Genomic DNA, 144179 nt, shown 5'->3' with positions numbered 1-144179 from the left:
ATTGTGACAACAGTAGGTGCCATAATTTAAGATTTACTATCAATAAAAAACATAACGTGATCCAGTGTGTAAAATGAAAGATTTATCTCCTTGGCCGCAACAAGGGTCCGCACGTATATAAATTATTCATGCACTCCATTGAAAGTCGCAGTCCCCAAACCGGCTTTGAGTGTTTTTAAAGGAAAACCTCTTTGATATTCTGCTAGTGAGATACATCAAATGGCTCAAAGAAATGCGGAGTACGCTACTAGAGGAAGCTTTCCAAATGCATCGATGAAGATGCATGAGACTTCTGTTAAATATTTAGCAAAAGCCTGCTTGCTTGTGAGAGCTATGTCATATGCAAAGGTAAGAAATTCATTTTAGATGCGCAGGTGTAACAAATGTAAAATTAATGCAAGTTTAAATACCTATTACTATTATTTTATCACAGATTTTTTTAAACCAAACGTGGTTAAACTAATTTCATTGTATCATTTTAAGCACAGCGGAAATCATTTTTTTATGTTTTTGAATGGTGACGTTAAATAGTCAAACCTTGGACGCGTCTCCCGTGTTAGGTGAGTAATATGCATGATAATTTATAACATTGAACAAAACTGTGCTAGTATAGTAATATGTTAATATCTAAAAAATAGTTAAATTAAAAAACAATAGCAAAATATGTATGCCGCTAAGTGAAACTTTAGAAAATGAGGCGTCTGCTAGGTTATTAGGGTTCCATACTTAAAGGGTAAAAAACGGGACCCTATTATTTACTAAGACTCCTCGGTCCGTCTGTACGTCTGTCCGTCTGTCTGTCACCGGGCTGTATCTCATGAACCGTGATAGCTAGACAGTTGAAATTTTCACAGATGACGTATTTCTGTTGCCGCTATAATAACAAATACTAAAAAGTACGGAACCGTCGGTGGGCGAGTCCGACTCGCACTTGTCCGGTTTTTTTAATACCATTTTTATTGTTTTTAGGGTTCCGTACCTCAAAAGGAAAAAACGGAACCCTTATAGGATCACTCGTGCGTCTGTCTGTCTGTCCGTCTGTCTGTCTGTACGTCTGTCACAGCCTATTTTCTCCGAAACTACTGGACCAATTAAGTTGAAATTTGGTATACATATGTAAGTTTGTGACCCAAAGACGGACATGTAACGCAAACAAATGGATTTTAAACATGGGGGCCACTTTTGGGGGGTAAATGAGATTCCCAAGTTTCGCCTACTGCAATCCAACGATCGTGGTCCAGCGGTGTGTGTGGCGGCCTTCTAATTCGCTCACCCCGGTTCCATCCCCGGCAGCTGAGGTGGCGAAGCCTAGCCGTCCTCTTCTAAGACGTCAGGTAAACGCTTCTCAAGAGTGACAAGGAATCGCGAGCAGCCAATCACAATTTAAATAAGTATTAAAAAAGCAAAGATTCAAAGCAGCAATTAACACGTCCGCTCGCGACGAGTGTGGGACGCGCGAATGGATCATGCTGTCCGATTATCATTAAGTTTTATTTGCCTTAAATCACCTTGTAACCACAAAAAAAAATGTATTATTTTACAAAAATACTTTTACGCGAAAACCAAAAAAAAAATAAAAAAACAAAAAAAAATTACCAAATAAAATAAGTTTATTCTCTCTGTGTCCCTACGTCAAAGATGATAGTCGTGAATTCAACAATTAACTTAAAACATTTTACAACATTCCGTTAGGAGATGATATAATTTTGTGCAAATTTCTACATGAAAGGGGAATAAATAACGTCACGCGCAAAGACCCTAGACTACGTCATGAAACTCGTGAGTTTGTAAACGTACAGCATGAAATACCAGGCGTTCTTCCTGTTAATTAATTATTAGGTTTATAATTTATGTTTCAAAGTATTTTATTGTACCTACTCGCCTTATCGTTTCGTGTTCCATAAACGTGACGTTCGGATGATGACTGCAGCTACGTTAAGTACTGTTTCGGCATTACTGCTACGTACTGTCATTGTAAATTTCCTTAATAAAATGAGTAACGGATTGAAAGTTTTAATCGCGGCAGTGATGCGGCTACGAACGTCATCAATTTTAACGAGGAAATTGACAGATACAGCGGCAGCATTTTTTAAAATCGCTGAAATTACTTTTCTTATATTCTAATAATATGCCTTTATACAAAAATTCAAGTCCCACACTCAATAAAATGTTTGATCTCCATACAAACTTTCAACCCCCTTTTCACCACCCTTGGGGACGAATTTAAAAAAACGCTGAAATTAGTTTTTTTGTTTTTTAATATAATACCGTTTTGTAAAGTTTCATTGCAAGTTCCTAGCTTAGAATAAAAACTGAAACTTAAAACAAATTTCATCCCATTTTTAACCCCCTTAGGGGTTGAATTTCCAAAAACGTCGAAATCACTTTTTTTGTAATCGGCTATTATACCTTTCTAAGAAGTTTCAAAGCATTTTTAATGGATTCAAACTTTCAACCCCTTATTAACCCTGTTAGGGGATGAATTTTTAAAAACGCTGAAATTACTTTTCTCGTATTCTAATAATATGCCTTTATACAAAGATTCAAGTCCCGCACTAAAAAAAAATGTTTGATCTCCATACTAACTTTCAACCCCCTTGTCACTACCTTGGGGGATGAATTTTAAAAACGCTGAAATTAGGTTTCTTGTTTTTTAATATAATACCTTTTTGCAAAGTTTTAAGTTCCTAGCTTATAATAAAATTTGAACCCCAAGACAACCTTTCATCCCCTTTTTAACCTACTTAGGGGTTGAATTTCCAAAAACATCGATTTTTTTTTTGTTAGCGGCTATTATGCCTTTCTAAGAAATTTCAAACCATTTGTAATGGATTCAAACTTTCAACCCCTTTGTAACCCTTTTAGGGGATGAATTTTGAAAAACGCTGAAATTACTTTTCTTGTATTCTAATAATATGCCCATGTACAAAGTTTCAAGTCCCGCACTTGATAAAATTTTGATCTCCATACAAACTTTCAACCCCTTTTTCACCACCTTAGGGGAAGAATTTTCAAAAACGCTGAAATTAGTTTTCTTGTTTTTTAATAATATATCTTTTACCCAAGGTTCGAATTCATAGCTTAAAATAAAATTTGAAGCCCATACAAACTTTCATCCCCCTTTTAACCCCCTTAGGGGTTGAATATCTCAAAATCGCTTCTTATCTCTTGTACACATTATAAATGTAACCTGGTGTGCAAATTTCAACTTTCTAGCTTTTGTAGTTTCGTTTCTGCGTTGATGAGTCAGTCAGTCAGGACACGTGCATTTATATATATAGATAGATGATAGATGGTTAATATTTTCATTGTATTTCTAAGCAAAATTTATCTCAATGTACTTCTTAGGGCCTGATAACCACCGTGTAAATATTCGCCCTTATTGAACTTACACACTGTATAATTCCTAGTAACATATTTCTAAGAAAACTATAGTAGAAAACTTGATAATGTAACCTTAATATATATAGTATCGTATTCAGTCTTAGAGTATATATGTACATACATATATACTCTATTTACACTTGAAATATTTTAGGCAATAGTAAGGTAGCCACTGAAATTTCCCACTAAGCAAAATTAGCCACTAAGTTCTATAAAATGTTTTTCAAATAGAAAAGATTCTAAAATGAATAAGTTCGTGTGTCGAGGCGAGGTACAACGGTGACTACGGTCCACGGTACAATAGTTTGTTAACGCCTTCTTTAACAACATAAGATGAATCCTTAGATTGAGGCATTTTTAATTAAAATATTGTTATTGTAATATTAAATATATTAATAACGGGTCACTCACGTGTTTTAAGTCGAAAACGCTCGACATGTTTCACTCCGTACCGAGGAGCGTCATCAGGAGCTTGCGTCGACGGTGACGGACCGGCGCAGACTGCGTGCCGCAGCCCTCCGCGCCCGATGACTCGGCGCGGGCGCCGGTGGCGGCAGGAGGGGCGAGAAACTACCCTCGTTTACGGCATTATTGTCAAATGATGGGTTGCACACAACATTCACTACGTCATTCGCTAATGGTTCGTCCACACTGTCCACCGACGTAGTACCCAAAACAGTTTTCCAGCTCGGAGGCACTGACCAACCACAATCACGGTTAAAATTCGGATGACGACCAATTTCGATAGCCTCCCGTACTTTTCGCTGAATCACAAACTTTTCTTTCGCCAGCACGGTTACCTTATCGAAACGTATATAGTGAGTCGAATCCGAATCCAATACGTGTTCCGTCACCGCAGAACCCCGGCTATCCCTGTTCTTCATATGTGCTCGGACAATCTGGTGGAAATGTTTCGGCCCGTCTCTCCTATGTAGTTTTTCCCACAGGAGCAAGGAATCATGTATACACCCGGACTGTTCAAAGGCTCCCTATCCTTTGGCGAACGCAGGACCTGTCCTAGCTTCATATGAGGACGGAAAATCGTCTTAATGCAGTATCTCCGGCGTAATAAGTGTCCGATTTTATCCGTCACGCCCTTAATGTAAGGTAGGTATAGGAGCAATCTCTCTGCCGTAGTTAAACGGGGACGCGCTGATGCGTTTGCAACACGATAACTCTGCCTCCAGTTATAGCCATTGCATTCCAATACACGCCTCACGTGACCCAGCTCATGGTCCAAGTACTGGGGATCACAGAGGTTCAAGGCCCGATTAAACAGTGTTCTGGGCACAGAAGATAAGTGGCACGGATGATGGTGCGAATCTGCCCTCAGATATCGATCTGTATGTGTTGGTTTACGATACACTGTGGTTTGTATCCGCCCACAAGGTTTACGCATAACCAAGACATCCAGAAACGGCAGCTTTCCTTCGTTTTCTTCCTCCACTGTGAACTGGATCTTGTGATGCCTGGTATTGAGGTGCTCCGTGAGATCCCTTAGGCCGTTTTTCGAGACAATAGCGAAGACGTCATCAACATACCGCCACCAATATCTAGGTCTAACAGGCCCGCTATTCAAAGCATTTTCTTCAAACCATTCCATAACCATACTGGCCCATGGCCACTCCATCAACCTGAAGGTAATATTCCCCGTGCCACATTAAATATCCCGACTTCAGACATAACTCTGTTGCTTCCATGTACACGGCAGGCAAACTAGTTTGACTTACGAGGTTAGAAATAATCCTAATAGTCTCATCCACCGGCACATTGGTGAACAGAGACGTGACGTCAAAACTCACCATGAGTTCGTCCTCCTTTAGTTGGATATCCTGTAGCAGGTTGACGAAATGCTTCGAATCCTTTACATAATTCGAAGACTTGCCTGTGAATTCCAGTAATACCGACGATAAATGACGGGCAAGCTTATAAATCGGCGAGTCAATCTGACTGACTATAGGTCTTATTTAATGGCCATTCAGGCTTATTGATTTTAGGCAAACCATAGATTTTTGGAGATGTCGGGTTCAGAGGACGCAGTCGGCTACCTAAGTTTTTGTCCGGTAAACCTTGCAACACCTTGTTGACCTTGGTCGTCACTCTAGACGTAGGGTTGTACTTCACCTTCTTATAAGTGGTTTCATCACTCAACAAGTGAACCAACTTATCTTCGTACGCTAAAGTGTCGACGATAACCGTCGCGTTTCCTTTGTCTGCTGGCAATACCAACAAATCCAAATTATCTCGGAGCTCCCGTAAAGCCTTAAACTCCGCTCGCGGCATATTACATTTAGGCGGATTCGACTTACGTAGCAGGGACGCAATATCTTGTCGAATACAATCAGCGTCAGTGGCCGGAATCCTGTTACGCAAAATTGCACCTTCTACACTTGTGATAATCACCTCAGTAGGTATTCGACTGGGTGTGGGTGTGTGTTACATTGTATCGTAAACCAACACATACAGATCGATATCTGAGGGCAGATTCGTGCCACTTATCTTCTGTGCCCAGAACACTGTTTAATCGGGCCTTGAACCTCTGTGATCCCCAGTACTTGGACCATGAGCTGGGTCACGTGAGGCGTGTTTTGGAATGCAATGGCTATAACTGGAGGCAGAGTTATCGTGTTGCGAACGCATCAGCGCGTCCCCGTTTAACTACGGCACCGGCAGAGATATTGCCCCTATACCTACCTTACATTAAGGGCGTGACGGATAAAATCGGACACTTATTACGCCGGAGATACTGCATTAAGACGATTTTCCGTCCTCATATGAAGCTAGGACAGGTCCTGCGTTCGCCAAAGGATAGGGAGCCTTTGAACAGTCCGGGTGTATACATGATTCCTTGCTCCTGTGGGAAAAACTACATAGGAGAGACGGGCCGAAACATTTCCACCAGATTGTCCGAGCACATACGTAGTATGAAGAACAGGGATAGCCGGGGTTCTGCGGTGACGGAACACGTATTGGATTCGGATTCGACTCACTATATACGTTTCGATAAGGTAACCGTGCTGGCGAAAGAAAAGTTTGTGATTCACCACCGATTTTATCTGTGCGGAACAGCAAACTCACAAGTCCGAGATCGCGGATCAAAACGATAAAATTAAAACACTCGAACAGGAAAAGGTTAAGCTGCAGGCGAGTCTCCGCTCTGTATCCACACGACTCTCTACCATGGAAAATATTTCGAGAAGTTGCAATTTAGAGTTACAGGCAGTACCAGAGAAAAAGAACGAAAATGTAATGCTCATGTTCAAAAATCTGTGCTCCACCATAAATATGTCAATTGCGGAAAACAATATCATCGCTTGTCGCCGAGTTGCCAAGATGGACACCAAATCGAGCAGGCCACGTAACATCTTAGTATCACTTTCGTCTCCGCTCGTTCGCGACACGGTGTTAGCTATGGCTAGTCGTCACAACAAGGCGGCGAGAAACTCCACGGACCCCACTAACCAATTACTCAACAGTATGCATCTAGGAATCACCGGCGAGAGCAAACGGATCTACGTGGTAGAGCATCTTTCCCCGGAGTGCAAAACGCTTTACGCTGAAACTAGAAAAGTAGCCAAATCAAAAGGTTACAATATTGTATGGACACGGTATGGCAAAATTTACGTACGTAGGAATGAACAGTCGGACGCCATTCATATTAAGGACGCTAATTGTTTGAACAAATTATAATTTTTAGTTTTTAGTTAGTATAAGTGTTAGTTTTTAGCCACATTATAATTTGTAACTTTTATGTGAACTTATCTGTCCTGTTTAATATTAATGTTAATTTATTACCAAAATGTTAATAGAATTAGGAGTAAGTTAAAGGATTTAAATTTAAATATTCTAAACTGCAATTATGACATACTTTGCTTTACGGAAACTAATTTAAACGACGGCGTCTATGACGCCGAGATCCTCGATTCTCGGTACAATATATTCCGCCGCGACCGGTCATCCACTACTATCGGTAAAAGTGAGGGCGGGGGGGTAGCGGTAGCCATCAATAAGCGACTGGCAGCTGAGCGCTTGCACACGTGGGAGAGCGAGGTTGAAGACATCTGGCTCCGAGTTAAAGTCTGCCGTACCACCCTACTTATTTGCCTTTGTTACTTACCACCAGACCTTCAAATTACTAAACTTAAAGCTTTTTATTCTAATGTAGAAAATAGACTAGCGCAGCTTAAAACCGACGTAGAATTTTTCCTTATTGGCGATTTTAATTTACAAATGATAGCCTCGACCACTTCTCAGGATAACAAGAGCGAATTATTGACCGATGTTATATCTCTATTTAACCTTAAACAATATAATAACATCCCTAATAAAAATAACCGGTTCTTAGACCTGGTACTATCTACACTAGATAATATTAATGTCTACGGAGCTTCACCCTTAAGTCGAATAGATGACCATCACCCTCCGCTGCTAATAGACATTGATTTCGTAGCCTCGCCCTCTGAAACTATAACTGCAAAACTACAGGGTAAGCCTAACTTTCACAAGTGCGATTACCATGAAATTAAAAGGGAGCTAGCCTGTATCGACTGGCAGCGACTGCTATCGAATGCCGATGTGGACGTGGCTGTACTAATCTTCCAAGATAAGCTTAATGACATCATTAAGAGGCATACACCTCTGAAAAGAGCCAGGTCACAAGCCTTTCCGTGTTGGTTTAGCCCTTTTTTAATTCGTTGCTTAAAAGAAAAGCTAAAATTCCATAGACGTTATAAAAAATTTGGTAATCCACTTGACTATAACACGTTTGATCTTCTTAGAACAAGATGTAAGAAACTAATTGACGAATGTTATAAAGCCTACATAGAGTCAGTTCAAGTCTCAATTAAACAAAATATCAAACATTTCTGGAAATATGTTAATGACAAAAAATCTACTAACTGTATCCCTGTCACTATGAAATTTAATAACCTAGTTTCATCGAACGCGAAGGAAGTCGCGGAAATGTTTTCTAATTACTTTGGTTCTGTCTTCGAGAAACCTTCGAGTTGCGGTACCAGCGACTTCCCAGTGTTACCATCTAATAATATCAGCCTAAGTGACACTTATATTAGCATTGACCAAATCAAAGCAAAAATCCAAGGACTTGACTGTAACAAGGGCGCCGGCCCGGACGGTATTCCCCCGTCTTTTATAAAAAAATGCTGCGAGGAGCTTTGTCAACCTCTCTACATAATTTTTAATCGATCCATCAAGAGCGGTACTTTCCCTTCCCCGTGGAAAATTGCTCATATTATTCCAATCCATAAATCGGGCGATAGCAGTCACTGTAACAATTACAGGCCTATTAGTATACTTTCAGCATTTTCTAAATTATTTGAATCAGTTATGTATTGCTCCTTTTACTCTCATTTTAAAACTACAATCTCTCCTAATCAGCACGGCTTTGTTTCTAGCAGATCGACTGTTAGCAATCTACTAATATACAAAAATTATATCTGCGGGGCATTCGCTAAAAAAACTCAAGTAGATTCAATATATACAGATTTTTCCAAGGCCTTTGATAAAGTCGATCACACTATCTTAATAAATAAATTGGAAGGCTATGGAATACACGGTAACTTGCTAAGGTGGATTAAATCTTACCTAGAAAACAGAAGTCAGCTTGTAAGTGTCAAAGGTCATCTGTCTGCGCCAATGAAAGCTACCTCGGGCGTTCCTCAAGGATCGCACCTGGGTCCTCTTCTCTTTGTTGTTTTTATTAATGACCTAGTCGAGCGTCTGTCGTGTCCATGCTTACTGTACGCAGATGACCTCAAGATCTACTCAACAATAACTAACGTCCAAAACTGTGAAATCCTTCAGAGTAATCTGAATGCAATTGCAGAATGGTGCATCTCCAATCGTATGTTCCTAAATACGGATAAATGTTACGTAATTTCTTTCTCAACGTCAAAACAAAAGTTAATTTTTAATTATTCTCTAAATAATTTCACGCTTAATCGTACATCCGTAATTAGGGACCTTGGTATCTGCTTTGACGAAAAATTAACATTCCAATCTCACTATGAGTACTTGATTTCAAAAGGTTTCAAGATTAATGGTTTTATATCTCGCTTTACCAAGGATTTAAAAAACTCATACGTTTTAAAATACTTATACTGTTCCTTGGTTAGGAGCACTTTAGAGTATGGATCTGTAATATGGGCACCTTATTACAACACTCACGTCGACAGGTTAGAAAAAGTGCAAAAGCAGTTTCTTAATATCCTCAGCTTCAGGCTCCAGCTTGGTCGCAGCCTCAGATCATATGCCAGCAGGCTCAAGTACTTCAATATTCCATCCCTTGCAAATCGCAGGAAGTGCAGCGAACTGTTAATACTTTATAAAATTGTACACTCCAAAATTGACTGTCCCACCCTTCTTTCTCTTCTAAATTTTGTCACTCGATACAAATCTCGCAACCCCTCACTCAAAATATTTTATCTACAGATCTACAAAAACAACACATCATTTTATAATCCCATAACAAGAATGTGTCGCTTATATAACGAAACCGTTACCGAGAATCCGTCCTTAGATATATTTGAATGCAGCTTACCCACATTCAAAAATAAAATCCGCAAAATTTTGTGTCCATAGGCTGCGTTCATAATTGTAATTTCCGTAAACGCTTTTTGATTAATTAATTAATTGAAAATATTTAGTATAATTTAGTTTTAGTTTTAGACTTAGGTAGATTAATTACTAGCGCACGCAACTCTGTAAACTGGATCTTGCTACTGTTTATTTTACTTTTCTGTCCATAATCTTGTGTAGAAATGGCATCTCACCTCCCTAGCAATAAATTGTAACTAAATCTTCTAATCCTTCTGTGCACACATGCTTAGAGTTATAGTCTAGATCTGAACTGTATGCTAATATTGTATTAATTTCTGAAATTGTCTGTAACTTGTTTTATGAGCCAAATAAATAAAATAAAATAAAATTCAGCGAAAAGTACGGGAGGCTATCGAAATTGGTCGTCATCCGAATTTTAACCGTGATTGTGGTTGGTCAGTGCCTCCGAGCTGGAAAACTGTTTTGGGTACTACGTCGGTGGACAGTGTGGACGAACCATTAGCGAATGACGTAGTGAGTGTTGTGTGCAACCCATCATTTGACAATAATGCCGTAAACGAGGGTAGTTTCTCGCCCCCCCCTACCGCCACCGGCGCCCGCGCCGAGTCATCGGGCGCGGAGGGCTGCGGCCCGCAGTCTGCGCCGGTCCGTCACCGTCGACGCAAGCTCCTGATGATGCTCCTCGGTACGGAGTGAAACATGTCGAACGTTTTCGACTTAAAACACGTGAGTGACCCGTTATTAATATATTTAATATGTCTGTGTCTCACGGAAGTTTTGTTATTAAAATTGTTATTGTAAAATAAATAAATACATTTTTTACAGCCGTGTGCCTTCAGAATAATTTGACGCGATTATCGGCGCAGTGTATTCCGGACGCAGCCCATTCGTTCCTCGGACGTTATCGCGAGGGTCGCACGTCACAGGTTCGTTTGTCACCCGCGCTGTCTCTCCCGTTACTCTGTCTTGACATTGTAAGCGATTTGAAGGAGGATTTATCTTTGGACTGACTGCAGGTATTCTGGGACGTGCGAGATCTTACAATGCTTTTGGTAGGACTTAGGTAGGTACTTTCCTATTTAAAACAGGTATTTTTGGTTATTTTTCTTTTAAGATTAATAACGGAATGTAAAACGTTTTTTTTTTACGTTACACGACAGTTAAGCACAATCTGTATAGGTAGTCAATAGTATTAAACAGGCAACATCATTTTGTAGGTAGCTATTTATGAAGAAAATATATTCTTCGCCGTCGACACCTTGCATTGTTAACTTGAAAATACTATTCGTTGAGTGTCTGAAGGCTGAAATGTTGTAAATGTACCAGTGTATGTCTCTGACAGTGCCGGTTATGAATTTCTCATTCATTCTGGCCTCTTTGCATTTGAGTGAAATGCGAGAGTTGCAGTAATGAAAATGAATCTAACTTTCAGCAATATTAAAAAGGGAAATATATTATATGTATTATACGTATATTATATGCACATATATACTCCTCAAAAGAAAATAGGGGCCACTATGAATTTTGGCCATTACAGGAAAACTAACTTCAAGTTTATTGAAATATGTGAAACAATTGACTATATATTTATTTTTTATAAGCCTTAATAACAACCAACGCCTAGTTTAAGTGAAAAATACAGGGTGTGTGAAATGTAAAATAGGTTGGGAATTTGCTATCTTTTCCGACCACCAAAAAATCTAGTGCCCACGCATTTTTAAAATTAATATTGAAAAGTACTAAAGATTTTTCACTAAAGTACTACTCGTTTACACATTACAATAAAAAATATAGGCCTTACCATTTCCACTTTTTTAAATTTAATTTAAAACGGATATTCAGGACTTATCAACATTCATTTTATAAAGTCCAAAAAATTATCCGCGGGCACAAGATTTTATGAGGGCAGAAAAGATAGTTAACGATCTAACCTATCTGACATTCAAATTTGGCAAACGAGGCACCGAACACCCTGTTCATGTTGTGCTTTTCACGTAACGTTCAAATCACTTAGTGGCCCCTATTTTCTTTTTAGCAGTATAATATATGCGGTTGTATTCGTTTATGCTCGAATCTAATGATATTCCAAAATTTTATACCTAAAGTGCTTAAAAGCGTGTTATGAAATCTTATGAAAGAGACTAGGAATAGAATCTTATCAATAATGAGTAGAAATTAAACAAAACAATGCTAAATCAAAACAATACCTAACATTATCAGTTGTCTTGTCAAACAGTGTGATTGAATAGTTCCGTACATCATTATATATTTTTGTAACGCTTGACCTGCTTGTTTTTCCGTCTTTTTTTAGGTAATAATTATTTCAGTCCCACACAACTTGAAGAAAGCAATAAGTCATAATTATGGTTTATATTTGTGACTTAATTATACCTATATAATCATACAAGAAACGATGGCTTTTGTTTAACATATTAGGGTCTTAGACGTAAAACTCATTCCAAAAAATACAAGGCTTCAAAATATTAGTAGGATATTTCGTGCAAAAACCTACTTCCAAGAAACATTGTCACTTGGTTATGCATGCACGACTCGTTCCTAACAAAAGGTGTCACATTTCAGACAAAAAGGCTCGGCGGTGGTGCACGTACGCTCTTGCAGCTCTAACTAAACTTTGAGATAAAGATGCGGTCTTACGTGTTGGGTAGAAAAAATTGGGGTATTCTTTTGAGGAAGAGGGGAATTTATGCATGGTTTGCCTTAAATTGGCCCAGTTATACTGACACGTCTTAGCTGAATAAGTAATGCGAATGTGGCTGTGGTAAGCGTTTTATTTTTTTATGGTAAGCATATTATAGTATGAATTTTCTCAAATTAGTTGTACGTCTAAGACCCTAATATGTTAAACAAAAGCCATCGTTTCTTTTGTGTGCGCGGTCGGCCATTGTGTGCCATTGTATCTGACAATAGCATGCGCCGTAGCACGCGCTCAGTGGCTTTTGTATAACAGATTACCGTCTTCGGCGTAAAAATCATTTGAGAAAATGCAGACTATATATAAAAATGGTAATATGCCTTGCTTTAGAAATTACAAGTGTGAAAATATAGAAAGTTTATTTTTTGTTTTCTTTTAAGTAAATGTTCTATTAAAATTTTAGTTAAGACCTGTTTAAATCTACTCAAAAAAAGGTAATCAAATTAGTCTGACACGTTTCTTCTTCTTCTTCCTGCCCTTATCCCACGTTATGTGGGGTCGGCACAACATGCTTTTCTCTTCTACTTTCCTCTATCTTTCGTCACCTCAGCACTCACTCCTTTCTTTCTCATATCCTCTTTCACACAATCCATCCATCGCTTTTTGGGTCTACCATTTGCTCTTCGTCCATCAACATTCATCCCTAACATTCTTTTGCCTATATGGCATTCATCCCTCCTCATCACATGCCCATACCACGCTAACCTACTACTTCTTATCTTCTCCGTTACTGGTGCTACTTTCAAACTTCCCCTAATATGTATACTCATTCTTAATCCGATCCTTTCTCGTCACTCCACACATCCATCTCAACATTCTTATTTCCGCTGCGTGCACTCTTCTTTCATTCGTCACTTTCGTCGCTCAGCATTCTGATCCATACATTACAACAGGTCTCACGATCGTCCTGTAAATTTTCCCCTTAAGTTTAAGAGGCATTCGTTGATTGCAAGTTGTTCCAGAGACCTATCGCCATTTCATCCATCGCGCATTTATTCTATTTTTCACGTCACGGTCGATGCGTCCGTCACTCTGGATCAATGACCCAAGGTACCGAAAGTCGGAGCAGACTGGTAGGGATACACCATCTAAGGCAATATGGGAAAAACTGGATAGCCCACCGAAAACGCAGAACATGTGCTCCGTTTTGGTTCTGCTTATTTTCAGTCCTACACTTTCCAGCTTTTCTTGCCATTTTACCAGCCTGCTCTGGACCTCAAGTGCATTATCTCCGACAAGAACAATGGCATCGGCAAACAGCATACACCAGGGTGCCTCCTCCTGTCGACCTGTCGCTGCACAGCATCATAGCGGCGATGCTGAGCAGCGATAGGAATTGGGAAGCGGTGGCCTCCTTCTGCGAACAAGTCATGTTGCAGAAGGAGGAGGCGGAAAGGGGCCGCGAAGCAGATCCAGACGCGCTGCCTCTCCGACGCAGGCGGCGGGGTCGAGGGCGAAGAGCGGTATGTTCGCCTCGACCCCTAGTGGGGCCAGCGGGTGCGAGACCCGCATTGCACTGCCCCACATACGTCGTCGGGGGGGGATCCAGCGTCTGATCCCCCCCATTGTGCGGGTGTCCTGGCGCCAAGCCGGGGCTGCTGGGGAGCGCCATGGTAGAGTGTACTCGATCCCATGGCGCCCCCCACAAACGGCAGAGAGAGGATACGAAACGCCGGAGTGGGTTTAGTGGGTAGGGCCAGGTTCTCCCTCCCCACTTGCCAGTTGAGAGGAGACAGGAGCGGCGAGTCACACACACCCCCCCCATCAATGGCCTTCTCGCGGCCGGGGGGACGGTGCGTAACAGCATTCGCCCACTCCGTCAACAAAAAAAAAAAAAGGGTGCCTCCTCCTGTATGTTCGATGTCAGAGCATCCATAACCAGGAGGAACAAATACGAACTTAAAGCCGATCCCTGGTGTAAACCTACCGCCACATTGAACTTGTCGGTTACTCAGCTTCAGACCTGACGTGAGTACTGGCTCTATCATACATCGCCTGAACAAGCCGCACATACTTCTCTGGCATTCCTTTCTCTCTCATAGACCACCACAGAACCTTACGGGGGACTCTATTGTATGCCTTTTCCAGGTCCACGAACACCATGTGCAAGTTCTTTGGCGCAAGTATGTATTTTTCGCACAGTTGGCGAAGTGCAAATATGGCGTCCGTAGCTCCCCGGCCCGGCATAAACCCAAATTGGTTCTGTGTTACCTCACTTTCTTCTCTCATTCGGCTGACACGTTTGCTCGTTGGAATTAAGTAAGTAACTAATAGATCTAACTTCTAGATACTTTTTAGGGTTCCGTACCCAAAGGGTAAAAACGGGACCCTATTACTAAGACTCCGCTGTCCGTCTGTCCGTCCGTCTGTCCGTCTGTCCGTCTGTCCGTCTGTCCGTCTGTCCGTCTGTCTATCTGTCACCAGGCTGTATCTCATGAACCGTGATAGCTAGACAGTTGAAATTTTCACAGATGATGTATTTCTGTTGCCGCTATAACAACAAATACTAAAAACGTAATAAAATTTAAGTGAGGCTCCCATACAACTAACGTGATTTTTTGCCGTTTTTGCGTAATGGTACGGAACTATTCGTGCGCGAGTACGACTCGCACTTGGCCGGTTTTTTAAACAGAAAATATTGGCCATCAATTTATAACTTCCCTTTCATTTTGTTCTTCAATAACTGCCCACTAACACCAATAGCAGTTGTTTTTTGTGAAAATCGCAGTTCTAACCTAACCTAACCCACTTTTCTAGTAGCAGTTGGTTTCTGTGAAGGTCGCACTTCTAACCAAACCTAACCCACTTTTCTAGTAGCAGTTGGTTTCTGTGAAGATCGCAGTTCTAACCTAACCTAATCCACTTTTCTAGTAGCAGTTGCTTTCTGTAAAGGTCGCAGTTCTAACCTAACCTAACCCACTTTTCTAGTAGCAGTTTGTTTCTGTGAATGTCGCAGTTATAACCTAACCTAACCCACTTTTCTAGTAGCAGTTGTTTTCTGTGAAGGTCGCAGCTCTAACCTAACCTAACCCACTTTTCTAGTAGCTAATAACTTCCATTTTACACCTATAATACTCTCAAAGTACCAAAACGGATAAATATCACCAACAAATACGTTAGAACACCGCAATGTGACTGCTAATAATCATCGAATGAAATGCAAGCACACGATTGGCTGCTCGTGTCACGTGATGGTCACGTGGGCTGATTCCAATCCGCCTGCAACTCTGACGATTTTTTTCAAATCAAACGCAACCCATCTTATTATATCAGATTACCATTTCTTTCATATGCATACGTCTCAATTAAACTGCCAACCAATTTTTAAATCTTGCTAACCAAATAATAATTTTGCTGCTCAAATATTTATTAAGCAGATGGATATTGGTTATAATGTTGACCGTTTGTGAATTATTTGCTGAACAAGAGTTGCAGCTCGATTTTTATTTATTGCAGGCAAGATATTTGTATGCTGCCCAAATGATTTAATGGCTATTTTTTTTGCAGATCAGTTTTAAAAATGGCTGATCATTTAATTACTTCCCTTAAAAAAGTACTATACTCGTACAGTTATAAGGGCTCGTCCAGAAATCAACGTATTATAATTTTTTTTACACCGCGGGAAAGTCACAATCAACCAAATTACTCAATAATTTTCTCATATTTACCTACAGAAAATAAAAATTATTCATGGTACCCAATTTTATTAACTTATTGCTGTTCTTTAATTATCTAACTTACCTAACATCTTGATTGCATGAATTGCAACTATTAGTGAAGTTGTTGTAGTACTGTATTCATAATGATTGTATCTGAACAATTTTCTTGCACATAAGCAGACTTCACATCGAATCTAGCACATTAAATATGACCTTCCTTGTGATTAATGACGCGCATGCCATTCCTCAGCTCTCATGCCCACACACTGAGCTGTATCTCGCAAATTAACTTTTTCCTGAATGGTTACTTGCTTTTATACGATCGTTATGTCTTTGATACAAAAAAGCGTTTCCTGTTCTTTTTTTGTGTTTCATTACCAAATTTCTACAAGTACAGAAAATTAGATAATTAGGTATGAGGTATAGTTAGAATATTCCCCGCACAACACACGATAGGTATTTTTCATAACATTCACATGAAAGTAATTACGATTTAATAAAAACAAATGCTCATAACAGTAATACATAACAATAGGAATATTATATCAAATATTGGACCACCACTTTTAAGATGTACAAGTAGATAGATATATAGCAGATATTGTATTGCATAGACAGAAATTGGTATTTGTGATAGAAACATAAGTAATTTATAATCCAACTTACATTTCCGATATGTTTTTTTTGTACAATAGGTACTCCAATGTGTAATCCGCACTACGAGTCTCGAAGAATGGGATTGTATACTTGTAGTTACGCCTTATGCACCGTGAGCGCACTTTTCATGATTAAAAAAAAAGGATTTATATAGTAAATGTTTTCCTGTTCCCAGGCAACGCGATTTCACAAAATAATTTTATGAACGAGAAATAAAAATCGAGACACACGGTACCGTCAAGGTCAAGACAAGTTCAAGAAATTCCTTTTACTTACGTCAGCAACATTGAATTACGCCAGCAATCATAAACGAGAAATAATATTGAATTCCTTTTTCTATAGGGTAAAGGCACCAGTAGTCAGCCTTTTTACAAAATTTCTATGTTCAAGGTTCAAGATCGTTTTATTTGCTTACTAACTGACCAATAAGAATTATTAACGTTTTTACTGTTCAAGAATTTAATATAGTTTAATTTTTGTAAAAAATTAAACTTAATTGAAGTTTGCTTTTGGAAATATATCATTAAATATAATGAAAGGGCCTTTTTGCCAGGAATCAGCCCCCTGTATACCAATACCTAGAAGGTTCTGAGTCCGAGTTCCGCGATCTCAATCTCCACTAGTCAGCCACAGGCTATTTGGGTTTTTTTTTTTTTTTTTATCCTTGTTTAAAGAGCTTTGTCACTTTTGTGACGATGTCGCTCTGTGCGTATACAAAAATGTTACTATCTTCTATTTAGTCCAAGCGCAACAAGTTTGTATAAACATTTTGCATCCTCAGATAGTGGGTGCCCCAAAATTTGGTTGCAACCCCCAACTTCAAATAAGGTTACGTTCATATCCTTTCTCTCACTTTCGTTTCGGACACACTCCATGATGACATGGTATGCATCCTCCAAAATGTCACATTCGTCACAGTTTGGCGACGGCACCTTTTTCATTAGATATGCAAATTTATTTAATGGGATGTGTCCGGAACGTAGTCTAAATGCTAAAACTAGTTCGCGTCGACCCATGGACGAGTCCTCAAACCATGGATTCCTTAGAAGTTGTGGCTGGATCGTTTTATACCATATCGCCTTATCTACCGATCTACAATCAAAGTATTCACTCCACATTTGCCTACATTGTTTTTTGACTAGGTGAATTGAATCCATAAATGTAGGTACTATACTAAACGGGATTCCGTCGCTAACCGCCTCATTTGCTAAAATATCTGCCACCTCATTACCTGTAAGACCTATATGGGACGGTATCCATTGTAGGGTAATCGATTTATCGTATTGTTTTAATGTGCGAACTGTTTTAGTATAGAATAGGCTATCGGTGCTCCTCGATAGTTCGAGGTGCATTGAGCCAGGTGCTGAAGGGCACTCCTTGAATCTGTCAGTATTACAAATTCTTTTCCATCCACTGATTCAATCCAAGATAATGCTTCTGCAATAGAAACTAGTTCGACCTGTATAATTGAGATATTGGCTGACATTTTGAACTTAGCCGATACCTTGCATTGGGGGTCATAAAAGGCAGCACCCGATATTTCCTTATTCTTGGAACCATCTGTAAATATTTTGTAATGCGACCCATATGTTTCATCCAAATATTGAGTGCATTTAGCTTTGAGTTGGTTTTTATCATATAGTCTTTTCGCTTGCGTTACGGTTTCTAAATTTATTTTAATGACATCAGACAATTTTATGTTATTAATCCAAGTATCTAAGGTAAACATTTCCAGTTGTTTTTTTGACTGAATTAGGACATCCTTTAGACAATTGTGAATCGAAACTAAAAGAGGTATTTTAATGAGGTATTTTTTGATGTATTTCAATAAAATAAAGTCATAATAATGTAGATATTTAAAGGTGCTTGGCAAAACGACTTACTTACTTAGATTTCATTCTCCCCCAGCTGACTTTTGGGTTTACAGCCTGTTTAAAATTACTGTCTGAAACCCAGTAGTTAGCCAAGGGAGGCTGACTATTAGATCTTGTACAAAAAAGTAGTTCCCAATAGTCGGCCACCATAAAAATGTTACTTTTATATGGATTTATATTTATTTTATACTTTTTGTTTTGCTCTGAAGCGAGAAATATTAAGCATCATCATGTCTGATCGTACATTCAGATGAATTGTTTCGTTGCTTCGGCTAATTGCGTCCATCAGTCTGATCTGAGCATACCAAAGCATCGTAACAAGAGTTGACGCGTTTTTATTTCAAATCCATGATGATATATTGATGACATTGGGTAAAGCAGAATGCTGTAAGTGCAGTGCTACTGGCAGCGTTCTGCCTGCAATATAATATTATTACATTAAGAGCATAGAATACGCCAAAACGCGGCAAGTAACTGAAAGAATGATGGTAACATTGTTTATTAAAATTTTAAATTAAAATATACAATTACGTATTACATTTTGATTTTTTTAAATTAAATATCCGTTTTAAGAATTACACTCACAGTGTTTTCTATTTTCAATGAGTCAGTTTATGAGTTATAACTTAATGGCCATAACATTGCAACTAGGAAATCATTGTGGCAAAATGATGCAATTTATGGAGTTATTTTTCTTGGTTTTTTTTTGTAGGATCCTATTGGCAAAACACTTTATAGCTATTAATTAAGTAAATACACTAAGTTATAAAATTTTCATTAGACGGCTATATAAAATGCACTATTAGGTATATATTGAGTAAATTTTAACATGATAAGTTATAAATAATAGGTGTTACAAAGGCCGAAATGTTTAAACCTTTAAACGCGTTTTTCTCAAAACTATGTTTTTTGACTTGCAGCGTTCTACCATTTGACGGCAGCTTTACATTGCGGGCCGAATTATTTTGTATGCTTAATATTTTCACTATATTTATAAGGAAAATTTATCTGAATATACTTCTTAGGTCCTATGCTAACCACCGTTCAAATATTCGCTTTCGATAGTTTTTCAGCAAGGTTACGTTTTCAGGATACAAATCAGTAAGGTAATTTATGAAATTTTCCCAAGTACGTCCACCAGTCGGATTCCACGATTTAAACAAAGTTAAAGCAGAGCCCTTCAGGGCCTTACCGGCCACTCCATCCAAACTCCTTGGTAAGCTCAGCTATGTTGTTGCACCAGGTCTCTGCGCCATTGTCGCTTGTAGCTGGGTCGAAGACGGGTAGCGCCACGTCGTCGTCTGGGCGACGCTTGGATACAGCATCCGCGATGGCCTTGATGAAAGATTTTAATTCTTCTGACTTCATCCTGAAACTTGTTTCAAAGTGTATTAGCACAAGGGTTCACTCTTCTAACACTTCTGATGTTAGTTAATAAGGGAAATAATTATAGAAAATGACAAAATAAAAATAAATAAATTATAAATAATGTTGTTTTATTTCAAATAATCAAAAAAAAATATAGGATTTAGGGTATTTATATATTTTACACTTTTAAAAGCAATTGTTCTAAGCAACTTTATACATCAACAATAGTTAGCTAAATGGGGTCTTATTTTGTATATACCTGGTTTCAAAACAAATCAATAAGAAAATTATTGAAAGGTATTTTATTTAGAAAAATATTACTCTAGTATAATTCGTTTTCTTTTGAAAAAGGAAAATTATAAGAACCAGGTTTATACATGTTTTATGTTAAAAAGTGGTTAGCGATTTTAGGCAAATAATTTCATACATTTCAATTCATAATATATGCCTAGACCTTTTATTTATAATTAGCAAAGCAATGGCAACTACTGAGAATAGCAATTGAAATTATTTACAGAAATAAATCAATTGCAGAAATTAATAAAAACTATACACAATAAAATAAAAAATTAATAAGGCAGGGTCATACCTGTTGTTTACTGGTAGCTTGCTGGAAACGAACTGCCCTCCAAACTGAGCTAGCTCCCTGGCATTTTATAATGACAAAGAGCAATCAAGCTAGTTATCAGTAAAGCAACTTTTTAAATACATTGTAAAACTTGATCATAAATATTATCATTCTATTTCTAATCATATTAAAAAAATATTGTACTGATTTGGAATGTCAAGTAAAAAAATCTACCTACCCATTTTTAATCACAACGTAATTCTTTAATAGAAAGCTATTGATAACAATATAATCTATCACCCGTATTGGATTTACACACTGTATATGAAAAGAGAGAAAGAAATTTATATATTAGTTACTACATTCTGATGCAGGCCGTGTTAATTGGCCTGATATTTGGTGAATACTCGAGCAATTTGTTTTTTATATTACTGTTCTTAAAATAATGGGGAAACAATTTATAATTCACTCGGTACTTACCTATTTTATTTATGTCGCTTTGAGAACAAAGCTTATTATTTTGACATCAAACACTAAAGACCCAATTGAGTTGATTGAATAAATTAAGGCTTAAAATTTAAATGTATACTAGGCAAATATACCGAGTGCCCTACTGTTTGTCAGACAAACAGTAACCGACGTCCCGTTTTTTATCACTATGTTATTTAAATCGGTTAAACTTAAAAATAACTGTTAACTGTCATTCTAAAGTGAATATGCAGTTATGTTATATTTGAATAATGGCAAACAAATACCTTCTTTCAATGCAAAATATACGAGAGGCTGCTCTGTACTAATATCTACTTTAAGTTACTCCTACATATTTCACGTGGTCAGAATTCAGAGGAAATCCGCAATTAATCTTGTAGTGTTTATATGACGTGCAAATAACGATGCCTTTGTACATATACCTATTAACTTAGTTGCTTTTAATTGGTTTTGAGGAAAACCAAGTTCACGCTTTATGAACAACTCGCTTTAAATGTCAATTAAACATAACTATTGATAAGCGATAATGAGGCTTTCACGAGTACAGCTCAACAATCGGTATTAGAAATGTACACATCACTATAGCGCGGCAAGGACTGACAGATAGCCATCGCCGCAATGGCGTCGTCATAGTGGAGTTTCCCAAGTTATGTCTGTTTTTATTGTATTAAATCCTTTATTTGATGATGATTGGTGTATTACTTTAACACTATACTATTTTCGACATAAGGTTGTCTTTCCATAAAAGACTTAAGTACTATTTTTTACTGTGATATTAGACAGAATAACCTTTAGGTACTTATTTATCCCCCGAGTTCTCTGATTGATGTTTTTAACAGAAGTACCTAAATCCATGTTTTGCCCAAATATTTCAAAAGTAAAGGCCCGTTCATATAATGCCGAGCGAACATTCGCACCGTCAACGAACATGTGCACACACGCGTTTTGCGCACCAACGAACTGGCCCACTTCATATCATAGTGTTCGTACGAGTAAGGCCCGTATTTACGAAATAATATATAATAATAGTTTTGCCTTCGTTCACGAAAAATTGATAATAAATTACGACCTGTTTGTTCACTTATTAGTGTTCCGTAGTCAGCAATGAACCTAAATTTTTGAAGTGAAACTTCTTATGCGACTTCCAACTGACAATTGCGTTAAACGTTTAACGCTACCATAGATATGGCACAACTACATATGCATCCATACGTGTATTTTCGTCCCACATAATAATTAGGTCTACATGGCCAGTTTACAAGTCCATGTTTTGTTTGTAACAAAAAACTTTTATTGATTGCAAGATATCAAACAAAAATAAATACTTGTAAACCGCCCAAGTAGACCTAATATTATGTAAAAAAGATTATAAAGAGTGGAAGGAATATAACAAAACCATAATGGTAAAGTAAGTATTTTTATTGCTTTCAATTTGGTATACAAAGATGGTACCTAATAAGAGCAGGTGTATATGTAAGTACCAAGTAAGTTGAATCCACCGCTTGCAACTTCCGACTAATCCATTTTCTTGGAATAACAATTGTCACATTAGGGGAATTTCGGGTAATTATATCGCCACGCCACGCTCTGTAGCTCCGTACACAGTTTGCTCCAAATATTATTTAAAATAAACACGTAATGTTTGATGTCGTGATTCGGGTCCTTCTTGTAGCTGATGAATTTTACGCATAGGTCGTATCGTATGTTTTGTCTACGCACGATGCACTCTATCTCGTCTTACTTAGCGGAATCAAATTGCACAAATTTTAAAGGTCTTTATTATAGCTAGCCTTTTCATCGCTGATTGCAATGAGCGCCCCGGATGGTATTTTCTTCTTACCTTCGAGAATATCTAGGCCTCCCGGCATTGCCTTGAGCAATAATATCTCTGTTTACGATATATTTTTTTTCTGACTGTATACGAGTATACCGGGTGTTTTCTGTAACAGGAGCATTAAATTAAACTGTAGGCTGTACTCCTCAAACTGACCAACATTTGTTTAGCAACTCTTAAAAATAACTTCTGTTTTGATTTTCAATACACTTTAAAGTTTATTCTACGACGCAATGTATTGCAAAATTTGTTATGTTGAAAGGGTGACAAGCAACGTCAAACGCACAGATGGCAGCATACATTGAAAATAATATTTAATTAGTATGAAAAAGATATAATATAAAAATTTCATAATTTTAAAAAGTTGCTGAACAAATGTTGGTCAGCTTGAGGCGTACAGCCTCTAGTTTAATTTATTGCTCCTGTTACAGGAAACACCCGGTATAAATAACGGTTGCTAGGTAACAACATTATGAATAAAGAAAGGTCTTGATGTACGAGGTATATGCAAACTTTTTAATGTTGTATTCATGCCTTTAAATCAAAGCTTTAAATTGTATCAATTTTATAGTGACATCTGGTGACGTAGTTTGCATAATCGGAAGTCTCCTTTACGCAATTTTTCTTTCAAATCTACGCCATCATCATCCATCTTTAATGACGTTAACTATATACCTAGTGTCCCCCCCCCCCCCCCTAATTTATACTCTATTGTTAACTCACTTAGAAAGGGATGGAGATAGAAAATTCGAAATCTACGATCTTCGCGGTAGCCGGCCTGCTTCGACATTCGACCTTGTGTAACTTATGTCTTCCTGGTATCCGGGACCGGGACGCCTATATTTACGTTCCAAACAGTCACCGGCTACGGCGGCTACCACACTAAATATGAAGCTTCATAGTGATTCTGATACCAGGAAGGCCAAGTCATAAGTTACAAAGGGTCAAAATGTGTCATTTTCATTTAATTATGGAAATTGTGGTTTTAGCAGTTTTATAGTGGTTTTGATACCAGGAGTATATAAGTTATTCACAGTTGGCCTTATCGACTAGGGGACGCACGGCGCCGACCAAGCGGACTCGAACGCAGTACAAGGTAATTGTTCGCCGGGTACCTTGTACTCCTCCTCCTTGTAACCTCCTTCAGAGGAGGTTTAGAAAGTTAAATTAAAATAAAGTTTGTCTTAAAGAAACAATATGAGTTCACTAAAAATCAATTTCTACCCCTTCCTATTTTCATTTCCACATTACGAAGTTTCACTTCTTCCGCGCGGAGGGATTCCACGCACTGTTTTTATACATCTTTCTAATTGTTTCAAAATACAAACATGTAAGTAGGTACATGTACAAAAATCTGAAGTCTCAAGCTTGTCCTTAGCCTACTAGTGTAGCTTTCTATAATATGTATTTAGTAGGTAGTCATTATTATTCCGGTCGGGCAAGGTTAAAAATCTGTCGCTGCGGTCTTGGTCACGTAGTATTGTGGGTTCGAGTCATTCGTCAGGCTTACCTAGCTCCTTATTGTCACAGCTTTGAAATAAGAAGTTTGTAATAGGATTTAAGCAGTATTTTTTCAGCAACAGTTAATCAAACTGGAAAATCTGAAACAATCGTCTACAAAATCACCAAATGAAAATATCCTGGAGCTTTTAAATATTCAATTTAAATCTGCCAGGTCATTTGCAGTAAAATAAAGATTAAAATAGGATGATGTATGTTAGAGTTTCTATGTCTACCCCTATGTGATATGATGAACTTGTTGTGTCAACTGGTTTGACGCTTTTAAACCCCAATAAAACATTCCTATATTATTATTTATATATTCCGCACATAACTCTAAGCAGCTATTAACTGAAACTCTAACCGTTGTTCCAGTTTGTGTACAGCTAATTTATGGCACGTAAACATTACATATTGACATCGGAATAACCGCATCCAATAATTGTATCGGCTAATGATAATGCTAGTCGTTAATTTTAAATGATGTGCTAGAACATCAATTGATGCCTACCACATACACTTAACTTTACAGCACACAAAATAACGTTAAAATGTATGTCCAAATTACGTGACAAGTGTAATTAAAAACAGTTATTGTGATACAATTTCTATTATGTGAGCCATCCCTACCAGTATCAATAATCAATTATTTATAGGTAAAATACGGGCGAATGAAAGTTTTTTACAATGTCACATCGCGTGTTAGGGACAGTTTACTAAATTTAATGAACACCATAAAAACTACAACGCTAATACGCCTAATTAAGATATATATCTAGAGCATTGCATTGTTCGGGTGTAAGACGGGGACTGTGAGGCCAATAATATATGTATTACGATTTACAGTACATAATGGTGCTACTTTACCGCACTTTACTTTGAAACCATTAATTTTTTTACTGACCCACTAAAAAGCCCGTAAAAAGAAATCAAATAAGAACTTTTTGAGTTATATATATTTTTAAGGTCCCCCACACCTTACGTTACTTTGAAAACGTATTATATAAAAAAAAACCGGCCAAGTGAGAGTCGGACTCGCGTTCCAAGGGTTCCGTACATACACAATTTTTTACAATGTATTTTTTATGTGAAACGTGAGTGAAATGTCTTTAAAAAATCTGTAGGGGTCGGATCAAAAACTGACTAATTTAGTCCGACTCACGCGTGACTGCACATTTCTAATAGGTTTTCTGGTGATCTATAGGTAAGGATCTATTTTGTGTATTTTTTTCAAAATTTTTCACCCAGTAGTTTCGGAGATAAAGGGGGGGGCAGTGTTGGCCGAAACGTTAATGCAATTAACCATTAACCAGTACAAATTGAACCGTAAACTGTAACCGTCCATTATACGGTTTACGGTTTAATTTGTACTGGTAAATGGTTAATTGAAATTAACGTTCGGCCAACACTGGGGGGGGGGGGGGATGATCATATTTTGCCTATTTTCTTGAATAACTTCTAAAATATTTATCTTACAATTATAAAAAAAGTATATTTGAGATTCTCAAAATGAGCTCTTTCATTTGATATGTAACACGATATAGTTTGACAAACTTAATTTTTTAATTTTCTCATTTACCTCCCAAAAGTGGCCCCCGTGGGTAAAATTAATTTGATTACGTTACATGTCCATCTTTGGGTCACAAACTTACATATTTTATGTGTACCAAATTTCAACTTAATTGGTCCAGTAGTTTCGGAGAAAATAGGCTGTGACAGACGGACAGACAGACAGACAGACAGAGAGACAGACGCACGAGTGATCCTATAAGGGTTCCGTTTTTTCCTTTTGAGCTACGGAACCCTAAAAATAACTGGTATCGTGCTTTTCAACTCGTTAAAGCAAGCACTTTAGTGGCGGATGGAAGTTGTTATCAAAGCTGACTCGCAAATCAAAGTAACCCCGGTTTACGGTACCTACGCAGCGCTTTGTACGGCTTTTTATTAACCTTTCGTATGCGCATGTCAAAAAATTGCCATTAAATAGGAATCGTGACAAATCGTTAAATATATATGGAGCAGATTTTGACATTCAAAAACGGCTGGACCGATGTTCGCTATAGCTTTTGTTTCAAGATTTTTTTCATATTTTTTGGACCCAGGGTTCAAAAGTTACAGGGAGGGGGGGGGGGGCACACACATATATTAAGTAGTTTTAAAGACCTATCCAACGATACCCATTGGGTTTAAGCGATTTTTTTTTTCAAAAATCATTTTGTATGGAACGTTTTCTAGTTTTTATTTTACCGTTCTCTTGCCATGCCATGCCTGATTTATGTATGCATGCCAAATTGCAGCTTTCTAGCACTAACGATCGCGGAGCAAAGCCACAGACGGACCGACGGACATGGCGAACAACATATAAGGGTTCCTAATAGTTGATTACGGAACCCTGGTGCATAAGAATGCGCTACCCCATACTAAATTATTTGTGTTCCAAAGAAACGTCTGCTAGCAAAAATAAAATTTACCATCATCATTTCAGGAACTTAAGGTGTACTAACTTCAGGTTCTTCTCCGAACGCAGCTCACGAAGCACTGAATGGACGGCGGCCGTGCGTGCACGGGATCGCAGATACATATCATTGTTAGTGAATTGTTATTTTTAACATCAACGTAATCGATGAGATTATTTTTTTATATCGAGCGAAAGGGTTCCATATTGGCTCACATAACATTACTTGTCATATTATTTTTCATAATAACGCTTTTTGATCATAATAATCAGTTGTCATAATTTTTTTGCGTACAAATTTGTTGTATATAAATTTGTATTACCAAAATCATTGATCATAATTATCTGTAGGCAGATTTTTTTAACAACATAATGTCATTTCCAACTATTCGTCACGACTCATAATGGTTTTTATAATAAACTTATTAATTATAAACTTATATTGTATAAGTATTTGAAAGCATAACATATAAAGTATGGGTGTATTGGAAGGTACACAGCGATTTTTACCCCATTTAATTTAATTATTATTATTAATTTTTATTAGTCATGTCCCCGCAACTTTTTTATGTTTCATGTACCTAGCCTATTAAGCTATTTCGGCCCGCCAAGGAGTCGACGAAGCCCCGCTTCGCGGGGCTCCTTTTTCCGCTCTGAGGAACACAAGAAACCTAACATTCCTCCTCGCTTCGCTCGTCGTGGTACCCATCCCGACTCTGGGCCTGTATTTCTTTTTTGATAGCAAGTTGAATGTGGTGTGGATGCAAGATACCTGACAGTTTATAAATAAAACCAGGTAAAGTTTAAAATAAATATTATATAAAATTTTATTACTTAAAATCGTTATGTTAAATAATAAATATGTTATAAAACTTTATTATTTAAAATCGTTATATTAAAAGAAGATATGAAAATTAACATTAGTATTACAGATATTTATTATGATTGACATTATTAACATGAATGATAGATGATAGTTATGCGCAAAGACAAGTTATAAGTAATGATCATTATGATATAAAATTATATAACAAACATTTTCGGACTTCCAATAATCGAAGTCGCAATTTTATGTGAACTTTGGCGCACCCGAGCGAAAGTTGTATAATCAGGTTACGAATCAATGAAATTACTAGAGAAAGTCCTTGATTGGTATTAATACTTTTGGCAACTATATTATAGGTATTTTAAAAAGGAGCTACGATTTTTCTAAAACTGCTACCTGAACACATTGCACCTTAAATAAATAAATAAAAAACTGCAAATTGTTCATAACATAGAAATGAAAAGCATGCATAAACGACTACTCACTCTTCTAAAAATAATTACATCCCAGTCAATGATTTATTCTTATTATATTGACAAATTGTACAAGTTGCCTTTAGTCGCACCGGGCAAGCGAGAAATGTGCACGTGCTAACGAGCTCCCACTTACTAAAAGAGAAAAAGACAAGCTCATGTTTTATTTGACAATGAGTATGATAAAGATTAATGGGATGCGAAAATTAATCAAAAATAGCAAATTTATTCGTAGGTGTTGAATTAAATAGGTATGGAAGTAAAATAAAACTATGAAAACGGATTATAACGCGTATATTGAATTTATAATACAACCCGACGTTTCGAACCCTTTACAGCGTTCGTGGTCAGCGTGGTGGTGGTATAGAAGTATTTTTTGTGCTCCTTATGTATGAGTATAACCTATCTATAGTTATATAACATTATTGATCTAGTATACATAAAAATGCCGGGACTGATAGCTACAGTATTTGGAGCACCAAGGCCGCATGGAGCAGGTGATAGCCTGCGTGACAAATGACGTCCGAATATGAGGGCCGTGGTCGACAATGATAATGTCGACGGTTATAAATGGGTAGCTGCAGCAAATGGCGTGATCTGCGCTAGTTGGTAGCACTGAGAGTATTGCAGTAGTCATATGAATTGCTATTACTACAACAGTAGTATATAACCAGATAAATAAATAAAATATCGCTCTATGAGGATTCCAGTGCTTGTGTGAGAGTAAACGGGTCGTACACTGAGTGGTTTAGCATCGAAAAGGGTGTTAGGCAGGGATGTGTAGCGTCACCGTGGCTGTTTAATCTGTTCATGGACAGTAGTTTGCATGATTTGAGAAATGATGAATGTGGGCTGAGAATGAGTGGGTTACCCGTCAAATGTCTTCTTTACGCTGATGACCTGGTATTGCTAGCGTCATCGGGTGAAGAGTTGCAGGAGATGGTAACTTGAATGCTTGGATCTTTTAAAAGGAAAGGAATGAAAATAAATGTAAGTAAGACGAAAGTAATGGTATTTGAAAAGGAAGAATACATGACAAACTGTGAAATTTTGATTGGTCAAGAAAGAGTAGAACAAGTGAAAGAGTTTGTGTATCTGGGAACCTTGTTCACTAGGGACGGTAAGCATGATAAAGATATTGAAAGGAGAGTGAATGCTGGACATCGCAGTGAATGGGGCGCTTAACGCTTTTATGAGCAGCCAGAAGGTGTCGCAAAAAGCACGGTTGGCTGTGCATAGAGGGGTGCTGGTGCCTACACTTATGTATGGTAGCGAAAGTTGGGTATGGCAGAAGAGGCATCAGAGCCAAGTGAATGCAACGGAAATGAGAACGTTGAGAAGTGTGTGTGGTGTGAGATTACAAGATAGAATTAGGAACAGTGTGATTAGGGAAAAGTGTGGACTGAACGAAGATGTAGTGACAAAAATTGAGAAAGTTATGTTGAGATGGTTTGGACACGTGGAAAGAATGAGTGAAAGAAGGCTAACAAAGAGAGTGTATAAGGGAGAGGTAAAAACGGGAGTTGGAAGGGGCAGACCTCGGCGGACTTTCTCTGATCAGATCGGGGAAATCCTGAAGAAAGGCCAGGTCAAGAGCACCCTAAACCGGCGAGCGTGTATGAGGAATGTCATGAAAGTGAAGGAAGCGAAAGAGGTATGTCAGGATCGTAGCAAGTGGAAATCCGTAGTCTCTGCTTACCCCTCCGGGAAAAAGGCGTGATTATATGTATGTATGTATGTATAAATAAATAAAATAAATAAATAATTGGGAACAATCTTACACAGATCAAAGATAGATATAACTCCGTAATAGATGGATACAGTCTAAGGAAAAAGGTGCCTCGAAAATCAAGAAAATTTGATTCTCGTTTAGAGGGCGCTACTAGCTTTGGCCTACTGTCGTATAGATGGCGTTGACGGTTTCGTTTGTTATTTAACAATTTTAACACATATCAGTAAAAGAACATAGGTCAAAATCATAAAAATAATTAATGCAAATAAAAAAAATCATTTATCCATATTTAAATACATTTTATCGTATTTTTATAAATCTTCATTTTTAGTTTTAAAGTGTGTCGCCAGATGGCAGTGAATTTACTGTGGTTACAAAATTTACTATGACAGTACCGCTCTAGTATAAGTTACTCTATGCACAGATCGACCTAGCCCCAAACTAAGCAAAGCTTGTACTATGGGTACTACGCGACGATATACATACATACGTATATAGATAAATACATATTTATATAATATACATAGAAAACATCCATGTCTTAGGAACAAATATCTGTGTTTATCACACATACCTATATAAATGCCCTTACCGGGATTTGACCACCGGCTTCATAGGCAGCGTTCTAGTGGGTAGTGGGTGACCTATAGGACCATTGTGGCTGTGTGCCAGGTACAGCCTAGTCGCATTTTTTCTTCAGTCCGACTCACACTTAAACCTGAAGTCGCGTCTCTCTCGGACGCTTTTGGCTTTCGGCGCTACGCGGTGCTCGACCTTCGGCCTTCGCAATTAAGATACTTGGACCATTATTCTGCCGGACGCTTTGAGCCTTCGGTCTTGGAATTTAAGATACTTGTGGAATTTTCAGCAATCATGCTAAGCTCTATGCGGGGCTCGGCTTTCGGTTATCAAATTCTACTACTTATTACTCTTTGTCTGAGCACTAAACTCCCACAGCTCGATCTTTGGCCTCGGCTGCGCCTCTTCGGGACGTTTTGGGCCTTCGGCCCTACGCGAATCCTTCGCAATAGCTGTCTACACCACGTTTCACCATTGCGGCTGTGTCCTTAAGACAGCCTAACCTCATTTTTGTTCGTAAATCCTTTCCTGTCATCTTTAGGTAAATCACTATTTTGTGTATTTATTTCAAAATTTTAAACCGTTAAAACGTGTCGGAGATAAAGAGGGGAAACGAACTTCTGCCAGGAAATTAGGTTAAGTTAGGTTAGAAATTAGAACCGTGATCCTAACAGAAACGAACTGTGACAAGTACCTAAAGTAGGTTAGGGTAGAGCTTTACGTGTAATAAATTATTTGTCCAAGGTGCATGAAAAAAACACCAATTGCAGTAAAAGTGATATTTTCAAAATTGGACCGTAAGCTTAAAATGTTCTTAAAAGGCTCTACATGAGAAGTGATAACTTTTTGACTGTGCGAGCCATATGGTCGTCGTCGCAACATTTTATATGTAAATGTTGTTGGTGGGATTTAATTTACCCGAAAAACTCGTGCCATGGCAAGAGATTGCTAAACGAAATTCAATTTCCGATACAGAACAAATTTAAAAAAGGGACCGGACCGTGCCTTTCCCGCATTATCTATGCTTAACATTAATGTAGAATCTATTCTGGGTTGAATGGTGATTCCTTGGCATCTATTATAAGGCTTGGTTAGAAACCCTTATAAAGATGACAGAGATGTGAGAGATGTCGTCGATTTATGTTCGCAAACACCGCAAGTATTTTTTTTCTTATTTATTTATTACATACACACAACCATCAATTACAGGATATCCTAATTTGGCTGTAGGTATAGAAATTGACACAGTTAGGTACTTCAAGTAGCTTTTCCTTGTAACAGAATAATAACAAAAACATTGAACTTGAAGACTATGACTTTTTTAATACATTACCAATACTCATTGTAGGTTAATTTATAACCAATTGTATTATTCCCCAATTTGTTAAGCTAGCTTTACTAGTACATTACGATACAAGTGCGAAAAATAGGAAATTCGAAATGAGTGGCGATAAATTAAAACACGACCGAAGGGAGTGTTTTGAATCGACATGAGTAGTTGCGAATTGCCTATTCGCACATGTTTTACAGTACATACAAAGTTTCTACATAGTTGCGTAATGTGCTAATTATCGCACTAGTGCGGTAAAATATGTAAGTACTGTAAATATTATTAAGGCGGCGTGTGTTCAGGTCCTTCCGAACGTATCTCGCTGAGCATTGAGCGGTGCACTGTGCGTGCCCGTAATCATTATTATTGCATTGTTAGGTAGTTTTAACAAACAAAAAGTAATCGATGAATGATCAAAAATAAGACAAATTTCTAATGATGCGTTTTAGTCCTATGCCCGTTTTTAGGGTTCCGTACCCAAAGGGTAAAAACGGGACCCTATTACTAAGACTCCGCTGTCCGTCTGTCTGTCCGTCTGTCCGTCTGTCTGTCTGTCACCAGGCTGTATCTCATGAAACGTGATAGCTAGACAGTTGAAATTTTCACAGATGATGTATTTCTGTTGCCGCTGTAACAACAAATACTAAAAACAGAATAATATAAATATTTAAATGGGGCTCCCATACAACAAACGTGGTTTTTTGCTGTTTTTTTTTTTCGTAATGGTACGGAACCCTTCGTGCGCGAGTCTGACTCGCACTTGGCCGGTTTTTGACGTGATAACGTCTTATAAATTGATGAACACCGGTAGCATGCACGAAAAAGTGTCACGTTATGTACAGATCTCCATGGAAACGTTGTGGACGGATCGCTATGGTAACGTGACAAAATCTTATCTATATATAAAATAAATGTAAAAAGTACAAAGATCAATATCAATATCAATTATGAAGCAGTGACAGGGGTGCGAAACTCCTAGCGTTCGGCTCAGCATTGCTCCGAGCAATTATTAGGGTTGGCACAACTTGACGTCCCTTTGCGTGCACGACCACAGATAAGAAAATGAATTTTGACAACCCTAAATAGCCGAAAGGGATAGTGCCATATGTTAGAAAGGGATAGCATGATTCGACCCTGAACCGCTGTCAAACTTCGGTTTTGTAGGAAGTTTCCTTTCTGTACGGTAGTACTATTAATTATTCTGTGGCAGTGAAAAAATTAAAAAGGTTAAAAGGTGCCTAGCCAATATGCCAATTTTTTGTTTTTTAATTTAATAACCAAATCATTAGGTACAATTTAGCTGTTCTGGGGGCCTATCCAAGATGCCAATAGCTTGCGCCCCGACAATGAAGCGCTTTCTGTCTCTATCACTCTTACAATATTAGTGCGATAGAGAGATAGCGTTCTGTTGTCGTAGCGCAAACGATTGGCATGTTGGCTACGCACCCAAGGTGCCTAACCAAGATGCCAGTTTTTGTTTTCAATTTAATAAACAAATCTTTAGGTACAATTTAGCTGTTCTGGGGGCCTAGCCAAGATGCCAATCGCTTGCGTCCCGACAACGAAGCGCTTTTTGTCTCTATCACTCTTACGTATTAGTGCGATAGAGAGGCAAAGTGATAGAGTGCAAAATGATAATAGATAAAATCGAAAATCTCAACTGTTCCTCCAAAAATAAAATACTCATTAACAGACAAAAAACGAAAGAGAAAGTAATTAGTACCTAGTCATAATTTACGGAGTCTTTACTTGATTGGCAATTTGTCTCCTGCTAATTCCTGTTGATAAAACAAATAGGCTATAATTTACAGTCGAAGTCTAAGAATAAAATTAAATAATTTAACTAAATCTGCAAATACTTATTCGATAAAGATAATAATGGGGCCGGGGCAGAACATAGAACCCTCTTCTTTTTGGATTTAACAAAAAACATTTGTGTACAGAGACTACAGAGCAGATGCTTAGTAGAACCGCAACAGCTGAGCAAACAGCTTTGTTCATATGCCGAGTTCCTAACGACTTTCGACAAATAGTGAGCACTCGGATATGGGTCAACTAAACACTAGCCAAATCTTAGTTATTTCGAATAGTTAACAAGCGAGTGTTTGATTTGTTTTACCATCATGATGTTTGAAAAAGGTTGTTTTATTCTATTTTGAAATTAAGTAGGTATAGGTTGTATATACTTAACTATTATGCAAGTAAGTTTTTTACGCCAGGTAGGTATGTATATAAGTAGCAATTTCAGTTTGCTATGTTACTCTTAAATAATCGGTCAAGTTCGAGTTAGTTTAATTTACGCACCTGACTAAATTTTGAAATTTTGATCCCGAATAATATTGGGCATTTAATAATTTAACCAAGAAATAGATATCCATTCAATTCACAATAAAATAATTGCGTAAAAGTTGTATATTATGTATGAGTAAAAAATAAAATTTCTAAAATAACCTTTGCCACCCGTCCTCAAATTTACCTAATCATTCCAAATCCTAAATGTCGAATATTTACGTCCATGATACAATTGATAATGGAATTATGATTTAATGCTAGTGAAGGCGAATTAAGGGTACGTATTTTTGCCAACCCTTATTTTCAATGAACTGCAACATTGTGCATTGATAACAGGGTTTTGACAAAATATAAACAAACCAAATAAAGATACCTGGCTACTCGAGCAACACGTGGGTTCCATTATTAAGAGGAAAGGGGACGGCCGCTTCTCCATACAAACGTAGTCTCATTTTCCTCTCTGTATATTGACATTATGCAAAATATTTTTGCATAACTTTTTGTATATTAACCATAGCTATGCCCCTACGTTTGACTTTTTTATTCACACACATATTAAATCACATTTAAATTCAGGTCTATCCCGAATTTAAATGTGATTTAATATGTGTTCAAAACGCGAAAGTTTGAAAGGTAAATGTACGATCATGATTATGTAGGTAAGCTATTGCAATATAACATTTCAGTAACTACTACCTCAGCATACTTATTACCAAAACGACCTCAAGGACGATGAAGGGATTATATAAGTATAATAATAAATACGTTCTGCCACATTAATCTTAGTGGACGTAAGCTCTTTTGTATCAAATGGCTCGCATATGGACCCTTCGCCGCTAATGCCGTGATGGCGACTATTTATCATAATAATTTTCTCACTTGCACGAGAAAGGACGCGCTTCATTAGGCTGAGATTAATACATCCAAGGATGAGAGGAAATGTTTTGATACAACCATGCACTCACACATTGGGAGATGGGAAAATCAGGCAAGAAATTGCATTGAGAGACGAATTCACTAAATAAATGTAGCTATCATGTTACAGGTGTGGTGCATAATCGTTCTTATTTGTCATGCTACTTCAGTCAACCTCAGTACTTTTTGTACTGAGATTGACTGAAATAGCATAACACGTGAAAATACGATGGTAAAGGATTATGCAATACATCTGTTACTCAGTCATTTCGAAAAATGTTTAAATGAATCATTATTTATTGCCTTCGGTTACCGCGATAGTTACTCATGAAATAAAACTATGAAAACGGATTATATCGCGTCCATCCATCCCAAGCTGGTGGTAGAGAAAAGCCATCTTCCCTATTTAAGTTTGGATATCTCTTAATCTCAATGGCCTCGCGCAGCATTCTGGGTAAGAACCAGAGGCTGATCCGCAACTTTACTGATGTAATGTATAGGTAATTTAAAACATGAATTCAAACAACGTAAAATAACTGAATAATGTACCTAATTCTATAAAGCTATAATTCAAGGTTAATATTTAAAAATTAATGTAACTATTAGAAATCAAATCTACCTTACCCAATAAATTGTATCTAGCAATTTAATATTGTGATAATTTATGTATATGTATTGTGACAATGATGTGTATGCTGTGTGACGTGAAAAATTAAATTATTTATAATTTTATCAATAAATATCTGAATCTGAATCTGCAACTCTAGCGTTGTGTCGGCGCGCGCGGTGCGGGGAGCGGCGCGTTGAAGGTCACTCCATTGTATTTTTGTGTAGGTATCAAAACGGTAGGTATTTGCGTTTTCTTTGAGAGATAGGTATCCGTTCGCAAGAACTATTATATAACCTGTGGCATTGTGTAATTAAACTGCTCATGTAATTAAACAGTAGGTATATTGTTTTAATTTCGTTCGTGGCATGAATTAAAATAACATGATATTTCATTTGATTAGTCATTCCATGATTCTATCGTATGCTTGTTTGCTACTGACTAGGTATAAAGAAATCTAATGAAATATACCATTAGGGTTTTGTAACAGAAATAATACATGCCCGTATCGTAATTTAGACCGCTAGCGACTCATTTCTTTCGGCTAAAATAATCTTGTTTACGGTAACATAAAATTTACGGTATCATACTCGTAAATACCTAAAACAAAGATTGAGCATTTCGAAACTACTTTTCTTAGTCTGAATTACAATAATATTATGTATAAATCTTGCTAGTGGTTTCAACAATTTCAACTTGCAGGAACAGTTGGAATTTAGCTAAAGATGGCGGACTTGTGAGTGAATTCTTCCGCTAGTAAACGGACGACCGCTGCACTGGCAAACTTAGATCAACTTACACAAATCTAGACCATACCTAACATGTAAGCTACAACATGCAAATTAATTTACATAGCTTAAGGTATACTTTTCAATGCTCGGTCTACTAAAATAAGTTAACGAACGTTCTGCTTTGACTTGGTTTTGTGAAGAAATGACAAAAGAACGCAATATATAGTTGTATTTATTATTGTAGTCTGCAAGCGCATTGTAAACCGAAAGTAGGTATATTTATATTATGAGCCTTTCCTAGAGCGTGGTTTTAAGTAACAAATAATCATCTAAATTTACAGTAATAGTCAAGTTACTAGTAGACTAATAAGGGTATTTTATAATTTTGATTCCTGATGATTTAAAAGAGATAAAAGTTAAATCAAACAAAGATCGGTCATTCAACCACGTACCCCATTCAGACATACTTAACATTTGCCGCTTAATACCTTCGGTAATGTATTTTAATCACACTTATTCATGAACAATATATGATGTATGAACCATCGAAATTATACAATGGATGTTATTTAATCGATCTGCAAAATATTCCTATTTTGATGAACAAAAATATATATTTGATCAGCCAAAATGTGTATTTGATCAGCAACTTAAGGTTAGCAAGTATTTCAAAATCAGTTCGCAATTAATGTCATAATGAGCTGCTCTAAATTGATTTGGTTGGCAAATTAATTATTTGATCGGCAGTAAGCGATCCACCATTAATCAAATTTTGTTAAGCAGTCAGTGGGTAAGCGGATTATTTCATTTTGGATTACAATTTAACTGACCCGCAAACTGAAAATTTAGGATTTTTAGGATTTCCGTACCCAAAGGGTGAATACGGGACCCTATTACTAAGACTTCACTGTCCGTCTGTCTGTCCGTCTGTCACCAGGCTGTATCTCATGAACCGTGATAGCTAGACAGTTGAAATTTTAACATATGATGAATTTCTGCTGCCGACTATAACAACAAATACTAAACACGTAATAAAATTTAAGTGGGGCACAACAAACGTGATTTTTTTGCCGTTTTTGCGTAATGGTAAGGAACCTTTCGTGCGCGAGTACGACGCCCTTGGCCGGTTTTTTAAACAAAAAAAATATTGGCCATCAATTTATAACTTCCCAAAGTCAAAGTACTCTTTATTCAAATAAGCCTAGCAACAAGCACTTTTAAATTGTCAAGTTTTACAAATATTACCTTAATCTAAATATCAGAGCAATTTATTGATGCAGTTATTATTATTCTTAAAAACATTGAATTATTATAGATATGTCAAACTTAATAATAAGAATTTCACAAAAGGATCGTCAAACACCAAAATTATATAAAAAATACTAGTCTAGAAACTTTGTAGAAAAAAAAAATTCTTTATTTACATACAAGATAATATATAATATATACAGTGGTACTACGTAAACGAAATTAATAACTAGCTTAAATCTAAAATAGGCCCTTGAGGCATTGTACCAAGGATGCTGGCGGCATTTCCTCGCTGTATCGCAATGCTGATACGTTGTGTGAGGAAGCCGCCAGCTCTTCGGTCACCAGTTACGTCAACCAGACGCTTCGTGATTTCTGCAAGTCCGTTGGAGGTGGGACGGTGCCAGTGTGTCTACGCAGGTAGCATCCCATCACACCAACATACGTCCCAAGCTCCAAGGAATAAAAATCTAAATGTCAAAAAATACGGATTACCTAATATAGGTATTTATTGAATTATCAATTTCATCATTATTAACATAATAATAAATAATTAATTATTTTCAATCACAATCCCACGGTGTTTCATCATTCATGTAATCTTGTGTGCTATAATAGGCTTTAGAGATAAGTTTATGTTTTACATATTTTGTTGCTGTTCTAACCTAACCTAACCCACTTTTCTAGTAGCTGTTGTTTTCTGCTAAGGTCGCAGTTCTAACCTAACCTAACCCACTTTTCTAGTAGCTGTTGTTTTCTGTGAAGGTCGCAGTTCTAAACTAACCTAACCCACTTTTCTAGTAGCTGTTGTTTTCTGTGAAGGTCGCAGTTCTAACCTAACCCACATTTCTAGTAGCTAATATCTTCAATTTTACACATATATTTAATACTCTCAAAGTACCAAAACGGATAAATATCACCAACAAATACGTTAGAGCACCGCAATGTGACTGCTAATAATCATCGAATGAAATGCACGCACACGATTGGCTGCTCGTGTCACGTGGTGGTCACGTGGGATGATTCCGCTCCGCCTGCAACTGCCGATTTTTCAAATCAAACGCAACCCATCTTATTATACAAGATTACATTGCTTTAATATGCATATGTCTCAATTAAACTGCCAACCAATTTTTAAATCTTGCTGACCAAATAATAATTTTATTAAGCAGATAGATATTGGTTATAATGTTGACCGTTTGTGAATTATTTGCTGAACAAGAGTTGCAGCTCGATTTTTATTAATTGCCAGCAACATAATTTATATGCTGCCTAAATGATTTAGTGGCTAATTTTTTTTGCAGATCTGGGGGCCGACTTTTGAATTTCGAGCGCTGATTTCGTGATTTTCCCTTCAATATATCTCCACTAATAGGCATTTAAATTCTACTAATAGAATTGAAAACGAGTGGTCAATACCGTTAGATTTCCAATATCTATTGCTCGTGTTTCAAAATTATCAATTCGCCGTTTTCCACAGACTTTTGAGTGACGAAATCGTATACTCGAAATTCAAAAATCGGCCCCCAGTTTTAAAAATGGCTGATCATTTAATTACTTCCGTTATACAATTACCATCATGATACTCTTTTTAGGGTTCCGTACCAAAAGGGTAAAAACGGGACCCTATTACTAAGACTCCTCTGTCCGTCTGTGCGTCTGTCTTTCTGTCTGTCTGTCTGTCCGTCTGTCTGTCACCAGGCTGTATCCCATGAACCGTGATCGCTAGACAGTTGAAATTTTCACAGATGATGTATTTCTGTTGCCGCTATAACAACAAATACTAAAAAGTACGGAACACTCGGTGGGCGCACCAACTTGCACTTGTCCGGTTTTTCAAAATCTCTCACATTTATTTTATTCATTCAGTGTTCCGACTTTTGTGAGCCACAAGCACGAGTGACTCTAAGCACTCAGCTAAATGAACCCAGCTATGAGCAAAGCAGTAAGTATATGCATAATATATTGTAGGTACTTATTATATAAGTACTGCATTACCTGATCGATATGGGTACATTACTTAGGTACTTACTTACTATACTTTTTTGTATTGTTTGGATATAAAGACATGGAAACACGGTGAAACATTTTCATATAAAAAATAATAAGTATAATAAAAATACCCCTTGAAAAGTTGTTTAATCAAGATTTAATTAATGAAGTCACTAAAGAAAGGCTTTAAGATTTGCTATTCATATTTTTTGGCAACCGTATTATGATCTAAAGATGTGTATTCGAACTTATTTGACGCTATGTAACAAATCAGTGCTAATTCAATAATTAAAATAATAAATAAACCCGCCTAATGCGTTTAAATAAGCTCCCATCTGGCTATTGTGTAAACATTCCTTATGTGACAATTTTTCCACTGAAATATGGTCAGCTGATATAAAAGCATAACAGGACTGTTATATATTATATAACAACTCACAGCCTTTTTAAGGCGAATGTCACACTGACGCCGCATTTCGTTGCGGCGTACGAAGCGACGAATTCGCGTGCGGCGATGACGCACCACCGTACGGATTTTCTCCGTATTTTTGTCCGGAGTTGCGATGCACGATGAACCGCGATTATGAACAAAAATCAGTACGGTACTCCGTGACCAACTCGACAACCGTCCTGATCTACAACGCAATACCAAACGTGACCAGTTTATAATAAATTGAATGTAGGTAAAGAAAGGACGCTTACCACGAGAAATTCGTACAGTGACCCGCCTGTTTCTATCTCTATTTGTAAGCGCATAATTATATAGCTGTCCCGCTCACACACTGGCTTTGACAGCCGGCATTAGGGGCGGGACTCTTTATGGACAAATCCACCTTCTTATTTGATTGTAAACAGCTAAATAACATAATGCAACTAAATTTGCATCATACACGTACCAAGGGGTTCAAAGGTAGATTTAATCCACTAACAAGGCAATCGGTAAATCTAATAAATAATTGGAGCACCAAGCGGACACAAAGTCGGTACCAACTCGAAGATTATTGGCTAGTTTGAGACACGATTTATTGCACGTCTGCAGTAGAAGACAAAGTAGTTACAAAGCTTAAACACTAGAACAACAAAGTTAACCTAAATATAATGCTGTGTTTATATGCTGGGCTAACGTAGGCCAATCTAACGCTGCGTCTTACGCAAGCGAACAACTCGTGAACGCGATTTGGCATGGCAACCCCAACCATGTAAACACTTGCAGTGAGAACTCTTATCTATTTTAATAAGAAATATCTACTTACAAATTGGATAAATCAGTGGTTGTGCATCCTGCCACAACGTAAGGCAGTGATTGTTGGTTATTCACAAAAAAGAAGATCACAACGGCCCAAAATAACAACCAGAGACATCGGTAAGAACTACAAAACAGCCGTTATACGCTGAACTATTTTCAAAACAGAGAAATATCATATTATACTCGTTAGTCTTCGGAAATAAATAACGGGACCGGCTACAGCTGATTGGACACCTGACTCTAACTGACAGTGACATCTGACGGATACGTTCCGTATCACGCAAACCTGTAATTTAATGTTGCTAGCATCGAGTGCGATAGGTTATTTTATCGATTGTTGTAATTATATCGATTATCGATATGCCACCGATAACTAGTGGTTGCGCAGGCTGCAAACTACCTTTTCCGAAGAGAAACGAGTACCTGGCATGTTCATTATGCAAGTTAAAGTACGACCTGACCTGTGCCAGCGTAGACTCCACCACCTTTTCATCAATGAACACCCAGCAAAAAAGCAAATGGATATGCCCAGAGTGCTGCTGCAAGCAGCCTAAAACAGGTAATACGAACACACCTGTACGCCAAGCAGCGGCGGGCTTAGCCGTGGTTCCCGCGGCTGGAAATCCTGACAGTTCAAATGTAGACGCAAACCCCAAACAGAAAAAGCAAACGATGGAACCAGCTTCTTCGCCTACACCTGCGAGTACCGTTGGAGATGCTTGCACCTCGGAGCAAAGGTTGCGCGACATTATAAAGGATGGGAAGGAAAGGAAGAAATGAGTTCTGCACTGAAGGCCACTATTCAGAGGCTCGTAGCAGATAAGTTGCAGAGTATAAATGAAGAGCTTGCAAGTTTTCGGAATTCCATGAACTTTTACGACGAGAAATATGAATCAATGAAAAAGACAGCTGAAGAACAACGTGTAACTATCGCAGAACTCACCAATGAAAACCAACAGCTGAGGACGTCAGTTTCGGACTTACAGGCAAGGGTAAATATAGTAGAAGTGCACATGCGAGAGTGTAACATTGAGATTAACGGTGTCCCAGAAAATAGGGCGGAAAATTTAATCAATACAGTGGTGGTACAACTATCAACAGTTATTAAGAGTCCTGTCACTACCGATGATATCCAAACTGTTACACGAGTTGCCAAGCTTTCTGAAGACAATGATAGGCCTAGAGCAATAATAGCTAAGTTTCGAACACCCCGTCTGCGTGATACGATATTAGCCGCAGTCTCTAAATTTAATAAAGATAATGTCAAAGACAGATTGTCCTCCCAGCATCTTGGAATTGGTGGTCATCGATTTCCGGTATTTGTGGCTGAGCACCTGACGCCGGCTGCCAAGAAACTTCACGCAGCAACCAGGATGAAAGCCAGGGAACTTAGCTACAAGTACGTCTGGGTCAGAAACGGACGCATCTATGCCCGGAAGGATGATTAAGACCAGGCCTTGCTTATTAGAAATACAGGTAGTCTAGGATTAATGCGTTAATTGAATGTTTCACAGTGATAGTTTCCTTACATTTTCCTAATTAAAGTGATAGATATTTACTATCAAAATGTGCAAGGTCTAAGGACAAAAACTAATGATGTGTTAAAAAATATCCTAGCTTCTAATTACAAGGTTATTACATTCACTGAGACTTGGTTAAACTCGAAAATTTCTAACAACGAGGTTATAGATGATAGATATGTTGTTTATAGAAGAGATCGTATATGCTCTGAAACCTCTAAAAAAGATGGCGGTGGAGTAATGATTGCGGTCTCACGTGATATTCCTTCAGTGAGATCAACTAATTTCGAGACTGATATCGAAAGTTTGTGGGTTACACTGTTCGTTAATCTTAATCATAGTGTCCGAAAGATCACAATTTGTGTAGTCTACCTACCTCCACCAGTCAAAGCGGAATCCCTGTCAAACTTTCTGTTGTGTGTAGATGCTGCCTTAGCCCAAACTGATGATATTGTACTTGTGGGTGACTTTAACCTCAGTTTCATTCAATGGAAACCTCAAGACACTTGAGTCATTTGGCTCCGTCAAATTATAATAACACCCTGGGTTATTCATTGATAGACTTTATGTCGGCAAATAAATTATATCAAGTAAATAACATTTGTAATAGTGACAATCGCCATCTAGACTTAATTATAACTAATCTCCAGTCCATTGAAGTCGCCAAACCTCTGGATGCACTTAGTAAATGTTACCAAAATCATCCCAGCTTGGTAGCGGTTGTGTCATACTGTAATATTAGCTATTTAAACCCCACGCATGTTAGCAACAATTATTATAGAGCGGACTATGATAACTTGGCAAAGAAACTAAAGGACATAGACTGGCAAGACAAGCTTTCGAACCTGGAAAATGTCGATGTAATAACCACTGAGTTTTACAAAATACTCAACGACTTGATTTGCAGATTTGTACCAAAGCGGAGTAGTAAAAGTTGCAAGTATCCATCGTGGTTTAGCCAAGCGCTAATAAAACTTCTTCATGAGAAAAATAAAATTAGCAGAAGGTACCGCAAATATCAAAACCCCCGGGATGAAATAGAGTTTAAGTTACTTCGTAGTCGGTGACACAAATTATATGATGAATGCTATAAACGTTATAAACTTACTATAGAATCAAATATCCAAAGTAATCCAAGGGCATTTTGGAGCTTCATTAAAAACAAGAGAGGAGGCCATTCAACTCTCCCTGCCAGAATGCACCTCAATGACGTTACGGCGGAGACAGGAACAGAGATTGCCAATCTATTTGCAAAGCACTTTTCGTCAGTGTACAACTCACCGAATACTAGAAACAACGCGCTTGATGACCCACCTCATAGATCTGATGCTTACATCAGTAAAATTCATCTATCTGAAACTGAGATATTGCGGGCAATCAAAATACTGGACGGTTCTAAGGGTGCTGGTCCGGATGGCAACCCCTCCGTATTTGTGAAACGTTGTGGTTCAGCACTGTCTATGCCTCTTTCTATAATATTTAATAGGTCACTTTCTGACGGATGTTTCCCTCTTGTATGGAAGGAGGCTCGATTCGTGCCAATTTTTAAGAAAGGAGATGAAAACGCGGTACAGAACTATCGCCCAATTTCAATTTTATCGTGCTTTTCTAAGCTATTTGAGTCTCTTATACAACCAATACTTTCGGGGCTAGTAGACAATTGTATTTCTGACCATCAACATGGCTTCAGACCTGGTCGCTCAGTAGTGTCGAATCTGATGCGATTTGTTTCTAACTTGTGCCAGCGGGTTGACAAAGGCCTGCAAGTTGATACTGTATACACTGACTTTAGCAGCGCCTATGATAAAGTCGATCATGCAATTCTCTTACAAAAGCTTAAAAATTTTGGGGTCGGTGGTAATTGGCTCGAATGGTTCAAGTCTTCTTATGAATAGGCCGCAAAATGTGGGTGTACACGGCTACAAATCGGTAACCTATCATGCTGGTTCGGGAGTACCACAGGGTTCTCACCTGGGCCCAGTGCTCTTTCTGATATTTATAAATGATATTACTGATCATATCAATCAATCCAACTATTCTTTATACGCAGATGATCTCAAGCTATACAGATCGGTGATATGTGAATCAGATGCAAAAATGCTACAGAGTGACCTAAACAATATAGTGTCTTGGTGCAATACAAATCGTATGACTCTCAACGCAAAAAAGTGTTTTTTTATTAAATATTGTAGGAAAAAGAAACCGCTTGAATATAGGTACGAGATCGGCGGTGTTACTTTATTGGGAGTCACTGAAGTTCGAGATCTTGGCGTAATAATTGATAGTGAACTTAAATTTAATGCTCATATCGACTCTGTAGTAAAAAAAGCTGCACAGATGCTTGGATTTATTAAAAGAAACTCCACTGGTTTTAAGGATCAGAAAACAAAAGTAATCCTTTACAACACGCTAGTACGCAGCCATCTCGAATCAGCCTCAATTGTCTGGAGTCCTTTCTATCACATACATTCGCAATGAGTTGAGAGCATACAGAGAGCCTTCACAAGATATCTTGTTTTTGGTACTCCAGGGTTTTCGCACAGAAACACCTACGACTGTCGCCTCGCCAAATATAATATGAACAGCCTGCGCCAAATATAATATGACCTTTGTTTTCTGCACAAGGTCGTAAATGGACAAATCAAATGCAACAACTTACTCGAGAGAATCTGTATTACCGCACCTCATAATTATCCTCGGCGTCTTATAACGAAAACATTCTCGGTGCCAGTAACTAGGACCAACCTCGGTCTGCAGTCTCCCATGGTACGAGTGCGCCGCTTACAATGCCTTTATAATGGAAAGGGATTACATCGACATTTTTCATGACCGCTTACCCGCATTCAAAAATAAAATAATAGGCATGAAATAATAATAATAAAATTAAATATAATTAAATTAAATATAATTAATTAGTATAATTTTAGATTTTAGATTTAATTGTATAGTTTTAGGTTAAGTGTGATCTCACTGCGATGCTTTTAGTCAATGTTATGTACTCCATAATTGTCATATATATCAGTATTTATTACCTTTTAAAATGTTGTTAGTGTAAGTTATAATATGTATGATGTGGATGTTCTTTAATAAATAAATAAATAAATAAACGCGAAGCGAAGCGGCGCGGCGGGCCCAAAGCGTTCGCGTTCGCAACGAGATCACCCACGTAGGACACTTCTATAGGTATCAGAGGATTGATTCACTCCGCGCTGGATCGCTTCGCTTCGTTTCGCGTTCACGTGTTGTTCGCCTACGTAGTACGCTGCGTAAGGGACGCACTTATGCGTTAGAGGGAGCAGGCGATATTGCTATCTTATTCCACCGCGTAGCTGCGTCCTTTAGTGGCCTACGTCGGCCCATCATGTAAACGTAGCCTAAGATACCTATGTTCATGTTGTATGGTTTTAATAGTAAAAATATAAGGCAAAGCTAGCGCTTAAAACTGTGTTCACACCTTAAACATCTGATTTTATTAAAAAAAATATTGACATTAACCGATGTTTATTATCAATATTAAATCAAGTTGAGTTTTGCGGGCTCAGAAGTTACTCGATATCCGAAACTATCTTCACCAATTTGATAAGAAATAACCATGAAATAAAATTTACAGTACCAATAATCTTCGGTGTCACGCCGCACCCGTTAGGTGAGCGTAGCCAGCATCTATTAGCTCCATGCATGAATTTATTTTAATTTTTGTAATCATAATTTATATCGCCTGAACACCGGAAAAAATTAAATTACTTTTGTAAACCTTCACATTATTTTATTAAAAAATATTTAAGATATTGAACAATTTTAAATGGTTGAAAAGCTCATAATTTTTGGCGCGAATTCAACAGAGCGTGATGACGTCAGACGTTGGACGGTCCAACTAATGTTTGCTGCTAATGACACTTATGTGAACTAATCTGTCGAACGCATGACGTTTCGCTCATTAGCTTTTTGCGGGCAAATTTTTGAACTTTTTATTTTTTATTTTAAGCAATTAAATGATAATTTAATAACGGAAATGCATTTGTAACATGATCTAACGGTATCAAACATCTGAATAAAAAATATTTCGTTCAAATATAAACTTCATGCATGAGGCTAATTGTCATATGGAAAAACTCGCTTACAGCATAAGTGCATATTTTTTTGCTAAAATATATTCTATATATTTGGTTAGGGAGTTATGTGTGCATAAGCTTGTGCAAAATATTTACGCAACTTTTGCATTGTAAGATAGTGATTATGAAATACTATTGTTACATAATATAAAGTAAATAAACAATACACTCTTTAACAGTAAATTTAGCTGACATTGTGATGTTTATTCGTATTTATGAATAAAAGATTTTTCACTAGATATTAAGCAATTAACATGTCACCTGAACAAAGCAAAAATTAAATAATATATCTCGAAAGAATAAAATAACATTGTTAATCCAATATCTAAATAGGTACCCGTATACGGTACGGAGGGTGACTTGGACATTTTTATTCGCCAATTGGACTCGTTACTTAGTTATTTAGCTAACGAAAATAGCAATATTTTGATAATGGGTGACATAAACGTAGATTTAATGAAATGGACAAAGCAAAGGCGTGACATCCAAGGTTTATTAACCCGATTTAACTTGACTTCCATGGTTAACTTTCCAACTAGAATCCAGGGTAGCTCGGCATCTTGCCTAGACCATGCTTATACTGATTTACCTCGAGAATCTGTATCAGCCAATCCACTAGACACATGTATAAGTGATCACTGTGCAATATTTTTTAAATACTCGCTTATAACAATAAGGAATCAGACGCGGTACATTACGAAAAGAGTCACGAACAAAACACAACTAACACAATTCCTTGATAAAGTGGCTAGTTTTGATTGGTCTAGTTTTTCACATCCAAGTACTGATAGCTTTGAGCAACTTTTTAGGCACTTTCATAGGACATTTGAAATTTTAAAAAAGTACCTATTAGGCCAAGAGACAAGATATGGTTAAATAAGGAAACTGCAGATAGCAAAGAGTTTCTTTTGTTTTTGGGGTTACTGGCGCGGTATCATCCAAATAATACTGACTTAATACAATTTGTTAATAGCTATAAATGTAAGCATAATAGTCTTCTCAGCAAAACTAGGAAGGCCTTTATGAATAATAAAATCGAGTCTAGCTCTAATAACATTGTTACTTTATGGGACATAATTAAGGATGAGACTAGCAGGAACCGAGTGGGTGGCAGGGATGAGTTCGGTGTGCTCCGTCGAGCGGTGTGCGGCGAGCGCGGCACCGGCCGGGAGCTGGCTGACGCGCTCAACCAGCACTGCTTGAGCGTGGTGCGCGACACCCAGGTGCGCCCACGCCTTTGTGATGCGATGCGGCTGCTGCGTGCCGCCTGCCCGTCCCAAGGGTCTTCTATGTTTATGGCACCGTTTACAAGTGATGAGGTATTAAGGATCTTTAAAAAACTTAAAGCTAAGGGTACTAAGGACGTCTACGGATTCCCAAACTCAATCCTTCACAAGCTGCCGCTAAATTTCGTTCACTATTTGTGCCAATATTTCAATTACTCAATCTTTAACGGTTGCTATCCGGACTCACTTTAGAGGATCAGGGTGACTCCGGTTTACAAAGGGAAGGGTGGAAAAGACGTCATGAAAAACTATCGGCCTATATCCCTTGTACCCGCAGTCTCCAAGATCTTCGAAACAGGTATGTGTGATAGGCTCATAGGGTTTCTTAACCGAAACGGGGCACTCAGCGATGATCAGTACGCCTATCGGGCGGGCCGATCCACGGTGAGCGCGGCCCGCAAACTGCTGCGAACTGTTCTTGACAACTTAGAGGCAAAGGAAAACGTGATAGCTATATTTTTTGACTTATCCCGCGCATTCGATCTGGTTGACCATGGACTGATAACATCTAAACTGGAGCACTACAGTGTACGTGGTACAACGTCAGATATAATTAAGTCTTTTTTAGCTGACCGTAGTCAAGTAACAGACGTAAATGGTGACCGCTCTGAGTTAGGATCTATCGGGGACAGATCCGTACCCCAGGGCTCGAACGTCGGGAACACAGTGTTTGCATTGCTCGTGAATGATCTGCCATTTCCGAGCACTATTGCTAAATTTGTGATGTACGTGGACGACATCTGTGCAATCGTTCACGGCTGCAACCATGAAGAACTGCAGACTAATGCTGAAAACGTCATTTTTAGATTGCTGCACTGGTTTGAGAGCAACGGGATGCAAGTGAATGTTGCCAAAACAAATCTCATTCATTTTTCACTCAGTGGAAAAGCGCTAATGAAAATTAATGTTGATGTAAATGGCAACCTGATTGAGCCTGTATGTCAAGCTCGCTATGTGGGCTTCACTTTTGATAGAGGTTTGCAGTGGGGTGAGCACATCGACGCGTTATGTGCTAAACTAAACTCTGCCTACTACGGTCTTTCTCGCTTAAAGCGTACTTTATCACAGAAGAACCTTATTACGGCATACTATGCTTACTTCCATACTCATCTAAGTATCGGAATAGACCTATGGGGCCTAGCAGCGGATAGAGACCGGCCATTCATTATACAAAAAAAAAAACTATTCGGCTAATATGCGGTGTTCCTCAGGACGAGCCGGCCAAACAACTTTTTATTGATCTAAGGATATTGACAGTGCCTTCTCTCTATGTTTTTGAGGTCGGTAGGTATGTAAGAAGAAACCTGCATGAGTTCCCAATGGCAAAGGCTCACTCCGCAAGGAGGAAACCAGGGCTGGCTGTCCCCGCGCATAGGCTTCAGAAAACCGGTAAGTCTCTTGGTGTAATGGGTGCTAAAATATATAATAAAATACCTGAGCCAGTCAAAACAGTTACGACAGATTGTGCCTTTGTTCGTAAGCTCAAAATGTATTGTACTAACATGGCCTACTACTCGGTAAATGAGTTCCTGGGGAATTCATGTGACATGTGACCAAGTACATAGATTAGAATAAATAAATTGTGTAATTTTATATTGTAATTTGAATTATATCTTATTGTTATTATTGTTATTTATAATCATCGAACTGTTGACATTATTAATTTATAGTTATGTGCATTATAAATATATTGACATGTGAATCTAAATTTATTATCATTTTGTAAGTAATTATTGTTATGTAACTGACAGTGTATGATTAATACCAATAAAATTATATTCTATTCTATTATATATTGCTTCTTCCTTTACTTGATCTATGTACGTTCTCCTTGGTATCCCCCTCAACTCTCCCTTCAATGATGTTTTTGATAAATTCGTCGTGTCGTATCAGGCTATCAAGGAGAAGGCACAGGACCGACATACATGGAAATCGCTCCACCGACAAGTCTAACTCATAAATATATGATGATGATGATATTGCTTCTTGTCCGTTCGCATTCAAAGCAAAGTTTTAAAAATATACAAGCAGCACGCTAGGCAATATGGACATTCCTAATTCTCAATCAAATAAAAAAAAATCGTAACGATTACGACTAAGCTTGTTGCCTTAAACTTTCCCAGCTTGCAAGCACGCAGCAAAAAATGGCGGATTAAGGTCAGACAAACAATAGAGCAAAGAAAAGTGTCGCGTAGCGCCTGTTTTGCTTGGCCTGGAGTCAAATGCTGCATTTACGAAATTAGACTCGCTTTCGTCCTCCAAAAATATTATTCTATGTCCACCCTTCGCCGCCCCTTTTATTGCAACCGAAATGATTATGGAATTTAAATCCTCCTAGACACGGGAATCCTAGGGATTTATAGCTTTTATTTCACAATACATAACTCCCGCGGGAACAATACCTGCCCGCCTTTGTCCTTCAGTACACCTGCTTGAAATAAGATCTTTTTCGAGCAAGTGTGATGAAAAATATGAGTCAAAATGCGCAATTTTATTTTAAATTGAACTCATTGATTACTTTTTAGGGTTTCGTAGTCACCTTATAGTTACGACATGTCTGTCTGTCTGAACGAGGCTTTGCTCCGTGATCGTTAGTGCTAGAAAGCTGTAATGTAGCATGGATACATGAATCATGCATTGCACAGAACGGTAAAATAAAAACTATTAAAAAAATTGTTTGTTTCCATAGAAAGTTTTTGTTTTGCTGTGTTCCAGTAGTGTGGGGTATCGTTGGATAGGTCTTTTTAAACGATAAAGGGTCTCCAAAACCATTTTTTTATATAGGTAATATTTTCGAAAGAAAGAAAAAAAAAATGTGCCCCCCCTCTAACTTTTGAACCATGAGTCCAAAAAAATATGAAAAAATCGTGAAATAAAAGCATAATAAATACTTTCAATGAAAACTATAGCGAATATATGTAGCCCAAGCAATAAGAAGGTTTAGAGGAAAATGCTAGGAACACAATTTTTAACTACGTAACTTTGTTTGGACTAGTTAGGAGGTGAACATATCAAAGTCCCCGGCCGGGGGAGAGGTGGGTTTGAAGGTTCCATTTTTCGGTTTTCCCTTATATCTTTGAAACTGCGTCTTAGCGACATGACTACTTAAACAAAACGAAAGCTGATTAAATTTGCTAAAAGTTTAATTTTGTCAATTTTTTCGATATCTTGTATAGCTTTTAAGATATTCGCTCTTGAAGGTTTATTTAAGGCTATCAGTTTTATCTTGATTATCTACATCTGTGAAGCTCTGAAGTCAAAAATTGTGTTCCAAGCATTTCCCTCTATAACTTTTTTAGCGCATTCAGTTCCTGGCCTAATGATCAATCCAGTCGTTTTTGGGTTATTGCGAAAAATCTTCTTTTCTTAGTAAACAGTAGTACAGCCTTAAAAAATGTAGCTGCAGATGCAGAAGTACTCCCTTGTGCTTGTAATGTACATAATACTTACTAATAGCCCCCGTTTGGCCTATTTTTACCTACTATTTTTACCATTCTAAAGGGGCCTACTGACTATCAGTCCGCCGGACGATATCGGCCTGTCAGTTAGAACAAAAATTTGACAGTTCCGAACAACCGACAGGCCGATATCGTCCGGCGGACTGATAATCAGTGGGCCCCTTAACTACGAAACCCTACACTGAGCATGGCCCGACATGCTCTTGGCCGATTATCTTTTTGTTAAAACTTACTAAAAATAACAATCCAAAAACATGATATCCGCGATCCCGGGCACGTACAGTCTCACGCTTACGATCAGTGAGAGTTAAAAGAAGAACCTGAGGGCCTACCGCGAACCACGTTTGACGTGTTGCCTCTCTGTCGCACTAGTAAATTCGTACGTAAGTGTGACAGGGAGACAACACGTAGAATTTGATACCCAATCTCGTAGTCAACCCTTCAAGCAAAAGATGCGACCGTTTACTTATGCTTGCATTTATACTCGCAAACATATTTAAAATAATATAATTTAATCGGCAAAGAGTTACAATAATAAAATACAGATATTTCATATGATGTATTTTTAGACAAAGAGGATAACGGTTCCCATTATTCTCTTTTTCTAAAAAAGGCATTAGGTCACGCAAGCGAGGGCTTGGCCGGCTTGTAATTATTAAATTAATACCAAAAATCGCAAAATATCATGTCTGAGTCTTTGATTCAATTTGCCTTTGATTAAGAAATAATTTCTAAATACCAGCCTTTACGTACCTATTCTTATAATAGCGATTTTGTTTTTAAAAATGTAAGCTTTAGATCCGTAAGAATGAGAAGTAAAATATTAATTTCGTTAAGTCTACAGTGGAAGCTAAATTTATTTTTGATGAATCTGGAGTTACTTATCTAACAAAATATTGTGTAAAAAAACCTGTACATTGAAATGTCTATGTATCAAAATTACTTCTGTTGCATTGTTGCACGTAATGTTAAAATCAATGTTAATACCTGCAATATTGACATTTCCTGCTGCAAAACAGTCGGCAGCAATGTTGCACAGCAACAGCGCGGAAGTCGCTGGTACAGTCTGAACCCGAGTGTAACTAGGTGGATGTGCTTGTGCGAATTTCTCACAACTTCCTTGACACATTTTCTCGTATCCTGATATATTTATATACTCGTAAGTATCATAATCATATCATTGCACGTGCAATGTAAGAAACATACGTATGTTTCTTATATTAATAATTACTAACTAGGTGGGAGTGGGACAGAAAGTAAATTTTTATCTTATACCGTTACCTATAAATCCTATAATATTTCGAACTAGTAACATTGCGCAATGGTTACAAGATTGCAGTTTGCTCCATAGAACATCTTTTGCGATAGGTTTCTTCCAGTTAGAAATGTATAATCTTGAGGGGCAGCATTTCATATCGGAGTGGAGCACGCCTTGGCATTTCCCGAACCTCCAGGGAGCCGGAGGTTACGTGACGAGCTTTCACTCCTGAAATATTTCTACTATTCGTCGTCGCGAGTATTAAAATTCGTGTTATGCGGCCGCTTTATTCTCACTTATTTTTTTTTTGTTAGTGATGTTTATAAACAGTTATGAAAGATTAATTCACTTGATAATGGTTTTATTTAAACTGTCATGTCGGACAGAGTTTAAGATAATAATTTTTTTGGAACAGTTACATCATCATCATCATATACTTAAGAGTAAGTCTCTTGTCGGTGGAGCAATTTCCATGTTTCGCGGTCCTCTGCCTTCTCTTTGACAGCCTGATACGACACGACGTTGAGTTTTTCCTTTATTTGATGCATGTACGCTCTCCTTGGTCTTCCCTCCTTCCTCTTTGCTTCAACTTTCCCTTCTATGATGTTTTTGATAAATTCGTCGTGTCGTATCAGGTGCCCAAGCATCTTTCCTCTTCTATTATCTATAGTTCTTAACAAAGTCCTCTTTTCTCCTACTATACGTAAAACCTCTTCGTTGGTTTTTTTTTCAGTCCAACTGATCTTAGCCATTCGACGCCAGCACCACATCTCAAAAGCCTCCAGCCTCTTCCTATCACGTTGCCTCATTGTCCACGTTTCGCTTCCGTACAGTGCAATGCTCCAGATGTACACTTTTATGAGCCTTTTGCGTATATTGTCTGATATCCGGGCTTTAAATAGGCACTTCTTTGCGTTAAAAGCTTTTTTAGCCATCGCTATTCTAGTAGTAATATCTTGTGTACATCTGGAATCACTAGTAATTATGCTGCCTAAATATTTAAACGATTTTACCTGTTCTATTGGACTATTATTTAAGTTGATTGGTTTTTGTCTTTGCAGGTTATTGGAGGTATGTTTTGAAGCTACAAGTATTTTAGTTTTCTTAATGTTGATTTTCAGTCCGAACTCGTCAAAAACTGTATTCATTTCAGATAGTAATTCTTCTAGCTGCCCAGGCGTATGTGCCAGTGCAGCGATGTCGTCAGCAAATCGGATAAACTGTATGTTCTTTCCATTAAATGTAACTCCTCCTTTTCCAGACTCTACAAGTTTCCTGATGGCACACTCTATAAAAATGTTGAAAATAAGTGGCGAAAGTGGACAGCCTTGCCTCACCCCTTGTTGGATTTTTGCTTTTCTTGTCTCTTCTCCTATTTCTATAGTAGCTTCTTGATTTTTATAAAGTTCAAAAATGACTCTACGGTCTTTATAATCTAGTCCAGCTTCTTTTAAAATTCTGAACATTATTTTCCAATTTACTTTATCAAACGCCTTTTCTAAATCTATAAATGCTATATATGTATTCTGACTCATGTCTATTCTTCTATCTATAACCATTCTCAACGCAAATATTGCCTCTCTTGTCCCTCTGTTTTGGCGAAATCCGTATTGATCGGCGCTTAAATATTCTTCTGTTCTTGATCTTATTCGGTTTTGTATAATTTTCAATAATATTTTACTGGCCTGTGATATTAGACTTAAGGTCCTATGTTCTTCGCATTTTTGAGTATTTGGTTTCTTTGGCAAAGTAACTATTTTAGCAGTAGCATAATCTGTAGGAATTGTTCCAATATCATACATTTGGGCAGTGATTTTATAAATTTCATCTTTAAGTGGTTCACAATTGGCGTATTTTATGAACTCTATATAAATCTTATCATTTCCAGCTGCTTTCCCGGTTTTTAAACTGTTCAGTGCGTTATCAAATTCTCTTCTAATTATACACGGGCCTAAATCATCTAAGTCTACTTCTTCTTCTCTTTCAATATTGTCGTCAGTTAACCCTTCCCCTTTGTATAATTCTTCTATATACCTTTTCCAACGTTCTGCAACCTCTTTGTTGTCTAATAATATATTGCCCGCTTCATCCAGTACAACAGTACTCTTTGTTTTGTAATTTCTTTCTAATTGTCGTATAATATTATAGGCTTGATTCATATTACCCCTTCTTATGAGATGTTCTATTTTGTCACAGTTCTTAACTATTTCTCCCTCTTTTGCTTCTCTGCACATCGTAGTGATTCTATTAGTAAGTTTCTTATATCTATTTAAACTTTCATTATCTGTCTTATTCCTATGCTTCCTCCTCTCTATCAGTTACAAAACAGAACAGTTACAAAAAGGCTGAATTGTCAAATTATGGCAAACATTTTATGCCGTCTTACAAAGCGTTAATCATAATATATGTATTGATATAAGTAGGGTTTGGATTCCTTATACTAACCCTGTTATGGTTTTAATGCTCACCAAGCCTAGGGTATATGTAGGGCCAGGATATACAGCCAAGCGGGATGACACTTGAAGTAGGTTTTGATGTGGGTACTAGGTATTATCATCACACGTTTTAAGCTCTAGGTATTACCTCTGTCTCTGCTGGGTAGGGGTAATATAAAACTCATACGTTGTCATTACTCTAAACTCTACTCACGCACTTGGTTCACGGCGGTATACATATTTGGTTTCTTTCAAATAATCTTTCTTCAAACGCAAAGTCGTAAGCTCGAACGTCAAGATTAATCATAATCATAATCATCTTTATTTATAAAACCAATTTATACGTCGTCAATTTATACGTAAGATCGCATATGTAGTAGTAGTAAAACTCTTTTTTGTACAAAAACAAAACATAAAACGAGAGAAAAATACATCATTTGTACAAAGGCGAACTTATCCCTTTCAGGGATCTTTTCCAGTTAACCTTTGAGCAATTGAGGGAGAATTGGAGAACGGTAGACATCAAAGCTGTTCTAAACGGCATAAAAGAAAATATTTAATTTCCTAAAAGATAGGTAAACCTATAACCTACAGTATATAGCATGAGCATGGGATTTATGCGAAATAAAACAAATATTAACAGTCATGTATAGTTATAATATATAATAGGTTCTATACGATATAATACATATGTGCAAACACTACCTAACCGCACACATCTTTTAGTTTAAGTTCCGTCCGAAAGCCATAACATTTTTAAGTTCGCCTTTAGCGATGCGACCGACTGACACTTTCGAAGAGAAGACGGCAAGGAATTCCATAATTTGACAGAGTACATGGTAAAAGACTTGTCATAGGACCGGTGCTTGTGCACACCGACCGTGCGGCGGAATAGACAGCGAGAGATCTGCATTGGAAAGGAGCCGATGTCCGCTGCCATCTGCTAAAAATTTAAATCTCTCCGAGAGATAAGGGGGAGTAGAAGGAGAGAATAGGACGTTAAAGAGAAGTGAAAGTACATGTAAGTCTCTACGGCTACTTGAGAGCGGAAAGATGAAATGTGGTCATTTTTTTTTATTAGCCTACTTTGGTCTCCCACTGCTGGGCAAAGGCCTCCCCTCGTTTTTCCACTTGACCCTGTCATCGGCATTTTCCCACCATTTGGAGTAGAATGCGTCCAAGTCGTCCCGCCATCTCCTTTTTGGTCTGCCTGAACCCCGGCCTGCACCGCCTATGGTGCTCCGTGGGTCCCACTCAGTAACCATTTTGGCCCACCTTTCCGGGTGCATGCGACAGACATGTCCCGCCCAGTCCCACTTAAGCTTAGCGGTTTTGACGCCTACATCTGCAACTTTAGTTCTGAAGCGTAGTTCTGTGTTTCTGATTCGATCAGTTCTACGAACACCTAATATACTACGCTCCATAGGTCGCTGGCAAACCTTGAGTTTCGATTTTAGGGCCTCAGGTTAATGACCAAGTTTGTGCTCCGTAGGTTAGGATGGGCAGGATGTACATGTGAAGGAGTTTGCGCTTAAGACACAAGGGAAGGTCACCCTTCATTAGCGCTTTCATGGACCAGAAGCTCTTCCAGGCGTTCTCGATACGTCTGTCGATTTCGATAGACCGCCTGTTCTCGAAGGATGCTATCTGGCCCAAGTAAACGTACTCGTCGACATATTGTATATCCTGCCCATCTACTACTATGCTATGTTTAGCTTGATTGGTCATCAACTGAGTTTTCGCTCTATTCATTGTAAGTCCAACCTCAAGGCTCGCCGTGCTGAGGTCTTGCAGCATTTGTTGCAGATGTGATGACGTGTGGGAGAAGAGGACTATGTCGTCAGCAAAGCGCAGGTTTGTTAACCTCTTGCCGCCAACTTCAATACCCATCGTCTCCCATGAAACCGCCAGCTTTTGAAATATCTCTTGGAGACAACTGGTGAATAATTTTGAAGATAGCGGGTCGCCTTGTTTGACGCCTTTCGCTATGTTGAATACGGGACCGGGTGCGTGCAATTTAATGCTAGCTGTGCTATTATTGTAAATAGTTCCAACGAGTTCAACATATGCCGGGTCTATACCCTGATTCTGCATGGGGGAAAATATAGCGGAATGTTTGACGCTGTCCAATGCTTTGCTATTATCAACAAAAGCAAGGTATAGAGGGACATTGAACTCGCTGGACTTTTCTATTATTTGATTAAGAGGCCGGTGTCGATTTTAGTCGCAAAAATGTAAAATTGATAGATTTAGTCGGTGAAATTGTACACCTTTTGTTACCTAATTGAAATAACAAGTACTGGTTTCTATTAGCACGTCTTGTTATCATCTTGCCTTTTATCAGATCAATTTTTTGAAAACAGACTCACTAAATTAGTAATGATTTTTTTTCTGATGGACGTTTAGGTAAACGCGCGTAAAGCACTGATTTTGTCGCTCTTATTTGTAAATTTCGTAAAGTTTGGACTGCTAAAAATGGTAAATTTGTATTACACATATTCTGTACTTGACCTTTATCAAATTATATTTTTGTTATATGACAGAGTTCGAGGAAATGAAAGTTAAACGAATTCAATTTTCTCCAGAAATTACTTTAAAACAAGTGACAATTTCCCTAAAAATCGACTTAATTTCAACGTAATTTTGATACTTAAACAGTCTACAACATTTGCTGAAACCATTCTTATACATCAACTTGTATAATTTACCACCATAATTTTTTGATGATTTTTTATAAACTGCCCCTTCTCTTCATATATTACCGGTGACGCACGCTCGCGACCTCATTAGTAAAAGGCAAGATGAGAAGACGTGCTAATAGAAACCAATACTTGTTATTTAGAGATTACGTAACAAAATGTGTATAATTTCAACGACTAAATCTATTAATTTTACATTTTTGTTCCAAAGTCGACTACGGCCTCTTAAGAGTGTGGAGATGGTCAGTGGTGGAAAAGCTAGGTCGAAATCCGGCTTGTTCGGGTCTAATTAGGTAATACTATTTTCTATTATTTAAATAAATAATTTATATAAATGGAATATCAGACTAATGGGACGATAGTTATTTATGTCTGATTTATCTCCTTTTTTATGAAGTACGATATCGGAATGGCAAAATGGTCAAATTTACGTAGTCAAAAAATGTATCTGATGCACACATTTTGCAAACGTTCAAGCTTGTCAAGTAGTTCCTCAGTGAGATCCAGAAAAGCGATGTCCGCATAATCAAGAAGGGGAATTAGCAGAGAACGTGCTAACATGACTTTCGTGTGGACAGGGAGGAAACTGGAGACGTCGAAGCGAGTGCAAGGAAGCAAAAAGTCTCCTACTGGTTTCAGTCACATTTGCCTGCTATGTATTTTCTTCCGAACGCGCCCTATTATTCTAGAACCCGCATTCAAATTACTTAAGAGAAATACCGTATTTTCTTAACCAGCCCAATTTAAAAATTAAATTACACGGCTGGTGGTTGGATTATAAACAACAAATTGCGCTAATTGGTTGACGATAACAACAGACCCTGTTGGAAAGAAATAAACTCAGAATTATTATTAAATCCTCGGCTCTGCTAAATTTTATTCCGCTGTTCAGACTATGCTAATTTTTCGGTCAATTATGAGATTAAGTCGGGTGTGAATTACTGAAAAAAAAAGGTAGTTCCGGCTTGTTGTTCCGGTGATTACATTCTGTGGGAACATCCCCTGACGACGGGCTCTTTATCGTACCTTCAACGGCCGGCGGTTTCGCAATTTAGATGGTACGGGTAATGAGAAAAGTGTACCGAGAAGCGTGTTTGTGGTATGTACTAGGACGCATGCGCGCTACGCTTACCGCGACAAGCCCCGCAGTCCGCCGGTAACGCCACGGGACCCGCCCGCGCCGATTGCTTCCCCCGCGACCCCGCCACTTGTCAAAATAACTAATTGATTTATACCCCCAAACATTAGCCAAGTAGAAAGCGAACTTCACACTTTGAACCCGAGTCCGCAGCAATTTATACCGGAAAGTTTTGACGGAGCACAATAATATGTTGAGAATTAGTCAACGCGGTGAACTCTCGATTAAGTTGGTGATAAGTTTCGAACGTATGTCATAGGCGGGAACGGTTGCTCATGTGCGATTAGCTTTAAGTCGCCGCCGAGCGGCAATCTGTCACGGTAAAGTGACAGACGAATGAGTGATCGTAAATATTAGGAGGTTCTTTGTAGTATTTCGCTGCCGAGTCACGATGACATACCGGGCCTAATGGATTCGCCTGGTATAAATAAAATGGTCCTAATCTGAAGAATTGCGGTTCTGTTGCGACATCTTAATTAATTTTGTCTGTGACGTGTCATTGTTTCTTTCCATTATCTAAATTAGATAAACATTGCCAAACATTTTGCTTCGAGTACTTACACGACATTCGTCTGAATGTATGTAATAGCCGTCGTTAAACGCAGCTAAATACTACGTTTTTAATCAAGTAAGTACGAATCTTTCATTACTACAGATCTGGCTACGCTGTACGCTTAGCAACCGTTCACCATTAACGATGTTTATGCAAACTAGATCCAGTTGTAAACTTTAATAATAACTTTTGTCTTTATGTAGGTACCTACTGCTATTTTAATGTTTTAATATATATTTTTTTGAGCATTGGGTCTATATCAAATGAGCACTTTATTCGAATATAAATATTGTTTTTTTTTAATAATGGTACCTAATACGTAACTCAAAATTAATAAAAATGTGAAATTGCTTATAATGCTATATATGAATGGAATAGTTAAATTGTAACAAGGTTCGAAAACCTCTATTTAAGTATTTAAAAGTTATATATACCTTTGACAAAGTATTTGGGATTTTGTGGGGGAATTTTACGGTACGCTGCGTTTACAGGTAGTAATATGATTCTATCTATTTTTTCTCAAACTTGCAATGAAATGTTGACATGACTTACTTCAAATAAGGTCCGGAATTACACGAATCTGGTGCGATGAGTGAAGATGATATGTAAAGGAATTTCATACGGCCTTACACACCTAGGCCTGTACTTAAAGCAACCTTCTTTTGTTTTTAAACGTCAAATTGTGACACAACGTCTTGACATTTAACCATAAAAAACATATAAGCAATATTTTTCTTTCGTTATGACATTCTGCCATTGCGCTTTTTCTTTTTTGTGTTTTTTTGTTATTACTTAGGGGGTATTAAAGGCCTTATAAATATTTCTGTATGACTAAATAACTTTTCTTGGTGAAAAAAAAGTAAAAAAAGATCTATAGGGCTGTATCTCCTAAACCGTGCGTCGTAGCGCAAAAATAAATATTTTTTTGTTCCCCTTTTACACCCCAAGCGCTGAATAACCTATCACATTAGGACGGTAAACAATCATTATCATGATCATATTTTTATTTTTATTTCATTGCGAGTTTGTGAAAAGCACTATACAAATCTCGGCGAAAAACGGGGTTGCCGGCCGCGTATCCCTATCTGGCCTTACTACGCTCAGCCGTCTATATAAATATACCTGCCTGCAATGCAACACTTCGTTTCCCGACCTCTATAGTAATGTCTATTAATTTACTAATAGTAGTTGAACCGAGCTCCACATGCATGACTAAGTAATTGAAACTTTTGGAATAGTTTAGACATTCGGACACGTTTGAGTGAAACACATTCGGCTTTCAACGAAGGCCACCAGAAACGATCGATATACCACCCTACCAATCACGTTTTAGTAATCAGTAGTCAATTAGGAAGTCTATTAGTTTCGCTATTATGTCTATCTGTCCATCTATCCATCACATCGGTAGCTACTTATAAAACTTATCATATAAGTATACAATTACATATACATGAATTAAATTAATTAATCTCATACATCTAATAAGCCTTGATTTATCACGCCGATAAAATGGCAAAATAAAACCTGTAAAAAATTGAGTACCTCCCCTCCACGTAAAGTAATGATGATTTTTTATGCTTCATCTATAGAGTGTGGGATGTCCGTGGGTAGGTCAATAAATAATTCTTTCGACGTAATTATTTTCCGGAGCAATCTCTCCAAAAGTGCAAAAACTGTCCCCACCCCTCCATAACAATAAGATGACATATTTAATATTATCCTGGAAATTTGTTTTAAACATTATCGGTGGAGATATTTCTAATAAAATAAAATTTAATGTATCATTTACGTGTCGTACGTACGTTTAGTTACGTTCAAGTACAGAAATGAGCTTAGACCTAGACCTACTAAGAATTTCTTCCAGTTATCTCGGGGCTACGATAACAATAAATCAATACTCCTGTCAGATTATGAGACGATTCGGAAGATTGAATACGATCAGCACATCGAAGTTTCAAGCAGTTCTGATGGGACATAACTCAGAAAAAGTTTCCAAACATGAAGATAATAAAATTTTGTTCCGTCGGTCGACCTACATACTTCAATGCTCAATAAGACGCTCCCTCTCTTCTATATGGCGAACTAAAAAGATTAATCATAGAATCTAAATACCTACATCCCTTAAATATGACGCATCAATGAAACACACTTGTAATATTTATGGAAGTTTTTTTATGACTGATCTCATAAGAAAGTAACTTCGCGTTGCCTGCGGGGACCGAGTCAATCTTAAACGATACGAACCGGAAAAAACTCACGAGATTCTACGTTGTTTATCCCTTAGAAAATATGTGTTTGTCTGCTTTTCAATCTGAAAGCAGGCAAGTTACGAGTCTAGTACCTCTATGTATGAGGTTTAACGTTCTTAATAATTACCACTATCATGTTTGTAGTTATAAGTATGTGATTGACACCTATGATTACCTATACGCAAAACACCACGGCTGCCTAAAACCTAGGGCACCGATACATTGCCGGCTTTTATTATTACATATAATTTTAAAGCGGATATAATTACTTATAGGTTAGGTATACGCAAAGAGGATATAATAAGATAGCGCGGTACTGTCATAGTAAATTTTGTAACCACAGTAAATTCACTGCCATCTATCGACACAGTTTAAAACTAAAAATAAAGATTTATAAAAATACGATAAAATGTATTCAAATATGGATAATTTTTTTTTATTTGCATTAATTAATTTTATTATTTTGACCCATGTTCCTTTACTGATATGCGTTAAAATTGTTAAATAACAAACGAAACCGTCAACGCCCTCTATACGAGAGTAAACCAAAGGTAGTAACGACATCTAATCGAGAATCAAAGTTTCGTGATTTTCGAGGCACGTTTTTTACTTAGACTACGTTACGTTACGTGGGGTTAATTTTATTATCTATTACGGAGTTATATCTATCTTTGGTATACGTAATAAGTATGTAGAGCTTAACTTCCAATTACAATTACATTGCCTGGATGTTACTTAGCTGACAAATTTTCTCCAAGAAGGCCATAACATATTTATAACAAAAATTTTTTCAAAATTTAGGGTAGCATTTTTGATCCGCTTGAAAACCAGAACTCTCTATGATGTAAGTACTGGGTTGACATCAAGTGACATATATTTCTCGACATTTAAATAATTAATGCGAGTTACGCGAGACAGGTTTTGACCATGATTCTGAAGTGCCATCTCTTTAACCAGAAATGTCACTATTGACCGCTGACAGATTATATCCATAAGAAATCCAGATCAAATTCATAACCAGTTATTAAGTAAAATTAGAATAAACCTCCTAGCGCTGGTGGTATAGCGGTAAGAGCGTGCGACTTTCAATTCGGAGGTCGCAGGTTCGAACCCCGGCTCGTACCAATGAGTTTTTCGGAACTTATGTACGAAATATCATTTGATATTTACAAGCTGCTTTTTGGTGAAGGGAAACATCGTGAGGAAACCGGACTAATCCCAATAAGGTCTAGTTTACCCTCTGGGTTGTTAGGTCAGATGGCAGTCGCTTTCGTAAAAACTAGTGCCTACCACAATTCTCGGGATTAGTTGCCAAGCGGATCTCAGGAGGCTCCCTATGAGCCGTGGCAACTGGCAAAAGCCGGAACATCGCGAGGAAGATGATGATGATGAGAATAAACCTCCTGTACTAATTTTTTGCCTGGTGCAACGTTACCCCCTTATTCATAAAACTTAACGAGCCTGAATTAGTAAAAATATGTTTTATCCCTTTCTTACAAATACACAAGTCAAAATGACAGATAAAGGCAAATTACTAATTCAGAGCCATAATAATATACCTAGTAACTGCACGCTTGTGCGGGATTGGTTGATAATATTGATAAGTCTAGGATAATACATGTATGTTTGTCATTTACAGTGTGTACCTGGGTGAAACAATTTTTTTTGTCACCCATTGCTATGGTTACGGTCTATCAACCCTTTAAACCCTGATTTTATGGCATTTAAATTAACCAAACATTCATTTTTGTGGTAGTTGAGTATAAGCTGTTTGTTTCCAGAATGGGCCATCTACCAAGCACGATAATATAACCTAACCAAACCTACCATTTCAACTCAATAATAAAATTCTTGTAGTTTTGGAGAAAATAGTGGTTGTGACTGACGGAGTTCCATTTTTATAAAACTAAATAATCACAAACTTTTTTCTTAACTTAATGCTTATCCATAATCATTATAAAAATGTCTGCTTAACTTCACACAATAAATAATAAATAAATAATAGTACTACCGTACAGAAAGGAAACTTTCTAAGAAAGCCGAAGTTTGACAGCCGGTTCAGGGTCGAATAATGCTGTCCCTTTCACACTATCCCTTTCGGCTATTTAGGGTTGTCAAAATTCAAGTCATTCTCATCTGGAACAATAGAACCTCACCCGAAAGAAATACCTATCATCGAATTACTCCCAAAGGAGGTGCATTGACCAGACAGCTGAATTCGTAAGGAGTTATGTGGATCGTATGACGTTTTTTTTGCGTCTGAATTAAATACAATCGAACGAATAGCTTATTATTCTCATCATTAATTTTGTGATATGTCGCTATATATGTTATGAATTACCTAGACTGTGACAGACATTTAGAACGCGAACTGTAGAGATATAATATATATATGTATTTGGAATATATATATATATATCTGTTCCAGGGTGGCAGATACTTTTGGCGCGTTGTTTCATCCGCTTCTGTTGATGCTGACTCTATCTACCTACTTAAAATGAAACCAAAAGCACTGCTGCTAAAACATTCTTTTCCGTACCAAGTTTTCTTGACTACAAAACACATGCTTAGTAACAGAGGCTTTAAGCAAAAAGTAAATTTATTTTTTGTTTGTACCCAAGCACTTACAACTTGTGCTTATGGCTTTGGTCCAAATTGAGCAAACAACGGAGCTGTGTTCGTTCTCACACAATTGGGAAAGTAAAACGAAGCTAAAATTGGAGCGCAGTATTCCTGAAGAAAAGTACTTTATGAAGTTAACTGGAAACAAAATCTTTCAAAGATATTTAATTAAACTTATGAAATATTGTAAAGCTTTTTTATGCCAGACGTACTAAAGTTGTTAATTGTCACTTGGTACAAAGGATGACTCACGCTAGAACGGCCCGGGTCCGGGCCGAAGCAACCGACACTTCATTTTCTATAACAGATGACCGGTGATCACGTGATGGTTTCTATAGAAAACGAAGTGTCGGATGCCTCGGCCTCGGCCATCGTCATGCCAGTCATTCTTAATTCTTTTTGGATATAAATATCATGTATAATTAAACTAGCAATAATAAATTAATTATTCGATAAAAAATCAATCTAGGTTTCATAACTTTATTTTAGGAGGAGGTTAATTGGTTTTGCAATAAGTACTATATTGCAGGAACACAAACGCTTTTTATGTTTATCATCACTGAGAGCAATCAGTAATCGTGATATTAATGAATCAAAACCCAAATAAATTAGATCCACCTCATTTCATCCATAAATATAATAACGTGAATAATTTTTCAAACAGCGTGGGTTTGAAATATATGTACTATATAGATACAAGTACCTATTTGAGTTTAAGCGCTTAACACTCTCGTACAGTAGTAAATGTACTTATTTCATTTTAGTAGGATTAGCTTGAACTCCACAGAAATAAAAAATTAGGTACTTTTTGAAGTAATTATTGGGTAAGAATTTTACTATTTTCTTAGAGTTCTTTCTAATGATAAAAGCCGAAACGAACTACATGTATACATGGTGGCTAAAAAATAAGTGCATTCCCGTTGCCAGGGAGGTTTTGGGATTATACTGAGCAACTTTTACTATGGGATCAACCACGAAATCGTGAAAAAATGGACGAGCCAAAATGTATGACAGCCAATTTTTTTTTCGCGATTTCGGGGTCGGTCCCATAGTAAAAGTTGCTCAGTATAATTCCAAAGCCTCCCTGGCAACGGGAATGCACTTATTTTTTAGCCACCGTGTATACAGTTTCACTGTTATCCAGTGTAGGTACCTTTTGAGTGTTTATCTATCTATACATATAATAATCTATACATATAATAAAGCGGAAGAGGGTCGAAAGTCTGTACATGGAAGATATTCGAAAAAAAAATTGGCTGGGGATACTTAGAATCGATAACAGAACACGTTCCAACAGTTTTTATAATTTTTGTCTGTTTGTCTGTTTGTCTGTTTATCTGTTTATCTGTTTATCTGTTTATCTGTTTATATGTTTATCTGTTTATCTGTTTATCTGTTTATCTGTTTATCTGTTTATCTGTTTATCTGTTTATCTGTTTATCTGTTTATCTGTTTATATGTTTATCTGTTTATCTGTTTATCTGTTTATCTGTTTATCTGTTTATCTGTTTATCTGTTTATCTGTTTATCTGTTTATCTGTTTATCTGTTTATCTGTTTATCTGTTTATCTGTTTATCTGTTTATCTGTTTATCTGTTTATCTGTTTATCTGTTTATCTGTTTATCTGTTTATCTGTTTATCTGTTTATCTGTTTATCTGTTTATCTGTTTATCTGTTTATCTGTTTATCTGTTTATCTGTTTATCTGTTTATCTGTTTATCTGTTTATCTGTTTATCTGTTTATCTGTTTATCTGTTTATCTGTTTATCTGTTTTTCTGTTTATCTGTTTGTCTGTTTATCTGTTTGTCTGTTTATTAGACCGCGCATCAAATGAAAACGGCTAAACGGATTTTAATGAAAACTTTATTAATCTGTCGAAAAAAACCACGGCCAGATTATAGGCTATAAAAATTTGAGAAATTTTACCCCTCAGGGGGTTAAAGAAGGGATGAAAGTTTGTATGGGGTTAAAGATTTATTTTAAGCTAGCAATTTGAAACTTCGTAAAAGGATATTTTATTGAAACACAAGAAAACTAATTTCAGCGTTTTTGAAAATTCATCCCCTAAGGAGGTGAAAAAGAGGTTGAAAGTTTGTATGGAGATCAAATTTTTTTTTCGAGTGCGTTACTTGAAACTTTGTATATGGGCATATTATTATAATGCAGGAAAAGTGATTTCAGCGTTATCAAGAATTCGTCCCCTAACGGGGTTAAAAGGGGGTTGAAAGTTTGAATCCATTACAAATGCTTTGAAACTTCTTAGAAAGGTATAATAGACGATTACAAAAAAAAGTAATTTCGACGTTTTTGGAAATATAACGCCTCAGGGGGTTGAAAAGGGGATGAAAGTTTGTCTTGGGGTGCAAATTTTATTTTAAGCTTGAAACTTGAAACGTTGCAAAAAGGTATTATATTAAAAAGCAAGAAAATTACTTTCAACGTTTTTAAAAATTCATCCCCCAAGGTGGTGAAAAAGGGGTTAAAAACTTCATCTTGATAACTATATCATTTAAGCTACTAGGCCAAGTTAGGTATCGTTTTTGTATAAATCGGGTATGCCGAATTCATTTATGATATTAAAATGACACCATTCCGGAGTGAAAACACAAAAAATATGAAAAAATAATACTTTTTTTAATTCCTCTTCACGCTTTAACCGCTGAACCAATTTAGTTTAAATTTGGTATAGAGATAGTTTGTCCTAGGAAAGAGCAGGAAAGTTTTAATCTCAAACATCATCCCTTAAGGGTATGAAAAGGGAGGTGGAAATTCGTATGAGATTCAATAACCGCTGAATCGATTTAGATAAAATTTGGTATAGAGTCCCATAGAAGAACATAGGGTAGTTTTTATAAAAAAAAATACCTTAAAACTGAAAAGGAAGGTGTAATATTGTAGTTGATTTAGTTGGAAATGATACTTAACGATAACTTAGAACCTAATCTTAAACATCCCCACCCCCCTACATCATTCAAAATATTTTGACACAAAATAGTTGTGTATCTACCACAGCTATGTCCTGTGTACGTTTGTGTTTTTGGAATTTTTAATTATTATAAAAGTTAGTTAGAAGCATTAAAAAATTTGCCTGAAATCAGTTTTTTAACCGACTTCAAGATTTCAAAGGAGGAGGTTCTCAATTCGGTTGTATTTTTTTTGTTTTTTTTTTTTTATGTTTGTTACTCCATAACTCCGTCATTTCTGGACCGATTTTGAAAATTCTTTTTTGATTGTAAGTATATACATACAGATTGGTCCCGTTTTTATCAAAAAGCAGTTCTGATGATGGGATCCATGAGGAATCGAGGGAACTCCTCAAATGTTAAATGCATACATATAGTGATTTTAGTATTGTCATCAACAAATCAAGCACTTACATTTAAAAAAGTGACATTTGATGAAGTGGAACTACTCATGATGATCAGAATGGAACTTTTCAATGACGCATATTTCACGTTTGGCGATTTGTCCTCTTCGTTATGTTTGTTAAGCAAGTTAAGTTTTTAAGACATATTTTTGTCAAGCTCGAGTTCTGATGATGAGACCCACGAGGAACCGTTGGAACTCCTCAAATGTGAAAGGCATACATGTAGTAATTTTTGTATTTTCATCAACAAATACAACATTTGCATTAAAAAAAGTGACATTTGATGAAGTGGAACTGCTGATGATGATCAGAATGGACCCGGACCAAACTCTGACCCAAACTTGGACCCGGACAGCCGGACACGGACCCGGACTCGGATCCGGACCCAGATTCGGACCCGGAAATGCTACTAGAAAAGTGGGTTAGGTTGGTGGGTGGGTTTTGAACTGCGATTCTCACAGAACAGAACTGCTATCAGAAAAGTAGGTTAGGTTAGGTTAGAGCTGTGACCCTTACAGAAAAGAAATGCTATTAGAAAAGTAGGTTAGGTTCGGTTAGAACTGCGACCCTTACAAAAACGAAATGCTACTAGAAAAGTGGGTTGTTTTACCTCCTTTTCTACATAATTAGGCAAAATATGCTGTCTTTTTCATTTCATTATCTGGAATCTAAGAGTGCACCATCAATACTCTATGTCGTTTAAATCACGTCAAAATTTTGAATAAGGGGAAAAAAAATATTGATTTTTGGAGTGTAGTTTTATTTAGTGGTACCTAATTTTAAAATATTTTATCTGGACTACAGTCCTCTAGCGTATCCATCTGTCAACTTTACTTCAAGTTCCGCCTCCATGGGAGAGGGAGATAAATTAGGGGTGAATTAGCCGCTTACTGACACAGACCGAATTCCACGCAGGCGAAGCCGCGAGCACAGCTAGTTAGCTAATAAGTTACTTGGTCAATCTAAGGGAGATAAATTTTAATATTAAGTAAGGATGCCCACAACACTTAATTTAAACATATTCGTCTATCCGTCCGTAGCTTAGCCCAGTTATTTTCAAGTCAATCAAGTTCTGAGTAAATTGCAAATGGATTTCAAGTGACAACGCTTAATGTTAAATATAACATATTTTATTTGAAAAAGCCACAAATCCTAACTCGTGTTATTTTCTCATTGACATTCACTGTGACAATAGAATAACCTGTGTAACATCATCAATAAAATGGTTAGACTCAACGAGCGGTCATCCTTGAGTATCATTGTGGTTGGTGTAAATTGAATAAAAGGCTAGCTTGAAACTCAAATGATGTAAGCGCCGGTTAAAGGAAACAGTACCGTAAATGTAACTTGTGTAGATTGATTACATATTGACTAAATTGTATGTTGTAACATTTTGATGTGGAAGGCCAGGTGCAAGGACTGTTATAAAGCTTGGACTTGATGTCGATTGTCACATCCAGTCCTAATGGAGCAATCATCCGATACTTTTCCTCAAAATGAGGGGTCCGAAAAGATGTTCAGGTAAATTACATGTAGCCTATTGAAAGCGTTCTAAATAAGGGGTAGAGCCTTGCATTAAATAAGGGTCGGCTGGTTTTTTTATATGTAAATAATAACAAAATGCTCTTGTTAAGTTCGTTTACTATTAAAAACATGCAGGGTGGTCCAAACCTCGACGTCATAATTGTTTTTTCTTCCTCTCGTGGTGGGCTATCAGAATATATCCCATGTATGTTAGCCGATTTATCGTAGTTTTCGAGTTATATTTTTTTACTTTTGTTAAGAAATTCTGGAGTGAAGCAATTCATTTATTAAAAAAAAAATAGTTTTTTTAAATGTTTCTTTTTGTAACATAATCCGTTATAAACGACGCAGTTACTAGAAACATCAGCATCCTCACTTGGCTGGGAGTTGGAAAAACAAAAGACAAAAGTCAAAGTTTTACGTTCAAGCATGTCAAGCTCAGATTTTGCACTGAAATAATGAAATACAAGCGATTTCAAGGACTTTTGGTTATTTTAGAAACTGCTAGACCCTAAGTTGTTTTTAAAGGGCACGTATTTAACCGGTCAACTAATTAATCGGATTTCAGTAGCATACAAAAATTTAAAATAGGTACTAAAATTAACAGTCTGGCAACCATAAACATTTTCATGTAAAATGTTGCCATGACGAAACCATAAGGCTCGCACTGTCAAAAAGTTATCAGATCTCTTGTAGAGCCAAGCTTCTAACTCTACAAGCCTTAACTTCACAAACTATACACCTTAGTCAAAATATGTGACTTGGCCGTTTGCTGAGGTAGGAAACATTATGCCTCTAAAAAAGCGATGGCTCGATGTCGTGAAAGCAGATATGAGCGTAAACGGGCTCATACGAGAGGACGCCCAGGATCGCGCAAAGTGGGGAAAGGCAAGTAGGAAAGCGAACCCTGGCAATGGCCGGGATAACGCTATAGGTAGAAGAAGAAACCAAAAAAGTACAGTGATCCTTTCTGAATTTCATTAATAAAAAATGTAAATGTAAATCGCTGTCGCGGAAATTTCCACCCTTGTTTGAAACTTGCTTTGCAAATCATGTTTACCCAGGTATCATGTTTACCCAGTGCAGCCTAAACGACGTAATTCTAATAAAAGAAAACATATAAAGCAAACACAAACATCCGGAGTGTGTGTCGCAGCCAATTACCCAGCCCCAGTAAAACACTTGAGAGAAAAACTTCCTCCATAAACAGTGCATGCTGTATTAGTTTTCATTTTTCTATTTTTTTATGCTTTGGCGTCACAACAGAGATGCAGGTTATATATTTATTCTTAGCAATATACCAGGGCAAGTGATGCCAAAATAAGGTCAGATGACGACTAAGTTAATTTACTAAGTACTCACTATACTCAGTTAATTTACCGTACTCGGTTGTGTCAAGAGCTCCATAGAGAAAAGTACCTAAGTAATTTTAATCTGGTCTACATATCTGCCGTGCTAACAACAAATGCAGTAATCACATTCGAAAAGTCGTGCAATTGGTCATCTTACGTATCTTTGAACAAGTTATTTATTTAAACGCTGAATTTCGTGCAAGTTGTACTGCACTTACGATAAGCAGGGCAGAATTATATGATGCCCTAATTCCAACAATTAAATTTCGTACAAAAAAAAGACTTCTGCATACTGCCTTCACAAAGCCACAAGCAAAGTCTGACTTGATTTAACTCTGATGCTTATTAGTGCTTGTGTCGTGATTCGAATTTATTTAGAGCTTATAGCTGAAATAATCCTTGCTAAATGTAGTAGAATAGGACTGGTACCTATTTGATTTGATATATGTATATAGCAAGGATTATTCTTAAGCTACATTAACTTTAAATAGATTGAAATCAAAAAGGATTAGGTACCACTTATAATACGCTGAACTGTATTTATTGGTTGTTTATTGTAGGTTAGACTACTATTTGTACTTTCCACTTGTACTTTCAAAACTGAACTATATGGATGTTGTAACTGGGCCTAGACTTCTAGCTATAACAAAAAGACTCATACAACGTGTTCAAAATGCCTGTGCTCGCTTCTGTTTTAATATTCCGTTGAGAGCCCACGTCACTCCGTTTCTTAATAGTCATAAGATTCTCAAGATGCAGCACCGACGTAAACTTCATTTGGCTTGTTTGCTCTTCGGAGTTCTGAAGTATAAAACCCCTGCATATCTTTTTAACAAGTTGTCTTGCATTAGGCTCCGCAACCGCCGTAATTGTGGGATTCAATTGTTGACGCCACGCCACGCTTCGGCAGCCTTCCGGGGCAGCTATCGCTATACGGCCACAAAATGTTGGAATAACGTGCCGCCGCCAATGAGGAAGCTGCAAAGTATTGATAGTTTTAAAAAGAAGCTTAAACAGTATATGCTTAACCACCAACATAGCCAGGAAACCTTCTTACACGAGCTGCCTGTAGTTTTTTTGCTTTTACTTACCACTTAGATTACGTTCCCTCTGCATTGCCATGGCACATTACTTTAAAAACTTTGTTCTCGCCCACTTGCAACTGTCTGTAAGCACTTAAGCAGTCTAATTTTGATTGATACAGTATTGCTTTTGTTCTAATCAAAGAGTTCTGATAAAATCGACCTGTCTTAGCTTTCATTTTAGTTTAGTTTGCGTATCTGCCGCATGGCGCCAGTTATAATCTTAGGCATAATGTACGGCCAAGTTCGGCATAAAGTTCGGCCGAATATAGCAGCTGTACGTAATAATAGTGTCTGTTGTAATATGTATTTTTAACTTATCTCTGTCTCTGTCTATTGTATTTTATATTTTATATTAATTTTGTTGTTTTTCTTGTTACCTGTCGTGATTGTTTCACCGGATGGTCTCACCGGAAGATCAGCGCTGGAAGTCGCCAGCAACATGCTGAGGTGAGACCATTTCGTGGCACTTTTTCTTTTTATTTATATTTCTCTGTTTTGTATAACTTTCTATTTGTGTGTGCTAACGAATAAATTATTTCTATTCTATTCTATTTTTTATGTTTTAAGTTCTACGAACAAAAACAATAAACAAAAACAATAGCAAAATGTTTTTGTTTTTTACCAGAATAATTAAGGAACAGAATAATTTAGAAAACCGTTAGGCATTTTGCTCTTAGAGAGTAATTTGAATTATGGACAAATATCATCATCTTCCTCGCGTTATCCCGGCATTTTGCACCGGCTCATGGGAGCCTGGGGTCCACTTGACAACTAATCCTAAGAATTGAGCGACTGCCATCTGACCTTCCAACCCAGAGGGGGAACTAGGCCTCGCTAGAATTAGTCCGATTTCTTGACGATGTTTTCCTTCACCGAAAAGCGACTGGTAAATATCAAATGATATTTCGTACAAAAAGTTCCGAAAAACTCATTGGTACGAGCCGGGGTTTGAACCCGCGACCTCCGGATTGAAAGTCGCACGCTCTTACCGCTAGGCCACCAGCGCTTACGAAATATAAAATTATGGACGAATATAAATTACAGATTCATTAAAAAGAGGGTCCCTGAATATTAATTCGTTATTTAATTAAAAAGTACCTAATAATGCGACGACTACGAGTACGACTACAAGTAGGTACTATTTTATTATTGATGGAGGTTTAATGGGTGTTTACCCCTAACTAAGGCCCAGTGGGACGGTTTTATGGAATAAGCTAAATCTTGCAATGAAGATCATCCGACAATACTTGTAACTCCGGACATGGAATATAAAAACGTGCAACCAAAAAAAACTGCAGAAATCCTCTTTCGAAAAAATAATAATTGTATATACAACATGTATTGCTTCTGATATTACAGTTCTTTTCATTCTTGAGTAATCTTGCACATCATAACTAATAAGGCTACAATAAATGAGTACGTTCAAAATATTTAGATCAGTACGGTTTTTACTCACTATTAGTTTTAGTCGCTTTTGGCGACATGATATTTGGCGATAATAGTGAGTAAAAACCGTACTGATCTAAATATTTTGAAATATGTCTCACGATAGTTTAAGTGCGATTAAATGAGTACGTTTTTAAAATAACCTAAGTTGTTACGCAAACCTATTTCTATGTAGACCTTTAATTAATGTAATCTTTTGCTTTAATAAAGTGAAACAAGATTATTTGAAATGTGTAATATTCATACCGTCTCTGGTTATCATAGGTAGCAATTTATGACATAGTTGCTCACATAGATACAGAATACACAAACTGACTTTAATAGAGTTACGAACCCGATCTCCGAAACGGTTTAATGTACTTACTTGAGGTACCTGTCCTACATGGCCCTGTTTGTGACAGGCATTACGGGGCAATTTTGTTTACAGCCCACATAAAGGAATGTCTTTTTATCACAGCTCAGCTTTACTACACGAAAGTATAGTGGAGCCGCGACAAAAATATAAAAGGGGCGTTTGCGATTTCATGTACACAAAAACTAAACTATGTAGAACTAAATTAAAACTAAATTTAATCTAAAAACGGCCACTTTTTGTAAATTAGAACCACGTAAGACTTATTAAATTAAACTAATACGTAAACACGATCTTAATAAAATTGATTGTTGAAATTTAAACGGGACTTTTTTTGTGTGTACATACTTTTAATATTAAATTTGGCGTTTCGAATGTGATATTATTCTTTGTCACAGGCGATATATTGTTTTGGTTTGTTTGGGTAAATCAAAATAACCAGAACGAAGTACACATATTTAGAGGTATATAACTATGTATATATTTTTGAATGAATTGTGAGTTCAAACAACACGACTCTTTATGTGGCCTCCGAGTATTCAAATATATTTTCAGTTTCGGGCACGTAACGTTTAATTGCTCGTATGCTTTCATATGAAACAGCATGACAATAAAACTCCGTGCACATGTAATATGAGAGATGCAATTTGAGAGAATTGTGTCCTGTTATTTGAAATACAAAATTAAACTGAAGAGGAAAAACAACCAATTGAAGACTTATTTCCACTTTTAATTTTGTAAAATGCACAATTCCTGGGATTGAGAAAACTCGGATTACACGCATTTAGGACCAAATGATGGTAATAAAATAATTTCCATCTTGCTGGGAATTAATTTTCAAAACGCTTTTTTTTCATCTAATTCGATTGGCGTATTTTTCACGTCTTTTTTTTATAACTCGATTAGCAGACGGTTTTGCTCAGTACAAAATTATTATAATAGCTCCTTAAAAAAACGTTTAAGTTTGCAACTGAATCAATTATCAATGCTAGTTTATATTATAGTTAATCAGAACTAATTTATTTCAGAAAAACAGTGTTCTATTCCGTTTTAAGTTTGAGTGTTAAGGCATCAATTATATCTGAATCGGTAAATAGGTACATAACGAATATATTTTTATATTTAATGATGTGATGGGTCTACCGCGATATAAATTCATTATGTTTACCTCAAATCCGATGTTTCTCTCGCGAAAGACTGACGTCCCAGCAAAGTGACAAAGGAGATTGGTAAACAACACTAAACTACCCTAATTGGTTTATATTAAATGTGCTATTTTCTATAAAAAGGGACCTTATTGTCGATGGCGCTTACGCCATTATAAACGATGCTCCGATATAAATACAATGACGCGCGACGCTGTGCGGCGTAAGCGCCATCGACAATAAGGTCCCTTTTCATAGAAAATGCCCCAAATGTTCGTGGTAAACCAATAAAATGAAACTACCCATTTTTGTTTAATGTTCATTGTCTACGGCACGGCACACAACAAGTAATATTCACGCACTGGTCCGAAGATGCTGCTGGTGCTGTGGTTTCAGCACTTGAATCACTGGTCTCCAAGCTGAAGATAATTTTGGAATTAAGGTAAAAATAATGAATTTATATTGCGGAGATTGCGGTAGACCCTTAAATATTATAATATAATTATGTACAAAACGGGAAGAGTTTGAAGTGTTTTATTGATTCATGAAATAAAACTATGAAAACGGATTATATCGCGTATATTGAATTTATAAAACATCCCGACGTTTCGAACTCTTTACAGCGTTCGTGGTCAACGGGTGACTGAGGAAAAATTACAAAATGCAAAAATACCCACTTTTGTTGCCGGTCCCATATTGGGATACCCTCCTACAATTTAGGAGGGAATTAAATCTTCTCGGGTCCGTGGTGTAGGGTTGGAGCCGGCATAGTTTTTTATCGCGTATATATATATATCTTTACTTTAAAAATAATTATAGTGTATAACTAGCCTTATGAACCGATTTTGCATGTACAACCAGCCTTAAAGTTTGTAGTCTATGATTGTTCATTATTTTAGTATGTGGGTATTTTTGCATTTTGTAATTTTTCCTCAGTCACCCGTTGACCACGAACGCTGTAAAGAGTTCGAAACGTCGGGATGTTTTATAAATTCAATATACGCGATATAATCCGTTTTCATAGTTTTATTTCATGAGTAACTATCGCGGTAACCGAAGACAATATTATGTTTTATTGATTATTTTTTTCGCATTTGAAATAAAATAAAAATTTTACGTTAAATAATAATAAAACACAATTTCACAAAAGGTACCTACATACTTGCAAAAACAGTGACAACACCAAAATTATTCCTAATGTTTGGAGTGTGCAAATGCATCTTATTAATATATGTAAACCTACTTAACGCTGTAGAATGGTAATTTATTCAAAAACCATTAAGCGTTAACAAATTCCCATATTTAAACTGTAGCATTTTTCAGCACGCCACCGGAATGGGCCAGACTGGGACGAAATCCGTTTTATTGCTATCTCTTCTACATGGCTTCCTCTTCCTCATTGGTACGTATGTGTGACACTGGCATTACCATGAATAATCATGAATTATGAGTGTTATCGGTATGTGAGTAACCATTGCTACCAAGCGGGTGTAGAGGCTAGGGGGAGCGGGATAATACATAATCTGTTTGGCCTTTTGTTTTTAGATGGTACACGGGTAATACTGAGAATTCATCTTTGAATGAATAATTACTACGTCCTCTGTTAAATTACTTTGTCTTTAATTATGTTAAGTATTTATTTGAAAAACGCTATTTCAGATCATTGAAAAGTGATGGTATTTAATTAATCACATTGGATATAAAGTGAGTAGTTATGCTAGCGACTACTAATCACATCTTTTGTTACTACTGCCAGATTTATTTTTCTTAATTAATGGTTAATTTACAATAAGTATTTGATAACTATGTTTATCTTTATCTATACACATATCATAAAGCTTGTATGATGCGTTCAAAAACGCCAGCATAAAGATACTGATTTGTAAAAAAAGTTTTTATTTACCGCCATTTGACGTTCAGTTTATCTTGTGGAAAAAAAATTTTTGGTTTGTTGTTTATAAAGTAACTGTCACACCACTTTTGTGTAAAATGAGCGATCGATTATCGATCCATCAATCAGTGTATAATGAGCGAGCGATGTTTCGCAAACGCTACCTGATATCCGCGACAGAGCAATGCTGCAATTAGACCGCGGGTCAGGCGCAAATTTCGTCAGTCATCGCCTCCCGGGCGAAAACTCGTTTAACGGCTATGTATGATGAACCCTCGTGAACGTCAGCTGCCGCTCCGTTGGTAGGTTGAGGAATGGCAGCCACCGAATCGCGTAACTCGGTCTTTCCACCGCGATACAACCGGCTGACGATTTGTTTTATTAACATTAGCATCTAAACTATCATCTGACAAAGTATCAAACGGGAGGCGATGACGCCGATGTCTAAAAATAATTTTCTTTTTTTAGATATTCATGTGACCAGCTGACGGTATTTCCAGAGCGATACAATCGGCTGACGATTTTGTTTATTCACAATAGCATCTAAACTATCATCTGACAAAGTATCAAGCGGGAGGCCATGACTACATTTTTTTATAGACTTTATTTGCTGCCATTCCTCAACCCACAAACGGAGCGGCAGCTCACGTTCACGAGGGTTCATCATACATAGCCGTTAACCACTATACGAGTTTTCGCCCGGGAGGCGATTGGTCATGGAAATCTGTTCCTGGCCCGCGGTCTAAATCTGCAATGCCGGTCAAAACATGCGGCTCCTGAACACATAAGAGAGAGCTTACCTATATTATGTGTGTAGATGAAGCAGTGCATGTAGCTGTACATAATTAGGCATTAAAACACGCGTAACCCTATTATGAAACTCACTCCGTTCGTTTTTCATTATGTAGTAGTCACATAATAAACTACTATTCATAAGTAGTTTTAGTAATTAATTTTACTTCAAATAAATATTTTAAAAATGTCATTAATATATTATAACCTTTAATAATGTACCTCCATTATAGACACAAAAAAAAAATTTTAAACAATATAAGTTTTAAAATTTTCAAATAAAATATATTTTTTTATAAAAAATTAAATTAAAGCTTATCCCCTAAAATATTAAATTTAACCTTTAAAAATTTTTTTAATTAAATTTTTAATTAAACTAATTTAAAATTAAATTTTTTTCTAAAAAAACTAGAGAAATTGACTTGGTTATTGTATATTCACTTATGTAAAATTTTACTTTGTCAGCAACAAGACTTGCATTTTTGTACGTGTTACGTTTTTGATGTTTTTCTTTCTTTGTGCAATTCTCATTATGAAAAAAATATATTTTTTGGGTCACTTAATAGTTGAGGAATATTTTATTAATAATTTATGACTGATCTCTAAAATGTTTTCAAGTGACGGTAGACAACACCTAGGAAATACGTACAGATTAATTGTGTCTGTCTAGTAATTGTGTCCGACGGACAAATCAGACACTATATTTATGGCGCTGTTTGCAGACACATCTCAATCTGTGTTTATTTTTATCCATACATTGACAGATTTGTTCGACAGGCACATATAGATCTGATAGATACATTTCTACTTATATCCCTAATAGTTGTATTAGTGTTACAATTATCGGTATAGGATACAATTTATTTATTTAACAATGTCTATTCATTAAATATTTTGTATCCTATCTTGTTCCCATCAATATAATATTTTATTAAGCTTAATATTATTAAGCTTTAGTCGAAAGATTATCCTAGTTTCGTACAGGTACACCTAATCGAACGTTCCAGACGAGACGCACGAACATCAAAAGGCGAAATATTTGTAACAGGAAACGAAAGAAAATCCTAAACGTAAAAGCACATTATTAACTGTTAACCCAGGCAATAAAGGCGTTCTTTCTTGCTCCGTTGCCAAATAAATGTACGCTAACAGTTCGTCCCAACGAAATGACATTCGTTCTCGTAAATCATAAATACGGGATTCTTTGTATACATCTTGTTATGTGTATATATATTTATTCATATTCGGTCGGCTGCTTTTGAATGACTGGGGTGAAGCAGGCTGTACCATAAGATGCGATGTAGTAGCTGGCTTTTGTCTCCTGAAAGACCCCCTTCAAAGTGAGCCATTAATTTTTAAAAGAGGCGGTTTTAGTTCAGTCATTAGGTACGAGCTTTACGACTTTAAACCTTAACGTGATGTGAGGCTTAATATTGTTTTAAGTTGTGTGGTGTTGTTTTAAGTTCGTTATTAATTTAGTGTGACGATTAAATGTTAGGTATAGGCTTAGCAATTGCTTAGAATTAATTTTATAGAGCTTAATCTAAGTATCTGTTTTAACTTCGCTGTTATAAGATGAATGTGTAGTTATAGTCAGATTGGTCAGCATAAACGCCAAATTTCTATGAAAAAATTACCTTTATTCTGGTACTCATACACTTTTTCACTTCAAATTCGATGCATTAGCTTGCGCTGAATATATTAGCAATTTCAAAACTACAATACTTATAATAAATTTGACTCATCCTCCTAACTCATGGATGGATGGGTTTGTTTTCATTGGTCTCATTATCATGATATTTCTGAAATGTCTACTAAGCATACAGAAAACATCTTTATAATATTAATGCGTAAATATGTACAGAATTGTAACCTTCACGTAAGTAATATAAAAACAAATTTTAATAATTGTTACTACCTGTTACCAAAACGTGTTCCCCGAGAAGTAAAAGGATATAAAAGTGTAGATCGTATTATTATTATTAAGGGGCTGTCAACACCCAATATCCTTGAAATTAATGTTACTTAAACAGTTTATAAGAAAAACTAGTTACATATTTGTTTTAGAAAAGAAAAAAAGTAAATATTCATTATATTTCAAAGACCGTGGCCGTACTCGATACATGATTGATAGAAATCCGCCCGCTAGAAAATAATAGCAAAGATTGGTCTTAAAATCACCATTAAACGGTTCTGTCTTTATTTTTTTGAGTTATGGGTCTGCAATAAAAATAACAATTTCAAAACATTTACATAACGAGTAATTTTACACAAATAATCCACATTTTTTTTATTCCAATAGTTTCTTATTATTCCCTTGCCCAGGCCCCGGAACATGCGACAGTGCTATCTCATTTACTCCGATACTAATAGACAGTGTGCGCGTTTTAGGTAATGACAACCTCTTAATTACCATTAACATAATATTATATTCAACAGCTGACTCCGGGACAGATCCCTCGACAGATAACACTACAGTGGACATATCTTCTCAACGCTTTCGGGCAGAGTTTCTGCAAGAATGGCAAGGATCTGCTGATGCTCCTTACTTCGATCCTAGCACTCCAAGAAACATAACTGGACTAGTTGGACATCCCGTCAGATTATTGTGCCGAGTCAAGAATTTGCAGAACAGGACCGTGAGTAAATATTTGGTAAAATAATGAGTCGTGCGTACTTATAATGTGTTCCTAATAATGTGTTGCAAGGTTGCCTCACGTACCCAATATTTTACAGGAAGGAATAGCGTTCATATTTAACATGAAGCATGAACTCAAAATATGTAAAGTGGAGTAGAATAATATTTTTAAATGACGATTATTTTGCAGTGTGCAATGCTACCATCATTAATGTCAAATTTCTATGAAAATGTAACGTTTATAATGTCACTCCCTCACTTTGTTCTGTTCAAGTCGGTGCAAAGTTAGCTCAGACAGAATCTTACTGTAGGAACGTTTGTTAAACTTAGATATTTATCACAATTTAAAACCAACATATTACACAACAACAATTGGCTTCAAAATCTTCTTTTCTCCAGCATAATCTCTGTAGACTAACGCAGCGTACTACGTAGGCGAACAACACGCGAATGCAAAGCGAAGCGATGCGGCGCGGGGTGAACCAATCGTTGCGAACGCGAACGCCGTGGGCCCGCCGCGCAACGCCGCGCCGCGCCGCTTCGCGTTCGCGAGTTGTTCGCTTACGTAAGACGCAGCGTAAGACCACAAAAATAGCCATAGTTAATACCTTCATCTTATATATAATTTTATTATTTATTAATTAATCACCTTATATTAAAGGATCTAGTCTTTTTGTACTTGACTCTGCCCTTTAAGCCCAATGTGTCTGAGTGTCGTTATAACAAAACATTTTTATCCACCATTTTACCATATTTATAAACCGGCTCAGTTGCTGCAAAATATAATCATCTGAAACATGCCTATGATTTTGTCGCGTGTATAATAGTTTCATGCATAAAGTTATTCAATTATTTTAAATTAACAATTAAAAAGCCGCCAAGCTGAAGTGGGACTGGGCGGGACACGTTTGCCGTATGCCGGATGATTTGTGGGCTAAAATAACAACCAATTGGGTCCCACATTAAACCCGGGGTCGCGGCAAACCTCGACGGCGTTGGCGAGATGACCTTGACGCCTTTGACAGGAACTGGTGGGAGACGGGTCAAGATCGGGATACGTGGAAAGGGGGGAGGGAGGCCTTTGCCCAGCAGTGTGACACTCTAGGCTCATATAAATAAAAACATATTTTTAAGTAGATAGATGCAATATATTACAATGTCGTTAACTTTCTTCTGTAAATATTTAAATAAATATTTTTTTTATCTAAATATTATTCTCATTATCTGTGATAATTAAGGTTATTTTAATTGTATCAATTTGTACAAATATACGAATGTAATGTAATCTACATGACAAAAAACCTCGGGTTAGTAATATATAGTATCGTTTCTTCTTCTGTTTCAAACATTTAGGTATAATAAGGTATAAGGTTATACCTACCTTTGTGTTTTCAAACAGCACTCAGAATGTCCAATCAGGCGTTGGAGAGGAACCGGTAATCTAATTTGTGGATTTCGATTAAGTCGGTTGACCCTCCTTTACCGTTGCATTGATCTTTTTGTATGTTTCACGTTAAACCACGTTATCCACAATTTAGTGCGATTCAACCCCACCAAGACACAAGTTTGCGCGTTTACCGCTAAGAAAACCCCATTTACTGTGGTCCCACAGTTCAAAGGCACAGCCCTTACCATGTCAGGGAGTATTGGGATTAGTGATGGGCAGCGGTAACATTCCCGCTACCAGTAAGTTTCCATTTGGGAATGTTACTAGTAAGTTACCAATGTTACCAGTAACATTCCCAAAAGCCGGTAACATACGAAACTGATGATAGTGATGACTTATATGAGATAAAATAAGGTTCAAAACTTATTTTTTTAGTACAACTTACTCAAAAATATGTCCCATAGTTCTTAATTCGCTGGCATAAGAGCTATGGGATCAATTTTATAAATTTGGTATACAGATAGTGAGCACCGGGGAAGGACATAGAATACTTTTTTATCCCACTCACCCCTTAAGGGGATGGAAAGGGGAGTTGACACTTGTATGGGGAATCAATAACCGCTGAACCGATTTGGTAGCAGTGGTTGATTTAGTTTGGTATGGAGATAATTTGGGTCCTGGGGCAGGACATAGGATAGATATTCGCGGGCTTGGTTTCCGCAACTCGACGTCTTACTATTGCGCCTATTTTGCGTGAGGGACATAGGATAGGTTTTACCCTAGAAATCAACCCTAAAGGGGGTGAAAAGGGGAGTGGAAATTTGTATGGAACCCAATAAAACCGATTTAGATGAAATTTGATATGGAGATAGTCTTAATTGTTTGGGAGGGTGTAGAGTAGTTTTTATTCCCGAAGTCATCCTGTTCTCTTCTCCACTCTTTTAACACTCACTCAAAGTGCCGCTGGTAATGTATGATGGAGGCAGCTCAAGACCTGGAACACCTGGAGTGCTCCTGGGTGCAACGGGTCAGGGGTAACAATCGCTCAACGTGCTGCTTGTAGTATATGATGGATAAAGCTCAAGACAATGTGGAGTGCTACTGGGAGCAAAGGGTCAGGGGTAACACTCGCTCAACGTGACGCTGGTTGTATATGATGAGGAAAGCTCAAGACCTGGAACACCTGGAGTGCTGCTGGGTGCAACGGATCAGGGGTAACACTCGCTCAACGTACCGCTGGTAGTGTATTATGGGAAAAGCTCAAGATCTGGAACACCTGGAGTGCTGCTGGGTACAAAAGGTCAGGGGTAACACTCGCTCAACGTGTCGTTGGTAGTGTATGATGGAGATAGCTCAAGACCTGGAACACCTGGAGTGCTGCTGGATGTACCTGATGAGGGTAAAACTCCTTTAATCTGATGTTGGTAGAGTATGCTGTAGGCAGGTTAAGTTCTCCAAGACCTGGAACACCTGGAGGTCTGCCAGATGAAGCAGGCGTCTGACCAGAGCTACCACACGCTTAACGTGCAGTAGATACTGTTTGCTGTAATCAGGTTGAATTTTCCAAGACGTAGAACACCTGGAGGTGACTTCCCATGGGTCACTCGGTGCCTGCAAGACTTTGGTGACCAAGTTTCTGCTGGAGACGCTGCTGATCTCCCACCAGGGGGCTACCACAAGCTAAATGTTCAGCGGGTAAAATTTAGGTAGTAAAAAGGGGTGGAAGTTTGTATGGGGAAACAATAAATCTAGCTGATTGTTTAAAAATAAGCTACCCAAATTACTAATTCCACGCAGACGAAGTCGCGGGCAAAAGCTAGTATTTTATATATAAACTACTACTACTACTCTAATTTCAAATTTGATTAATTAATATAAAATCGAAATTCCAACAACTCAAAAATGACGTTTGTCACTTGGAACGTTATACAAAACTTGCTTTGTCCCGCGGCTTCGCCTGCGTGATTTAAGAATCTATGTCGTTTTGTCTAATGTACAGGTTGCGGGGGAGGCAGGGGAAGGAGAAAATATGGTTTTATAACTACTTACAAAAGATGGTTTATATGGAATATGGTTCGTAGGTAGAATACATATATATGTACTTACGATGTTTTGCATTTTACTTAGAATGGAAACCTAAACTTATAAGAAGCAAACAGACAACCACCTTCTTGTAGCACCTTGAATGTACTCATTACGGATGCAGGAAGTTTCCCGATGACGTACTCCTTCCACCCCGTCCGTTCCGCCGCGCCGCCCGCACTCGCCTAGGTACCGATTGACGATGATCGAGATGGCACCAAATCAAATTTAAAAATCTATTAGGATACCTATATCTATAGTCTTTATACCTCAAAACCAAAATTAGAACCCTTATAGGATCACGTGTGGCTGTCTGTCGGTCCGTCTGTTACAACCGATTTGCTCCGAAACTACTGGACCGTTTGAATTGCAATTTGGCACAAATACGAGTACTTTCAAGAATTTTCATGAGCACATTATTCAATTTCAAAATCGATGCCATTTTCGTAATTAACGTCCCAAAAAACCATAAAAACGACACCCATATTGATATTTAGACATTTCAACCCCATTGCACCCCAACAGGGGAGATGGTTTTTCACGTTCGTCACGTTGGATTTTAAAATCGTTCTTGTTTTCCTAATTAGCAACCCGATAAACCATAAAAACAATACCCATGTTGATTTTCAGACTTTGTCACCACATTTCCCCCTAATAGGGGGGAATTTGCAAAAAAACCTGTAACACGTGTTTATTCATTTATCGTTAGGAATACTCCTGTGAAGTTTCGAATATAATAGTCTAACTAATCTTGTTTCCCCATACAATCTTTGAACCCCCATTTAACCCCCTTGGGGGGTGAATTTTGAAAAAATCATTTCTTAGGGCACCCCTAGACCTTATAAGAAACCTACGTGCCAAATTTGGAATCTCTAGAATCAGCGGTTTGGGTTGTGTGTTGATATGTCAGTCAGGCAGTCAGTCAGTCAGTCAGTTTCTTCTTTTATATATTTAGATGTTGATTGGTTTATTCTAATAATTAAACTGATTTATACACATATTTTCTTTTACTTTATTTCCAGTCTTCACTTTTAATCATTATTTCCAGATAGTAATGTTCCCAGTAACTTTGGAAAAATACCTGGTAATATTGGGAATGTTACCGGTAACATTGGGAATTTACTCTCTCAGAGATTCCTTAACTGTTTTATGACTGTAAATAATAGCATTATTATTTTATTAAGTATTTAACACGAAAAAAGCATATACAATTCTAATAATTTTTTCAAAGTTACTCAATGTTACCGATCTGGGTAATGTTACTGGTAGCATTACCGGGAATATTCCCACTTTTGAGTAAGTTACTGGTAACGACCCATCACTAATTGGGATCCTCGGTGTCGACATCTCCAGTGACGTCCAATTCCGTAGTCACCTGGAAGGGAAGGTTGATCTGGCATCCAAAAAACTCGGTGTGCTCAATAAAGCACGGCGATACTTTACTCCGGGGCAAAGACTGCTGCTATATAAATCGCAAGTCAGACCCCATATGGAGTACTGCTGTCACCTTTGGGCAGGAGCACCTGGATGCCAGCTTGGACCCTTCGACTCAGTCCAAAGTCACGCTGTACGAATCGTCGACGATCCCAAACTCACAAGCGGTATTGAACCTTTAAGTCTAAGGAGAGACTTCGCCTCCTTATGCGTGTTCTACCGCTTGTACAATGGGCTGTGCTCTGAAGAATTGTTTGACATGATGCCAACGGCCGCTTTCTATCACCGCACCGATCGCCATCGGCAGGGTGTTCATCCTCACACCCTAGCACCTAAATGGTCGCGTACTGTGCGGTTTAAGAGGAATTTCCTCCCGCGTACGCTTCGACTGTAGAATGAGCTCCCTGCCGAGGTTTTCTCGAGGGGCTACAGTATGGGGTTCTTCAGAAAAGGAGTGTACAGGTTTTTAAAGGGTCGGCAACGCGCGTGTAATATCTCCGGTGTTGCAGGCGTCCATAGGTTACGGTAACTGCTTACCATCAGGCGGGCCGTATGCTTGATTGCCACCGACGTGGTATAAAAAAAACCATCGCTATAAAAAGTTACTTTGATATGTACAAGCAATTCCAAACTTATAACATAATAAAAATATTTTTTGTAGATAGGTACGATTTTGCTTAAGTAATGGTCCTATCCTATTCTTAGAATCTCATGAGGAAACTCTTTATGGAGTTATTAATGTAGTTTTTCTCCATCTTAAATGAAACTTCTGAGTGCTGCAATTCATATCTATTTTAGGAATTTTGACAAATCAGCTGAAGTAAGATTTCTGATGTAAATAAGGGCATTCCACCGACCGTATAGATTATGTAAGAGAACTTATTCAAGTTCAACCATTAGTAGTTTTTAACCGACTTCTAAAAAGAAGGTTATCAATGTATATAGTTGCAGATTGATCTCATTTCCGCCAAAATCCAGTTTTGATGATGGGGTCCACGTGAAATTGAGGGAAATCCAGACATCTTATAGTACATGACTATATATAAGGATTATTGTAGTTTCATGAATATAAAATTTAACAGCATTTGCATTCAAAAAGTGCCATTTGATGAAGTTGAACTAAAATTCCAATGTAGAATTTATATTTGTATGATAAAATAATTAATTTCTCTGGTTATTTTACGTAATAAATGAAATCATAAAATCTATTGATAAATCTATGGATAATGAGGGGTATTTAAAGTTGCGTGCTTAAGAAGCTCAAACTAGAACTAGTACCTACTCATTATATACTTTTCATAGCGATCGTTTCACGGAAGTGCGCACTTAAGCATCACCATTGATAGCACGTAGACCAGTAAAGTGCCTCATCACGTCCCATTTAATATAATCCCAAATGAAACCCAGGACGTAATGGGTATTTTTCTGACAGGACAATTTTATACAGGTTTCTACTGACCGATTTTAAACTCTTATCTATTAATTAAAGTTGACTGTTTATGGATTTTAACTGGAAAAATTGTATTTCACAATAAAATATTAATCAAAACTCACAATCATCCTTAACATACAACTTGAATACAAAACTAAACCTGACTACGATTAAAATAACTAAAGTTAAAAATTAAAAATACCGAACTAAAAATTTATTTAATGATCCTTACGCAGGCAGCGTTCATTTTAAATTGTTAAGTGATAAAGGATTTGTAACCTTTAATGGTACGGGGCTCATTTCATAAGTAAATAAATCGTGTAAGAATTCTGAGAAATAAGTAAAATACAGGATCAATATTGTACTAAAATGAGGCCGAGACCTTATTAAAATGGGTTTAACAGTAAAATTATTTCAACTCACCAGGGTTGCTTTTGTTATGCTTCGATTCCCATTATTATAAAATCAAATGTTTTTTAATGTAGTAACGAACTGGTACTGACTTGCGAATTATTTAATGAAACATCAAACAAACATCAAACACTTATTCAGCAAATTGGCCGCAAGGGCACTTTTACATGTCATATTTTTACAGGCAATAAAATTACAAAATACAATTACAAAATAATATGGAATCAATGAAATATTAGATATTTTGTAAGACATGTTTCCAGTCTCTAAATGTCGAATTACACAAAAAAGACTGTAATAAAAAATATACAAACAACAGACAAATACTATTTAAATTGTTTAAGGATATAAAAGTCTAAGTGAGAAAAAGTATACATAATAAAAAAACGATGACGGGACGAGTAGCTAATATAATAGTGAAACTAGGTGAAACGTGACTACGAACGTAATGTAAAACTGGTGTTAAGCGAATGAAGTTTTGCATTTACTTAAAACTAAATACCTACTAGGAAACATTTTAAATATAATTACTATTAACTCGGAAAGTTCCAATTTAAAGTTGGAAATGCGCACCGCTCCACTTTCCTGAATAGCTGAGATCTTAGTCTGAAATTATTGTACTACCATCCTTATCCTTTAAATTCATGTATAGCAAAAAGTACCTGTGTTATGTAAGGGTAATGATTGTTATTTATTTTCACTTATGACTCACAGGTGTCATGGGTGCGTCACCGTGATATCCACCTGCTGACGGTGGGGCGCTACACGTACACATCGGACCAGCGGTTCGAGGCGCAGCACAAGCCGCGCTCCGAGGAGTGGGCGCTGCGCATCCGCTCCCCACAGCGTCGCGACTCCGGCCAGTATGAGTGCCAAATATCTACCACACCACCCATCGGTCACGCTGTCTTTCTAAACATCGTAGGTAAGATCCACTCCAAGCCATGGAGGAAGTTTAGTGCTGCGTAGCCACGGGCCAATATAATATTGTAATGTGCCCATCATTGCAAGTATTCCTCAAAAACCTCTGACAGGACAGGACTGGAGTAACTCCTAATACTACTTAACTCTCTCCAATGCCTATATGATAATATTTTTATCTGAAGCTGATTTTTTTATTACACTTCATGAAATAAAAAGATTATTTCTAAAGGTTATTTCTTTAATGATATCTTGTATTTTTCCGAACACAAAAATAAAACCTGTTTTACTTATAAAGGTAAATATTACTGAAATTTGTGTGTCTCCATAATTTGAAGCCCATTTGAAAACTCGTTTCTGTATACAATTTTAAATACAGATACCCAAAATTTTCAGTGATTCTATTTTATAAATAAAGTAGGTACCTAATATTTGTTATTTTTAGGGTTCCGTACCCAAAAGGTAAAAACGGGACCCTATTAGTAAGAATCCGCTGTCCGTCTGTCCGTCCGTCTTAGTAATAGGGTCCCTTTTTACCCTTCGGGTACGGAACCCTAAAAAGTGAGTGTGTGTAAATAAAAGTACTATACGAATTGTCTTTATGCACAGAGCCTGAAACAACGATTTCAAGTGGCGCCGAACTGTTTATTCAAGCCGACTCCACCATCAACCTTACGTGCACTGTGCGACATACGCCCGAACCCCCGTCTTCAATTACTTGGACTCACGCAGACCAGGTCTTTATAAAAAATATTGATTATCTCACTTTAATCATATAGGTGTTTAACAGAGTACCTACATTTTAACCATATTGTGACAAGGATGGCGGGAACGTTGTTCGTCGAAAATACCGTTTTTGTAAAAAAAAAAAGCATTTATTGTTCAAATTCAATTGTTACATGCCATGCAATATTTTGTTAATATTTACTTTGATTATATTTTTTATTCTTTTTGAAATCGCATGCCTTTAAAATATGCATGTAGTGTTCTAACAAAAAAAAAACTTAAGTATAGGCTTAAAATGGTACATTTCAAAGGTCGTCGGGGCACTCTAGTAACGTATCCCGAACAACAGATTATTAAGATTTTTGTTTGCTTAGTATTATAATTTTATTTCAAGGCTTATTCAATAAGGATAATTTATAAGCATTAATCATAATACGAGTATTAAGGTAGTATTAAGTCAATAAATAGGTTCATAAATGTATAATATTACATATGTAAGTATTTACAACAGACTTAGCTCTTTGTAGACTTTAGCCACTACTCCTAGGATTCTAGGTAACTCACTGAATACTCTAACAGTGCTGAATACATAATCATATATAAACATATACTGTAGTAAACTTATGTACCTATTCCCCTCGTAGGTGGTTCTAAGAGAGATTACTTTGAAACTAAGAGGGACTTAATCTTAACTCGGTTACAGTATAACTTGCTATATTAAAACAAAACTTGACTACGCTGTTTAAATTTCATTGCTTAAACTTTTTAATGTTTTCATAACATCTTCCTTTGTCGTTGATTATTATCTCAAACAAAATTATAGCTGTGTGTTCATAATCATCAAGTAACTTGAATACAAAGCGTGGTTTATGAAGAAGGTGGTTAAATACATTTATGTATTCAATAAATGTAGTCACCGAAATATTTGCGCTCATACGATGTGAACGCAGATATCTCAAAAACCACTACTACTCGTATTACTGTGGTAACAAAATCTTATTATAAAATGACATCACATTAACGGTAGCATCCGTCATGCGTTCTGTAAAGACCGCAATATGAAAACATGACATGATTTTTTACGATGCACGTTATAAATTTCCATGACATGACGTAGCAGCGTACTACAAGACGATATTGTATCGTTTGATTGTTTTTAGACTCTTATTTATGTTATTCTAACCATCTGATCACATATATATATAAGAAATACTTAGTCTAACATGTTTGGAAGAGTATACGTCCCGATTACCGGAACCATCAGATTTGAGTATAATGTTGACATCTTAACTAGTTGTTCCAGACAATATATCAGAATTTATGGATACGAATAATGCTGTCGTAGAAAATGTCGACTGCCAGATCTTAATTACAACTGTTCAACATACCTGAAAGCTACATAATTATAGATTGAATATAAAATTATATCAAAACATAATTTTAATAACAATTAAACCAACTCATCTTCTTCTACATAAAAAATCATAGGGCGGCTGGTGGATAGGTTTTAACAGCTATGTCGCTTAGCAATGATTATACCATAAATCTCGCGCTTAACGCGACTACAGGTAACCCCCGGAAGGATTGGAAACTCTATTTTAAGTTATTTGGTTCATTTAGCTTTGAACTTTACTTGTGAAATTCTTGGAAGCAACTTTAGGTGTTATATTGAAAAAGTGGGTTGTTAAATTGTATTGTGACTGAGTGAGTAGGTCTAGCGTTTAGGTATCTATCGTTAATAGATAGGTACTCTTACGTAATACTCCAAGGTATAATATTTGCCAAAAGAAAGTAATATCGTACATAAATTTCTTTTAAAAATGTATTTAAACTTATCTTTGTCATAGTTCATAGTTTAATAAGTAATATATTAAGATAGCCTCCAGTAACTGTTTTTTTTTCTAAAATATAAAGAAGTATACGATTGTTTCTACACTTTAAGTAAATGCTTGAAGTTTTGACTTAAAGATATTATTTATTTCGCATCAGCCATGATAAGTCCTTAGATTATGATGGTTGCACTTGTTTACGTGACAGCTAACGTCAGTATTATCAAAGAGGATATAATAGGATAGAGCGGTACTGTCATAGTAAATTTTGTAGCCACAGTAAATTTACTGCCATCTGTCGACACACGATTAAAACTAAAATAAAATAAATAAATAAAAAAGTTAATAAATGTAGGTGTATAAATGGTTTTTATATTTTCAATATTTGCATTAAATATTTTTATATTATTTTGACCCATGTTCTTTCACTGATATGCGTCAAAATTGTTAAATAACAAACGAAACCGTCAAAGCCATCTATACGAGAGTAGGCCAAAGGTAGTGGCGCCATCTGATCGAGAATCAAATTTTCTTTGGTATTATCTTTCAATAATTATATGTAGAAAGTGACATTTATTTTAGCACGGGCATAAAACCAGCCCTTATACGCCGATTTTCGTTTCGTATCAAAGATAAACTTAATATAGGTATCTTAGCTATACAAGATATTATGATACCAAATAAAACATTAAATATTTACATAGTTACTAACCAACTCAAATATTTCAGTTAGACACTAAATAATATAATACAAAAGTGCGCCACTCAGACGTTTATAAGATATGAGGTTTTGTGTTGCTGCCAAAACGAGATTTTATTTCTTAGATAGTAATACATTTTAAAGTTACAAACTGCGATTTAAATCTGCTTTTTCAAGTCGCTATACGGTTGGCACAAGAATTTTCTTTTTGGTTTAAATTTTAAATGTCTAGTGTGCCAGGGGTGCTACATAGCACACGTCGACGCACACGTTCGAACACGCAAGGTCTTAATTTTTTTACAAATTTAAGATTTGGCGGCAAGACCCCTTAAATCTTAAAATTTTTGTTTAACTAATAGTATAATTTGCATTTAAAATTTCAATTCCAAAATGATACAATAATTGTAAATTACGTGTTTAAATGTTTTAAAAAGTCATATTATTTCCAACTCATAAACTCGCCTCTTTAATCAATGTGTCCTGCGGGTCCTGCCCCGTCCTGCCCACCATGACATACGGTGCCGAGACAAGGACGCTAACTAAGAAGGCTGTGCATAAGTAGCACAGAGAGCCATGGAGCGCGCCATGCTCGGCATCAAACTTCAAGACCGAGTGAGAAATGTCGAGATCCGACGCCGCACCAAGGTGCGAGATGTGGGAGACGTCAAATAATTACCAAGCTTAATTGGAGTTGGGCGGGACATGTTGCCAGGCAGAGTGATGGCAGGTAGACCAAAATGTTGACGGATTGGTCGCCACTTTCGGATGAAAGAAGCGCCTGGCGTCCGTTGGCTCGTTGGGTGGATGACGTTCGAAAAATCGCGGGGCACTTTTGGATTAGACTAGCCCAGGACCGGGATAAGTGGCGTACACGAAGAGAGGCCTATAATCAGCAGTGGCGACTGAAGGCTAGAATGATGATGATGATGATTATTAATTTACACTTTACAGGTTATAAATTTTGATTCTGCACGCGGTGGTATCTCCCTGGTCACCGAAAAAGGCATGAAAAGCACGAGCCGTCTGCTGGTGCAGCGCGCGAGGGGCGCCGACGCCGGGCTGTACACGTGTGGGCCTAACAACGCGCCTCCTGCCTCCACTCGGGTCCATGTGTTGTCTGGTAAGCAAAGACATATATATATAAAGAAATACATTAAAAGCATTTATTTATAATAAATACAATAATAGCTATCGTATTTGTCATATACAGAAAGATTACGTGACAGTTATGTACAAGTTCAACATGATTTAAGAGTCCCCGGCAAGCTCGGTTCTCCATACAAACGTAGTGACGCTCTCATTTTAGAACGACTAGCTAGATTGCTCTGAAACTTTGTACTTACAATAGGATAAGGTATATCTATGTCTGTAATTAGTTTATGTAGCCACTATTTAAGTTTTTCATACAAAACTTGTTTTTATTCTATTTTGTTTGTTTTATATATTTGAGCTATATAAACTAATTACAGACCTAGATATACCTCATGTCATTGTATGTGCAAAGTTTTATTACAATCCAATACGTAATTTTAAAATGAGAACGAAACTCCGTTTGTATGGAAAGGTGAAATTCGGCCGAGCTTGACGGGGACTCATAGTGATTGTAATTAAATGAAAAATATAAAAATATTTACTTATAGCATCTAGAACTGTACGCAAATTACACGCTCACTTGTTTCCACACTCGTTTTTGTTTAGATACAGGCTATTTTTGATGGCTCTTGGCATAATTCGATTACCGTTTAGGTATTTCCGGACCTCAAAAATAACTCAAATCTCAAAGTCCGGTGGAGGCTTACATAATGGCGTTTACTTAAAACCTTTGAAGCTAAAGGTTTTTAGCAAATGTTAAGGGGCCCACTGATTATCAGTCCGCCGGACGATATCGGCCTGTCAGGTTATTCGGAACTGAAAATTTTGTTCTAACTGACAGACCGATATCGTCCGGCGGACTGATAGTCAGTGGGCCCCTTTAATACAACACATACACAAGTTACGGGATACGACCTTTTTAAACTGTCAACGCTTGTTGGCAGTTAATATTAAAAAGCTCTTATCTCGTAATGTCATGTCATCTTATGTCTCTTTAGCGCCACTTGCACCATCCCACTAATCCTGGTTAACCGGTTAAACCTGGAGTTACCATGGTTACCAGTACAATTTGATACTGGGATAACGATTTTTTTAATAACGGATTTAACCGCTTAACCCCGGGTTAGGGGAATGGTGCAAGTGCCCCTTTAATGTTTGCAGTACCTACATTAACTAACTAACTAACTCCGCTGGCTCAGCGACCCGAAGTGAGTCTTGGCCTCCGATACGAGTTGGCGCCAACACGCCCTGTTTTGTGCGATCTCCTCCCAGTTTTTTGCTTGCAGGGCACGTAGATCTTTCTCGACTTGGTCTCTCCAGCGGTACTTGGGATGACCTGCTGGGCGTCGACCTATGTGGCGTCCAACGTAGGCCCTTTTGGCTTCCCTATTGCCTGTCATTCTCTCGAGACGTCCAAGCCAGCGGAGTCTTGCTGACTTGGTTTCGCCGATGATGTTTGGTTCAGAGACCAGGTCTTCTATCTTCTGATTTTTCCGGATTCTCCAGCTACCATCTTCACTTTGTGTTGGCCCCAAGATACATTGCAGTACATTGCTGCTCGTAAAATTAAAAAAAAAAAAAAAAAAACTGGGTCATAATAAGTGTACTGGTCATACCTATAAGTGTACTGTAACTTCAAAAAACTTCTTAATTAATGATTAGACGGATAAACTCTATAGCTGGTTTAATTTATTGCCCGTATTGGATTTACACAGTAATAACCACATTACTTAAAAAATTTTTAGTTGCGAGTAAAACTCAGCCGCTATTTATTCAACAAATCTGCCAAAACTTTCGTTTTACATCCAACCAATTCAGTTAAAAGGATAAGTTTTTAACCTAATGAAAAAACGTGCAGCACTCCGATTTAATATTTGCCTAGCAGTTTTTGTTTGCCATATTTTTCAATAAGCCATCTTCACTAGCATGGCACCTGTAAGATTATTTTAATTTAAAATGGTGGTAGGTCAGTAACAAGTTGGCAAACTGAGAAAAACTTTTGAACTATTTTTTATTTTTCTCGCCAATAACAGTAAATTTCATAAAACAAATAAAACTGAAAGATTAGTTTCTAATGATGATGGGATTAACAATGTTTTCATCCCAGTATTTTATTTCAAGCATAAAAAATTAGTGAAAACAGATTCTTCACTAAAACAAGTTTGATTTAAATCAATATTTGAATAGAAACCGGAACACAACTTAAAAATTAAACTTGTTATTTGGTCTTGCAAGATCCTCTGGACATGAGTCACCTAAGAATTATCCGGGGATTATCTAATCCGCCACACTTCTTCGGGTCTTGTTCGGGTCAAGTTATGAATATTTAAATGAAGGTATTTTCAGACTTAGCCTTCCGTACTGTTAATACGGTTTTACAAATACAGGTTTTGGCATGGAGATAAATATAAAAGTGGAAAAATTACTGCCTTGGGTGAGACTTGAACTCACGGCCTCTGGATCGATACTCGATACTCCAGGGGCCGTGAGTTCAAGTCTCACCCAAGCAGTAATTTTGCCACTTTTCTATTCTAAGCTTAATAGCATCGTTCGCAGACGTCTCTGCTTGTTAAAAATTAATAAAGGTAAATGTTGTAATAATGTACTAGGGAAAAAATATTTTTTTCAACACACTTGCTCAAAACGACGTTTTTATTCCACCGATTTTTGGCTCATAATCCTAGATATTAAACACGCGTGCTCTTTCAGTGTATTATTCCACTCGTGCTTTTTAATTATATTATCCGACTGAGTTAAGAAGGTATCTGATTGCTAATAATATGCATGGAGAGGGAACCTTCTTTAATTGGTCGGACTGGCGGGCACCGGCGCGCCCGACCGCCTGCGCGGCGTGCGGCCCGGCCGGCCCGCCCGCCGCGCCGCCCGCCGCGCCGCCCGCGGCCGGGGCGGGCGAGGGCCGGCCGGCAGTACGAGTATGACAGATGAAACACACAATACTAACTGTTTCAACTATTAAAATTCTATTAATATGAAAGTTTCTTTTTTTTTCTCGCAAGTGTGTTGAAAAACGTCGTATGAAACGCGTGTGCATTGGTCATTACACACATCGGCTTTCTTATTGCGCGCTTACAGCTCGCGCGCATAATATCGCCTCGTGTGTAATGGCCAACTTAGCACACTTGTATCATAATGTACTATTATGAAAACCAGATGTCTACATGGATGGATTCAACTTCATTAAAGTAATAAAAAAGCCAGAAACTACTAGTAGAGTAAATGAGACTAAGGTGTGACGTTGCAGCCGTCCTAAGTGAATTGATATTTCGATCGTGATATATTGTGGTTTAAATTAAAGTTAGTGGAATTTTTTTTAAGTAGAAAATCGTATAGTAAATACTGTTAAAAGAGAAATTGTATTTATTTTTAATCGTTAACAGAGACCATAAACTGAACTACGAGAGCAATTTAAAAGTACCACATTTTTATTAATAGGTTAATTTGTCCAGTTCATCACGACCAATCCTAGTTAATTAGAAAATTAGCAATTTTATTGTCACACTAAATTGGAAATTTAATAAATAAATGGAATACCTAGTAAAAATATACAAGACCTCTGTTTCAAAAATTTAAGTTTTTTTTAAACATCCAAATAAGAAAAAAATAGTGATACCATTAGATTACTTACATATTATTAAAAAAAATGCGTAAGTGTCGTGGAACACTCGGTTGGAACGAAGTTAAGAAAGGGTCGTGACGGAAACTCGTCTAAACCTAAGTCTAAACTATTACCTACACTTTTTTTCGACTAGCCCCCGTCCGCCAAGTCCGTACCGTGCGATAAGAACCTTCGTTCCAAAAATATTGTATAGTAAAGGCAGTATGATACATAAACGCAATATTACACCGACAAAATCACAATTTCCTGGTTTTCCATACATCAAAAGGGCTTTTATGCTATTCATATCCTCAAAACAAACCTGATCGACTGATACCATTAATAATAAAAAATGACAACTGGACTATTACAAGGCATTTTTATTGTAGCAACAAGAATCTTAGTTCATACATAGTACTTGGATGTAATATTGACTTCTGAGTAATATTATTTTTAATACTTATAATTTTGTATATTTACTGTTATTAAAAAGCATATCTTTCTCAGGTGAACATCCAGCGGCGATGCAGCAAGGCTGTGCAAAATCATCTCTTGACAAAATGACAACAATACTGTGCTGTCTTTTGAGCTTCTACTTTCTAAATAAATCGTTTTCTGACGTACAGTTTGGTACTTAACTTCATCTTTATATAAATTGATGTATAATTATAACAAAAAATTACACTTGTTGTTTGTATGTATGTACATAATATATTTTATTCTTATCTGTGAATATTTTTTTTATCTGTGAATAGTGTGTGTTTAAACAATTCCAATGCATCCTGTAATTAGGTACAACATTTTGTGACTGTTATTAGTACACAAATGTAATTTTATAAGGACTGTAAAAAATAAATTGTTTAATTAAAAATACATCATCGAGAAATAAATACTTACATTGGAACAAGTCGTAAGTAGTTTTATTGAGACCTAGTGGTGTTCATTTTCCACGGTACGCCTTGACTAAAGTATATCATTTAATTGATTATATTTTATGTGTGTAACTTCATTTAACCCTGTTCAGAGGTCCTGACGAACTCAAAAAATGGAACTGTTAGATTTGATTATATCTCGTAGCAAATAATATTATAATGTAGGAGCAGCATTTTCATAGTTTCCGCAGATTGCGTTTGAGCATAATATGGCACATTTCCGCTACTGTGCACTTGGTGTCTTTAAATAAGTATACGGTCCTTACATATGAAATTGGCGATTTAAGTATATGGCAATAATCAAAACAATTTTTTTTATGAAACTATATATTCAATCAAAGTATATACGATCGCTTTTGCCATCTCAAAGGTAGTTCATAGATTCCTCTGCTGAAAAAATTGTCAGAGCGAGAATCAATAAATATATCATATCAAAATTCATATATATTTAGTCAATAATTGGGTCCTTACCTTCAGTTTAATCCAGTTCTTGTGAAAAACAAATTTCTGCACAGCGTGACGCACCACCTACACCTTGCTTTTTTCGAGCCCAACTGCCTCGTAAAACCTAAACACCGGGTAATAGAGAATCATAATGTTTCGATCATGTAAAAATGCCTATGATATTCGTAGATTTTTGCTCCTAGGTAAGTTGGTAAAACTCCGTGTCGTGGGTGTTAATTTCCACTACGTCGATATTGAAGGACAACAATGAAGTAAACTTTTGTGCATATTTTTACTTTAGGTGAAAAAAAATAAGGTTTTAAATTGATTTTGGCTGATACGATCTTATTAAATAACAACCAGGTTCGGGCCTAGAAGTATTTTATTATGTTTTTAATATTTGTTGTTATTGCGGCAATAGAAATACATCATCTGTGAAAATTTCAACTGCCTAGCTATCACAGTTTATGCGATACAGCCTGGTGACAGACGGACAGATAGACAGACAGACAGACAGCGAAGTCTTAGTAATAGGGTCCCATTTTTACCCTTTGGGTACGGAACCCTAAAAATGTACACCAAAGTCGTGGGACAGTGATGCGTGGGTCAAATCCCAAATATTTTTTCCGAAAACTCCTACGTACCGATTAAGTCGCTTAGATTTATTTGGGAGACACCAAGTGAAATGGGTTTTCATATCGTTTCAAACGCTACAGAAGGATGATCTTTTTAAGGGAATAATTTTATTGTAATAAAAGCTTTTCAAAGCGGCCCTAATGAACGTTTTTGGAAGGTCGTTTACAGTAAGCGAAGTGTTTCGCACTAAATTATGGAAGCATTTCTTAAATTTTCAAAGGTAATTACGCAGTTTTAGCGAAAACGGGCCTTTAATGAGATGGTTTAATTTATTTCATCACGCAATTTGTGTGCATTGCCGTACTCAGACTCAGAGCAGGTTATTTTTATGACTTTGTTAGTAAGCGTAAATTTTTCTTTCAAGAAAATACTTTGTTATAAAAAAAAATAGGTATCGTCGGGAGTAATGTCCCTACGTACATCTAAACTTTTTGGTTGCTTAATAGTAGGTACCGACAATCTATTATTTTATTATAAAACCTAAAAATTATGAAGTAGGCAATCGAACTACCACTCTTTTAGTACAGACCACTTCATTCAAGAAAAAACTAGCCTCCGGAAGATCACAGAACCAAAGATTCTAAACCTTTTTTGTGAATTTGTACAGCAAACAACTTCGATTTGGATAGAAAGGGAAAATAATGACACCTGAGATCGAGCGTTGTTGACTTCTGTCTCTTTAGGTAATTTATACGGAAACTTTATTTATTTATAGTCATGTAAGTCAAGAATATTGTATTATTTACAAATTATGGTGTGACCTTTCACACCATAATTATTGGTGGATAAATTGGGTGGAAATCTTTTCTACTTCAATAATTCATTTGGAACAAGGTTTCGAACGCATGATTGAAAACTGCTATTACTTATTGAATGACTTCCTAAAAATTGCACTATAAAGAACAATCTTTCCTATTTGGAATAGGGTTTACCATCTTTAACAACAGAGTTGAGGGTGAGGGAGGGAGAGAGGGGTTGAGGGACAAATTGGGTTCATGGACTGTTAAGAGGATACACTGCGGCCGCTTCTCCATAGAAACGTAGTCCTTATTTTCCTCTCTGGATATTCACATTATGGAAAATGTTTTAACATTTTACTGTTTAATGTTTAATATATGTTGATGTATATTAACCATAGCTATGCCCCTATGTTTGACTTTTTTTAGATTTTTTTATTTGTGTAAAATTTTGAAGCGATAAACAGCTTTCATACAAATTTAATGTTTAAATGCTCCTCTAACTCTTATAATAATTAAAAATTCGAAAAAATCAAACATAGGGGTATAGCTATGGTTGACATACAACAAACTGTGTCGAAATATTTAAAAAAATGTTAATATCCAGAGAGGAAAATGAGGACTACGTTTGTATGAAAAGGCGATTTCGCTCGACCGCGGTGTATTCTCTTAAGATATAACCATAACATAACAGAGTGGGTTAATAATGTTTACCAGAGGAAAACGCGTAAGACTTTTCTTTTACCGTTGATAAAATAATGTAAAAAAAGAAAATATAAAGGCTGTATAATGTGTGCAAAATTGTTTGCGGTTATTTTATAATAGGTATAGGAGACAAAGGAGCAGACAAATAGCCTGGTAGTAAGTAATTACCGTCGCCTATGGATATTTACAACAGCAGAGGGGTTTTAAGTGCGGTGCCGGCCTTTAAGATAGGAGTATACGCCCTTTACTTGAAGGTTTGAAAGTCATATCGGTCCGGAAATACCGCAGGTTCATTCCACAGTTTACCTTTGCGAGGCCGGAAGTGGAATAAATGGAATAGAGTAAATCTTAATAACCTACTTCGTCTATACGTAACATCTGAAAATTTTACATTATTCTCGACTTGGTTGATGTTTTCTGTACATAGATCAAATTTCGGGTAATTCGTAAAATGTTTTCCAGTGCCATCACAAAAAAAGGAAAAAAAAAGTATCAATATTAAATATAATTAAAATGGCGATTGACTGAAGAATCAGAGATTAAATCTGCCGAAACAGACTAACTGGAAAGCAACGTTACCAGTAGCCAATTCATTGGGGCCGGTAATAAACCCTTTCAGGGCAAACCCCATTAATTTCACTAAAAACCTTTGGTAAAGAAATTAATACCGCCGCATTCCTTCGCCAATAACCATTTGTCCAGAAACCTTTGCAATTTAATTATTTCTCGGAGCATTTGAGTTATGTAAGGGAAAGTTTCCGAGTGCCACCTTGATTTCAAAGAGCTATATCAATCGTGCACTTAAACCCGGTAGTGAAATAGCAGTCTAATTTAATTCTGCGTTCTTTGATTGAATTTTGCTCTTCAAAGTAGTTACAGCAATATAGTGTACATTCTTAATCACCACGACTAGGAGCCAGCCCCGGAAAACGGTCAACAATTTCAAGAGCAACGAATCATGTCTTTGCTGTAAAACGCTGTTAACGAGGATGCGGGCTTGTTTTAAGAACTTTTTTTTGAAAAAAAACTTTCATACGAGCAAGTTGATATAATATCTAATGTTCATATTATTCACATAAATTCCTTCCTTCTTAATGAGTCAGTGTTAGTGCAAAGTGTAATAAATAAATAAACGTTCTGGGTACGCGGTGTTATTGTGAGGAAGATAGGCCGGACATTATTCTTAGTAAGAATTTCGAACTCTGATAAATTAGAAAAAAAACATGCCAATCAACTCCTCAAATATAAGGGAAGGGAGTGTACAGCGGATGTCCTGGAGGAGCAACAAACTAATCTTCGCGCTCAAGAGCCGGAGGAGGAAGCAATACCGGTCATCATTTTTGACGAGCACGTACCACCGGAGCACGCAGTTCAGCACAGTGGCACGCTCAGTTCAGTCGAGCCGGAATCTGCGGCAGCGGTGCCTGGCCAGAGCACGGCTGCGCCAGTACCGCCGCCACCGGCCGAGGCCGCCGACGGCTCAGATGCGATTCTGCGGTCGGACTGCGACGGGAGCCCGGCCACGACGGTTCCACCCGGTGCCACGGACGGATCCGTGGCCGGCCAAGAGGCAGCCGATGCCCCGGCGGAGGGCGAACCTCCCCGTGAAAGATATTTAAAACGGAGCAAAAGCACTGTAGATTTTAGGAAGTATTTTTACGCTAAGGTGGAGGGAATGTAGTAAACGTACTTTAGATATAACGCGCGGCTGCGCCCGCGCCCGATTAGTCAATAAATAGCTGTCACACAGTCCCTACGTGTGTTTGACTCAGTCCTCCCGGTTTACCGTTATAACAAAAAACATACTTACATAATTAATTACTTTTACGAAATTATAAAAAAAAACTTCTGAGGCGATGTTATGATAGTCGAAAATCGGAAGACAATTTTATTGTGAAAAACATGACAGATGTAGAAAGTAAAAACAAAACAGCTTAACCTACAGGAAATTATAGAAATTAAATTAAATGGAACTAAAAGCGAATCATAGTGACAACTCCAGTTGTCTGTCATATTTTTATTTGGAAACATGATTTTACAAATCGAGGTAACACATTTATTTCCATTTGTAATTTATATTGTAGTATTTCTACTTAAAATAACACATATTAAAATATATAAAAAAAAATCTAACAGTTAAACAAGATTTTCATTATAAAATACAGTGCAGTGCAAATAAATGCAGTGTTTCATGAGTTTTGCATCCAAAAAATAAATGTGACGTTTTCTAGCAAAAGGTACCATTTTTGTCGCTTACCATAACGACGAAATTTGCTTATATTTTTATACCGATAACCTGTCAGAGCATCCTTAGGGCAAACGACAATACCTTTTGCTTAAAAACGACACAAATATGTCAAGCGAATATGTGAAGCGTTAAAATTAATAAAACAAACCGTAATGCAGCTCAAAATAAATATCCCTCCACTGTACTAGACCGGACTATTCCCTAATGATTCTAAAAGCCTAAAACTCATTTAAACCCAAGGTCACGTCGGAATTAGTAACCTTTTCTTTGGTTAGCTTACATATTAATGTCCGCGATCACGTTTTTAGGGTTCCGTACCCAAAGGGTAAAAACGGGACCCTATTATTAAGACTCCTCTGTCCGTCTGTCTGTCACCAGGCTGTATCTCATCAACCGTGATAGCTAGACAGTTGAAATTTTCACAGATGATGTGTTTCTGTTGCCGCTAAAACAACAAATACTAAAAAGTACGGAACCCTCGGTGCGCGAGTCCGACTCGCACTTGTCCGGTTTTTTTCTAATTAAGGCCACCGAACATTATTGCATTAGGTTTCTGGAACAAACAGAAAACGATAGATATAAATGACCATTTCTTTTTATTATTTCATTATTTTTCTACTGATAACACACACACATTAATTTCTCAAAAACATACAGAAAAATGGACTTCATCTAAAATCATATTTGTTACTCGCTTCTGCCTATTATAATAAACCTATGCATTGACATAATTATACATTGTATAGTAGAATGAGATAATGTGTTTCGGTAGCCTGAAAAGAGCTATAAATTCAATAGCTTATACCTAAACTATTTAACTTGGCTAATAAATAAACAATTTAACTATAGCCATATTTCAAAGTCTTCGCTCATCAAATTATTCCATTTCTAGAGTAAATTTGTAACTTTCAAGCGGATTAACCTGGGACACGACAAGACGAAAATAACTTCAGCTAACTCAAGTTGGGATCCGAATTTCATGTCTGTCCCGAAAACCGCACGGCTACCTCAAAAATCTCATTAAAACTTAGTAGCTTTCTTAGGTCAGTACGTACAAAGTATAAACATTAAAACCATCTTGCCCCAAATATTTGATCATGATTCACTATCTCTGAATGCTAAAAAATTCTTAAACGTAGTACCCGATAAAGATTAAACTAGCCAGCGTGACATTAAAATGTAGGTATGTATTAGAACATATTAATCAGTTTCAGTTCAGTTCAGTTTCTTTATTCATAACAAAAGTTACATGTCAATTTCAACCGATAAAACAAATTCTACATCAAAAAGCAATTACTTAAGGCAGCTTATTGTGACAAAAAGGTAACTAAAGGTACAGAACCCTACACTGAGCATGACCCGCGACATGCTCTTTTCGGGTTTTTCATTATTTCTGATATGAAATATATTTTAATACCTACATTGAAAAATCCTGTGACAATTGCTTACGTTTTCTGACATAATCGCATACATGCAGATTATGATCACAGAGTTCTATAAACACGTTTTACGTAGAATGAAGTTTGGCTGAAATACTTCCATACTCATAATATATAAAATAGGTCATAATACATTTATCACGAACTTAACGAAGCAGGTGGCAAGTCGTCTCGAAGTCATTTTACACCAGAAAATAATACACGATAACTCAAATACTCTTACATGAGTGAAAGAAAATGTTTTCCAACAAGCTCCAAACGGAGTCGACGTGATAAATTATGTAATTTGCAACCCGCATACCCGGGGCAGCCGCAAAAAAACGCGGAGAAAGTGGTTACAATGAACACAGAAGGCCCATTTTCCGAAAAATATTTTGGACTTGAAGGGCGACATTTTTCATACTCACAACTAAATGATTTCTTTTGATTTTTACACGCCGTTACTTAATGAAGATAAGTGATTTGCGAAAACATTGCGATCTTGGAACGCACGATACCTAAGTTCCGCGATATACCGTCTCGTTTCTCGTTATTAAAATACAGTCCACATAATTCAAAAATATCGAAGTAAAATAACCCCATTAACATTTTTATTTTTATGTGTCCGGATTAATTGTTAGTTTTATAAAGTATTTTACTAAATACATATGTCTTCGAAACTCGAGGGACGTGTAGTCTACCATTACTAGGACGAAGAGAGTTGGGTAGAGGTACGGGTAGCGTCCATATTTAGCTAAACATAATTATTTTATTTTATAAAAAAATCATTTATCTATATTTAAATTTTTACGGTCGGATAATGTATTTAAATTTGTTTTAATTATGCACAATTTTATAAAATTATAATAAATAAAATTACAATATTATAAAATTAAAACTAACCTATTAAACCTAACACACTTAGTATATAAAAACTTATTAATCACAAACTAGTCCCGTCAAAAATTTCCTTTTAAGTCCCGAACTGTTCCCTACCTGGCCCAAATGTTCCAAATATGCCAGCTGCGTTGCCACGCTGAATGGCTAAGGATATTTGTTGGACCAGGTAAGATCCAGCACGGGGGTCACAGCCTCTGTCCCTCAACCGACGCCCGATCTCCCTGACCAGCTTTTTGGCCTCGGCGCACCATGGCCCAGCCGTTTCGACAGCAACCGGAATGAAGTCATACACTGGTCCAAGGTTGGCGTATTTGCTGTGTTTGACCTTAGCAGCGGCCTCAGCCGCTGCACCTGCCTTTTTAAATATGTGGCCGACATGAGAGGGAGCAAACGTGCACACACATGTGGCATCCCACAGCAGGCTCCGGCCTTTTGCCCACGGGACCAGTGTAAGACCGTCCGGCCTTTTGCCATCTGTACGGCTTAAGCCAGGAGGCTCTAAAATGCATGGTATGTTCGCCGAGACTAAAGCGCGTCGAAGTGTGATTACATATATCCACATTTGAATAGATTATATACCTATTATTTAACAATAATAACTTACTGAGCACTAAATACGTGAGTTGCACCTTGAAAAATGTGTTATCATTATCATAAGGACTGTATCGTTTATTATAAATACAACTTTACTTCGCCGTTATTTTTTGGTATTACATTTTTATTAAAAAATTACACTAGTAGTGCTTAAATAAGGGTACACACTTCGTTCTGGGAGCTCGACGTAAAGCATGGTTTAGACAAAATTTACTCAATTCTCCCGAGTAACAATAACGATTTCGGACAAATACTACAAGATAATTTACACAAAAAATATATTACACAAAAAAACATCGTACTATGTGAACCGCAATTACATTAGACTCGATAGTCTAATCATTTATTTTAGTTTTAAACAAACATTTTGGATATGTCCATGGTGACCTTTTAGAGAATATGGTATGTAATATGTTACATACGACAAACTCCGACATTGACATCCAATAGGAACCGAGCTCTTACTTTCCCTGGACGCCAACCAAATAAAGAAGTGGAAAGACACAGTCGAATCTATGGATTTCAAGCGATCCAGCCGAAAAGCGTGGAGTGTTCTGAACAAACTTACGGGGAAAACGGCACCTCCACGGCTGACGACTGTAATTCATCCAAACAAGATCGCAAACCGAATTGTTTCCACATCCAGAGCTAAGGGCGATAAACTGGAAACCAGGAGGATTAAGAAAAAGTTTAAGGAACTGAAGTCTAATCTGGTGGAAGACCCTGACCTGGCAAGACCTTTCACAGCTGAAGAAATACATCTCGCGATTAAAGGGCTATCGGCCGGGAAAGCCGCTGGAGTAGATGGAGTCTACAACGAGTTCCTGCAAAAGCTGGGGCCCAATGCGGTGAAATGGCTCTCTCTCTTCTTTTCCAACGTTCTCAGCCGGAACAAACTCCCCAGGACCTTCAAAGAGTCGAAAGTTATAGCAATTCTCAAGCCTGGGAAAAAGGAGGACGATCCTTCCTGTTATCGCCCTATTGCACTGCTAAGCAACTGCTACAAACTGCTCGAGAGACTCATTTATCGTAGGATAGCTCCCCTGATAGATCGTGTAGTCCCAGTAGAACAAGCGGGATTTCGATCCGGTCGAAGCTGTACAGACCAGGTCCTGGCTCTTACGACACACCTAGAAAACGGCTTCCAGAAGGGATTGAAGTCCGGAGCCGTGTTCGTTGATCTTACTGCAGCTTACGACACCATCTGGAGGGAGGGGTTGATCTTCAAGCTTCTTTCGGTTGTCCCAAGCATTGCCGTTGCCAGCCTGATTTCCAACGTGCTCTGTCAGCGAAAATTCAGAGTATACTTGGGCTCTAATATTAGTGATGTCAGAATGCTAAGTAATGGACTCCCCCAGGGATCAGTGCTGGCACCGATACTGTTTAATATGTACATATCTTACCTCCCAAGCACCAGCGCTAGGAAGTTCATATACGCCGACGACATCTGCCTAGTATCTCAACACCAAAACTTTGACAACCTGGAACTTACACTATCCAGTGACTTGGCACTGTTGGCTGACTACTTCAGAGTTTGGCGATTAACTCCTAGCATAAGTAAAACAGAGGTCTGCTGCTTTCATTTGCACAACCTATTAGCGAAGCGTGAATTAAAGGTGACCCTGAATGGATCGTTAGTTAGACACAATTTCACCCCCAAGTATCTCGGAGTCACCCTCGACCGCTCCATGACGTTCAAACAACACCTCTCCAACACAGCTCGCAAACTCCAGAGTCGCAACAACATCGTGCAAAAACTAAGTGGCACCTCTTGGGGAGCAAGTGCCGAAGTGTTGCGAACATCAGCGCTATCTCTGGTGTTTTCAACAGCAGAATACTGTGCAGCGGCGTGGCTAGGCAGTGCTCATGCCTCCAAAGTAGATGTCGAGCTGAACAAAGCCATGCGAGTCGTATCCGGGACGCTCCAATCTACGCCTTGCCACTGGCTCCCCGTGCTCTCACGGATTGCCCCGCCAGAACTCAGGAGGAAGGACGCCTTGCTTCGGGAAGTGTCCAAGATCCAAAAGAACCCTAACCTACCATGTTATGCAGAGTTTTTAGAGCCAAACAAGCAACGGCTCAAATCCAGGAATCCCTCGTGTAGCATCGCCAAAAACCTAGCCGATACTCAATTTAATTCCAAACGCGAGTGGGCAAAATCGTGGGACTTGTTAATGGCGGGAAAACTAGGCTCTGATATCACGCCTGGCTCCAGAATAATGGGATCGGACCTCCCTAGACGAGACTGGTGCAAACTTAATAGACTGCGTACTGGTCATGGTCGATGCGCCTACTACAAACACCGCTGTGGGTGGGTGGATTCCCCGGCCTGCAGTTGCGGTGCGGAAGCACAAACCATCCAGCACATCATTCATGACTGTCCTATAACGCCATATGTCGCCGGCCCTCCCGAATACCTGATCACCCTGAGCGACGAAGCCATAAAGTGGCTGACTGGTCTATGTGTAGATCTTTAATTACTTATACAACACTTACGCTGTTTCTATTTCACAATTACTATCATGCCATACGATTAAATAAATATTGACATCCAATATAACTATTATCAGGAAGAGTTTCTATCGACCCACTCTAGTGATGGTTCAAAGCCATGAATGTCCGTTAGGCTTTTAGCGGTCTCCCTCATTTCGCTTGCATCATAAATTGAAGGGAATCCAAAACGTGGGGTGAAAACTCGTTTTTATGTAAAGATTAAAATTCACTTGCACTTTGTAGTTTTTCCTCAGTCACTCGTTGACCACGAACGCTGTAAAGGGTTCGAAACGTCGGAATGTATTATAAATTCAATATACGCGATATAATCCCTTTTCATAGTTTTATTTCTTTTATTATATGATTAAAAATGCGCTGAAAGTTGGCACTATTGATGTGGTCTTGAGTGGATTAACTAAAAGTAATGTGGACTAGTACCTCTCTGTACAAATTCAGTCCCCAATTTCTTCTCCGGTTATTGACATCATGAAAAATATTTTTACACAATTTGATGTAAATAAAAAGTCAAACGAAGGGGCTAACTACGTTTAATTTGGTTTTACATAAGTAGTATACTCGTGCATGAATACGAGCAGGTTTTTCTACCTCCCTTGTGAAGGTATAAGAAGTTCACCTTCTGTATTCCAAGAGTTTTAGATTTCGAGTGTCGTATCGAAACGGGCAGCATACATTGGAAATATTTCTCATACAACATGACGAATGGTAGTATCGTTGCCGAGTTAGAAAGGGACGTGTATGAATGAGCTGATAGTGAGGTTATTTGAAAGTGTTATGAAGTTTCGGGAAGATGTATTAGGAGATGACAACAAAAGTAAGACATGTAAGATGTACAAAAAAAACTGAAATATCTACTAGAATAATATTTTATCTCTGTTTAAAAATATATTGTTTAAACCAATTATTATTAGCATAATTAACAAAATATACTTAAAATCTCCCTATCATTATATTTTCAGAAAATCTTTATGTTTATTTAATTATGAGACATAAGTAAATACGAAAAAACAAACATTTTCGTATATTTAAAGTAGTATTTATTTGAGTGACTCATGTATTTATGATTCGGCCGACCTTGAGAAATAGAGCTGTAAAATATAGCGCACTTAGCACTTTTACTGCATGATTTTGGTCAAATGTATTCTACAAAAAAAATGATTAGAGTATTTTAGTCTCAGTTCAAGGACAGCTCTAAATTTAATTGCCTGGAAAAGTAAAAAAGGCAATTCAAGAGATCCGGGTAAAGCGCAGCCTCGAGGAGCTTCTGAGTTGAGCTTTTAGAAATTTATGGCACTCACAAATAATCTTTTACTCAGTTTGCCGAGCAAAACATTCTTTGTAACATTTCTGGAACAAAACTAATCCTTATAAGGTTTTGCATTTTTTTGAAGGTTTTATTTTACTTTCGTAATGAGATAAAGTTTACGAGTATAACAACTCTTATTTTATATTTATTGTAAATATTCAAATTCAAATTCAAATTCAAATAATTTATTTCAGGATAAAAATTCCATATACAATTACATTTACATTTAAAATAAAACAACTAATCCTAAATTAAAACTAAATATGTTAGTAACAATAGGTAATACTTAGAACAACTATGTTAGTACACAGGAAATAATTTGTTAATAGAATACATTAATGGTTATTTGTTATACAAGTGTCGCGAATATCGCGAATCGGCTAATAGCTGCCAACGTCATGGAGTAGATGGCGCTCTTAGTCACGTTTAAGTAAAATAACCGCTTCTAGGTTGTTGTGATTTTTGAGGGTAAGACAAGAGGGTATTACGCGCGAACGACAGTAAGAAAAGGAGGTTGTGTGCGAACAAAGCTACGGGAAGAGTGATATTTGCTCTATTCAAGAACTTTCTTATGGTGTTATTAGAATAATGAGGTGTCTCTTGTAGATTGTGACTAACATTCATTGTGATATCAGTATTCAGAGTGTCAACAGTGATCCGAGGGAATTGTTCATGGCTAATGTAAGTGAAGTTCAATCATAATTATACGAAGGGTTTCGTCCCAAGATATTAGTAATTTAGAATTATTATCGTCATCTCACTAACGTCCAGGCCTCGTATAGGTATGTAGTATGTTTACATATCGTTTTTCCAGTATCAGTAAAGGCATCAGCTCATTCAGTAAAGGTATCAGCTCATTCGATAGGTTAATAAGTATAGTGAGCTTGACGACAACAAGGGTGCAAAGTTGTATTTTACCCGCGAGTGTAGAATTGAAACACGAGCAAGCGAAAGGATTCTATAGGTGAACCACGAGCGAAGCGAGTGGTTCTAAAATAGAATCCTGAGCGTAGCGAAAACACGTGTTGAAACACACGAGAAGTAAAATACATTTGCGCCCGTGTGTAACACAAAACTTTTCACCTCACTATAGCGAGGAAAGTGCAACATCCACAGGCGTTAGATCATCTTCATCACTGGAATCACTCATTTCTTTACGATATTATAACAGAAAACTCTTGAAGTTGTGTATTTTTATGCGAGTCGGTGAGAAAAGGTTTTAAGTAAAAAAATTGTTGACAATGTTGACATTTCTGATGTATGAAATGTCAGCGATGCGTTTTGAAATTGCATCGACTCAACTTGTGCGTTCAGAATTATATTTAACATCATTATAAAAAACAAACATTTCTTATGGAATTTTAAGGTTTATGACTTAAAATCATTAAATAAAGCTTAATTTGGTATTTTTTATTAGATTCTCAAACCATTTATTTAATGATAATAATTAATATCGAACGAACCATTATCATGAGCGTTTTACGTTATGTTATCTGTCAAGCTAACACCACTTAAACACGCTCCATCCAAGGTCAAATTACTTTCCCCACTAGTGGATAAAACGCGTTTTTCCCGGCTTGTATTGAAGGATAAACGACAACTTTCCGAGCTAGTGCGGGGAAAAATAAATTAAAATTACAATTTTAATAACAAATGCATTACAATTAAAAATCTTTCAGAATTTATTTCCCCACTGTGGAATGGAGTTCAAACCATCGCCGCAGTATCGGGGAGTCCCACCTCTCGGCCAGTGTTTGTAGGATGGTGTTCGTGGAGCCGCGCACACGTCTCATCAGCGAAGCGAAGATATTAATGATAGGTAAATAATATGTGGTAAAGACCTCTGTATAGCAATATGTGACTTCATTCTATTGGGATATGAGTGGAATTCTACCAGTATTAAATCATTTTACGGTTTACTCACTCACTCACTCACTTGTTGTGTTGGTTGTTGTGTGTTGTTGGTTGATTTAATGTTAGTATGTTTCACAACAGTTTAAATTCGATTAATTCTACCAGTATTGAATAGAGTAAAGCATAATTTGTCCACAGACAAAACAAATAGTCGCCAGCTAATGGCATAAGGTTTACAACCTGTTTGGTTTACATGTTCTAACATATTCTTTAGGTACGTAATAAACAATACAAACACATACTAGACCGTGGGCCAGGAGCATATATTGTCAGTCATCGCCTCCGAGCTGACACTTTGTCAGATGATAGTTTAGATTCTATCATGAATAAAAAAAATAGTCAGCCGGTTGTATCGCGGTGGAAAGACGGTCAGTTGAAGATGACATGAACATGTAAAAAAAATATATTTTTAGACAACCCCAGCCGATTGATATTGTGTCAGAATCTGACAGAATTTATTCTAAATTTAAAAAAAAACAGCCGGTTGTATTGCGATGGACAGACTGTCAGCTGTCCACGTGAACATGTAAAAAATATGGGCCTTACCACTTATATAAACCTCAATATCATTTTTGAAGTCCTATCCATAGGTATCCCACACGTATGGGTTTAATGAAAAAAAAATTGAGGTTCAGTTCTAAGTATGGGGAACCCCCAAAATTAATTGCTTTTTTCCTATTTTTGTGTGAAAATCTTAATGCGGTTCACAGAATACATATACTTACCAAGTTTCAACAGTATAGTTCTTATAGTTTCGGAAAAAAGTGGCTGTGGATACGGACGAACAGACAGACAGACAGACATGACAAATCCATAAGGGTTCCGATTTTTGCCATTTGGCTACGGAACAGTGATTCTTTTTTCCACCACGATACAACCGCCTGACGATTTTTTAAATGCACAATAGCATCTGATAAAGTGTCAAACGGGAGGCAATGATAAAAAAAATAACGTGTTTTGGTAGCTGTCATTCCTCAACCCACCAACGGAGCGGCAGCTCGGTCTACGAGAGCTCATCATACATAGCCGTTAACCACTATACGAGTTATATCCCGGGAGGTAATTGGTTATGCAAATCTGTTCCTGGCTCGCGGTCTATAAGTTTGACCTTAAATTATAACTTTAAGTTGTTAAGCAAGAAATTAGAGTTTTTCCAGACGCTGTACAACGTACAACCGTCAAATAAAATTTATCCAAACTATAGGTATAATAAGTATCAGCACGATCAGGGGCCGATTGCATAACAACTTGTAACTAATACTATTAGCGTAAGTCTCTTTCCAATTCCTTTGATTAGAAAGAGACTTCGCTAATATTATTAGTTCTTGTAACTATGCAATCAGCTCCAGGACACGATGCTCAACGAACCGGTCTCAATGATGAAATTTTTCCAGTATATTCAAAAAGGTACGAACTTGGGTTAAATCCGAATCTTTAGTGGTTTAAATTAAATGGGTTCAATTAACATCCCCTCTGAATATCTTATATGCTCGAGTATTTTTTTTTGTCCTATTTCAACCCGTGATTTTGAAAGCTTGGAAATGCTTTCTCGTCGAACTAATTTCTATATATATATATATATATAAAATATCTATCTTTCTATATAATTTTTATGTTAATGCCACAGCTGTTGGATCTCCAAATAAATAAAATAAAATAAATAAAAATAAAATATACTTACTCTGTTTTCTTTTGACCACAAACATGTTTGAAAGACGGTCGTATTAGCTCTCTGCTACCAGTGCTTAAGGAATTATTTGATATTTACCAGAAGCGGTATTCAGATTTTAAAAGTTGTTAAAGTTCTGCTATTTTTGTTTTTATGCGAAGAAAAACATCGTGAGGAAACTTGCACACACCTGGGAAGACATATTAAACTTGTGCGTTAAGTGCAAAATCTCCAATCGTGGGTAAAATTTCATTCTGTACGAGTAGGTTAATGAATAATGATGATCAAAAATTATGATTCCAGCTTTATGTATTTAAGTGTAATCACTTCTGATGATCCAACTATTTCAACTATTAAGGCTGCCAGGGGATCAAAGGTCAAGGGATGGAGTCAACCACTACAACGGTCCGTTAGTTCGCGACTATACCGATTTGCAGGCGGCCACTGAGATTTATTGGCCTATCTAATCGTTGGATCGTTTGTCAAGCCGTTGCCGGGTGGAAAATATGCACTGTTAATATTGCTTCGAATTTCAATCGAAATTTTGCTACGCTTTTCATGTAGGCAACTAGGTACGAGAGAGTCGGGATCGTTGTCTCTACGGTTAGATATATAATAAGAAAATACAAAAAGTGAATTAGTGATTAAGTTTAGTTTTTAATTAGTTTTACTATTACCTTTGTACCTATTTTAAACATGAAATACAAAAAGCTTAATTAAATTATGGTTTTGCACATGATTTGTAAATCTTTGGTATTTTAGTAAACTAAATGGAATCCTTTATGTACATAAACTTATGGTAAGAATGTATGGACTTGACGTGATTTTTAGGGTTCCGTACCTCAAAAGGAAAAAATGAAACCCTTATAGGATCACTCGTGCGTCTGTCTGTCTGTCTGTCTGTCTGTCTGTCCGTCTGTCACAGCCAATTTTCTCTGAAACTACTGGACCAATTAAGTTGAAATTTGGTATACATATGTATGTTTGTGACCCAAAGACGAAAATGTAACGTAAACTAATGAATTTTAAACATGGGGGCCACTTTTAGGGGGTAAATGTGAAAATTAAAAAATAAAGTTTTTTAAACTATATCGTGTTACATATCAAATGAAAGAGCTCATTGTGAGAATCTCAAATGTATATTTTTTATAATTTTAGAATAAACAATTTAGAATATATTCAAGAAAATAGGCAAAAAAAGACCATTCCCCCCATTATCTCCGAAACTACTGGGTCTAAAATTTTGAAAAACACACAAAATAGATCTTTACCTATAGATTACAGGAAAACCTGTTAGAAATGTGCAGTCAAGCATGAATCGGGCTTAATTACTTAGTTTTTGATCCGACCCCTACGGGTGTTTTAAAGACATTTCACTCACGTTTCACATAAAAAATACATTGTTTAAATTGTGTAATGTACGGAACCCTTGGAACGCGAGTCCGACTCGCACTTGGCCGGTTTTTTTACAAAGGATATAATAAAATTTTATTTTCAAATTTACGGTGTGTGTATGTGTATTAAAAAAAACGAACTATGTAAATTGTAAGGCATTACTTACAATTATTTAGACTGTATAAAGTCGTTTTAATTCAGTTTCATTGAGATTCATAGCCAGGGCGGGCATAATTACTTAGTTTTTGATCCGGTGTATAGCAAGGAAATCCCCTTTATGTCTATGTGTGCACGACATGTCTGAATACGTAAAATGTGGATATAAATTGCTTAGAGCGATCAGTCGGGCCGTGTGACTAATTTGGGGCAGCCATGTAAACAAGTTTCAAGAGAATGTTTGTAGGCTAAAACAACCAAATATTTTTAAATATTCGTTAAATTACTTCCTTAAAGTATTTGATTAAGATACAATGGAAAGCAGCTACTTAACTACGATACATTCATTCATTTATATTAATTGAAATTGATAAACATCCATATAGGGCACATAGCACCGGCATTTTTAATTTTCCATCATCTCGTTGCTAATCGAAATAAGATTTGCTCAATTGTAAGTCAATCTGCAGCCGCGGAGTGAGATAAATATATTCAGAGCAAGGCAGAGCATGACATGAACATTATTTATTTATTTATATTCATAGTACAGCCAAGATATTGAACATCGATACGGATAAAGTGCCAAAAATATGTACACACACACACACACACTACGTAATAAATAGGCAATATATTTGCTACGTTATTTGATACCATCTGGCATTATTAACTTAGCAACAAACAACTGATGGATTGAGTTAGCTGCAACAAAATACATAATACACAAGGGAAAGGATGGGGTTAAATCCCCATAGATGGGGGGGGGGGATATGGTCTGCAGGTGACAGTTCAATTACAAATTCCCTAGGATCTACACGGTCATAAGTATTAAAGACTTATCTCGTTTTATTTTCTGTTTATAGTTAAATAGCGTTAAATTTATACTACACACGGAAAGAACGCGCCCCTACTGTAATTTATCCCCAGTGTCCAATATTTTTTAATTTCAGTTCCGTTACATTAGGATAGCCACACATTGCTATAACTTTTTAAGCAAAATTGTGCCCATAAGTAAATTGTAGCTCTGGTTGAAGTATGCTCAGACAGACATTTTGAGTAGGTAGGTAGTTACAAAATATCTGTCAGATAATAAAAACAATTATAATGGTGTTAGGAACGGATTTCATGGCGATGGGGTATTTAGCTTGTAGACCGGCAAAGGCGAATTTTTCTAGAGTTAAAACTATCTACTTCTTGGCCATCACTTTAGCATTGCCGCAGCGCTAGCATTTTCGATAAGCGCAAGGAGTCAAAATAGATTCGTTGTAAATGTTACAATTTTAATTTAATTTGGTGACACTTTTGTTACTGCTCCTCGTAGAAGATAAGGATGCATTTATGTTAAAATAGAATAATTATGTAAATATAGTTATAAGTTGACATATAAAAGAGCTAGCTTAAGCCTATTTACAGAATAAACATTTTGAATTTGAATTTTGAATTTTTGAATGCATGGGGATTAGCATTATTTATTGTCTCCTTATAGGTACTACTTTCTTTATGGTCCTCACTCATTTAGTTATTATATCAGTTACTTATTACGCTCCGATAAAGTGCACGTAACACTTCGATGCGACAGGCTTCGATGATCGATTACCATCAGGTGAGCCGTATGGTTGTTTGCCACTGACGTGGTATAATAAAAACTACACACATGTAAACATTTGGCACCGGTGTACAGTCAGCAGTTAAAGCTTCGCAATCCATTTACCGGAATGTTTGCTTAAAACGACCCACAATAGAGATTAGCGTGGAGTCAATCTGTGTGAATACAAATGAAGCCTACAAAGTAAAATACAAACATGACACTGAACCTATACATGCGATTAGAATAGCGACACAGGTACGTATGAAATAGTACATTTCAATGCAAGTGTGGAAAGCGTGTTATCATTAATTTATGAGCCACAGGCGAATAAAAGACACCGGGACAAGTAAATAATAATACTTTCACACGTACATTGAACGACGTTTTTTAATACATTTGCAAAAATATCACAATAAAACAAATGTATGGGATTGTTAGATTGATGGATACTAAACTTAACATTCCACATTTGTAATATAAAATGACCTCATTAACATTGACTAAACAAGCAACCCCAAAGTGTAAGATTAGTTTTTCGAAAACCAAGACATGTTCACCATGTAAATAAATAATAACAAGGTGCCTTTTAAATGTTGTCAATCATTTGTCTTTTTCGTTTACAATACAATACCACTGTGTTGACACGAGGGTGTAGCGACATTCATTATTCACGTCCCTTACTAACGTAACATGTAGGTAATAAACTTTCAGGACGTGTCGAGTTTCATAAATTCCTAAAAAACCTAACAAACACGATATCGTGCCATCTAAATTCACGGGCAGTACAAAGTTTTACGCGACCCTATTCTGACACAATACCGCGTCCCCAATTCTACATTTGTTTATCAGTGATCATACATGACACGATTCGAAAGTTTTGTCAATATGGCACTGAGGTTATCATTTTGGTTTAGGAAAGTTGTCACTGGTTTAAATTCTGTATATTCATTTATGTACCTTTTTGTTATACTTATTAAATATTTGTGAGGTACATATGTGCAAGCAGTTAAAATAGTAGATTGTATGACTAGGGAATAAAACGATCCATTTTAGGTGAGGTGTGCATATAGCTACCCGAGCCGGAACGGCGAGGGTCGATAGACACAGCGAGGTTAAAATGGGTTTTATTACCGAGTTATACACTCTACTTTTCACTGAATAAAAAAAGCAACAGGTAGATACTTATTTTAGATGTAAAGATTAAACATGTTTTGCCTCTCTATCGCACTGGCACATTTTGAGTAAAAGGGATTTTGAGTAACGGAGATAAGATGGTTTCACGTTACAGAATGAGCAAACAAAAAGTTTAGCAATTTAGTTTTAAGGCGCTAGTCGCTATTGTTGGCCGTAAACTCTTACTTTCTAGAGTATATATCTGCTTAACGGTTCAACAAAAAATTATGAAAAAAATATATATTTAACTCCATTTTATGTACAACATTCTTAAAGTTTGACTTCTTCCCTATGACTTATAGTTTCTCCATAAAAGGAACATTACGACAGGTCGTTTTGCGACTAACTTTGCTGATATCTCCTAAACGGTTTATTCGATTAAAGTTATTTTTAACCTAAAATAAATGTTTTAACAGGCACTACAAATGCAACGTTTCATAATGTCCAGCATATGGGATACCAGTTGGCCTGTGCAACTGGATTGAGAACTTCCTGAGCGAACGTTCCATTCGGGTGGTGTTAGATGGCTACACATCTGACCAATGGACTATTAACGCCGGCGTTCCTCAGGGCTCTGTTCTGTCCGCGACCTTATTTCTGCTACATATCAACGACATGCTAGTCCCAGATACTTTTGGATATGATGATAGCACTGTTGTGGACAGATACCTCTCCAATGGTCGGGCCAAAAAAGATGAGGTCCAATCTTGTCGACGAGCTATGGTGGACCGTCTGAATTTGACACTTAAGACAGTGTCCGATTGGGGCGACGCTAACCTGGTCAAATTCAACGCAACCAAAACGCAGGCGTGTCTGTTCTCTGCGAAACGGAGTCCTTTCGGCCTGACTCCGACTTTCCGGGATGTATCCGTACCGATATCCAACCATCTTCAGCTACTTGGCACGATTATCTCGTCTAACCTGAGCTTTGGGGCGTATCTTGAATCTCTGGCCAAATCTGCAGCTAGACGATTGGGCGTCCTCTCTAAGGTCAAGCGGTACTTCACACCGGGGCAGCTTCTTCAGCTTTACGTAGCTCAAGTCCGGTCGTGTATGGAGTACTGCAGCCACCTTTGGGATGGATCCGCCAAATATCAGTTAGCCGCCTTAGATTCCGTAGACAAACGCGCTAGGAAGCTTATTGGAGATGCGGGATTAGTAGAGGCTAATACGATTTTTGCCCCACTTTGCAGGTCTAATATGAAGCACTTTTAGAGCATGAGAAGTGAAAAAGATCTTATTGCTATGCATTTACATCGTTGCTAGAAAGCAATAATGATGTAACCCAAACTTTTACATATTCTTCCTACATTTTTTTCCTCATCGATTAGTGTATGCTGGTGTTTCTACGATGAAAAATAAAATCATTGCAGCGTGAGTAGTCTCTAATAAGACTATCTAAGCAAGTCAATGCAGGGCAATGCGAAACTTAGCAACCAGTAATCCTGTTTACAAGCTTCCGAAATCCTTCTGAAAGTCGTACATAATACTCGAGAGGCTTTAGGTACTCAAATTCTACAAAGAAACCTTATAAACGACTGCTTGTTTGAGTTCATGGATATTAGTTTAAGGTGGGCTAAAATGCATGATGCCGCGACGCCAACACAAAGAGCCAGGCTCTTAAAGTTAATGATGGTAAAAAAGTATTAGTTGTATAAAGCAAAAAATTCATAATTTTTGGTCACAAACATATTATTTACTATTACTAATCACAGTAATCACTTTTTTTTAAAACACCAAAAGTACTACTCATTTCATACTTAAATTAGTTTTTTGTGTCTTAATATTTTTCCAAAATCCGCGAAATAGACATTGCATACGATTAAAATAATATTTATAATTGAAGATATAGGTATTCAGTACCTAGGTACTTATTTTTGTCATAGTCACGTAACCGACTTCAACATTATAACACGATCGGACATGCTTGATAACGCGGGTATAAATTTACGAGGAAAAGGTACCCTATCGCGTGTTATATTTGTCATTTCTTTTGCCAATAAAATATGAGATATGACTTGCCCACAAATTGTCGTAAGATTTTCACTAAAAGAGAATTGGCAAGCATGTACCTATACTCGTATGAATTTGATAAAGATAAAATAGAATAACGGCCCTTTTGAGCACCTCGGTTGGGATATAATGTTATGTCATATTATGTTGGAAGTTTTAATGTCTTAACCCTTAAATGCAGTGATGGATGCAGCCTACGCAACAAAACCATACAATTTTTTGCATAATTAGATAAAATCGATTTGGTCCTGTATAATTATTTTGATCGTAAATTTAATACACTTTCCGATGTTCCATTCAAATTTGCGCAATATTTAAGTTTAAAAACGTACATTTGTTTTAAGAATAAATGGCGGAAAATTCAGGGTTTGCGATTATTGATATATTAAGATTTTTCATATATCTTTTACCTATAATTGTATATTTACATAAATTATGAGTTACCCTATGTAATTTCTAACACTGATTTAGTAGTGAAAATCGATATCTTAATTTTATTTTTATCGCAGAATCAATTATGCAATTATGTAACACATCTATTCTGCCCTGCTTATCGCATGTGCAGTACTTGCATGAAAAACATCGTTTAAATAAAGAACTTATTCTAAGAGAACAAGATATACAATTGCATGAATTTTCAACTGCGATTACTGCATATTATGTTGTTAGCACGGCAGTATTAATTTTAGGCAAAAACAAATAATCATGCTATTAAGGGTTAATATTCCTTTAGACGAGAACAGATTTCCAGCGCTTTCGAGAACGGAGTTGGAACGACGAGTTTTACCTATTGGACATTTATATAGAAAAGAGACATACAGTATGTAACCAAACGTAAGGCAAATAAATGTACCACACAATTGTTAGGTCATAAATAGGATAAGGGCACCTGATTTATAGAAATCCAGTAACTTTTACCGTCGATCAATAAAAACACAATTAAATTATTTTGTATAACCTCCTGTAATATTTGTTTACCATATTATAATTATATTACTACGTTAATTATTTACGTTTTACATTAGTACCTAACGTATGAGGTACCGCTATTAATTATTAAGTATATTTGAATACGTAGCAAACTTTTGAATAAACATAGCGTAACCCTGGAATCACATTATCCCTATTTATTCTCGCACCGTATTCCAACTTCTTAGAAGTCAAATAAACAATACCACCTAATTAAGGGTAAATACACCTGTTTCCGCCATATACGTTTCTCTTCGACCCAACCACTAATTTCCTTAGAGGATGCAGCTTACTGGTCCCAGAAGGCACAGATAAAGAAAGGGCGCTCGTTACGCACAATCGCGCTTGATACCGAAACTCGTAAAACTTTATTCGTGTAACACTATCTATTTCAGGTTTTGATTCTCCTGGGTTCAGGTTTGGTTTTTTTCTGTATAGGAATGTGTAATTTGAATGTAAGTACATAGGTACTTATATATGTTAGGGTAGGTGTATTTGCTTTTTAGATATTTTGAAGTTCCCACTACCCTTATAGATACATATATACATGTTGGAACCCCTGTTAAGTAAAAAGCGCATTTAGTTAGGAGACATTCTAATAATATGATATTTCATTAAAAAAACATTTTTTAATTATTTTGCTGAATGTCCTATCATTGCCATGTTGGCTTGTTGGCTGCCTTAAACAGAAAAAATGAAAAAGTAAAACCGGCGCTATGTATGTTCACTCAAAATTTACATGAAAGTATCTAAATAATACATCTTAAATTGCAACCGTGTTAGAGTTTTTTTTAATAAAATGAATTATTTTGATGATTTATTGCAATGTATTTATCATCGCTAAACGTAATGTATAGTGCTGAATTAACAATATCATTCAGGTACCCTTGAACCTCCTTTTCTCTCTTGAACCTTGAACTTTCCCTTGAATGTTCGTAACTGTAAGTGACTTTTCATATCAAACGCGAGGAAACAAAACAAGACAAGGCAGTTTAGCAAAATCAGTAACTAAATTACCTAATAGATCTTACTTTTTAATTTTTTACTTTTTCTTACTCATGATGTAAACAATATTTGTTTTATTGTGTTTTTTTTGCAAATGTTTTTAAAAGATTATTGTCAGTTTATAAACATATGTATTTTATTTTACAATTAATGAACGTATCGATATATCAATCACGATAAATCAATTAATAGAAAATAACAAATTTCAAGTAACCGGTTGGTTTCCTTTCATATTTCTTTCCTATATCACTGCAATGTTTAATTGCGTGACTTCACAAACGGACGCGAGGCGTTTTCGCGCGAGGTTTAAAGTTGGTATAAAAATGCAATTATTTATGTTAAAACGTGAGTATAGCTGAAATATTATTTTTCGGAACCAATACAAGTGTACCGACCATATTAAAAGGGATTACAAAATTTGTCAATTTCAATATTTCCTGCAAATCATTTTTTAAAACCATTAAGTATTTACTTGTACAACTTGGTAAAACTACTTGCATAAAAACGAAATATTAAGATTGTTAATAAATAATAATATCAACATAAACCGGTCAAGGATTTTGATTCAACTTAGTATTAATTGTCACTGTGACGAGGCACAAAGTGGCACAGAAACACTTGAATGTAAGTAAACATGAGTTTTTAGCAGAAAGATGGCATATTGCTCCGAAGCACCTAGTTAATACACACTATATACTATTGGCTTTATTGGGTTTTGGGACTTACACATCCATCATGACACAATAACATTCCAAGCTTAAAGGATGACTCACGTTAGACCGGGCCGTGACGGGACCGGAGCTTCCGGCGCTTACTTTTCTATGACATGACAGGTGATCACGTGATGCTTTCCATAGAAAACGAAGCGCCGGAAGCTCCGGCCCGGTCACGGCCCGGTCTAACGTGAGTCATCCTTAAAGTAAGAAAATATAGGTAGATTTTTTTCGGAAAGAGAAGTTGTGAAATGTATTGGGCCCCATACATTCCACGACTCTTCTCTTTCCGCTCGTACTCTACATACATTGACTCATCGAATATTCACGAGTCCCGGAGCCGAACGTTGCTTTGCTCTATTAAAAATAGGTACTTACTGATTTTAGTTATAATAATTTAATAACTTATATGAGACTTAATCAGTTCAGTAACAAGTATTAGTAGGTATGGTTAATGTGTAATGTAAATTTGTTCCCCATGAATTACACATTAAATAAAATAAAAATATGCACTTTTATTTAATACCTACTAAAAAACCGGTCAAGTGCGTGTCAGGCCACGCATAATGCCAATCTGAACATTCATACGATATGAAAAAAACTACAAGCAAAAGGGCATACCTTCATGCACTACATCATTTTAATATAAAGAGATTTTTTTTTATAAGTCAAAACAATATTAATTTCTTCATTTTTTTAAATTTTGTGCGTGTCAAATGTTTAATACTTTTTTTGGACGATCTAAGCGATTATTTACAAAAGTATTTACTTAATCAAAACACTATCGGCATCGATAGAGTTGCCCCATATTATTAAGCCGTATCGAATTTGTGAAGATACATAGCCGTGAAAGGCTGCGGTTGCTGTCGCTTCAGAGACAATAGAATGCAAACGGTACAAGCAAATAAAACGATCTAGCTTTTACACAAGTAGTTGATATGGGCTTTCCAATTGCAATATTTATCAATGATGTCTGTTTGTCGCCCGTGCGTTTTGCTCACATCAATACATGTATGAACAAGTACGAGCTAAATGCACACGTAACTACGTAGGTAGTTGATAACAAAATCACATAATTTTGATATCAATTGAATTTAGCGATTGAATTGGCCATCTGGCACAGATTATATAATAGTTCTTACGAACACATACATATCTCTCAAAGAAAACGCAAATACCTACCGTTTTAATACCTACACAAAAATACAATGGAGTGACCTTCAAAGTGCCGCTCCCCGCACCGCGCGCACCGGCACAACGCTGGTTGCCGATACTTCTTTCAAATACTTAGATATCTTAGGTAGATAATTATGTGTATATAATTATGTGTCTAAGTATATAATTATGTGTCGTAAAAAACAATACCTACATCTTTAAAAAAAAATAAAAATACCTAAGTAGCTTGCAACTATAGTAAAAATAATAACAGTAGGTGTAAGTACCTATAATGAGAATGTCTACTTACTTTTAACATTTACAGAGTATGTATATAGGGTTGATCCTGCTCACGTCTCATTCAATCATTCTGTATATGCCCCAAAGTTGCATATTATTACGTTTATTGGTTTTGTCATAAGACATAACTCAAAATGTAATAGTAGATTGTTAACCAATAGTAAAGTTGTAAGGCACCCAGTGAGAGCGCCAATGGTCCGAGACGGAAATGGTGCCTTTTACTCGAGTTAAACAAAGAGAGAGTTAGACTTTTCATATCAAACGCGAGGAAACAAAACAAGACAAGGCAGTTTTGCAAAATCAGTAACTAAAGTACCTAATAGATCTTACTTTTTAATTTTTTACTTTTTCGTTCTAAAACTCCAAATTAAATAGTCAATGGCATCCCAATCATTTAGCCAACATAATAAAAGTATTTATTAAATACATAATAAAAGTATAAATTTTAAATATTTAATTACAATTTAATAAATAAAATAAGCAATTTTTATCTTATATTCCATTTTATTTTCACACTTTAACTAAAACCCCATTTAATATCGTACAAACGTTTAACTGTGGCTGTATAAGATACTGCCTTCGCTCATTTACGCAAGTGTATGGTTATGGTTTATGGTTCCCGCCTTATGATATCGAGTAAATACAAAACAAAAGAAATCAAGAATAATTTATTTTAACAATTTACTTACATCAACGATTCAATGCGGGATTAGTAAAATTAGAACAATTACCAATTGTTCCAGGCGGGGAAATAAAGACACAATTTTTCAATTTTGTTTCCACCCAGTTGTTCGTGTGACGGGGACGCAGAGGAGTACAACACTTTTCTGCACTAGAGCAGAAACGTATCACTTTCTGCGCACTTTTTCGAACAACACCGACCCACTTTCAGAGCATGAGACATGAAAAGAACATTACACTCTCTTTTTTGGGCAGTCGTGTAAAAAATGTACAATTGGCGTAATGCTGGATGAAAGAAACAATGCTGCAGCGAAGGCGCACGATGCGACCAGACTTAAGTGTAGCATTTAGTGATCGATCGTTAATCTTCATTTAAAATGGCCGCTTCATTTGGCACAGTAATTGCGGTTACCCGGCTCAAATAGTTCACGTTTATCTATTGATCGGAACTGTGATATATTTCGCTCCTTTGCGGCGAAACTGGGAAATTGCTATGCTAATGAAAGACGAAGTAATTAGAGACTGAAGACGCGAATTTCTGTTAAAACATCTTTTACTCAAACTTTATCAGAAATTTTCCATAGAACGCTCATGAAGTACCAACCTTACCAACAGAGATTTTGTAGGACTTAGAACCTTCAAGAGTTACCTATACCTATAATTAACATAAAAGAACACACAAAAATACATACAAATTTAGACTTCAATTTTACTGTTGACCTTTTCTTATGGTTTTATTTATTTATTTAAACTTTATTGCACTGTAAAAATTATTTATAATTACGAAAGGCAGACTTAATACCACACGACATTTTCTACTAGTCAACCTTTAGGCCAAATAGCATAGTCTTAGTTCTAGTAAATAGCAGTGGTATTGTAAATTAAAAGAGTGAGTAACATACTTAATACAAAAATAAATATCTTCAAAATCTTTAAACAAAAGCGTCCTTTTTGCATTAGTGCGAGACTGGAGTTTCAAATTACGTATTTCAGAAAGCCATAGTAATAATGGCTTAATTAAAATTTCGAAGCCATTCTTTGAAACAGTTACTGTCGCCTTCTTAGGGTAATCCTCTTGTCGTATACTCCCTGCAATTATAATGTTAATTGTCGGACCCAAATGGCTTCTTAAATGAGACAGAGAGTAATTAAATATCGTCAATTGTTAGTCCTGAACTACATAGAGCTTGAACACCGGAATTATAGAATCCCGAAATATCATATAAGTATGAGTATCAGACTGGTTTTAACGATATTTCAATACCGCAATTAAAGAGGATGTATATCGAACTCCTGCCCTGTAAAAGTTTATCTAAAAGCTGCCAACACGAAATAAAATGCCAATTCCTTCCCTTCAAAGCCCAAAACCTACATAAATCGAAAAATTTAACCCCATTAAGACGAAGTAACCAACGATTTCCGTCACGGCTATCCAGCACAATTTTTACCTCTATGCCTAATCCGAAAAGTTTAATTTGACCCCAACAACTATAAATATGTGTATTGGTATTGTTTTACCACCTCTATATCTCGGAGATATTTACTAACAAACCTCTGTAACTCCAAAAAGACAACAAGACTGTTCTTTACGCGTTTATAGAATTACCTCTCTAACACGAATTTTTCATGTTTTACCTCTGTAACCGTCGAAACCTCTTTAAGACCAACAAAAACCTATAAGAACCTCCCTAAGCAGATGCCCAATATGAGACGAAACCTCGTAACATAAAGTTTTTGGTTGGTTTGGTTTTACCTTGAGATTCGTGCTATCAAGGTTCCACTGTATTAGATTTTTTTAGTTTCATTTTATAAAACAAATATGAAATTTTACGATAATAGGAAAAAAACTGTAAATAATTAGGAAAATGGCGAGGACTTGCTACAGAAAAATAAAAAAATAATTAAAGATAATGATAATTGAATAGATAATGATGATGATGAGTTACGTACACTACGTAATACTCGTGTTACCCAAATTAGTTAAAGAATACTACCGCTACGAGTAAGTTGCCTACAACAAAGGCGTTCCAGGTTCCAGGGAACAAAATTTGCTTCGCATTTTGAATTTTACGCGAACAATAAAGCTGTAAATTTCATACAATGTGCACAACATTTTACGCATCAAATATGCACTTTGTTTGTACACTAAAAATATAGAGTGAAATTTATAACTTAATCCGTTTGCCATGCGTACTACCATATTTTGTGTGGTTATGTTTGATTTTCATTACCATATTTAAGGCTATGCATCGCTTTTTTTATTGCAACAGTCATACATTTCCTGTATTTTTAGGGTTCCGCACCCAAAGGGTAATAACGGGACCGTATTACTAAGACTCTGTCTGTCCGTCTATCACCAGGCTGTATCTCATGAATCGTGATAGACAGTTGAAATTTTATTTCTGTTGCCGCTATAACAACATATTCTAAAAACAGAATAAAATTTATATTTAAGTGGGGCTCCCACACAACAAACGTGATTTTTTTTGCCGTTTTTTGCGTAATGTTACGGAACCCTTGGTGCACGAGTCCGACTCGCACTTGGCCGTTTTTTTATTATTATGGACTAGTGAAATGTTTTGTATGTGAAAAATAAGTAATATTTCTATTTTATTAGGTAAGTAATTTAGAGTAAATTTATAGTTTGACAATTCATCCTAAGTACTGTTTCATGCTCAAATAAAAAATAATAAAAAGGGCTTTTCACAACTAATGGCGTTATTCAGAAACGAATGTTGTTTATTAACGTTTTGTTCTTGGATAATCTTGCGTTGATTTTTAGGGTTCCGTACCTCAAAAGGAAAAAACGGAACCCTTATAGGATCACTCGTGCGTCTGTCTGTCTGTCCGTCTGTCACAGCCTATTTTCTCCGAAACTACTGGACCAATTAAGTTGAAATTTGGTACACATATGTAAGTTTGTGACCCAAAGACGGACATCTAACGTAAACAAATGAATTTTAAACATGGGGGCCACTTTTGGGGGGTAAATGAGAAAATTAAAAAATAAAGTTTTTCAAACTATATCGTGTTACCTATCAAATGAAAGAGCTCATTGTTAGAATCTCAAATATTTTTTTTTTTATAATTTTACGATAAACAATTTAGAAGTTATTCAAGAAAATAGGCAAAAAATGACCATTCCCCCCCTTTATCTCCGAAACTACTGGGTCTAAATTTTTTTTTTAAATACACAAAATAGATCTTTACCTATAGATTACAGTAAAACCTATTAGAAATTGCAGTTAAGCGTGAGTCTGACTTAATTACTTAGTTTTTGATCCGACCCCTACGGGTTTTTTAAAGACATATAAAAAATACATTGTTTAAATTATGTAATGTACGTAACCCTTCGAACGCGACTCCGACTCGCACTTGGACGGTTTTTTTTTATAAAAGAAAATATATACTTGCTTTTTATCTCATAATTTTAAGACGCCTATATTTTTAAGACGTATTGACAAATTTAGTCTAAAGTATAAGTTCTACACATTATCGTGTACTGAACCAATCTGGTCCAAAGTTTAAAATATATGGCGTTTTTCATAAACGCGTTACTGGCCTGAATCAGCTATGAATCGTTTGTCTTTATCTGTCATTGTGACTAAAGTATTTGTAAGAAAGGGATAAAACATAATTTAACTAAATCAGGCCCGTAAAGTTTTATTAATAAGGGGGTTAGTCAATAGGTTTATTTTATATGAATAAAAGAAATATTGTTCAACAGTTAAGTGTAGCGATTACGCGGTGTAAGGCTTGAGATACACACATCGGCAACCGCTAGTTGTGCAAGAAAAGCTTAATATTTTTATTTCACATTCATCATAATACGGTTGCCGATGTGTGTATCTCAAGCCTTACACCGCGTAATCGCTACACTTAACTGTTGAACAACATCTCTTTTATACATATAAAATAAACCTATTGACTAACCCCCTTATTAATAAAACTTTACGGGCCTGATTTAGAAATATACTTCTTTATAACATATCTGCACTTCTCGTCCATGAAGCGTGATATCTAAATTATTTTTGTTGATACACAGGCCAATTCGAACGTACACTAAATGATATTTGAATCAAACTATTTAGTTATCGTGCATATCGCCCGCACCAATACATATACTGAAAAATACGAGCGAAATGCACACGAAATGTTCTGTAAATGTTATTAAATGTAGGTAAGTATATAAATAAAATACATAAACCTCCAAGCGATATTAAGCCATATTTGAGCCATAATTGCGTTACCGTCTTAGATTGAAACCCGTATTAATATTCTACCCCACGATAAGCCCGGATGAATTTGTAATCAAAACCATGTCATATAGGTTAAGTTTGGATTACCTGAGAAAGCTCAATCAAGAAAACGCCCGTCCATGCCAAATTTTAGCGAAATAATATGGAAATGATGAATAGGCATCGAAGTTAATATCGCACGGTTAGACGTTAGAGAGCTATGGAGTCGATATTGGCAATGAAATGGAACTCATATTCATACTCATACTCATTCATTTATAGTGATTTTAGTTTTATAGGTATTCAAGGACAATAACCTTGACGAGTTTATAAACGATCCTTCAATTTTGTCTTTGAGTACATAAATTACAAATAAGAATAACGGAAATTTTTCGTGTTGATTATATATTATTACGAAATTACAGAAAAAAACAATATGTATATAAAAAATGTGTATTAATTATTATTATTTTATTGTCCTTCATTATAAAATTAAAGCCACTAATTAAATAAATGAATGAGTTTGAAATGAATATGAGTTCAATTTTATTGCTAATGTCGACTCCATAGCTCGCTAACGTCTTAACGTGCGATAAAAACGATCCGATGCCTAGAATGATGAACTACAGTTAAGGATTGTATCGTTTACGTGTTAAATAAATAGTAATAATATTAATGTAATAGAAATATTCGAAATAAGACCATACTTAGCGTACAATCTGAAATGAAATGAAATGAAATGAAACTTATTATTAATAACAGAGTTACACGTCAATATTTTAAATATCACAATATTAATAACATTTATACAATATTATGTATATAAATTAATTGCATTTACAAAATTATAGGTTGATCAAAAAAATCTTGATAATTATAAAATAATATTGTCTTCGGTTACCGCGATAGTTACTCATGAAATAAAACTATGAAAACGGATTATATCGCGTATATTGAATTTATAATACATCCCTAGTCACCCGTTGACCACGAACGCTGTAAAGAGTTCGAAACGTCGGGATGTATTATAAATTCAATATACGCGATATAATCCGTTTTCATAGTTTTATTTCAATTATAAAATAATTCTTGCGACAGCCACTTTTTTAGTCTAGCTTTAAACGCCGCGATGGAAGTTGCATTTCTTACAGTGTCAGGCAGGCGGTTGTAAATCGAGGGGCCTAAAATGTACACGGACCGCTCTGACTTGGCAAGTCTGTGTGCTTCGGTGACTAGCCTATTATGGTGCCTATTACTGCGGAGGTTGTAATTGATGTTAACACCTCTGCACTTAAACATAGCTAGGTTTTCGCGCATGAATATTGCTACTTGGTTAATAAATAGGCACGGTAGGGGTAGAATCTTGAGATCGCGGAATATGTCTCGTGCCGGTGCATCGGCCGCCTTGCCGGCCATCGCGCGGGCGGCGCGCTTCTGCATAGAGAACGCACGTTTCCAGTCGGAGGCACGTCCCCATAGCTCAACGCCGTACGTCAAGAGCGAGTGCACCGTTGCAAAATAGCACTCTCGCACTGCGCCCTTTCCGGCTGTGCTCGCTAACCGTCGCAATGCAAAGCACGCGCGCCCTAGCCTTCCACACAGTTCATTGATGTGCGCCTCCCAAGAAAGCACGTTGTCGAGCTGGAACCCGAGCAGACGTGTGCAGGTCACGTGCTGTAGAGGGGCACCACCTGCACTCACTCTCATGGTTGGGCTTCTATGACCATTTAATTTAAATGTCATGTAGCTCGTTTTCTCTTTATTTAAAGCGAGACGTACATCTAACGTAAACAAATGAATTTTAAACATGGGGGCCACTTTTGGGGGGTAAATGAGAAAATTAAAAAATAAAGTTTTTCAAACTATATCGTGTTACCTATCAAATGAAAGAGCTCATTGTTAGAATCTCAAATATTTTTTTTTTTATAATTTTACGATAAACAATTTAGAAGTTATTCAAGAAAATAGGCAAAAAATGACCATTCCCCCCCTTTATCTCCGAAACTACTGGGTCTAAATTTTTTTTTTAAATACACAAAATAGATCTTTACCTATAGATTACAGTAAAACCTATTAGAAATTGCAGTTAAGCGTGAGTCTGACTTAATTACTTAGTTTTTGATCCGACCCCTACGGGTTTTTTAAAGACATATAAAAAATACATTGTTTAAATTATGTAATGTACGTAACCCTTCGAACGCGACTCCGACTCGCACTTGGACGGTTTTTTTTTATAAAAGAAAATATATACTTGCTTTTTATCTCATAATTTTAAGACGCCTATATTTTTAAGACGTATTGACAAATTTAGTCTAAAGTATAAGTTCTACACATTATCGTGTACTGAACCAATCTGGTCCAAAGTTTAAAATATATGGCGTTTTTCATAAACGCGTTACTGGCCTGAATCAGCTATGAATCGTTTGTCTTTATCTGTCATTGTGACTAAAGTATTTGTAAGAAAGGGATAAAACATAATTTAACTAAATCAGGCCCGTAAAGTTTTATTAATAAGGGGGTTAGTCAATAGGTTTATTTTATATGAATAAAAGAAATATTGTTCAACAGTTAAGTGTAGCGATTACGCGGTGTAAGGCTTGAGATACACACATCGGCAACCGCTAGTTGTGCAAGAAAAGCTTAATATTTTTATTTCACATTCATCATAATACGGTTGCCGATGTGTGTATCTCAAGCCTTACACCGCGTAATCGCTACACTTAACTGTTGAACAACATCTCTTTTATACATATAAAATAAACCTATTGACTAACCCCCTTATTAATAAAACTTTACGGGCCTGATTTAGAAATATACTTCTTTATAACATATCTGCACTTCTCGTCCATGAAGCGTGATATCTAAATTATTTTTGTTGATACACAGGCCAATTCGAACGTACACTAAATGATATTTGAATCAAACTATTTAGTTATCGTGCATATCGCCCGCACCAATACATATACTGAAAAATACGAGCGAAATGCACACGAAATGTTCTGTAAATGTTATTAAATGTAGGTAAGTATATAAATAAAATACATAAACCTCCAAGCGATATTAAGCCATATTTGAGCCATAATTGCGTTACCGTCTTAGATTGAAACCCGTATTAATATTCTACCCCACGATAAGCCCGGATGAATTTGTAATCAAAACCATGTCATATAGGTTAAGTTTGGATTACCTGAGAAAGCTCAATCAAGAAAACGCCCGTCCATGCCAAATTTTAGCGAAATAATATGGAAATGATGAATAGGCATCGAAGTTAATATCGCACGGTTAGACGTTAGAGAGCTATGGAGTCGATATTGGCAATGAAATGGAACTCATATTCATACTCATACTCATTCATTTATAGTGATTTTAGTTTTATAGGTATTCAAGGACAATAACCTTGACGAGTTTATAAACGATCCTTCAATTTTGTCTTTGAGTACATAAATTACAAATAAGAATAACGGAAATTTTTCGTGTTGATTATATATTATTACGAAATTACAGAAAAAAACAATATGTATATAAAAAATGTGTATTAATTATTATTATTTTATTGTCCTTCATTATAAAATTAAAGCCACTAATTAAATAAATGAATGAGTTTGAAATGAATATGAGTTCAATTTTATTGCTAATGTCGACTCCATAGCTCGCTAACGTCTTAACGTGCGATAAAAACGATCCGATGCCTAGAATGATGAACTACAGTTAAGGATTGTATCGTTTACGTGTTAAATAAATAGTAATAATATTAATGTAATAGAAATATTCGAAATAAGACCATACTTAGCGTACAATCTGAAATGAAATGAAATGAAATGAAACTTATTATTAATAACAGAGTTACACGTCAATATTTTAAATATCACAATATTAATAACATTTATACAATATTATGTATATAAATTAATTGCATTTACAAAATTATAGGTTGATCAAAAAAATCTTGATAATTATAAAATAATATTGTCTTCGGTTACCGCGATAGTTACTCATGAAATAAAACTATGAAAACGGATTATATCGCGTATATTGAATTTATAATACATCCCTAGTCACCCGTTGACCACGAACGCTGTAAAGAGTTCGAAACGTCGGGATGTATTATAAATTCAATATACGCGATATAATCCGTTTTCATAGTTTTATTTCAATTATAAAATAATTCTTGCGACAGCCACTTTTTTAGTCTAGCTTTAAACGCGCGATGGAAGTTGCATTTCTTACAGTGTCAGGCAGGCGGTTGTAAATCGAGGGGCCTAAAATGTACACGGACCGCTCTGACTTGGCAAGTCTGTGTGCTTCGGTGACTAGCCTATTATGGTGCCTATTACTGCGGAGGTTGTAATTGATGTTAACACCTCTGCACTTAAACATAGCTAGGTTTTCGCGCATGAATATTGCTACTTGGTTAATAAATAGGCACGGTAGGGGTAGAATCTTGAGATCGCGGAATATGTCTCGTGCCGGTGCATCGGCCGCCTTGCCGGCCATCGCGCGGGCGGCGCGCTTCTGCATAGAGAACGCACGTTTCCAGTCGGAGGCACGTCCCCATAGCTCAACGCCGTACGTCAAGAGCGAGTGCACCGTTGCAAAATAGCACTCTCGCACTGCGCCCTTTCCGGCTGTGCTCGCTAACCGTCGCAATGCAAAGCACGCGCGCCCTAGCCTTCCACACAGTTCATTGATGTGCGCCTCCCAAGAAAGCACGTTGTCGAGCTGGAACCCGAGCAGACGTGTGCAGGTCACGTGCTGTAGAGGGGCACCACCTGCACTCACTCTCATGGTTGGGCTTCTATGACCATTTAATTTAAATGTCATGTAGCTCGTTTTCTCTTTATTTAAAGCGAGACCGTTTGACCGGAACCACTGGTGCAGTTGTTCCATAACAAGGTTAAGTGCCTCTTCCAACCCCTGTTCGGGGGGCGCACTGACGACAGCCGTGACGTCATCGGCATACATTAGTATGTCTGCGCCTTTTATTGTCTTTGGCAGGTCGTTCAGCAAAATGCTAAAAAGTGTGTTGGAGAGGCATGATCCTTGAGGCACGCCCATCAGGTTTTGTAGTTCGGAGGACACAGCCTTACCTCCATCCCCGATGACCACCTGGGCCCTGCCGGTCATAAATGACAGTATTAGTTTGGAGGCCGCGCCTCGGATACCGTAGTGAGCCAATTTGTCTGCAACTAGTGCGTGGTCCGCCGTGTCGAAGGCACGCGATAAGTCGCAGCAGATGGCAGCTACGTATCGTCCCGCCTCGCGGGCGCGCAGCACACAGCGCACCACTTCTCGCACCAGGTGTGTAGTGGACCGGCCGTGTCGGTAGGCATATTGGCTGTCGGATAGGGTGTTTCTTGGTGCCCAGAAACTGAGTAATCGGTTATTTAACCCTGCTTCAAAACATTTACTAGGGCCTGGGACCAAAGATATGGGACGATATGATTTTATAGTGGATTTTTTTCCTTTCCCTTTATAAAGTGGACATATTTTGACCTTCTTGAGACACTCCGGATACACTCCTAACCGCATGCAGTTATTAAATAGGTTAGCCAGGGCATAGCTGATTGCGGGGCTGGCTCGTTTTAGCAGTTTAGCGGAGAGGCCATAGACGTCGGTGCTATTTTTGGGTGCAATAGATGTTTTGAATATTTTTGCAATTTCGTACGGTGTAAACGGCCTGAGTCTGTCGGCCTGTACGCTAGTGTAGATTAGGCTAAGTCTGAGAGTAGATTTTGTAATTTCTTTCTTTTTTCAAATAAACAGTTGTAGGACGGGGAGGTGAAGATAAAAGCCGGCGTTACGTTAAGCGCGTGTATTACTAACTTGGAGGTTTTACAATACTAGCACTCGCTTGCCGAGCAAGGCCTAGCAGGGGTAGGCGCAGGCTACTAGAGAGTCTTCTACGGCAGAGACACTAAGGCACTTCAACAAGGGTGAAGGTGTCAAGTGTCATCTATTGGTGGGCGCCGTAACTAGTATCCATAGTGGAGTGGTATCGATGCGGCGGCTGCGCTGCCCCGCGCGTTATGTGCTTTACGATACTAGTAGCGCCATCTGTTGGCGTGGGGTGGTAGTGGCGTTACACGGTTTTTTTTTTATAATGGTTACAGATAAAACCTGGTCTAACTGTTGATATGTGTATTATTTTGTATTACTATGTTCTGTTCTAAGGGTTTGATCTAAGGGTATTTTTAGCCATATCTGATATAAGGTTATATTTTTATTTTTATTTTAGGGACTTTATGATGCTTTCAATATCACTAAATAACCAAAATAGAATATTTTTTGCTTAAAAAGTACTTTCTTTACAATTATATCCCATAGAATGTTTCCGATAGATTTCTTTGTTCTCGGGAAAATTTCAAGAACGGCGCATCGCTATATATACTAAACATAATTTGAAAAATATTTATACATATTTTACTGGAACTTGAATTTGGACCATAGTTGTAAGTTGTGGACTAAAGTTATGTGCTTTACGGCATAAAAATAAGATAGCGTAGTAAGTAGAGTATTGTAAGGATTACTTCGGCCCGGAAGGGTATAATACTGGTTCATTGAATAAAATAAACCTTTTGTTACTCCCACTTGGTTGTTTGTATTTGATATAATATTCCTTTAGTACTCAGAACCCCTCAAAATTGAGTTTGATGCTGAACCCTGACTGTAGCTAGTGGAACTCAGGTTTGGGGAAACATAGGCATGTACAGAAATTTGCTTTACGACGGGATAGGGACTGGACAAAGATAGAGGGTGGGGTATATAAAAAATATTTTGTGCTTTCCAGTGGGTTGGTTTTTTGAAGGCGGTTCCCTTTTTTTTTTAAATAATTGAAATTAAGTTATTACAGTTTTTACTTATTTTTTGGTTTTTATTTTGTTTTTTAATAACCTTATTTTATATTCGAAACCTTAAATAGTAAATGAACGTAAATAAAACCTACTTTACATTAGTAAAATTTGGTCAAAAAAATTCGGTAAATTAAAAGGATCCCCTATTCTTCATATTATGTAAGTGTAGGTACCTATTCGTTTTCGATTTTTGACTTCGTTATTAAATTAAAACTATTAAACTGGTTTGCTGATTATCACTTCCAGTAGCACGGGTGTTTGGCTCGAATAATTCGGCAGTAAACATATTTATCACAATAAGAAACCAGCGGCGTTAATGGATGCGTTTTTATCGCCTGTCGTGTCTGCGTCACTATCGCACTTTACCACTTGTTAGAACGTGGCAGCCAGGTGACAGACTATAAGAGGCAACCATCTTAGCTCTACAGGTCGGATATGATCTCAGAGGATATAACCAAACGGACTAGCCATTAACAGGCGTTCCCCTCTGTCGAAAATAGGCGGCCAATGGTCATACACAATATACGGACCATGTGTTTGACGTTTATCTGACATGGCTATTTTTACGTTACGTATACATTTGACAATCAATGATCGAAGACATCTACTTTGTAAGTAAAAATATAGGTCTAGAACTGAACACATCAAAAATAAAAGTCATGACAAACCACGATCGGCACTCTATCAAAGTAAATAATAATACTCTTGACTACGTTGAAAGCTACATCTTCCTGGGCAAACATATATCCTTCAAGAAAATCCGGCATCTGGATGAAATAGATAGACGTGTTAAAATATCCTGAAACAAGTACTGGAGTTACAAAGAACCGTTAAAATCAAACCTGCCACTGAAACTGAAAAAGAAAATAATGGACTCATGCATATTACCATGCCTTTCTTACGGATGTCAAACGTGGATCTTCAATTCTTACACGAAAAATAAAATTAACACATGCCAAAGAAGCATGGAGCGGAGCATCCTAAACATTAAACGTATCGATAAAAAGAAAAACATAGAGATAAGACAAAAAACATAAGTAATTGATGCTCTGACATACTGCAAAAAATTGTAATGGCGATGGGCGGGTCATGTAATAAGAATGAATGACGACAAGTGGACAAAGACAACGTGGCCGGGTCCAGAGGGAAAACGAAGGCAAGGAAAACCATTAGAAAGGTGGTCAGATGAAATTACTAAAATAGCAGGAAAACACTGGATTGAAGAAGCAAAAACTAGAGATAAATGAAAGGAGTTGGAGGAGGCCTATACTCGAGAGAGGTCCTTAATATCTAAGACATAATTTATATACCAAATTGAAAAATTAAATTTTATTAAAATAATTTAATTATCAACATAATGAAAAAATTTAAAAAATAATTATTTTGTATACATACAGTAAATTATTTAGAATTTAAAATATAAAGTATACGTTATGCATGCACTTTTAATTCGATAATTCTCTTATAATATTGTAACGATATTAAGGAATAAATGGCTTTTTTATATTATTTATTTATTATATACATTTGACGTTCCCCTCCCTCGCAAAAATCGGCACTGTTTTGTACAGAAATTTACAGACATGGCGTCTCCGTTTGATTATATCCCCTAAGGATATGATGGTCGTATTGTCTACGTGTCACGTGAATAATGACTAATGACAGTGCCCATCTCATTTAATCGCATGGTGTTAAAAAGTTTTTATCACGTGTATAAAATAATATAAGCCATCTATAAATACGCCTGCTGGATGGATATACATTTTATTAATGATTATACTTCTTTACGTATGTGTATTGTTTTGTGTTGTTTGGTAATATTCAGTTTTACTTTTTTTTTTAATTTCTCGGCACCACCTACTTACATATTTTAATTTTCTTGTTTCCGCTACCAGAAGGTTGTCTAGGAGATATCTTAAGCGATATGACCGCCTGTTGTTACCTCTATCTAATTATTTATGTTTCTGTACATGTATTGAAAACTATGTGATGTGTCAATAAAGATTATTTATTGTATTGTACTCGTAGGTATATTATTATATTCATTAAAATTATTAATTATACAAGGTGGGCCATAAATAAGTTAAAATTTGAATCGGCCGCTACATTTGTTTAAGTGGCAGTGGGTATATGCAGGGTATGTTAAAAGCAAGAGTAGCCATTAGGCATTTAGCAACATGCTCTCGTTTCCCGGAGAGCAACGAGCATTTTGTGCACGCGAATATTACTTAAATCACGATTTTGTAACCCAGCCAGGACAAAATTTTCTAATGTGTAAAATATACGCAATTACTCAAGAAGTATCTGGCCCCGCCTGCTCATGCAATTATATACTCGTATCCGTATGGGGTCAGAAATCAATATCAACTTATCAAGTACCTCAATCCAGTGAGCCAAGAACGTCATGTGGCCCTAAAAAGGTCTACTTTCTTAAAAGTTACCCAGAATGTGGTAAGTATGTAAAAAATTTGCAGATTCTGACCTGCATTACCTAACCTAACCTAAAATCCAATCCCAGTTTAAAATAGTTGTCACTGAAGCCTTACGGATAACTATTTTTAACATGAGAAAACGCGTTTTCACTTAAAACGGGTTTTTACGGTAACACATGCATTTATTTATGCTGGGTTTTGTAACAGTACTGTAACGTCAATAAAAATATTAAATTATTTATTATATTAGTACAACCTACTCTGCTATGTAATTCGTACACAGTTAATTGTGCCATTTTCAACCAAAAGGGTACTTATTGTCGGTTGTCAATAAGGCGCCATTTTCATATAGTTTCAATTTGAAATCAACCTTACGTTACGTAGGTATGTACCTATTTAGAATAATAAAAATTAATAATTATCTTGGTAGTTTGCGTTACATGATCATGATTACTGGCGACTGTGGTGTTAGTCAGAGTATTATTCTCCGGCAGAAATTTGTGGCGCGTCGTTTTACAGCGGTTACAGTTACACAAAGCGGTGGCTGCCCAGCATGTAAGCCTCGTGCAGTTGATTTGTTCCGGGTACACAAGATTATTTTACGCTAAACTAGTGTGATACCGCCGAAATAACCCCAGGACATCCAATTTTGAACAAATAGGTTCTGACCAGCTGCAAAATACAAATAATAGTTTTTATACAAGATAATAATAATTTATAGTAGGTATAAATTATAAATAAATACCCCCAAAAATATCGTTTATTAGTAAATAAACCCTAATTTTACCGTAGATACTGCTTACTCGTAAGGTTCTAAGCAGAAAATCATAAAACCTTTTTTTAACATTCTCCAAGTAACAATAATTATGTTTGTTATTGATGTTCATGAAACATGACGTTTATATTGAAGCCAGTATCAGATATAAGTAGGTAATAGATTTCGAAGCTTGGTATGGATTTTTATACTTAATAGAACATTATACTTAATAGAAAATTCTCAAAGGCCGAAATAATTTGAGATGTGTCTTCTTTCTTAGAATAGGTATTTATCGTATGATACAGTGATGGTAACAGGATGGCGACAAGATTTGCTTGACCGACTATAAATGCCACTATGTGGTTATTGCGTCTACTCGTATGCGAGTTATTTTTTAAACAACGTGAATTACAAAAGTTCCTGTTATCTAGTGATAAAAGGCTGAGCTACTTGGAGAATACAAAGCGTTCCGACCAATTGTACGTATTCGAGAATTAACGAAATGTACGCAATTCTTAAACCCATAATTGCATTTAACCCGGTTGACCTTAGACAAATACGACCATCATATCTGTACAACACATAATATATTAAACCACAATTGATTCGGATACTGCAGCTGCATTACTGATGCGACAATACTGCTGCGGCCTTGAAGCGGGTGTCAATTAGCTTGATAACTAAAATGCTCACACGAGCATTAATGCCGCGATTATGACATTGAATCCGTCACTAATTTTATCAAGGCAATTATTAGATACAGTTATCAACGCCGCAGCAGTCATGACACAACAGGTATGCAGCTGCAGTTGAAATTCTAACTTTTATACGATTAACTACGATTTAATTTGATTTGAAGTACGGCGGAAAATGGGATCTGCCTGCAGTCGGAAATGACTTTCTTTACTAGGAATATTATGCGAAACTCTGCGTAGGGGACGCGACTACCTTAATCTGAGGGTCTATCGCGAAATGAGAAAATCGAAATTTCGTTATCTAACGTCTCTGTCACTTGCATATTCGAGCGATAAAGAGGCAGATAGCAAAATTCCCGATTCGCGGGATTCGCGTTTCCCGGTGGGTCACCTAGTCTGTAAACAAACCGCCTTGATGCATCAATGTCACTCTGAAAACTTGTCAAAAAACTGTTAAAGGCACAGTATGTATAAGTTACTCCATGGTTTACTAAAGAGGCTAGTGCTGCACTCTGGTGGCAGAACATTGCAGTAATACCCTCTATTGAAACGCTTTTGTCTCTTTATCTCTTGATTCAAATGATACGTCCAAAATAGGCAACCCACGATTAATGACGCTCTTGTTAGACTTAAAATAACACTAAAAAATCTTGATGACATGATCTTGTAAGACAATATTCACGGCGGCGCGATTCGAGAAATGAATTAGAGAATCACTAGATATGAAATAGTAGATATGTGATATTTCACGGTAAAAGGTACCTTATGGCGCCATCTAATATTAAATGGAGCGGCGTTAATAATAGCGTAAGTTCCAACCGCCATCGCCATAAGGTACCTTTACCAGTGGGACGTCACATATCTTTACTATTTCACTTCACTAGATATAGTGAATCCCTAATTAATTTACCGAATCGCGCCGTTAGTATCATTGACGTACCGTGAGATTCGAAATTGCATGGAGAAATTATGAATGAAATTCATTCATAATTTCTCCATGGAATTTAGAACCTCACTGTACCTACATATAATTAGAACGTCAAATGTTACAATCCTCAATAAAATGTGTTACAGTTCAATTTCGCAATTGAATTGGGCTCTACGGCCGTGCAGTATCGTGATAGGCGTCAAGGTCGCAATTAAATGTGTTAATAGCGCCAATAGCGGTCTCATAATTTAAACCGTTTGAAAGTCGCCAATGAACTGTTTTCGATTAATTAAGAAATACAATTGTATTGCCAAGGGGAGGTACTAATAGTAAATGTGAATATATTGCATTTACTCAGGCACCGCCTGTTTAAAAACTTTCTCAGATACAGACGTAGTTAACTTGACATTTGCCTAAAATTGAATTTATTTGTAGTGTTATTTTCAGAATTATCTTTATTACTAAGGTACTGTCATATTTTTTGATGATTTATTCTTTTATGTATTTGAGCGCGATTCACAAGTTTTACAAGAAAATACGAGTACATTTTAATGTAACAAATCATTGATTTTACTTATAATAAAACGTCCTTTTGAGGTTAAACGAAAAAAATCCGAAGGCAACTGCAACTGCATTACTGCTGCGACCTCGATACGAGTGCTGTCACAATCAATATTGAACGTTCAATCATGGCAGTAATATGACTACGAACGTCACTCATTTTAATCGCCTCAATACCGCAATAGCAATGTCGCACCAGCAATGATGCTGCAGTTGCTACCCGAGCGTCACCTTAGATTTTTTATCTACATCAATATGTAACTGTACATAATTAGGCATTAAAATACTCGTGTGATCCTTTTATGAAACTCATTTCATTCGTTTCATAAACCCACACTCGTATTTTAATGCATTTTATTATGTAGCAGTCACATAAACTACTATTATGGTATAGGTAAGGATGGCCCCCAGAAATGTTAATTATTAATAATAACCATAGGCCCGTTTAATCATATCGGCAAGTTTTTCTCCAATCATAATACAAGGTGCATTAGTGTTACCACTGGTGATGCTTGGCATGATGCTACCGTCTCCTATCCTTAATCCTGTAACACCTCGCACTCTTAGTTCAGCATCTACTACGCTATTACCCTCAACGCCCATTGCACACGTTCCAACTGGATGCCACGTAGTTGTAGCGATATTCAACACATGACACCTCCAATAGTCATGTGTATTAAATTCTATATCAGCACATTGAGGTATCCGCATATTTACGACCTCAGAGTTTATGTTTTTCATAAAATCGTTATTTAAAACGCTTATATAATCTTCAATACTTCTAACATGCTTATCTAAATCTGTATCATTTGAATAAAAATTTAAAAGAATCTTTGGACTGTCTTCGGGATTATTACTCTTCAACTCAATATGTCCTCTGGAATTTGGATGCAGCAGAGGTAGTATCGTAAAAAGCGTCTCTTGCGTTTGTCCAGCATTTGCAACGGCAGTGCAAATTTGATCTTCAAGTCCAATTATGTGGGAACACATCAGCGTCGACATCACAGTACCGGCTGGAAACGGGAAAATAATACTTTGATAATCTGGAACTGGACAATTCTCTGATAGAACATTTATACCCATTATAGTAGGAGTAGGAAATTGGTCCAGATTCTTTAATACTTCAAGATTCTGAGGTGCGGACTTGACGCCTTTTCTGCCTGTTAATATAACAACCGATGCGGGATGATCTTGTAAGTTTTTACCAACTAGAGGTAAGTCTAACAGTACTTTAATACCATTTTCTGTCAAATGGTCTTGAGGTCCAATACCTGACAGCATTAGTAACTGAGGGGTGTTGATTGAACCGGCTGAAACTACTATTTCGTTGGTAGCATACAAATTGATTTTTCGTTTATTCGGCAGTTTTACCTCTACTCCAGTAGCTTTCTGATTTTCATCGAAAAGTATTTTTGTACATAAGGAGTTTTTGAGAACAAACAGGTTCTTTCGATTTTTGATTGGCCTTAGAAAAGCCATTGCAGTACTTTGACGTTTATGGTCAGCTATAGTGTACTGAGGAAGTGAGTATCCAAGCTGCTCATATCCATTCGAATCGATAAGAATTTTATGTTTGTCACCGAATGCCTCTAGATACTCTTGAGTTCCATTATCCCAAACTGGTCGTGTAACACCCAAAGGGCCGTCAGTATTATGGAGGTCACCTGACGCAGATTGCAAAACCTCCAGGCTTTTAAGACCCTCGCTCTTTTTGAAGTAGTAGGTGACATTCTCCCAATCCCATCCAACGCCTCCCATGTCTACCCAGTTCTCGAAGTCGTTCTTGTTTCCTCGCACGTAGTACATGTAGTTCGCGCCACTAGATCCTCCAAGCATTTTCCCTCGGGTAAAATGGATTGTTTTTGTCTTATGAGCTTGACTAGAGTATCCGTCATTTTCACTATAGTAGTTCCAGTCAGCCGTTGAATAGTCCACAAAAGGAAACAAACCAGGAATCTGGAATATATAAAATTGTGTTTTCATTAAAGATACCGTTAGGATTCATACCACACATTACTGCCGCAAATATAACAAATTCGCGCAGAACTATCGATTTTGACATTTGTGACCATAATGCAGTCGGCAGTAATGTCGCGCCGAAATACTGCTGCAGTAATCTGCCGACTTCATTACCGCTTCAGTAATCTACCGACTACATTACTGAAGGAAACTTTAGAAAGGTAATTACTCGTAAATCGAGAAATGTATAATAAATTTGATATTTCCGGCAGCAATAAAGCCGACTGTGTAAACTGCCGCAACGATCAAAATCAATGTTCATTTAAAAAAAAACGAAACCCTTATAGAATTACTTTGTTTTCCGTCCGTCCGTCCGTCTGTCTTACATAACCCTTTATCTTGGAAACGCGTGGACGTGGAGGTATCGAGTTGAAGTTGAAACCATTATACTCAGGTCTACTACAGTCCCTTGAAGCTGTAAAAAAATCAAACTTCTAAGTTAACGTAAAATAAGATACGGCCGTTTATATGCCGCAAAAAACGTACAACGTACTTTGAAAAAATCTCGTATCTCACATTGCTTCTTATAGTTGAAAGGCAGTAACTCCGTATGCATCACATACATAGATACTACATTTTTCTTTTGATTGACAAAACAAGATAAGAGTTTTTATTTTCAAAGTTAAGTAGGTAGTGCCGATATTTCGACAAAATTTATAGGGTAAGTAAGTACTTTCCGTTGACCTAGAACTATGAAATTTGGCAATTAATATATTCTTTTAATTTTTCATGCTCTGAAAGAGGGTCATTATTGTTGTAAAAAGTGTGCAAAAAATGATACGTTTCTGCACTAGAGTTTCTGACTTAAACTTTCTAAGTACGATTTTTTAATTTTTTTACGATAACTATTTGAAATTTGGTTTTAAATGGATTTGTTATACAATTTTCATTCTGATATTTAACTCCCCATTCCATAAATTTATAAGTGTGTTTTTGTATAAAATTGGTGTCGTGATTAATTTTTGGCAATGTTTTTATCATCGCTAAAAGTAATAATTATGTAGTGCTGAATTGACAATATTGTTTTAGTTCAAGGGAAAGTTGGTACCTAACCGTAAACCGTAAATGTAATTCTCGTATTATTTGTTTTATTGTGAATTTTTCGCAAATGCAATTTGAATTTAAATTTAATTGCCTTATATTTGTAGTACTATAAGAATGAAATCAATTAGTGAAATGACATACCACTGATTCAACAGGTGGATCATCGCCAGCTTCGATGAGTAATATCTTCCAGTCTCTTATCTCAGAGAGCCTGTTGGCAATTACCGCCCCTGCCGATCCCGCGCCCACAACTATGAAGTCAAACTCTTCATCATCTGTTTTAAAGGAAATGTTATTCAAAACTACGGATGTTCCAGGTTCATAAACCTGGAACATCCGTAGTTTTGAATAACGTGACTGTCATAACAGTCACGTTTTTTATTAGAGATTCAGCGCAGTATTACTACCATATAACTGCATTTGATTATGTTCAGTATTATTTTCGCTTAATGGAAAGTAATTCCCATTCACTGTCCATTCAATATTATGTATCTAACCTAGGTTCTTTAACACATCTGTATTTGACCTTACTCAACTTACAAAAAATTTACGAGGTGGATAGAAATAAACATGAGTCATATTCTGAAGCTTTATAAACTTACTGTATAGTGCAGCCTGCGGTGGGTAGTTGTTGGCGCCTAGATGCAGCATGGTCAGAGCGAGTAATGCCGCCTGTATTAGTTTGACTGTAGGCTCCACTGCTGCTACCTCCAACGCGGATATGGATTCAGATGCACCCATCTGTTTTTTTTGAGTAACAGTAAGTAGCACACATCATTTAGAATCAAATAAGACGTGTATACATCTTTTATGTTGCTGCCTACTAGACTCCGCCCGCTACTTCGTCCGCACTAAAAGAATGAATTTCGAACGAATGTCAGACTGAGTCGTATTTCTGACTCTTGTGTTGATTTCAATGCAATTATTCACGTATAACTAAATAGAGCGGATGGACAACATTAAAAAACAAGTTAATTGCGTGACATATGAAAAAACCTAGTACGTGAAAAAAAATGGTTCTCTGAGTGAGACAGTCTGTCATTGCATTTTTGGACATTTCTTTTATTGTATATATTAAAATGGGTCACTCACGTATTTTAAGCAAAAAAACTGACACTCCTTGGATATAGATTGAAACATGACGAGCGTTTTTCTATTTAAAATACGTGAGTGACCAGTTTTAATTTATTTAATATGTCTGTATCTCACGGAAGTTTTATTGTTAAAATTTCCTTTATCGTATTAAGGACACAGTTTTTTCCAGCACCAATCTCAATTACAGAGGAAATGATACATTTGTAAGAAAAGCCCGTGATTAACGACCGCCCATTAGTCAACGCAGGCAGCAAATGCAAAAAACTAAACCAAGTGTGTGTAGGACTACACAAAAGGGAGGATTCCGTACTTTTGTAATATACTTACGATAAATTACTACCATGTTGTTACAATGACAACAAAAGCACCTTTAGTTAATTTTGTATTAAGCATAAACGTTTGCGAACGATGCTATTAAGCTTAGAATAAATTTTAAAGTGGGGTGTATTGGGGTGCATAGCAGTAGGAGAACCTTTGCAGGACTCTCGGTCGGTCTGTTTACAGGTGACAGTTACTGCCTGGTCTGCATCATCCCATAATATTGTCTTCACTAGTGGCTTCAAGTGGCTGTTGTGTGTGCAGCGGCCACACTGGCAAACCACGTCGACCCGTGGGCTAAACCTAGTGGAGGGTGATATGAACGCTTATAGTGGACATAGTTCTAGTCGGGTAATCCCCCGCATTAACACATGAATACCTCGTCGGTGTAGGAGGCGTGCAACGTCGATAGGCAAACGCAACCGGCAACTACAGCGGCTGGGCAAGGCGCTTGTGATGTGTCTCAAGAGAGCG

General features: G+C 36.8%; 3 protein-coding genes across 4 annotated transcripts; all 3 read left to right on the top strand.

Moving 5' to 3' along the window:
- Positions 1-6423: 6423 nt before the first annotated feature.
- On the top strand, positions 6424-7074 carry LOC134747852 (uncharacterized; the record flags this gene model as incomplete). The annotated part of the gene is made up of 1 exon (XM_063682506.1): positions 6424-7074. A coding segment is annotated over one exon (651 nt), but the record flags the coding sequence as incomplete, so codon positions are not given.
- Positions 7075-41249: 34175 nt separating this feature from the next.
- On the top strand, positions 41250-42499 carry LOC134744578 (uncharacterized). The gene is made up of 2 exons (XM_063678810.1): positions 41250-41754; positions 41808-42499. Exons 1-2 carry the CDS (start codon positions 41412-41414, stop codon positions 42497-42499), a joined length of 1035 nt encoding a protein of 344 aa, XP_063534880.1. The 5' UTR covers positions 41250-41411.
- A 16259-nt stretch (positions 42500-58758) lies between these two features.
- LOC134746388 (uncharacterized) lies at positions 58759-96514 on the top strand. 2 transcript variants are annotated; one of them, XM_063680767.1, is made up of 8 exons: positions 58759-59413; positions 59512-59585; positions 75978-76056; positions 79777-79976; positions 87436-87646; positions 88252-88379; positions 91849-92017; positions 96113-96514. In XM_063680767.1, exons 3-8 carry the CDS (start codon positions 75990-75992, stop codon positions 96241-96243), a joined length of 906 nt encoding a protein of 301 aa, XP_063536837.1. In that variant the 5' UTR covers positions 58759-59413; positions 59512-59585; positions 75978-75989; the 3' UTR covers positions 96244-96514. The 2 variants fall into 2 exon arrangements, with proteins under 2 accessions (XP_063536837.1, XP_063536829.1); XM_063680759.1 differs by having other exon boundaries at positions 58759-59585.
- Positions 96515-144179: the final 47665 nt, after the last annotated feature.

This window comes from Cydia strobilella, chromosome 1, assembly GCF_947568885.1.
Source record: "Cydia strobilella chromosome 1, ilCydStro3.1, whole genome shotgun sequence".
Classification (NCBI taxonomy): Eukaryota; Metazoa; Arthropoda; class Insecta; order Lepidoptera; family Tortricidae; genus Cydia; species Cydia strobilella.
The sequence above is the reverse complement of the archived record's forward strand: the minus strand, read 5'-3'. Positions and strand labels throughout refer to the sequence as shown.

What these genes read in the sequence shown, in the direction of transcription:
- LOC134746388 (XM_063680767.1), top strand. Translation starts at nt 75,990, where the DNA reads ATGGGCCAGACTGGGACGAAATCCGTTTTATTGCTATCTCTTCTACAT. An exon ending in TGTCTTTCTAAACATCGTAG is followed by an intron (nt 87,647 to 88,251) that starts GTAAGATCCACT and finishes CTTTATGCACAG; the next exon opens with AGCCTGAAACAACGATTTCA. An exon ending in TCGGGTCCATGTGTTGTCTG is followed by an intron (nt 92,018 to 96,112) that starts GTAAGCAAAGAC and finishes TATCTTTCTCAG; the next exon opens with GTGAACATCCAGCGGCGATG.
- LOC134744578 (XM_063678810.1), top strand. Translation starts at nt 41,412, where the DNA reads ATGCCACCGATAACTAGTGGTTGCGCAGGCTGCAAACTACCTTTTCCG. An exon ending in TTCTTCGCCTACACCTGCGA is followed by an intron (nt 41,755 to 41,807) that starts GTACCGTTGGAG and finishes GACATTATAAAG; the next exon opens with GATGGGAAGGAAAGGAAGAA.